Source organism: Microtus pennsylvanicus, chromosome 4 (assembly GCF_037038515.1).
Source record: "Microtus pennsylvanicus isolate mMicPen1 chromosome 4, mMicPen1.hap1, whole genome shotgun sequence".
Taxonomy (NCBI): Eukaryota; Metazoa; Chordata; class Mammalia; order Rodentia; family Cricetidae; genus Microtus; species Microtus pennsylvanicus.
The window spans coordinates 75,474,767-75,618,945 of NC_134582.1; the positions used below are offsets into that span (position 1 = coordinate 75,474,767).

At 46.8% G+C, this 144,179-nt stretch overlaps 1 protein-coding gene and 1 non-coding gene across 2 annotated transcripts; both read left to right on the forward strand.

The window, feature by feature from the left end:
• Positions 1 to 45,445: 45,445 nt before the first annotated feature.
• Slc28a3 (solute carrier family 28 member 3) lies at positions 45,446 to 98,703 on the forward strand. Its single transcript, XM_075969430.1, has 18 exons — positions 45,446 to 45,600; positions 69,194 to 69,283; positions 71,944 to 72,029; positions 72,520 to 72,611; positions 74,265 to 74,454; positions 76,484 to 76,628; positions 78,938 to 79,051; positions 79,749 to 79,826; positions 80,502 to 80,582; positions 82,170 to 82,250; positions 84,234 to 84,359; positions 86,270 to 86,400; positions 88,241 to 88,409; positions 89,393 to 89,590; positions 93,047 to 93,128; positions 93,648 to 93,746; positions 93,964 to 94,075; positions 96,582 to 98,703. The coding sequence occupies exons 1-18, from the start codon at positions 45,490 to 45,492 to the stop codon at positions 96,709 to 96,711; spliced, it is 2,115 nt and encodes a 704-aa protein (XP_075825545.1). The 5' UTR covers positions 45,446 to 45,489; the 3' UTR covers positions 96,712 to 98,703.
• Positions 80,803 to 80,909, forward strand: LOC142849157 (U6 spliceosomal RNA). The gene has a single exon (XR_012910552.1). It is a non-coding gene; the product is annotated as a U6 spliceosomal RNA (small nuclear RNA).
• Positions 98,704 to 144,179: the final 45,476 nt, after the last annotated feature.

A 144,179-nucleotide genomic window follows, 5' to 3' on the forward strand; every position in this document is an offset into this window, starting at 1 on the left:
ACTTGTAATTTGGACAAACTGCCTGGCCACTTGAGTGTTAGCCAAACTGGATTTAGAATGGGTAAGGACTCAGCCACGGTGGGAATCTACGTCACACGGCGCTGCAAGCGGAGGCGGCATTTTCCTGGACTTGGGTTGGGAGGAAACTCTAAGTTTTAGAAATCCAAACCCCTGCTCAAACGTTAAAGTATATCTTACAGGAAATAAAATGACTCACAAATTTCCCAGCATTTTTTCCAAAACAACTCTTCTTTTTCTAAATCCTTGGCTCTAAATACCTCTAAATAATCAGTCCTCTGCTGATGAGAAACAAACAACACACAGCCTACCTAATTCCCAGCAAAAGAGCGATCATGATTATCGAGTCACTTGGTGGTGTGGTTATTGACTAGAGAAATCAAACTAATGAGACCACACCACCCACAATGTATGTTGTCGGGATTAACCACCACTAACCGCTATTAATGGAGGCCTTTGTGGGAACGACTGTTGCCAAGAGAAGATGCCTAACGTATCCTTTGCAGAACTGGCCCCACTCTGTCCTGGTGCCCACCAGTGAGGATTGAAGGAAAACCGTTCCGCTCTCTCTGGCCGTTGAAAAGAGCAAAGTATCGGGATAAACAGCACGCAACCGTTCAGAGAACTGAAGCGGAAGATCACAACTTCGAGGCCAGCCTGAGCGTCACAGAAAGTTCCAGGCTAGTCTGATGGGGTGTTTGGTGTTTGCCCCATGAGTCTTACTCTTTCTGTCTAGTCTTTCTTTGCTGTGTCTCCAGTCTTCTTTGTTCTAACTGGAGTATTTATTTGGTACTATTTTATGTTGGAAATGTATAACTTTTCATTTGTAGTGGCTCACAATTAGCAGGTGGACTTAAATCCCGGAAAGAAAAAAAGACATTGAGCAGGGTTGGACTGTTAGGTGAGGGGACTCTTGACAGGGAACTGAATGTATTCTGCATTAACAGAGCCCCATGAGCCAGGGTTGGGACATGATGGTTGAAATGTGATGTATCTGTATGGCTGTAGAGATGTAACTGCTCTTGCTGCTCATGCAGAGGACTCCACGCAGCTCCCAGCATCTACATCAGACAGCTCACAGCTTCCTGTCGCTCCTGTTCCAGAGGATCCAGTACCCTCCCTCCTCTGGCCTTTGCGGGCACCTGCACCATGTAGTGCAGAGACAGACAGACACACACACACACAAGTGCTGAGTTTAGACAGGCACAATAGCTCACAACTGTAAATCCTAAGGCTCAGGAGACTGAGACAGGAGGATCGCCACAAGTTTTAAGGCCAGCCTGGGCTACATAATGAGTACCTGGCCAGTCCATTGTGCAAAGAGAGATTTGGTCTCAAAAAACACAAAATGTAATGTATTAGGTGCCAAGTGGTGGGATTTTGATAGTAGATGTTTATCACCAACCTGGATGGACTTTAGAATTGTCCAGGAGATGCACTCCTGGGTGAGTACAATTCCAGAGAGGTTTAAACGGGGCAGAAAGATCCATCCTGAAAGTGAACCGAATCACTGGGGTGGGGGGGCAGGGCACTGTGGTAGCAGCAGCGTTTACCTCTGCCCCTTGACCAACTGCTAACACGTGACCTCGTGCCCTCCCGTGTGTCTGTGCCTCTGACAGGACGCACTCCCTAAGGGCGCTTTTCCCTGCATCGTGCTTTGACAATAGAACATTTGAAGACAATGGGCCTGTCATGGATATTCAGAGGCGTGAGAAATGGCAGATGCTTATTCTCACTTCTATCCAAAATGGAAAACTACAATGTTAAAAAGTAAAAGACATTCCAGCCTTCCCATCCTCGTTCCTTGCCTTCACTCCCAGGAAATATTTTAGGAACGACACGACGAACGGTGAAGACACAGTGTGAATCTCGGCAGATTCTGCGGTCTCATTTCTGCTCGTTCTCTTCTAAGTAACGCTGAGTTTAAAATATGTCTAAATACAGCTTTTGGTTTAATGACAGCATCTTGTGGGTGGGGTAGGTCAATGGTACAGCACCGGCCTACAACATACAAGGCTATAGGTTCAGTCTCCAACACAGCAACGATAAACTAATTAATCCATTGAAATGCCTTTACCCATATAAGATTGTTCCCTTTTTTTCTCCATCAATATATCGCTAAGAATGTGAAGAAAGTAAAATTTAAACATTTGGAGATGGCATGCTTTTAGCAAAGTGAGGGTGAGCTCAGAAATTGGCAGCTGTATCCTGCAGGTCGAATCTAGCCCTGAATAAAGTTTTATTAGAACTTCTATGTCCACATTGCCTATGACCACCTTCATATTGTCACCAGTTTCTTTCTCTGGACGCCTCCCAGCAGCCTCCACACCCCCACCCCAATGATCTTCATCCTTTTTGTTAACCAGGATCACACCATTTTGTAAAATTCCTCCATTTTGGTTAAACCTTGACAACTCCAATAATAATGATAATTTGATTTCTGGAAGTAAACTAATTTCTTTGTCTAGATTCTTGACTCTCTGCTCCACAGACCCCAGAAAAGGCCTCGATGAAGGGTGCCTACTGTTTATCTAACATCGTTAACTGTCTGCACTGGTTACTACTAGCCATGGCCAATCTCAAGTTCAAAGAACCAAAAAAAGAAAAAAAGAAAAAAGAAATAAGTAAAAATGAAAATTCAAGTCTCCTTCCCTGCACCCCATTCAGCCCTGCAACTCCCCAGCACGGAAGGAAACAGCAGACCCTGCTACTATAGAGCTGCCCCCTCCGCAGACTTTCTCCAACTCAAAGCCTTGCTGTCTTAGGCAGCTTACTCCCCAGGCCCATCCTGCTCGCTGGCCTTTCACTTGCAGCTGCCATCATCACAAGGATTCAGATGAGGTACACAAAACATGAGCAGACTTTACTGCAGAAAAATGTGCAACAACCTCAAGAGAGAACAGACGGGGCTGAAGGAATCTTCTCCCAATATACCTTTCAGGATGGCTTTGTAGGGGAGTGTGGTACAGCAGTAGTGGTGTTGGGATATCCTGACTTATCAGGAAGCCAGGATACACTTACACCTGCAATAGGACAGCTCTAGAGGCTGGAGCTGCAATGGGACAGCTCAGCCCTGGAGGGAAGGTGTCCTGACTATGGAGAAGCCAGGATACCTGAAGCTGGGGTGCAGTGGGGGATGATCTCCCTGCAGGATATAGGCATCCTGCTCCTCTCCTGGAGAGCCGCTACAGCTGAGTTCCGCTCTGCTCCCTTATGGAAGCTGTCTGCTTCTTCTCTGACCCAAGATGTTTCTTCTGCTAACACTAGGCTAGGGGAAGCCACCTGCAGAAATGTAGCAATCTCCTCCATCTCCAATGAAAAGTTATTACTTTTCCTCAGCTAGCCTTGCTCAGCCAGCTTAAGGAGCATCCTAGCAAGGCTCTTCTGTTCTGCTCCACAGCCTTGCTGAGGCCCCCTAGGGAGGAGCATCTCAGCAAGGTTTTTCAGCTCAGTCCCCTAAGGGACATCCCAGCCAGGTTCTGCTGTTCTGTGCCAGCAGATGAAGGTCATCACCCAAGACTCTTTTGAGAAAGAGGTTTATTTGGGAAGGAGGAGTCCGGGAGAGCTGCTGCCTCTGCCACTTAAGAACAGCTCTTAACTGAACAGGTGGAGAGGCAGAGTCTTCTCAGGGAGAAAGGGGATTGGTTAATTATTCCCTGCTCAGGGATTGGTCAGTTTAGCTTGTCAGGGGCAGAGATGGCTCAGAGTTCATGGCCAATCTGTGTTTCTTTCACTGGTCCTTTTTACTTTTTGACTCTAATCTTAGGACTTGGGCATATTTCTTTCACTGGCTCTGATTCTAGGGACAAAGTGTGTTTCTTTGACACTAGTTTCAGAGCCAGGGTACATGTCTTTAGTCTTTCTAAAGGTGTGTTTCTTTCTCTGACTCTGGGTTTAGGGTCAGGGTACTCAGTGATTGGTCGGTTTCCTGCCCCAGTTGTCCCTTTTACCCTACAGCTTTCTGCTATTTCTAGAGTCTAATGTGAAGAGCTTTCCTGCAGGTCTGTCCGGACCTAATGATTGGCGTATTCCAGGACAGGGCAGAGAAACAGTCTTCCCCAGGAAACAACACTCTAACTGGGTGTCCAAAACCAAATAGTCAGCCCTGAAAATGAACACATGAGTAACTGTGAGAGCCAAAGTTACATTTTAAATTTTAATTACTGTACCTTAGAGATCCATGAAACAAAAGGCCTCTGATCTCCAAGTCCCTTGCCCAGGGACAGACGGTTCCTGAAATGCTGGAAGCTGTTGTTTATGGGAGACAACAAGCCATGTGTTTTCATTTCCCTAAACAAGTTTGTTTGACCCATCTGCACCTGGTGTGCTTGATCACACGTGGACAAGAGGTTCATGGGAGGGAAATGCATGAGGATATATGCAAACTGGTGTGGGATTCCCCTCTGTATGCTGTGAATGTGTTTTATTACCATTAGTTAATAAAGAAGTTGCTTCGGCCTATGGCAGGGCAGGCGGGAAATCTGAATAAAGATATATATATAGAGAGAGAGAGAGTCAAGGAGATGCCATGTAGCTGCCAAAGGAGACAGATGCCCAAACCTTACAAGTAGGCCACAGCCTCTTGGTGATACATAGATTAATAGAAATGGATTAATTTAAGATATAAGAGCTAGCTAGCAATACACCTCCTAAGTGATTGGCCAAGCAGTATTGTAGTTAATATAGTTTCTGTGTGATTATTTGGGTGTGGGTGGCCGGGAATGAAAGAGCAGCCTCTGCTTACACTTGTCCCTGTTTGGATGTAGGCTGGAGGTATATCAGAATGTGTGCTTGTCCCTGATTGGATGTAGGCTAGAGGTATGTCAGGATGTATGCTTGCCCCTAATTGGATATAGGCTGGAGGTATGTCAGGATGTATGCTTGCCCCTGATTGGGTATAGGCTGGAGGTATGTCAGGATGTATGCTTGTCCCTGATTGGACCTGATGGGAAATACTTAAGCTACTGCAAAACTTGATTCAGGGCTATTTTTCTGGGGAATCAGAGATGGACCTGGCCAGAGCCCATCCTCCTGGCCAGTATTTAATTGCTTCAAACTTGGCTTTAAACTCTGATGGTGGGATTAACATAACATTATTCAGACTGAGCAGAATATATTTAGGAATATATATGTATACACATATATACATGCAATGACAGTTAATGAAAAAGGAGGCCATGAATTTTAAAGAGAGAAAGGAGAAGTATATGGGAGGGTTTGGAAGGATGAAAGAGAAGGAGGAAATGATGTAATTATCATAAATAAATAATAAAATGAGATGCCTCCTCTGCCAACCAGGGCCCTGTCCGTTCTCTCAGCGTGGGATCAATGTGGCATTCAGCTATGGCAACAGTCTGAAGAAGCTAAAGTATCACCTGTCTGTACGTCTACAACAAGAGTTTACTGACGTCTGCATGCAGGAGGGAGACTCAGAGCAGAGGTCATTTGCTTTTAATGCTTTTTGATTTGTTGTAATTTCCTAACATTTTCAGTAAGGGATGCCATCTTCAACAAGGCAGCAAGTCCAGTTCTGATAGAACGGTCGTCACCAGCGCCCCTCACTTGAGCTTCAATGTCCTAGTTTGCCTGGGGCAGAAAGAGATCCCGTGACGCCCCAGCTCGCCTTGAACAATAGTGGCTACCATCGGCAAAGCTGGTAAGAGACACAAAGCAATGGGAGCTCTTAGCAGCGGAAATCTGTAGTTGGTCAGGAACCTGTCTAAAGCCAGGTGTGCCAATGGTTTGGGCCATATCCTTCCATTTAGCACCTGCTAACATGAGAACCTTCTAAAAGCACCCCATACAACTCACAAAAACAAACAAACAAGATCTACTCATTTACGGGAACTGAGACAGAAGAGTCGAGGATCAGGAGAAAGGGGAGCTCAGGAGTCTGCTCAGCTGTCAACTGTCTTTCCACTACATGTTGGCTTTTTCTGGGCCCATGGAAAGACCTTTTCTGAGGGTTTGAATCAGTAAATCTCACCATCTCCACTCTCCAAAGGACACTAAGTCTGTGAAACCCCTGTGATAGGCCTGTGGGAGACTTTGTCAGAGAAGAGCTGGACACTGTGTGAGCCCTGCTTTGTGCCCCTGCTCTCTGGGACCTCCTCAGCCACCAGGGCAGTCCCAGAGTGCAATGGACAACCACCCCTGCCCTGTTCCAGGCTTCACTTCAAACAACACAAATACTATTAAATAATTACACGGCATTCCGAGGGTGCAGAAGCCTGAGCCACTGGCCCAGCCATTTGCTGTTACAAACAGGAGGATGATTAAGACTCATGAATTAAGATTTTTCATGATTCAAGATGTTTTCTGCCTTAAAATAATTAATAATCTTGATCTTATTCCATCCTTGAATAAATGTACTTATTTCAAGAACAGTAAATCTCCCCAAAATCCAATAGTAATCATAATAAAATGATTTCTAAAAGAAACCTTCTGTTTCCCTTCTGATTAAAAAGCAATCTTACTTTTTAGTGAAAGGAAAAGAATCTGCTTTTACCAGAACTGCCACCAACCCCCAAGCTATCCCACAGAGCAGAGGCCTGTAGACGGTGGCTCTTCACGCTGTTGGAAAGGAAATCAGGGCCCCTCTTGGAGTGGGGGGTAAGTCTCATTAATAAAGGAATTTAAGCACAGACTCTAAAAGAAGCTCAATAACAATTTTATTAGAGTTTGAAAGAAAAACTCAAAAGCAGGCTGGCTGTCCCTCAGCAGCTGCCTGGAGGACAAGACAGGGCAGAAGAAGAGAGAAAGCCATGCCGTTGTGGTTAGGTATGGAGGTTGGACGCGTGGTGGACAAGCAGGCACAAGTCAGGGAGTGAACTCCAGGTGTGAAGGAAGCCATACTTAGAAAAGAGAAGAAGCAGGGAAGTTATGCTTTCCAGAGTAATTCAGAAACACTCACAGAGCTAGGACGCCACCCAGCTGCAGCTCTGCAACCAATTCCATTCGAGGAGGAGGTCCAAGGAAGGAAGAGGGTGTTGTCTCACTGAAGGGATAATTATTCCTCCCATCTCTTTAGCGTGGCTTAACGCGAATCCTTCTACCTGAGGGTGACCTTTGGCCAGATGGTTGGCCCACCCAAGTGGGGTAGCTCAAAAGGTAAGTGTCTACTCAGACTAAAGAAATAATTTTCCCAGAAGGGTGGCCACAGAACCCCCCAGTTAAGGCTGCTGCAACGAAACCTCAACAAGTTTCTTCCACACTCAGGAGATTTAAGAACAAGTTTTACGGCATGCATGTTAATTGATCTTTCTGTCCCTTTGACAAAGAAACTGTCGAAAAGGAGGATGGATGTACTTACTGTGGCTCAGGGTCTCAGACTTCTCGGTTGCAGATCAGCTGGATCTAGTGGTCTATGCCTGAGGAGAGGCAGATGGCATCGTGTGGCCAAATCTACTCACTTCACAGTGCTTAGGAGAAGTATGGGAGGAGAAAAGGAGGAGGAGAGGAACTCAGATGAGACGTGACCTCTGCCTCCAAGTACACACCTCCAATGACCTACTTCCTCCCACAAAGCCCTGCCTCTGAAAGTTTCTAACATTTCACAATAATACCATCAAGTTATAGATCCACCAACAGATAAGTCCATGCAGCTAGTCAGAGACCTCCTGCTGAAACCGTCTCTCAGTGACTGGATCTACCAGCCGGGAACCACGCCTGTAACATGTGGAGAGATGTTCCGTAGCCAGATCATAGCAAGGTAAACATGAAAATAATTTAAAACACAAACCAAAGTTGCATGATAAAGTTGATTATAACTTATACTATGACTCAAAAAATCTGAAAGACACTTCTCTGTAGCGCACCACGCCAGTCTGCACTCTATGTGCTTCCATACAGTTCGTGAACCAGGCAAGGGGCTGAAGATTGAAACACACAAAGACACAGAGACAAAGCCACGTGCCATCCTTGAAACAAGAATGCCCCAAAAATGCCCACTTTATTGTGTTCAGGGGCAGCTTATATAGGGCTCTGGCCACGCCCAGCTCTTAGGATCTTTCAGCTGCAGACTCACCAGCCTGCCATCAGGGTCTCGTGCTCAGAGCAGCTGCAGGCTGTCTCAGAGCAAAGGAAAACAAGTTGTTTACAAGAAATTCAGGGTCTGGGGGTTCACTGCTCCCAACACTTCTCCTGAAGGCTTTCAAGATTTACTCTAAAGCTAGAGCTCTTTTGCCTTCTTCGGCCATCTAGACATGCAGTGAAATCTGGAATATCAACCAGAGCATATAATACACTCTGAATTTCCCCCATTTCCTACTCTAACCCCACAAAAATCTCTTCTAAGAAAAGAAAGGAAAAGAAGGGAGGGGAAGGGAGAATGGGAGGGTGGAGACTGGAGAGAGAAGGAGGGAGAAAAGGAAGAAGAGAGGAGACCCTTTGACATTTTTCTGAACAGTATCCTGTGGCGGAATATTCCTTTACCTTGTGTGAATATATATCGCTGTGATTGGTTTAAGAAACAAGCTGGCTGGGCAATAACTGGACAGAAAGAGATTGGCAAGAGAGCCAGACTAGGAAAACGCTGGGAAGGAGAATGCTGGCAGAGTCAGATGCAGAGGGAGCAAGATGAACCCCACATGGTAATAAAGATACCGCCACGTGGCAGAGCATAAATAAGGAATATTGGTTAATTTAAAATGTAAGAGTTAGCTAGTAACAAGACTTGCCATAAGACAGGCATTTGTAAGCCTCTCTGTCAGTGACTTGGGAGCCGGCAGACAGCACACAAAAGTCTGCCTACAGTATCTCCAGTTAATTGATAAGGCACTGTCAGTTAAGGAAGCCAGTCTTTCTACAGATGAACACTGTTTCTAGTTGAGGAAGATGAGTCAGAACAATCAGAACAACTCAAAAACAATCAGCTTGTGATTCTAGAGCGGAGGAGCAAACCCATTGTTGAATCTCAGAAGTACTGTGTTCCATTAACCAGCAAGAACTAACTGAAATACTCAAACAGAAAAAAAGAACCAACAGAAAGAGGCTTGGCATTTTAAATTATAAAGAAAGTCTATGTGTTTAACTTTTTATTAATATTTATTTTTATTTCATTTACATTGGTGCTTTTTCTGCATGCATGTCTTTGTGAAGATGCCAGATCCCCTGGAACTGGAGTTACAGACAGTTGTGAGCTATCATGTGGGTGCTGGGAATTGAACCCAAGTCCTCTGGAAGAATAGTTAGTGCTCCTAACCACTTAACCATCTCTCCAGCCCCATAACTTTATTCTTCATGTATCTAGAGCTTTTTATTACATATTGTCATGCCATAAATATGTGTAGCCCTGAAAAGCCACGTACTGGAACATGGAACCTGATCTAGCATGATAACACTAACGCGGGGTGCTTGGGGGAAGTGACGCATCACAGAGACGCTGGATTCGCCTGTCCACACGGTGGCATGTCATTCTGCTAACCAGCTGAATTACGTCACGTGCCGTCATGATCTTGACCCTTTTGACTTTGAGGGTTTGGGCTCTAAGGTGGACCTGGCATCTCTGATTTAGCCTGACAGTGCCCACATCCTCACTGATGGGACTTAGCCCTGCTCACATGATGGGTCTACTCAGAGCTTCTACTTGGCAGGATCGGCTCTCCAGCATCTCTACAACGGGGTCTAAAATCGCTGCTCCCTGAGGGGCTCCACAGACACCAGCCTCTCCTAGTCTTTTAGATCTTCATCAGTAGACGTGCCACTAAAGATAAAGACCTGGAGGAAACTCCCAGAGTGTGCCGTCTCTTGAACTGCCTCCCCTGGAGTACCGAACCTACCCACAGCCCTTGCAACCTCTGCCTTCTCTGTCTCCCTTTCCCACAGCATCAAGTCTGCTGCTCTGCACCCCGCTGAAGCTCCTCTTTCCTGAAGTTGGGGAACACTTAAACCAAAAAGGGAGTCTGAGCATGGCCCTCGCCCTGTGCACGCCCCTCTCTCAAGAGCCACAACCGGTGACATCTTCTATAAAAGGCCTACAGAGAGTTGCCGCGTCTTCTGCTCGGTCTTTTAGCTGCTAGTGACAGAAAATTTAGCTTGTTACTCTGTCTTAATCAGAAATGAGAGTCCTGCATGTTTTAACACTTCAGTAATTTTCATTATTATAATAATTACACAAAACTCTAAGCCAATGTTATCATAAAGGAATTTGAAATGAGTGTTGACCTTGGGACGCAATGCCCAAGTTATTCCGCGGACCCTTGCTGTCCAGATGTTGTCACACAGGCTCCCTGAACCCCCCTCCCTGTGATAAACAAGCGGAGCATGTGACTGAACCCCCCTCCCTGTGATAAACAAGCGGAGCATGTGACTGCCGATACCCTTCCAGCTCCTGTGTATTAGGATGCTTCCATCCCCATTAGCTAATTGAATTAATGGGATGGACTACTTCAAGAATCAAATCAGCGGTTCCTTGGGAAGGGCAAGTTATTTCTGAAGCTCTCAGTTCATAAAAATCTCATTGACCCCTCCTGCAATCTTTCCACAGGCCCCTCTGAGGACTGAGTTATGTCGGGAGAGGCCCAGGATAAAGCAGGACAAAAGCTGGAGCAAGGCAGATGGGCTGTGTGTGACAGATCAAGTGAGACCTTGTAACCCAATTGACGCAATTTCTAAGCTCCTGTACACTGATGCCTGGTCATCTCAGAGTCCCTTTCTCATCTGCAAAGTGACCACAATGCTGCTGCCCTGCAAGACTGTTCAGGAGATCAGATAACACACACGTTTGCGGTGATTCAAAGCTCTCGCCATAGCCCACTGATATTTAAGGATTCTCATAAACCCACTTATGAGAAAGGGCAACTCATGCATTAAGATTTCAATGTCTTCCTTAGCATGCTGTCTCTCCGTGCTCCAACTACTAACATCCATTCTACCTGCACAGGACCAATTTGTGGTCAGCTGTACCCCTTAAAGGAACACCTGCCTGTCCCCTTCTTTGGGAGGTAATCAGATTTTTGCTTTAGAACAAAAAGGAATCAACCAGGAAGAATGGTCACAATGCCACCTGAAGAAGAGGGTAGGGGCCGGCGAGTTGGCTCATCATGTAAAGGTGCTGGCCACACAAGTCCATTGCCTGAGTTCGATCCCCAGAAACCACATTAAGGTTAAGAACCAACCCTACAAATTTTTCCTCTAACCTCCACAGATATGTCCCCACATAATATCACAGAGAGAAAGAGAACCCCCAAAGTGTTTACAGCCCTCAAGAAAGAGAGGCTCCAATGGGGATTCCTGAGTCACTGTTGGGGGTCAGTCCAGGGGAGAATGTCTAAGAAATACTCGAGAGAATCCACCCAGAACCCCCCTATTCTGGGTAAGGCCAGAAGGAAGCAAACACCTTCCTTTGACAGGTCCTGCTGTATAGACTAGACCTTGGCCTGGGTTGAGATCACAGAGGGCAAGAACAGAGGACAATCTGTTTTCAGCAGTGCCCTCCAGTGGCAATCAGTGAAACTGCAGTGTTGCCTCGCTGAAAACGAAAGCTCCAAAGCCACATAGAAACCCTGTCTCCAAAAAGCAAAAAAAAGAAAAAAAAAAAGAAAGTTTGGAATAGTTCCAAAAAGAACGTTAAACTGCGGAGAGGGTGTATGTAGGTTGCAAGTTTGTAGAAACTTTTAGTTGACAATGTTTCAAAATCCGCAGATGCTCTTTAAAGGAAGGACTGACCCTGAGAAACCCTAAGGGCCCTCTCTGCTGGTCTTCTGAGAGGACTCCTGTGTTCCAGGTCAGTGCAGACATGTTACACACGTGAAGGCCAGCAGCCGGCTCAGCACGTAGGTAACCAGCCCATTATCATGATGACTAAACATGAGCTGAACTCAATATGGACCAAGGTGACCATGACTGGAGACTTGACGTCCACTAAAACCTAAACTGTGGGGGATAGAATGTTCTCTACGACGGTGAAGAATGACGCCTAGCACATACCACTTAAACTAATTGGGGGAGGTGGAAAACGAGCATACTGTGTCACATAGCTGTACCCCAATGTACAGTCATGCTCCCCATAAACACATTTCACCCAAGATCACCCAATACATGATGGTTTCAGAAAATTATGACTAATAGAGATTCAGGGAGTTGCACAACATAGGCGCTGTGTTCTCTTTCTTTTTTAATAATTTATTTATTTTTATTTCATGTGCATTCATGCTTTACCTGTGTGTATGTCTGTGTAAAGGTGTCAGATCTCCCTGAAACCTGAGTAACAGGCAGTTACAAGCTGCTATCTGGGAACTGAGAATTGAACCCTGGTCCTCTGGAAGAGCAGCCAGTGCTCTTATCCACGGAGCCATCTCTCCAGCTCAGTGCTACATGGTGTGTAGTGGTTTGAATGAAAATGGTCTCTGTAGGCTCACAGCATGTGTCACTATTAGGAGTGTGACCCTGTTGGAGGAGGTGCATCACTGGGGATGGGATCTGATTGAGGTTTCAGATGCTCTAGCCAGGCCCAGTGTCTCACTCATTTCCTGCTGCCTGCTGATCTGGACGTAGGGCTCTCGGCTCCTTCTCCAGCACCTGTCTGCCTGCATCCCGCGATGCTTCCTACCATGATGACAATGGACTAAGCCTCTGAACTGCACGCCAGCCCCAATTAAGTGCTTTCCTTTTTACGAGTTGCCACAGTCACGTGTCTCTTCATAATGTAAAGCCCCTTTGTGCTTCCTTCTAGGAGTCTCAGTGCACGGTGCTGATGTTTGGCTTGTTCCAATTTCACCTTCAATCTAGATGTCAACCAAATGACGGGCACAGTGTGTGTGAGCCTCCCTTCTACAGAGAAGAGACCCTACAAATCTCCAAGACAAGACTGACTGCTTATCAGTGAAGACCTTTAATCCCAGCACTTAGGATACTTGGGAGGCAGAGGCAGGTGGATCTCCATGAGTTCTAGGCCTTCCTGGTCTGCGTAGCAAGTTCCAGGCCAACCGGGGCTACATAGTGAGACCCTGTCTCAAAATAAATAAATAAGTAAAAAGGTCACCTAACCAGAGGGGAAAGGCAAACTTTGAATTGACTGGATGCCTTTGTTTCCCCTTGCCTATAGTCTTCTGGGAGAACGGATCTTTTGGACGTGAATCCACTGTCCTCACAGATCGCTGCCTGGTTCTCTCAATAAAACACAGCTTGAAGATTCAATCCTTATTGTGTGTGGAGCAGAATGGGCCGTCACTCGCATTGCTGGTGACGATGCCACTGCCTAGAAGTGTTCTACAGTGAGGTCACCTCAGGACATGCTGTAGGAGTGTCCCTGTCACTGAGCAACACACACCTGCATTTCCCAACAGCTTGGGGACAGACTGCAGTGGCCACCTGACCAAATCTATAGACACCAGCAAGCTGGGAGACACAGTCAGTGTGCTGTGTGGGTTAACGCATCCTGTGCCAAACAGAAAGACCACAGGCTGGAAGCAAGATAGAAAATAATTTCTATCCTTTCCCACCTATATATAGGCTATAAAATATCAGCTACAGGAAATCAGGACAGAGAGAGCTGGGCCTGCAGCAGCCAGAAAGGAATGGGAAAGTTCCAGCTTGGCGTCAAGGTCTAGGTCGCGCTTAACACGGAACGGTGGAAACTGTGTCTAGGATGGGGGACGTGGTGGCTGGTGTTCCAGAATGCTCACAGCATGCTGTGAAGACTGACCTTGGAAAATGAATAAAATGGGCAATGAGGAGGGCTGGGGAGTTGACTCGGTGTTTAAGAGTACTGGCTGCCCTTGCAGAGGACCTCGATTTAGCTCCCAGCATCCACGGGGCCGCAACTGGCAAGCTCCTGCAGCTTTAGAATGGAATCTTGTGCCCTCTTCTGGCCTCTATGGGTACTGCATGCATGTGATACAGAGCTGTACATGCAGGTAGAATACTCATACACATCAAATAAAAAATCTTTTTAAAAATTAGTGAATGAGGTACCATTCATTTTTTAGACTTTTTGTTATATGTATACATTATGCCACCGTGTGTGTGTGTGTGTGTGTGTGTGTGTGTGTGTGTGTGTGTGTGTGATGTATATGTAGGCCAGAGGACAACAACCTTCATGGATCAGTCCTCTTAATCCACATGGGAGTGTCAGGGATGGAATTCAGGTCATCAGGCTTAGCAGCTACCTTGCCAGTCCAATAATTCCATTTCTAATGCTGTGTTAAATGTGTACCACATCACCAAGTAGAGCTGGCTTGAGCACGTTTAGGAAGAAAACAGAGCTCAGCTTCTCCCTCTGACGCTTGACTCGGCAGTTAGGAAGGAAGACAAGCAGGAGCCATGAGGTTCCTGTCACAGCCATTACTTTCCACTCAGGGTCCTATTTTGCATCTCTGCCTAACACCCAAAAGGTGAACCTTGAGGGATTGTCCAAAAGTCCCCAGAAGGACTTCCATTGTAGTGGGGCTGGGTTACCTTGCATCAAATTAAGGGAAACACTGCCACCAAGTGGCCTTTTCAGGTCATCACAGGCTGGGTACCTTCCCTTCCTGGAAATAAAACTAGAAAGAGCAGTTAGACCAACACAGCCCTTCCCTTCTTTTTTTTTTCTCTAAACTTAAAAAAAATAAAAGATTTATATTCATAGAAATTTATTCACAGGGGGCTGGAGAGATGGCTCAGAGGTTAAGAGCACTGACTGCTCTTCCAGAGGTCCTGAGTTCAATTCCCAGCAACCACATGATGGCTCACAGCCATCTGTAATGATATCTAGTTCCCTCTTCTGGCCAGCAAGCATACAGACAGAGAGAACACTATATGCATAATAAATAAATAAATCTTAAAAAAAAAGAAAAAAAAGAAATTTATTCACAGGACTTGGGGGATATCTCAGCCAACTGAGTGCTCACCTTATAGACACGAAGCCCTTATTCTATTCCTAAACCTCCATTTTGTTTTGTTTAAAAACCAGTCAGGGTGGTGTAAATCCCAAGGCTGAAGAAGGAGAGATAGGCAACTCCCTGGGCCTCAATACCCAGCCAGCCTGGCGAGCTCGGCTCCAGGACAGTGAGAGAGTCTGTGGTGGTCGGCTCCCGGGGAACAACACCCACGGCTATCCTCTGGCCTCCACACACAAGTACACATCATAGTTACCTTTCCAAGCACGGTGAAAAGGAAGGGGAAAGGAGAAAGGGGAGGGGCAGGGGAGAGGAGATGGTGGAGAGGGGGGGAGAGAGAGAGAGAGAGAGAGAGAGAGAGAGAGAGAGAGAGAGAGAGAGAAGCACATGACACTAAGCTCAGAAGAACCCAGGCGGTCCCTGCTTGTCTGCAGAGGTCTCTATGCCGCTGGGTGCTACTTGGGCATGTATCAAGTCTTTGACCCCGTGCTTATGATGTCCCCAGCATGCTTGCCTGTTCCTAGTCCCAAAGTCCCTGTTCCCAGATGTTCAGTGTTTCCTTAGCATTTGTTAACAAACTAGATTCAACGGCATCCAAGGTCCGAACCTGAGTTCAGGAGTAGCCCCAAGTGGAAAAGCACTGACCACTAACCCATGGGGTGGGACATCACTGAAACGGCTTCAGCTGTCCAAAGGACATGGTTGCTCCTACCATGGAGATCACGCAGGGCCTTGCTATGAGACTCCACTTCGCAAGCAGTTCCTGATGGCATCTTAAGGGTGAACTCAGAGGCAGGGTGATTCTGTACCTTGTTTGGGTAAACACCATCTTAGGGCATCACCACAAGGAGAGGAGCCGCCTTGTGACGCTTGAGTAGAGGGGAAACATGGGCATCTAAAAATCATATCGCGGAATCCGGGCCCAAGAACTCACAAAACACGCCAGACTGAAGAATAGGTGCAGCAAGCTCCCATGGGCCCCACAAAGAGGCGGAGCCAACATGGTGACAGTCCTCGCTGATCTGTCATCGTCTGTGTGACAAAGGTCCACAGGCAGAGACACCCACCTGCCCCAGGGCCTTCAGCTCTGCTCAGGCCTCACTGGTGATGTGGCTGATTCACATCTCCATCCGTTCGTCTGCTCGTCCCTCACCTTGACCCGCCCTCCGTGTGTCCAGCAGCCTGTGTCACTCCTGCCTTTTTGTCTCTACAGCCTCCGTGGAGATCTCGTACCCCCTTTCTGTAGTTCAACTATGACCCTGCTGAAGCACAATTAATAAAAGCTCAGAGACTGATACTGGGGATCAACCTGAAGACCAGAAAAACAAAGCAGCCAGCCAGTGGCTCTTACCTCAACCTCAGTCCAAGAATGGCAATCCTGCCTCCAGAAATTTAAGAATGAGACTGAGAGCTGTCTCCCCGACTTAAATTCCTCTCTAGGGGGGCTGGAGAGATGGCTCAGAGGTTAAGAGCATTGCCTGCTCTTCCAAAGGTCCTGAGTTCAATTCCCAGCAACCACATGGTGGCTCACAACCATCTGTAATGGGGTCTGATGCCCTCTTCTGGCCTACAGGCATACACACAGACAGAACATCGTATACATAATAAATAAATTTTTTTTAAAAAAAATTCCTCTCTAGGGCTGGGATTAAAGGCATGCACCACTGGGATTAAAGGCATGCACTGCCCGGTTTCTATGGCAACTAGTGTGACTACTGAGATTAAGGGCATGTGTTTCCACTGCCTGGCTGTAAGGCTGACCAATGTGGCTGATCTCTGATCTTCAGGCAAGCCTGATTTATTAAAATACACATGAAATGGCACTACACCCTGTAGCCTGGCCTCGCAAGCAGAAGCTCTAGTATCTAATTCCTGCAGATTTCCTCTGCATCCTAGCAACCTTCTGCTTGCCTCATTCGACCTCTTCAGTAACCCTTGGACTTTGATGTGTTCTCTATTGTGGTCAATCTGTAACTGGATAGACAATAGACACACAGACAGACATACGGATAGATATAGAAAGATAGAGAGAAGGATAGATGATTGATAGATAATTGATAGATTGGTAGATATAGATATACATACACAGACAGATAGATGGGTGGATTATTCATAGAAAGATTATTGATAAATTGTAGATAGGTTATTTATAGGCAATAAATAGATGATAGATAGATAGAACAGATGATAGATAGATAGATGATTGATAGATAGATAGATAGATAGATAGATAGATAGATAGATACATAGATAGATTTACTATGATATATAATTTGTGACCTGAGAGTTGACTACAATTAGGATTAAAAAAAAAATCTGTGTTTGCCTCAGCCAACTATCAAGGGGAACCAGGACAGCATGGCACACTTCAGCCAACAAAATGAATGGAGCTGTGAATTTGTTGTTAGTCAGTAAGCTCTGACATCATGGAAAGATACAAGCGTGTCTGTTTCCGATATAGAGTGTGCAAGTCACCTACCAAGTGAGAAATTCATGCAGACACACACTATGAAAACCTTCAGATGGGCAGGAGGTTCTGTGGAGGATCTTAGTCTTATAAATTAATCCAACTAGAAATTGTGCTATGGACAATGACTCTGCTGCCATAGCTAAGTAAACACTCACGGATACAAGATCAACACTGCATTTGAAGCTTCTTTCCGACCTGTATTGACTGTGTGTGTTCTGACGAGACTATTTTACTAATTCATATAAAGTGTGTATATTGCATTTGAAACATTGTATTCTTTCTGACCTGTATTGACTGTGTGTGTTCTGCTGAGATTATTTTATGTAGTAGGAAGCCACTAGTTCATTTCCTAGCTGCCTAGACTCTGTAGATAATTGCACAGCAACTATATTATTTAAATCACTACTTGGCCCATTAGCTCTAGCTTCTTAGTTGCTAACTCTTACATCTTAACCCATCTCCATTAATCTGTGCATCACCACAAGGCTGTGGCCTACGAGAAAAGTTTCAGCACCTCTGTCTCCGGCAGCGGCTCCATGGCTTCTCTCTGACTCTGCCTTCTTCCTCCCAGCATTCAGTTTAGTTTTCCCCACCTAGTTAAGTTCTGCCCTGCTATAGGTCCAAAGCCGTTGCTTTATTCATTAATGGTAATCACAGCATTCAGAGGGGAATCCCACATCAATTTTAATAATTCATATAAGGTGTGTATATTACATGGCCATGTCAGCAATCTGTCTAAGCACCTTACACTTCTATTAACCCAATAGTAACTTGAATTTTATCAGACCAATATTCAGGTTTTTGCTTCATGAAGAAAACAACTGGTTTTTCCTTCATTGATAGTAGACAGACGTAACCAGACACACTGCAGGTTTTAACTCTTGGTCAAATATGGACCAGTCTGAGCTCCTTCAAAGAATTATTCTTCTGATTTAAATGATATGAACACAGTTGTTTCAAGTGTTTGGCCTTAATAAGTCAATCAAACAACCATGTTTACGAGAAATGGAAAATGGAAAGGCCAGGGTGTGTGCCAGGATGGACCTAGGGTCAGAAAATGTTGGGACTGGCATCTGAGTGACAAGCTCTCACATGAGCCCTTTACTCATACACACATACAGATGCATTGTGTGTGCATATAAAATGGAGAAACTGAGTCCCAGGAAGATAGAATAGCTGGCCATTCATTTCTCCATTTGGTCTCTGAAATACTCAGCACTATCCAAGTTTTGAAACTCTCGAACTTCCTCCAGATCTCACTGGGTTTCAGTTTCCTTGCCAGCAAAATGATGAGGTGGACAGAGGTTATCTGTGATTTCCCAACACCCCCTCCTGTGTTCCCGACACTCCACACTAACTATGAATCAGAAGCACCCGCAGAACAGAAACTAAACACATCCTCCCAGTGCAGCTCTCCCTATCCATCACATCTATAGGTCTTGTCCAGAGGACTCCAGATGTTAGGCAATTTCCTCCACAGCTGGCCTGACCCCAGACTACCTTTCTACTGCAAGCCTGTGTGCAGTGAGGGCCAAACTCCCTGCAACCGGTGGAAGCATCTTCCCCCGGCGATCTGCAGCTGGGAATATGTGCAAATCCACGTCTCAGCCCTGGAGTCAGGTAGAAAGGACAGTCGTCCCAAGGATTACAGCTGCTTCCCTCAGAAGAGCCAGAGAAACTGCACAGAGGCCCTCTGTGCACAGCCCACAAGTAAACACAAAGGTGCCACTGGCTCTCCTCAGTCCTCAGTCAAGGCTGACTTTTCTGTCCCCAGAGAATGAGGGGAAGCTGAATCTGTGCCTAAGCAAGTCTAGCTGGGATGGGGGTGCCTGACAAACCCTACTAGATAAAGGAGCACTAGAGAGTGAGTGTCCTACCAGCCCCTGCCCTGGTCAGCTTGAGTCACCCCTGGTACAGGAGACGGCCTGTTACTTCTACAAAACATTCTATCGCCTACAGCTGAGGGAGCTTTGTGAAAGAGGGGGAGGAAAGATTGCGAGAGAGAGGCAGAGGATCAGGGAGTTTGTTGTGAGTTGTGTCTCCCAGTAACAACGGCCGGCCGCTCTATCTGTAAGCTCACTGACATGACCGAGTGAGACTCAAACGAGGGTGATGCCAGTGAGCATGCCCAGCTGGACGGGCGAAGAACACATGCCACACGAGGGACATTATATACACTCAACGGGTTATATTTAGAAATATGTATGTATCGACAAAGACATACACGCATGCAATTACAATTGAAAAAAAAGAGGCCATGAATTTGAAGGACGGTGGGGAGGGGTATTCCAGAGAGTTCAGAGGGAGGAAAGGGAAGGGAGAAACATTGTAATTGAATTGAACTCAAAAAAAAAAAATTAAATACCAAAAAGAACTCATGTCAGGCCTTGACATGAGAGGGAGGGTGGAGGGAAGAAAGAAAGGGGAGGTGCGTGAATGCGTGTGTGTGTGTGAGTGTGTGTGTGTGTGTGTGTGTGTGTGTGTGTGTGTGTGTGTAAGAGAGAGAGAAATCTCAGCAGACATCTAAGATGTAGAGACCGCACAATGAGGAAGAGATCGCCCTTGACTCTGAGCCATGGTCCCAGGCCTTTGCAATCTCTGCTCGGCACAAAAGTCACTTCCACTCTGAAACTGTGTGTTCCAGGCTGCCATCATCCTTTTTAAACTTTCCCATCTGAAAGAACACTTTCCCAAAATGTACAGAGAGGCCAGCAAGACTGGAGATGAGCTCTCAGGGGCCCTCCTCCCCAACTCCTGGGAGTATCCTGTGTCTCCTCCCCTCCAGCCCCTCCAAGACATGCTCTGTATGCTCGGGTGAGGATGCTCCCTGTCTGGAAGGGCAGCCAATGCTCTTAACCACTGAGCTATCTCTCCAGCTCTAAGGATGCTCCCTGTCTGGAAAAGTCATTACTGTTGGAGAGCCCTGAGTCAGAACTCTGTGCCTCAGTGTCTACTCGACTGTGATCATCAACCACACTCCCCTGAAAGAGAAGCTGCAGTCCAGCTGGTGCAGTGTCCCTCAGTGTCCCAGCAGGTAGAAACACTTCATGGTCTCAGGTTCGCAGAATACCTCCCCCCACCCTGCTCAAACCTCACCCGCTACAAAATGCAGGCGGTTTTCACTTCTGCAGGGTTAGAATTTAACCTAAATCAATAAAACTGACTCACCAGTGACCTGATAGAAAAGCAAGTCCCAGTACTGCCATGGTTCTGTGGGACAATAGAAAGTCAGGGAAGGCTGGGGATGTGGGAGGGAAAGGAGAACAGATGCAACAGAAAAGCCAGAACCCCAGCACGCAATCGACTGCTTATGGTTATTCTCCCTTCACGGCTGTAAACCTGCAATTTCCTAGGAACCCCACCCCCCCAGAAAGTCCATTTTAGGGAAAGGACCCATCGACCCCTTGAGCAACCTTGGTGACTTCTGGTTTTACAACCTGTGAGATTGTAATCCATCCAAAGTGTCTTCAGGGCCAACCTGTATTACCAATTATCAAGAAGGAAACAGGGAGAGGAGGGGTGGGGTCTCCAGAAACCCCTAGAGCAATGACATTGTGAAAGGCTTCCAAAACCCTGTCTACAGTCACCAATGGGATACAGGCAAGGGGACCGCCATACCCACAGGCGCAGCTGCCTTTCCCCTGATTGCTCCCCCTCCCCCATTCCCTAAGCCTAGGCTAAAATACCTTCAACAAAATCTCCAACTCTGCTTCTTAAGCTGGCTCCTGGAATTCTCTCAAGGGTTGAATCCATGCACTCTGGTTGGGCCTGAGTTAATGCCCCTAAAAGCTAGAGGAAGTCCTCAGCTGTGGAAGGTACAGCTGTCTTGGTACCCCCAGCACTGGCTGGTGCCCTGCATTGTGGCAAGCTAAAGTCTGTGTCTAACCTGACAATCCACATGTCCCAAAATATAAACTGAACCCCCCTCCAGTGTTGCCATGTCCCTGCCTGGTCCCTCTTTGCAGAAGTAAACAGAAGCCTGGCACCTAGTCCATGGCTACCTACCTGTGGAATCGTGTTGCTAGCCCTTCAGGCTGAGCCTCATAGAAAGCAGCTAAGCCTGCACCAGGGCCCTGCAGTTCACATTCGAAACATATATGTTGGAAATGACATATTCCTAGGGGAAGGGGGTGCCTGGGAGAATAGTACGGGCATCTCTGGTATTCCTGTCCCCACTAAGGAACGCTGTGAGACCTCTTGTCCCAGCCACCCCCCTACCCATGGAATGTCAGCACTGAGCTACACTGCAGTATCGATTGTACACCGCAACCATGCGCAGGCCGCAAACCATTGCAGTCATCAATCCACCTGCACACCTCCTTTCAAGACTCCATCTATCCCCAACAGACTAACGGACCCAAGGAGGAATTCTAAGCTTACATACCCTGCCTCATTTGACCTTGAGGAAGCTTCTCCCTCACAAAGTCATCATGGGCTGCAGAGGGGGAAGGTGTTGAGGAATGGGGTTCACTCCTCCTAGACATGTTTGGGAAAAGCACATCTTTGATCCCGGCACTTGGGAGGCAGAGGAACAAAGATCTACGAGTTTAAGGCCAGCCTGATCTAAACAGTGAGTTTTAGGCTACAAAGGGAGACCCTGTCTGACAAAGAAAATGGCATCCTGTCTGTATTGCTGGAGCCCTGGATACCCACGATGGCTAAGAACAGGACAGCCTGACAGAGTCCCCCGTCTCTACAGAACCGAGGGACAGTGAAGAGAAGATGCCACTCCAGGGACTTGCGTGCTGTGAAACAGGGGGAAAGACTGGACATGAGTCCAGGGTGGCCTCTGAGGGGTATGGGAAGATGTGGACCAGGGCCTCCCCTCCTCACCTCTCTACATCCCATGTCCACAGCTGAGCTGTCCCTTAACATCCAGAGCTCAGTAAAGAGAAGTTGAGCAATAAATAAATATTTCAAAAACAAGATAAAAAACAAAATTTTGCAGATAAATTGTGACTCAACCAGTGATTCAGCCAGGAAATCCCGAGGGTCTTGCTAAGCTAGTCATCAGGGCCACTGAAGGGCATGAGGACTCGGGGAAAATAGCTGCGCTGTTCAGTTTCAAGCTACACCGAGGGACAGAAGAAAAGCAAATCAGCCAGCCCGATGCGGTAAGGCCAAGCCTGAGCACTGTCCTCCAGCTTCCCCCTTCCCTGCACCCAAGTGTCTGCCAAAGGCTTCATAGCCAGGTGCGTCCTCTATGCAATTCCATCCTATTTTATTTTATTTAATTATTTTTTGAGATAGGGCTTCAGCAATGTAACTCTAGCTTGCCCATAACTTTCTCTGTATAGCCGGGTGGTGGTGGCGCACGCCTTTAATCCCAGCGCTCGGGAGGCAGAGGCTGGCGGATCTCTGTGAGTTCGAGACCAGCCTGGTCTACAAGAGCTAGTTCCAAGACAGGCTCCAAAACCACAGAGAAACCCTGTCTCGAAAAACCAAAAAAAAAAAAAAAAAAAAAAACTTTCTCTGTATACCAAGCAGGCTTCCAAGTTATGGAGATCCACCTGCCTCTGCTCTGAGTGCTAGGATTAAAGGAGTACACCAAGACAATTCAATTTCAAATAGATCTTTATAAGATATGCCTCTTTCTACGCACCTGCTATGCCTGCTGGCCACCTACCTACACTCCCAAGTCAATGAAAAAGCTGAAGTTGGATCTTCCCACGATACAATGTCCTTTCTAAGCACAACCAAAGAAGCCGTATGAATAAAACAATTCCAGCAGCTGTGCAGAGTCCATTGAACTGAAGCCTTATTGATGTCCTAGGAAGAGACACCGCCTTAGTCATCAAAAGCCCTTCATGCCAAAGCTGAAAGGCTTCTTCTCCCTTAGGAGATATAAGCTAGGTTCCTTTGCTATGTTATAAAACAACGGTTTAAAGTAACTTGAGAAGGAAAGGGCTTATTTGGCTTATAGGTTGAAGTCTATCACCAGGGAAGCCAGGGCAGGAACTCAAGGCAAGAACTGAAGCAGAGAGCATTCTAGAGCACTGCCTACTGGCCTGCTCCCCATGGCCGCGTGGCTTGCCCAGCCTGTTTTCTTACAGACCCAGGAACACCTGCCCAGAGGTGGCACTGCTCACAGTGGGCTGGACCTTACCCCAGATACACCTACAGGTCAATCTGCAGGAGACAGCTGCCCCGCTAAAGGTCCCTCTTCTCCGCGCTAGTTGGTGTCAGGCTGAAAAAAACTGACGCAGTTTGTGCAGGATGTATCATCACAGGACGGCTGTGAACTCCCAGATCCAGGAATGGGGGCCTGGCTTGCTTTGCTCATACAGCATTCAGACACACAAGCTCCTTCCAACTCCCTCAAGTGACTTGCGGCTCACAGAGCTTAGCCCACCGTAAACCAACACACCAATGTCTGATTTTGTTCTTAACCTAGATCTAACTAAGGAGCTTTTTCTTGTTGTTTATTTTTTGTTTTTTTGAGACCGGGTGTCTGTATGCTGCCCAAACAAGTTTTGAACTTGTAAACCTCCTGCCTCGGCCTCCCCCAAAGTATTACAGGTAACTCGGTTTATAGGTATGCACCAGCTAAGCCAACTGTTTTAAACTCAGCAGTAATTAACTATAAACCATGTAGAACAGCAGTCTGGAAACACTTTGTGGGTTTGGCTAAGTCGCAGACCTTTAGCCTTGGTGGAAAGCATCTCACAAGATTAGTCCTAGCAATGGATTAGCGCTCAGTGGGGACTGAGAATGTTGGGGACAAGACAAACCCTGAACTGTGAATAGCAGATTCTGCACCCACAGGCTCAGCATCACACTTCCTCATTCCAGCCGTGCACACTGGGACTAGTCCCGGGACCCCCCGGAATACCAAAGCCTGCGTGGGCTCACACCCCCAATATGCAATGGTGTTGGGAGTTGCACATAACGTACTCATCCTCTTGCATTTTAGTCATCTCTGGATTACTCCTGACACCGAACACATGCACATGCTATTTAAATAGCCGCGGGGCTGGTGAGACAGCTTGCCAACAATGTGGCCTCCCGGGTCTGATTTCCAAAAGTTGTCCTTGACAGCACACACACACATATACAATGGTAATAAATAAATAATAAATAACAAAGACAGACACAGATACATACAGAGAGAGAGAGAGTAGTTGTTATTCCCTGTTGCTTAGGAGTGATGGCAACAGCAGCGTCCGCACATGCTCAGTACAGACACAACCCTTCTAAGCATGGTAGTACACCTCAGAAACAAGAGCATTTAACCTGTGGTTAGTTGAACCCATGGACATACAGGGCCGACTACTGACTCTACCAAGTCCAGAATTTCTTCCAACTGATTGGTCTTTTTAAATTATGTATTTATTTATTTGCATACATGTGTGTGAATTATTTATTCATTCATAAGCATGTGTGTGCTCATGTTAGTGTGTGTGAGAGTACACTATCTACAAGCTACGTGTTGAGGTCAGAGAACAGCCTCAAGCATCCTTGCTTCATACCTTGTTTGAGGAGGTTCTGGTCTCTCTTGGTTTTTGTCAGCGTGCTATGTACTCTAGGCCGGCTGACCAGGGTGTTTACAGGGCATTCTCCTGTCCCCGATCTCACCATCAGATGGGTGAGATTACAGGCACAACACAGCCCTGTCTCTTATGTGAGCTCTGGGGATCTGAGCTCAGGTTGGCATGCTTGCACGGCAAGGCTTTCTGTACTGAGCCAGTTCCCTGATCCATTGTTGTTACTAGCTTTCTGCGCTGGCCAGTTTTATGTCAAATTGACACAGCTATAGTCATCTGAAGGGAGGGAACCTCAACTTGGAAAATACTTCCATAAGATAGGGTTGTGGGCAAGCCTGTGATGCGTTTTCTTAAAGAGTGATTGATAGGAGAGGAGCCAGCATTTTAGTCCTGGGTTCTATAAGAAAGGCGGCTGAAGAGCAAGTCAGTAAGCTGTCCTGTGGCCCTGTCCAGTAGTAAGTACACTGTCCTATACCCCAGTCCAACAGTATACTGTCCTGTGTCCCCAGTCCAACCGTACACTGTTATGCTCCCATTCTCCCGAGAAAGGATGTTACCTTCTGAGAAGCATCTTACAATATCTCTCTGAAGTGGACTGCTAACAGTATTCCTTGGTCCCTTGTTCAAGGACCACACGTGTGAGTCACTTCACCTGAAAAGTTGGTGACTCTTTTCTTTCCCCCATGCCTGGTTAATTTCTGAATACTTTTTAATGTTTCTTGAGATTGTGTTTATTTTTATTTTACGTGTATGCATATGTATGTATATATGTATTATGTATGTATTCATATATGTATATCTGAATGTTTGTCTGTGCATCAGGTGTGAGCCCATTGGATCCCCTAAAACTAAACTTAGAGACAGCTGTGAGCGCCATGCGGGTGCAGAACCCGACGGTCGTCTGAAAGAGCAGCCCATGCTCTTAACCACGGAGTCACCTTCCCAGCCCCGTTATTCAGCTCTTAATCTTAATTAAGATTTTCTAGTCGCTACAAATACCACAAGGATACAAGCAACCGTACCCATTCTATAATTGGAGAAACTGAGGTCTGGAAAACGACTGGCAGAGCAGGCTGTGGCTTCAGATACAGCAGTGCCCGTGTCCTAGGCTCACACAGCACACACACTGCTCTGGGCCCTCCGTTAATTTCGCATTCACAGACCTCCAGATTGAGGGCACAGCCTCCCTTCCGCCATGGCCTCCTGGCATCCCTCCCAGAGTGGCCACTCTCCTGCCTCCACGTTCTCCACTCTAATTCTTCTCAGCCTTCCCAGGCTACGGGGGACTTGAGAAAGTCACCTTCACTGTCACACATGCAAGGAACGTACAGGGATTCTGTCACCAGATCTCTTAGTGCCTGCTTACTGTGCTTGTCTCTGGTGAAAACAATCGACATTTGTCTCTCAGGACCGGGCACTGCACTGAGTACCAGGAAAGAAACAAGGAGGCAATGAGGTGTGGCAAAGCAATGTAGTCCCTGTTCTCAAGTTACCAGGAATTCAAACTGAGTTAATAATCCAGCATCTATACAATGAGTTTGCATTCAGCAGTGTTGAGCAACTCCGCAGGCCGCCAGGGTCTGTGCCGTACTGTGTCCCTTCTGTCATTCATGCCAGGGACACAGCATTGCCCAACTGCTGCTCTTCGGACCACCCGACCCACCCAAGAAAGGAAAAACTGGGAAGTCCATACCCCAAGGAGCAGATGTGGGACAATCGTGCGTAAACACACACACACATGCTTTATCACACATTATCAAAGGACTACTTATTCAATGTTTTCCCTTCTTGTGGTGTAAGAAATTTGGCTATCAATAAAATGTAAAAAGGGCTGGAGAGATGGCTCAGAGGTTAAGAGCACTGACTGCTCTTCCAGAGGTCCTGAGTTCAATTCCCAGCAACCACATGGTGGCTCTCAGCCATCTGTAATGAGATCTGGTGCCCTCTTCTGGCCAGCAAGCAGACATTATGTATACATAATAAATAAATAAATCTTAAAAAAAATAAAATAAAAAAATAAAATGTAAAAATATAAATGAAAGGAAAAATTATTTTGAATAGTCAAATATCAAAACGAAAAAGACACACAGGCTGCTGGAGTCACCACACACAGCAGTGGAAAGCTGGTCATAACACTAAAGATCTATAATCTAAACACAAGGTGGGCTAAGGAAGGGAATCCTGAGTGTGTGGCCAGCCTGGCATATAAGAAAATGAAAAATAGGGGTTGGGGAGACGGCTCAGAGGTTTAAAGCATCAGCTGTTCTAGCAGAGACCTGGGCATGGTTCCTAGGCCCCACATGGTGGCTCACAACCATCTAAAACTCCAGCTTCAGGGGATCTGATGGCCTCTTCTGTCCTCCAAGGCCACAGCACACACATGGTGCACAGGCTGACATGCAGGCCAGATAGCCATACACATAAAATAAAATAAACAAGTCTAAATCAATTAATTAAAAATAAAATACAAATAATTTTAAATGAGATGTTGTAATGGAAATCAAGGATGCCTTTGGTAGGCTCGTCAGTTGACTGGACATGGCTGAGGGGACAAGAACAATCTGGGTGAACTTGAGAGCACCCTAAAAGAAATCTTCTAAACAGAAAACCAAGGAGAAACAAAAAAAAAAGCAAACTTAATCTTTGCTTAATCTTTAAACCTTGCTATAAACTACATATACTCTGTGAGGAAGATTAGACGTTATGGAGGTAACCTAAAAAATCCACACTATGAAGATCGTATATTTAATATCCGCTAACGCACAGCCGCTAAAAGAAAGGGTGCTCAGACAACAAGAGAAGAAACCATGAGGGCATGGGTGTCGGCTTCCCCAGCACAGAGAGTGAAAAGGGGTAAGACATCCCCAAGTGTGGGCATAGGTTCCTCAAGGAGACACCACATCTCAATACAAAGAATTGGCATATGTGACGTCAGTACTGCTAAGAAGCCCAATAACACAGCGTGGTTCCAGGGACACAGAACAAGACTGCGGTTGCTAAGAAGGATCCCAGGATGCAGGGAAGCAGAGTATCTCTGTCCAGAACCAGCAGTCTTATTTCAGATTCTCGGGCCATGTCTGTGTCTTGTATGGGTGGAAGCCCAGCTGTAACACGGAGTCTCTCCAGTGTGGAGAACTGGCAACCCTGGACCAGCAGCCTTTGTAGCAAATGTGTTGGAGTCCTAGCTTCTGGGCTTCCATCAGGAGCTTGAGGGAGGGGCTCCCCTCCTCTCCCCTCCTCTCACCCCCATGCCTGCCCAGTCTTTCTGAGGCTTCACTCTGACTTGTCAGGGCTGTGTGACATCTCCTGGGAGACAGGTTCCTCTTCTGATTGGCCTATTCCAGCGTGAGACTCCAGGAGAAATATTAATTTCATGGGACCACCATCTCAATGTTCACATGGCAGAAGGAAGAGCTCAGGTATCTGGAGAATATCTTCACACTTGCCGGGATTTTTACAAATTCACGTATTCTCACTTAATTTTTAAACAACTTAAAACTTAAGCTTGGTTTCTTCTTTAAACCTTGATATAAATTACATCTTTTGAGGAGTAATAAGCACAACTCTCTTTTGGGAACATTTGGTGTGAACATTGTCCTTTTCCCTAGGACTGTCTCAACAATAAACTCACTAACTTTGTTTCACACTGGGCTGCCCTGAAGTTTGTTTTCTAGAGTACAGTCAAGGGCCTGACCTTACCTAGCAGGTCGCTAAGAACTCCTCCAGCTGCTGGTGGCAGCGTCGGCTGCCTCCCCACGACAACTGCCAAACACAAAGCAGTTTCTCTTAGGTATTTGTGAAGTCTGTGGAGAAGTGAATAAACATAAAAGAAATCCGGGATCTTAAAGATTTTTTTATTTTATCCACTGGTCCCCCACTGTGCAGGTGTGAGTGTGTGTGTGTGTGGTGTGCTTGCGTGTGTGTGTATGTGTGTGTGGTGTGCTTGCATGTGTATGTAGTGTGTGTGTGCATGGTGTGTGTATGCATGTGTATGTGTTGTGTGTTTATGTATGTTATGTGTGTATGTGTGTGTGGTGTGCTTGCATGTGTATGTAGTGTGTGTGTGTGCATGGTGTGTGCATGCATGTGTATGTGTTGTGTGCTTATGTGTGTATGTGTGTGTGTGCAGTATACATGCATGTGTATGTTGTGTGTGTGTGTATTACTCGAGATATTCAAAAGCATTTACTCGTTACTACTTTAAACTTATTTAATCATTAGGTATGTGGGTGTGCTGTACTGCACTAATACTAAAGCACATTATACCAGTTTCACTCACTGAGAGGTGGTAACTGCAGCACAGGTTTGGGGTGTTTGTGGGGACGGCATTAGTAAACACAGTGCACCTGCAGAACAGGTAGGCGGTATTCCAGAACTCCCAGTTCTAAGACACGTTCACTTTTGTTGGGGAAAAAAAAAAAGGATTAGACATTGGATGAACAGTTGAATAGATTAACTGTGGGGTTGGTCCAGTCGTCAGTCCACAGGAAGGACAGACAAACAATGGGGATGATCCAGTCGTCAGTCCACAGGAAGGACAGACAGACAATGGGGATGATCTAGTCGTCAGTATGCAGGAAGGACAGACAGACAGTGGGGATGGTCCAGTGTCAGTCCACAGGAAGGACAGACAGACAATGGGGATGATCCAGTCGTCAGTCCACAGGAAGGACAGACAGACAATGGGGATGGTCCAGTAGTCAGTACACAGGATGGACAGACAGACAGATAATAGGGATGGTCTAGTCACCAGTACACAGGAAGGACAGACAGACAATAGGGATGGTCTAGTCACCAGTACACAGGAAGGACAGACAGTGGGGATGGTCCAGTCATCAGCAGAATATGCCTGTGGAGTGGTTGCAAGCCATAGATAGGTTTGGTAGGGGGGATTTGTTTTTTCTTGTTGGTTTTTTTTTTTTGAGGTTCTTTCTTACATCATTTCATTTTTGTTGTTTGATATTTTGTTTTGTTTTGGTTGGCTTTGGTTTGTTAGAGCAGAGTCTCACTACACTGCCCTATGGACCTGGAACTTGCTATTTGAACCAGGCTTGCTTCTACCTCGTGCTCATCCTCCTGCCTCTAGCTTCCCGGGGAGAACATACAAATGTGTGATCTCATCCTGCTGGATCACCATTCTCTCTGCCACCATCCAGCTGTGCACCATCCTGGTTTAGCGTCACACTCTTCCGACAATTTTATCCATGTGTGCACTTTGGTCATCTTCACATCAACTCTCTCTTACCCGCCCCCCCACCCTCAGGACCTCACCTCCCCGTAAACCCTTGTTCTACTGGTATGGCTTTAGGGCATACTGACTTTGTGAGTTGCTTGTGCGGTTGACTAGAGTGTGGCAACTTACCAGGGGTTTCACCTCAGTATCACACGTTTAAAATTTCTAATTACAGGTGAATATTGGTTTCCCTCTGTAATCATATGCATGTTATGATATGCATTTAAAAACGTCATTCTGAAAAGGGAGCTGTAGGCTCCCCCAGACCATCATCAAGGGGAGCCATAGCATAAAAACAAAGTCACCCTTTACTGAAAGCAGAAGAAGTCCTAAGTGTTTTCTCCGTTCTGCCTGTGCGCTGGCTCTCACCGCAGACTCGGGTGAGTGGTTGGCACTCGACGATCTCTGGAAACCCAACGCTGTCTCAGAATCAGCACAATGAAGACAGCCCCATGTCTCTGGAACCCTTCACACTGCCTCTAAGCCATGAAAGCCTGCTAAGGGCCAAGTTCCCCTCCCTACTCCGCCTTTATGCACCGCCATCATGAAGGAGCACACGGAGTCTCAGAAGCCAGGCCACTCCCCAGAAATGGCACCCCAAATCTTCAAATCTTGTGGGTAAGCCTAGAACGGCTAGGATGCAACCCATTAGCAAATTTTCAAACCGGAAATTCCCTTCATAGCTAGGACATACTGGGTTTTGTTTTGGGGGGGGGGGTTGTCTTGTTTTTTTTTTAAATATTTATTTATTTATTTATTTATTTATTTATTTATTATGTATACAGTGTTCTGCCTGCATGTACACCTGCAGGCCAGAAGAGGGCACCAGACCTCATTACAGATGGTTGTGAGCCACCATGTGGTTGCTGGGAATTGAACTCAGGACCTCTGGAAGAGCAGGCAGTGCTCTTAACCTCTGAGCCATCTCTCCAGCCCCCGGGTTGTCTTGTTTTGTCTGCCTGTTCTCTAGTCCATCCTAGGTTGGAACAAACAAGGCAGGGTACAATGAGATGGTTTTGTGCACCTGGGCAGTGGGGCTTAGAGCCAATCTCACAGGCAGAAGGGCAGCCATTTAGGAGCTGGACGGTAAGTCTGTAGTCTGGTCACAGCAGAGAAGTCAGGTGAATACAGAAACCATCCAGGACAGAGAACTGAGAGACACTTTTTGGTTCATTTGACCACCTTCTTTTCCTTGTATAACTCAACAAGCAGGCAACAGCTCATGTCCTGAAACCACCGCTATTTCCGTCAGCATGTTTATTCCTAAAGTTCAGTTAAGTTGGAAGATCACTGTTTGAGGACATCACTGAAGTCAGTTCATTCAGGCAAGTGTTTGTGGAAGAGAAAGTAGCTCATATTCGTTGAGTACCTAGTGTGTTTCGAGCTCTGTGTTGGGGTTGGTTTGCTTGAGGCAGGATCCCATCTAACCCATGTGTCTTCATTAGGGTTTCTATTGCTGTGATGAAACAGCATAACCAAAAAGCAACTTGGGGAGGAAAAGATTTAACCAGCGTACACTTCCACATTGCTATTCATCACTGAAGGAAATCAGGATAGAAACTCAAACAGAGCAGGAACCTGGAGGCAAGAGCTGATGCAGAGGCCATAGAGGATGCTGCTTCCTGGCTTGCTTCCCCTGGCTTGCTCAGCCTGCTTTCTTATAGAACCCAGGACCACCCACCCAGGGATGACACCACCCGCTGTGGGCTGGGCCCTTCCTCATTAATCACTAATTGAGAAAACGCCTTACAGCTGGTCTCGTGGAGGCCTTTTCTCAACCGAGGCTCCTTTCTCTCTGATGACTCTAGCTTGTGTCAGGTTGACACACAAAACCAGCCAGTACTCCATGACAGCCCCAAACGTGGTGTATCCAAGAATGACCTTGAACTCCTGATCTTCTGCCTCTGTCTTCCAAGTGCTAAGGTCACAGGCACAGACCAGCACATTTGGCTGTGTTGGAGTTTCAGATGTGTGACTTGGTTCACCGAGAGGACTAGGAGGTGCTAAAGCTAAGCTAACCGTGGGTAGTTTCCTGTACACACCGTTTAAATTCCTGTCTGGTCACGTTCCTTCATCTTGGCTTCTGAGGGCTACATCTGACCTAAACTTCCTTCTCATCTTCTCTGCTTAGATGCCTCATGAGGACCTTAGCATTTCAAGAGTCTCCAGGCCTCACCCAGCCTACCCCACCTCAATGCTTGTCTCTGAAGCCACTTATCCCAATAGATGGCAGCCATATTATCTCCTGTGCTTCCTGCTGTCTTTCCTAGTCTATGTTTCCACACCCTGGGTCATTCAGAGTCCTGCCTTGGACATTACTGTTGTTTCCATAGCTTTAATGTTTTCATTAACAATTATTTATTCTGGGAAGTCATATTTCATGATGACCCCTGCTCACACTTGCCCTCCACTGCCCTCTTTAGTGCTCCCTCTTCCCCTGTTGTTTCCCTTCTGTGCTAGGGTTAATGTCACCCTGACGGAATCTCGAGTTCCCTGGGACAGGGTGTCTGGGTATTTCTCTGAAGGATTCTCTTTCTTGACCGATGTAGGAAGACCCCTCTTCACTATGGCTGTGACCATTCCCTAAGCAGGGATCCAGAACTGACGAATTAGCATGTGTCATGATGGACTGTAACTTGAATTGTGAGCCAAAATAAAGCCTTACGTGGCTTTTGTTCAAGAATTTTATCATAGCAATGTGAAACTTTGATACTTCCCTTTTCATACTCTTGCTTCTACTTTCATATCTTTTACATATAATATCATCAAATATGTATAATAGAGTCTTCCCGGAGAGAGAAGGTGTGATTTGCCTTTGGAGCCTGACTTAATTTGCTTGTGTTGACACAGAAGCACAACTTTTACCTCAAAGTGGGTACATAATGTATTCAGGAGTCAAACATGAGTCACTGTGACCCAGGAACACAGATTCAGACCGTCCCGATGATTCAAGGTAGTAGCGCTTTGTTAAGTTCTTATAGGGAAAGAATAAAAATTATAAATCAGGTATTTTAAAACATATTGATGGAAACATTTGGTGTGCAGGTTACAGTAAAGCAGAATCCACATTAAAGGCTGGGCATGGGGGATGGGGAAGCAAGAAGAGGAGGAGGAGGAGGCAACGCCTTGGTGCAGTGGCACACTTCAATCCCAGCCACTACAGAGGCGTCCCTGGAAGCCTGGAGAGACTGCTAGCCTGGCCCACGCAGCAAAATTCCAGGCCAATGAGAGATTTTATCTCAAACAAAAAGCAGAGGGAGGCTGAGGAACATCAGAGATTGCCCTCTGACTTCCACACACACGCAGTGCACACACACACACACACACACACACACGCCCACCAACACACACAGAATTGCAACTAAGTCCCTATGGTCCCAGCACGGCACCGTGGGGGTGAAGGCAGAAGGACCCAGATCCAATGACAATTTAGAGGCCAGTCTGGGTGACATGTATTTTAAAAACATCCAACATTCTAATAAATTCCATAAGAACACACAATAGAGTCAGCAACGGCCACAGGCAGCTCAGACCCTGATTCAGCCTCCTCTCTGTGCCAAAGGCAGTGACTACCACAGGACCCATCCCTATCCTGAATACGTATCTATGTTCTCCAGCCCTCTGGTCATTTCTGACTGTTCTTTGTGTGCTGTTTCAGATGCTAGACTGTGACCTCTCCCCTCCACCAAATGCAGCCCCCTTGGACCAGGGATGGAGGTGTATCCTCACAGGCACAAAGACCAGCAGGGATATAAGAGGCAAATGGTACCCCCAGGGCCGTATGGGCAGGGGTCTTCCTTCTGCTCGCCTACCTTGGCTTGGCAGCTCCATCCAGGAGCTCAGCACATTTCCTCTGTGATGTCAGCTCCTCTCCTGTCCTCATCCTGTCTGTCAGATCGGGGACCTTGTGTGGTGTGCTTGTCACAATGACTTCTAGTTGTCCAAAAGTGCTCTGCTCACAGGGGCTTTCAGGAAATATCTGAGATGCCCAAGAAAACAGAAAAAGAATAGGGAAAGCCGGGCAGTGGTGGCGCACGCCTTTAATCCCAGCACTCGGGAGGCAGAGGCAGGCGGATCTCTGTGAGTTCGAGACCAGCCTGGTCTACAAGAGCTAGTTCCAGGACAGGCTCTAAAGCCACAGAGAAACCCTGTCTCAAAAAACCAAAAGAATAGGGAAAGCCCGCGTCGTTAGGACAGACAGCCCTGGCTCGGGTTATCTGCTACCACAGGTTCTAGCAATACAAGCCAAGATACGGTTTAACTTATCTTCTGGGGGTTAAACCCATCACAACAGTCACAGTAAGAAAGCACCCTAACCATGCCTGCAGCCCACAGGGTTTAACTTCTGAGCCTCCTGGCTTCTCTGGGTCTAAACAGGGTGATTCTTGGCTGCTCAGTGATTGGCTGAGCGTGGGCACCTGTGTTAGTAGAAACACTGCCCCATCTGCTCAATCTGGGCAGAGCCATACACTAAACACAGTCTCTACTTCCTGAGCCCTCTCCACCCTGCTGCAAAGAACTTGAGATTCTGAGCCTCTCCTGGCTCCTTTGTGATCAGCCACACCCAGCAAAGATAGAAGAAGAGTCAGGGCTGGGGAATGAGGATTCCTAGTCACTTCCTGAAACTAAGCAGGGGGAGTGGCTTGGGGAACTCCGACCTTGCTGTGTGCCTGACACAGGCCTCTCCCCCAAGCATTCAGCTCTTTGGGTGGTGACAGATGTGTACAGCCATTCTGCAAGCTGCAGACCTGTGCCACGTAGTTGCTTCTTATGCTCAGGACTATGAGATCAAGTTAAGAGTCATGTCACACTCAGTGAACAATTTTTGAGCAATCGAATAAAGATTTGGGCTGGAAGCATGTAGTCCTGGAGATGGTGTTTAGGAGGCAGAGTCCAGTCTCAGAACTCTTACATCTCAGAGGTCAGAGCCTTTGCCCAGCGTGCACCAGGCCTGGGGTTCTACCCCTGGCGGCAGGAACAGAACAAATAAGAAGGTACTGATCATTCTCAGACATGTGCTGTATTCCAGGACCATTGCAGAGCTCAGCGTTCATCAGTGAATTTAAAAGCTCTGTCTTCATGGGACCCACAGTCTAGCAAGGGAAATCAGAAATCAGCAGAATCAATGGGTGCAGTATTTCTCCTCCTCTCTCCTGAGAAGGGCAACCATCAAGTCACCTTAGGCATGATCTCCAGAGGCCAGGAGCACAGTCACTCTGAGTAGCCTTCCAGACCCCGTGTATGTGCATGCATGTATGCATGTGTGCACATGTGTGCATGTGTGTGTACCCTTTCTTCCCAGATGCCACACCTTTCAGGTTCTCTCCACCCTGCCCACCTATCTTCTAGTCTCTTAAGGACCTTCCACAAGTCCTGCAGGTGGCATTCTGGCCAGAAAGCCTGAAGGATGGATGCATCCTGGTACCTGCTGGAACCCTAAAATCCTGGGATCTGGGCCAAAATGGTTTGAGGAAGAAACATTAGTATTATATATGCTTATCATGATGATCACAAGCATTAATTTGAGAAATAGCAACATTTACGATAATAGTTGATTACTTTGCAACTATACCAAGTCCCAATCTAACAATGTTTCAAGTAGGATTCTCACTGGATCCACACAAGTCATTAAAGGCTACAACGGGTGAAGAATGACTCAAGACATCAACCTGGACGTGCGACGATCCAAACCAAGCCATCTCTGACTGTCCTCAAACTTCCTACATAGCCAGAGCTGGCCTCGAACCCTTGATTCTCCAGTCTCCTCTCCCTCCCTAAACATGCATTTCCGGGGACAGCTTTGGTCTTTGAAGTTCTTAAGGAAAATAAGAGGCAAACATAGAAACAGAAGGGACAGAATGGGCCTCTCGTGGCTCCATACTGGAGGCTCACTGCGTCTGGGGGCCCACTGGAAGCACATGACCCCCTTGAACTGTGACTCTCTGTCGTCCGCGGCATGCTGCATCACCGTCCCTGGCATCTTTGGCTCTAACAGTCAGCACTTCATCAACGACACAGCCTAGAGCTTAACACCAATTGCTAATCCTTGCCAAAGCGTCCATACCAGGATCCCAGGACTCTCCAAACTAAAGTATTAAACAGTTTTAGGTAAAACTGGGCTGTGCAGCAAATCATATATCAAAAAAAAAAATTAAACAACCAAAAGTATCCACATTCCCAATGTTCACAAAGAATTCCTCACCTTGAACACACTTTACCACCCAATCTGAGAGCCGAGACACCGCCGCATTCTTCTGTGGGGTGTGAAGTAATAAGACACCGCAAAAATTATGCTCATTCAAAATATGATTTGATCCATTTTCCTTTGACCTACAGTAAATAGTCAGGGCACTTACAGTCACGTAAATTTTTACCCCTTGTTTATTTTGTTTCCTTATTAAAATGTTATGTTATGTTATGTTATTGTTATGTTATGTGATTGCTTGCCTGCATGTGCACCGTGTATGTGCCTGGAGCCTGCAGAAGTTGAAAATGGGTGTTGGATGCCTTGAAATGGAATTTCAGACAGTTGGGAGCTACCATGTGGGTGCTGGGAACTGAACCTGGGTCGTGAGCAAAAGCAGCCAGGGCCTAACCACTGAGCCATCTCTCCAGTTCCAATCCTTTTTAAAAAAAATGTAATATCACTAATAGTTGGTGTGTTCATAGCTCTGAGACAGACAGCTTGAAAGACTGAGTATGTTATAGAGAGGAATGATCCAGAAAAGGTCTCTCTAGAAAAGTTCCAAGAATAATCCACGCCCCCCACAGCAGGTCCTCCTTCACTGCCTGGCCTCGCTGCTTCCCTTACTGTCTCAAGCTCATTCACGTCTGCACCATATTGCTGTGGCCGCTGTGTTTACGACTAAACCACGTGGAAGCAAATCACAGTTTCATTCATAAACACTCCAGGGTGTGTGTCCTAAGACCATTCAAAAAAATACAATACAGTTCTCAAGGTCAGGATGTTTAGCATAAATACATTACCAAACTCCAAAAGCTGGAATTGGTCATGTGACCTTATATTGCAATCCCCTTTTTTCTTTATTTGAGGCAGAATCTCTTTATATAACTCAGGATACTTTGAGCTCATAAACTCCTGCCTCAGCCTTACCCACAAGCCCCCGACGTGAGGTTACAGGTATAGTCAGGTACCATCCTGTGCCTGCCAAAATACATTTTGTTTACTTGTTTTATTTGTTTGTTTTTGAGACAGAGTAGGCTGACCAGAATGGTCTTGAATTCACAGAACTCTGCCTGCCTCTCCTCCTCTCCAGAGTGCTGTGGTTAAAGGCACTCCAGGTTTACCTTGCAGTTTGAGAAACAGTGTAGGTTCTTAGAAAGCGCATGGGTTTTACAGTTAGAATCGAGGATTTTTTTTCCCCCTCATTCAGAGCAACTTAGGGAATAACTTAGTTCCAGTCTTCTCTCCTGTAAAATGGGACTACTGAGTTCTTCTGAGAAACCAAAGTAAACGCAATCCCTGTGCAGGTATCTAACATTCAGTAGAGGATGGGCTCACAGGACCATGGCGACTGAAAAGTCCAGCAAGTGCCGCAAGCTGAAGACCCAGGAGAGAGGGTGGTGTCTGAGGCGTCCAGACTGAGAGCCTCTGCTCTGACTTCCAGTCACAGCATGAGAACCGTAAGTCTATGTTCTACCACGGTTTCTTTGTTGTTGGTGGTGGTGGTGTTTTGTTTGCCTACTCTTTTGGTTTTGTTTGTTTGTTTGTTTTTCAAGACAAGGTCTCTTTGTATAACAGCCTGAAGTCACAGAGATCCGCCTGCCTCCATCTCCTGTTTTTGTTAAAGTTCATTTATTTATTTTAGTGTGTGTGTGTGTGTGTGCATGAGTATGTGTGTGTGTGTGTGTGTGTGCGTGCGCGTGTGCATGTATGCGTGTGTGTGTGTGTGTGTGTGTGTGTGTGTGTGTGTGTGCAAGAATGCATGGGATGAACTAGTGGAGAAGGCTCTGTCCTTCGGTGAGGACTCCAGAGACTGGACTGACGTCAGGCTTGGCCTCAGGCACCTTTACCCTCTGAGTCATCTCATCAGTTCCAAATTGTCTTTTGTAATAAATATTTCCTTTGCTCCAGGACCCCCAAGGAGGGTGCACTCCATCTATTTCTCATGTCTGGTTACTGTCCTGTAAACCAGAAGTCCCTGCCTTGTTTGTCCCCAATGGTCTTACACACAAGGAATATGGGTCATGGCAGATGTCCCTCAGCAGGGCCCAGTGTCTCTTTATGATTACACTGTACATTGGGAGGAATAACAGAGGATATGATTTTCAGCCACGACTGTTAGCATCCACTCATTCCTCTTGCTATAATGGTTATAAAATAGTCAATAAAACATGTATTTGAGTATTCACTTCTTTCCAAAGATGATTCTCCCCCCTCAGAACAGCCAAACACCTGAAAACACTGAAAAGGGACGGTGTTTCCCGCAGCAGAAAGGGTTTATATCTTTGGCTGTGAACCAAGTGTGTTCATGGATGCATGTGTTCCAGCATTCAAGATGCTGAGACAGGAACATTGAAGAGAGTTTGAGGCCAGCCTGAGCTATATGGCTACTTCCAGTCTAAGAAACACAGAGATGCCCTGTCTCAAAATAACAACAATAAAAAGGAAACAACTTTGGGGGCCTGGAGCGACAGCTAAGTGGGTGAAAATGCCACACAGGCATGAGTTCAGGTCCCCAGCACCAAGATAAAAAAAAACCAGGCATGATAGCACATAACCCAAAGTTGAGGAGATGGGGCAGGAAGATTCCTGGGCTTGCTGGCTACCATCCTAGCCAAAGTGGCAAACTCTGGGTTCCAAGAAAGATCTTGTCTCAAAAAATAAGGTGAGGAGGGATTGAGAAAGATGTCTAACATCAAGGCCTGGCCTCTACACTTTTGCTAACAATATACATGTGAGTGCACACATGCACGTGTGCGCGCACACACACGCACACACACCTTGGGCTGGGTTGCAGAGGTTTAAATTACACACAATTGACACGCTATTGCTCCGGAAGAATGCAATGGACTGGATTGCTAAGAGGCTGTTTTCCAGAGAGACTTCTACCCAAGGTGCGTCCATGTAAAGGTGTGGGTGTGTCTGCTGCCCATTCACGGAGCCAGCTGTTCTCTGAACACCACACACAAGCGATGATACTGTTGAAAGGAAAGGAAAGCCCTCTACCTCAGCACATCCTTTCTCAGAATGGATTTCCTGGAAGGTCTTTATTGACCCAAAAGTTGACTGTTGCTAAGGCTTTCACCCAGGACAAGTCAGTGTTTGTTCTCCCCTGCTTTTGTCAGCCTTGAATAGATCAATATTTCCATTCTTCTGACACTACCAGAATGGGAAAAAGCCCACGCCTCCTCGGGGACTGAGCTGAAAGGCAACCACCCGCAGGTTTGTGTGTGGAGATTTACTCCAAGGGCCCAACTCTCCCCAACTCTCTCCGTGAAGCAACTTCATCCGGTCTCCAGCCTCAGAGGCCAAGTGTTAACGATAATCCTCACGCGCAACTCACAGCAGCCAGGGCTGTGGGCAGTCCCCTCACCTGAGACAGTTTAACACACAGGTAAAGCCTGTGTGGGAAGCAGATTAAAACCATTGCTCTTGGTGGAGTGAGCTCAGCAAGGAGCCTCCCATGCCCAGTCAAAGCCGGTACTACTCACTCTCAGTGCAAAGCCTGCCCGTGACCCTGACGGTGACTGCTCCCGCGTATTTGGGCCATCAGCTCTTCCAGCTCAGGCTCTTGGGGAGAACTGGCTGCTGTGAACTTAGGCTCCCTAATCACTCATTCCGAAACTCACACCTAGTCCTCAGGGCACACAGGAAGGTAAAGATGTCAAACTCATACTTAGTCTGCAGGACACACGGGAAGGTAAAGACGTCAAACGCACACCTAGTCCGCAGGACACATGGGAAGGTAAAGATGTCAAACGCACACCTAGTCCTCGGGACACACGGGAAGGTGATGATCTCAGAGCAGACCAGTGTTTGCCATTATGTAGAGCATGGGAAGAAAGCTCTCTGAGGCTGGAAAGGATGGCACACACCTTTGACCTCAGCACTCAGGAGGCAGAGGCAGGTGGAGCTCTGAAATCTGCGGCTTCAAGGCCAGCCAGAGGTACCTAAGACCTTGGCTCAAAAAGAAAAAAGAGAGGGTGGGAGAGAGAGAGAGAGAGAGAGAGAGAGAGAGAGAGAGAGAGAGAGAGAGAGAGAGAGAGAGAGAGAGAACTCTCCTAACTGAACATGGTGGTGTATGCCTGTAATCCCAGAACTCAGGAGCGTGAGGCAGGAGGACTGTCAGGAGTCTGAGGCTACTTTGAGCTATAACAAGTACCAAGCCAGTCAGTGCTGCTTAGGGAGATCCTATCTCAACAAACAAACACACAAACATGAAAGGCAGATTAGGAAGGTGGGAAAGAGGGATCCCCACCACCGAGCTTCCCCTCAGTCCCCAGAGTTCCTTGTCCCTTCTTCCCTCACCTTTGTTCAGTGAGTAAGTTCTTTATCACAGAGCCCACCCATTTCTAGAAATCTCAAAGTTCTGCAGGCAGAGCAGGGATCTCAGATGTGATTTCTGCCCCCTGTGCCTCTGTTGCCCACACTCCAAGCATTCATTTCCGGGGGACCGAGCTGGCTAGTGGCGCCTTGTGCTTTGACTAAACACCCAGCAGTTGAGGGTTTCAAAGTGCGTGGGTAAGCCAGACTCAGCCTCCCTGGCAGGTCTGTTGTTTCCGGGTTTTATTTACCACTGCTCATCTGCCATGCTGAGCATGCAGCTTGCTTCCTGCGCTGGGGGAACTTGGGACCGTCTTTTACTTCCTTTAGACACTGCTTCTTTGTGGCGCCTATGAAGATGTCAGAGACGTGAGCCCAAATTCTGACTTTGTGACTTGTTGGCCTGGCCCTCTAGAGACTCCCATTGTCTTCTTGGTTTGGAGGGGTGCCTAACGGCTCAGTGTATGTTCCTCATCTTCTTCCCTTGCTTGCTCCAAAACTGTCCTTTTTGGGATTCTAAAAAAGTTAGACTCAAACAGCCAAATAAGCCACACAGACAGGCCTCATTCCAGTGCCACAGGCATTGGCAGGGCTCTACCAGCACAAGCACTCTGCTGCCACTCCTGGGACCTGGTGGCAGCGTGTGCAGTGAGCAGGGAAGCCCAGATGCGTTGACTCTGCTGCTGAGTAAAGCCTGGAGGTGGTCCAGTCTAAAACATATATTTCCTTTTTTCTCAAAGTTGTTTTTTGTTGGTTGGTTGGTTGGTTGGTTGGTTGGTTGGTTGGTTGTCGGCTAGAGGCTGAAGGCACAGCCTCATACATGCCAGCACATTCTCTACACATCCAAGCAGCTTTCTCCCCAAATAACGACACCTCAGCCGCTGGGTAACCTGGAAATTTAAAGTGGGTGAGGTTATGCAATTTATAAACCATGCGGGAGCACTGTTTTTGAGACAAAATCTCACTGTGAAGCCCAGTTTAGTCTCAGAACTCATGATCTTCCTTGTTTCGGCTTCCCGAATGTGTGGGTCACGGGCATGTACCAACACACCCGGTGCATTTTATTCTAACTTCAGTGTCGATATTACTGTTAATAAGGTTCTTCATCCTGCACATCCTGATGGTGTGTGCCAGGTGAGGAGACCCGAGAACAGCAGAGGCAAATATGGCAGCAATGCAGCCCTGACGCCCCCCCCCCCCCCCCCCCGCTCATCACGGCACACATGGTACATACAGTAGCCTTACTTTATTTTTTCTTTTGAAAACGCCTTCACAAAGAGTGACTTGGTCACAGAGTGACACGGGCAGGAAGAAGAGTGTGTTCTCTGGGTTTGCTTTTGTGCTTCCAGTGCAAAGGTTGGTTTCGGTGGACACACACAGGGATCCTCAGCCATCGTGAGGCAAAGGGCATAGTTATCGATTGATTAAAAAGCCCACTGGTTAAAAAAAATATCCACTGGTTTGGTTGCTACATGGTGCTTTCAAGGTTTAAAAATGAGATTGGGCTATCTGGTGATGGCAGTGCATGCCTTTAGTCCCAGCACTCGGGAGACAGAGGCAGGCAGATCTCTGAGGCCAGCCTGGTCTACAGAGAGAGTTCCAGGACAGCCCAAGCTGCACAAAGAAACCCAATCTCAAAAACAAACAAACAAAAAAATGAGGTTGGAGGACTCTGAGATGAAAACTGTCCAGAGGGGTTGAGAGACGCAGCTATTCCTAACCAAGCAGGACTTGCCATGACTCTAGAGGAATAAACGCTCCTAGAAAACTGGGAAGACTTCCATCTCTTTTTCCAATTGCATGGCTTGTTTTCAGAGTGAGAAAAACAAGCCACACTCGCTCACAGCAAGGCACCCCTCTCAGGTGATACCCCCAGAAACCCAATCAGCACTGGTTTCAACAATGGGCTCCCATCAGTTCTGAGTTAAATCTGCACAGGCTCCAGATTGCATATGAGATAACCTGTCATCTGGACGGGACCATTTGAAGCATGCTAGGGTCATGGTTGTATATGCCCCTTCCTCAGGTTGCAAGTTTTCATGGTGTGGTTGGGAATGAGAAGCGGTGATCACTGTGTGTGTCAGGGGGTGAGATAAGGTCTTGGGACACAGCCCCATTTGATCGTGAGCTCACAGTCCTCTCTACCATCTCTCTGGTGTGCCCCACTATATCCAATGCACTGTATTTTATAATCAAACTGTACACTCCTCTCTATTGCCAGAGGATAGGCTCAGACATATCCATGTATCATGTCTTTAGCCAATGGGCAGAGAACACACTGTATTATGGCCTACTGCTCCGACTGGGGATTGAACCCAGGGCCTTTTGCTCACTGTCCAAAAGTCCTACCACTGTGTTACAAACCTAACATCAGGACTGTCGCATTTAACAGAGAGTTGCAAGAATGTCAGCCATCAGTCACCTGACTGCAGTTGTCATACAGCAACCCTAAACAATGCAGCAAACGGGCATGCTCGGGTTCCAGGCGAACGATTTTGGACACTTCAATTTTAGTTTTTAAAAAGACTTCATTATTGAGGGGGGAAGGAGACTGAGAACCGGGGTGATAGGTCAGAAGACAGTTTTCAGGGGTTGTTTCTCTTCTTCCAACATCCCCAAGACCTAAGCAGGGTCCTTAGACTTAGCCTAAAGTACTTTGATCAACTCTCCCATCTTCCTGCTCCTTTTTTTCTCCTAAGATGGTTTTACTACCGACTCTGGCTGAGCTGAAATGCGCTGTCCAGACCATGTTGGCCACAAGCTTGCAGCTACCCTGTCTCTGCCTCCCAACGCCAAGGCTACAAGAGTATGCTGCCACACCCAGCTTAAAATTAGAATCTCATATGACTTTCATGTGTCATAAAATATTCTTCCCTATATGTAATAGAAAATTCAAGAGAAAGCTAACTGGAGAAAGGACGGCAATCAGCTGGAGGGTGGATGGCGCAATGAGGCCCTGGGGGGAAGGTAACTGTCTTAGTTAGGGTTTTTATTGTTATGAGAGACACCATGATCATGGCAACTCTTATTAAAGAAAATATTTAATTGAGGGGGCTCCCTTACAGGTTTGGTCCATTCTCATCAAGGTGGGGATCAAGGCGGCGTGTAGGCAGACATGGTGCTGCAGGAACATAGCGAGAGTCCCTACACCTTGTAGGCGTTAGGAAGTCAATTGAGACACTGGGGCAGTATCCTGAGCATAGGAAACCTCAAAGCCTACCCCACAGTGACACACTTCCTCCAACAAGGCCACACCCACTCCAACAAAGCCACACCTCCTAATAGTGCCACTCCCTATGAGATTATGGGGGCCAATTACATTCAAACCACGCCAGCAATCAACCAGGACACCCGAGGACACATGTATATAAGGGTGCAAGGGTAAAACCCAGTACTTGGTGTTCAAGTCTAAAAAAATGATTTAAAATAAAAATAGTGAAATTTTCTTCTCTTTAACTATTTTTCAATTATTCAATGATTAAAACACACTCTTAACTCTTAGGCCATCTGAAAATGGACAGTAAGTTAAATTTAGCTCTTAGACTGCAGTTTGATGACTTGAGAAAGGGGCAGCCAGGAACTGAAGCTACACAATAAGTTCGGATGATCCCCTAAGCATTATCTAGGGTCTATCAGTGAAAATAAAAGCCACTTAGAAAAACTCCTTAGAAAAACCAGCAACATGCAAAGGACAATTTATCAACAATTCATAAAACTCCGTCTATATATGGCCTCTAGGAAGAGTTTCTCTCCAATTCTTATGTCCACTGTCTCCCAGTATTAATTTTTTTTTTTTTTTTGGTTTTGCGAGACAGGGTTTCTCTGTGGCTTTGGAGCCTGTCCTGGAACTAGCTCTGTAGACCAGGCTGGTCTCGAACTCACAGAGATCCTCCTGCCTCTGCCTCCCAAGTGCTGGGATTAAAGGTGTGTGCCACCACCACCCGGCTCCCAGTATTAAATTTTATTTTTATTTTGCTTTTTCAAGACAGGGTTTCTCTGTGTAGCTTTGGTGCCCGTGCTGGAACTCGCTCTGTAGACCAGGCTGGCCTTGCACTCACAGAGATCTGCCTGCCTCTGCCTCCCAAGTGCTGGGATTAAAGGTGTGCACCACCACCACCGGACAGTATTAAATTTTATAATTCTAGTTTTACACTCTTGAGAAACTACATGATAAGAGTAATGGAGGAAGCTGGGCGGTGGTGGTGCACGCCTTTAATCCAGCACTGGACAGAGGCAAGTGATCTCTGTGAGTTCAAGGCCAACCTGGTCTACAAGATCTAGTTCCAGGACAGGCTTGGACAGACTCCAAAGCTATAGAGAAACCCTGTCTCGAAAGAAAAAACAAAACAAAACAAAAAAAGACTAATGGAGGAGGAGAAGAATCAAAAAAGGAAAAGGGAAAAGAGGAAGAAGCTATACAGTGAGTGGTTCCTTTAAAACACTAGGAAGGGTATTATCAGGGAGGGAACAGTCAGTCCCCTTCCACACAGGTGGCAACACCTCTGCATTTCTGTTCTTGGGGTTTTGAAATCCTCAGTCCGAAGCAGGGGGCAGTGAAAAACTTTTCAGGCCAGACCTGCACCTGATTCTCCTCATCCTTTTACTGTCTTTCTTGATAGTGTACCTATCACGTGCCTGAGTGCCTGGCATTGATGCAGCAACACCTGCCTAGGCCCCAACGCCATCCACAGGAAGTAGACGATTTTGCAAAGGGCTACAGAGTAAACGGAGGTTCCCATTTGTGATGGAAAGTCAATGCTGGCCATCCCTGGAAAGAGGAAGGGGGTGGGCGTGCTCAAAGAGAGGCTTCACCCCGCCCTCCTGCCCGCCCCGCCTGCCCCACCCCAAGCAGGTTCCAGCTCAAATCATTTAAAAGGTTGCTGGAAGGGTTTCCAAACTGAGGCAGCAGCAGGTGGCCCCGTGGCATAGCAGAGGCAGTGTTCACTCTCAGGCAGAGGATGTCCAGGTCAGAACAGGGAAAGAATGCTGAGCCCAGTGGCCCCGAAGTGAGCTTGGAGCTGAGGCCAACAGCCCCGGGCAACCAAGGACGGAGCAATGCAGCCTTCCAGGTGAGCAGGGCTGAAGGGGGACCAGGGAACCTGCTGTCTTCATGTCTGACAAGTTCAGTAACAGGAGCCGTGGACTCCCTGAGCCACAGCGAGAATGTTAATTCTGTAATGGGTACGCTTTAAGCCCTTTATTTCCCCCACCCCCGACTTGGACTCCAGGTTGGTAAACCTGAAGTGTCTCTCAAGGTCTCCTGCTGATCTGGACTGCTCTCGTCACTGGGGAAACAAGTGCTACCCTCCTCCCTTTTTGCCCCTGGACTCACCAAGCTTCAGGATTTACCCTTAGGATCCTCCCCCCAAGATCTGGACAGGGGAAGAGCAGGGGCCTCAGACCTCAGGGGAGGTAGCAGAAACGTGAATGGGTCCTGAGCCCGGGTGGAATGTAGCCCAGGAGCCTGCCCAGGACAGCCTACTTACGCAAATCTGTGTCCTCAGCCAAGAACTGAGTGATTAATACTCCTAGTCTCGGGGCTGGGTGCCACAGGTGGCCAGGGAGCGAGGCCAGTCCCTGAGCTTGCTTCAATGCTCTGTCTCCTGGGAACCTGGGCTTGAGTCCTCCTTATTTGGCACTGGGCACCGAGAGCTTTGAAAGACAGGAAGCCTACCTGAGCAGGACTCAGTAATCCTTGGGCTCCACGGTCACCTCACGAGCAGAATACACTTTTGGAGCTAGCACAATATGGGGGAGGCAAGCGTGCTTGTTGGCGTGAGCTTGCTCTCTTCCTCCGCCAAGTTCCTGTAAGTTCCGGAAGCCCTGATCTGATTGTCAACAGTCACTATGCCGCCCATCCCATGGTTTATAGGTAGGAGGAGGCCTGCAAATTAAACTGATAAAAGACAGGTTGGTTCGAAGAGGGGAAAGGAATATAGCTTGTATTAGTATTTTAATTTTGACATGCACGGTGTCCCAGAAGAAAAGAGGTGAAGCGTCTACAGGAGTGGTGTGCGAACTCCGGGGCCGTGTACCGTTTTATCCTGTGGCTGTGTACCGTAGAAGCGACCAGAAAAGACTAGGGGCTGGGCTTTAGGGACGGTAGATCATCGCAGCGACAAGAACTAGATGGCCAGTTAATGGAAGATAAGCGTTGTGTTTTGGTGTTTCTTTATGCGGACTTCTCCGCTGGTGGACTGGCTCGGGTCTCATCCCTGAGTGTGCGTGGGAGGGAAATCCGTGGGCCGCATGTAGAGACTGTCTGCTCTTCCCTTAGAACCCTCAGTAGGACACATTCATAGGCGTCACTGGCATAAGCACAAAGGGAAGGGGCTTTAAACATGGGAGCTGCCATTCAGAAGAAAACAAGGTTGGTGCAGGATACAGTCAGAGTGCACGTAGCCGTGATTTAAGCAGAAGGGCTCTGCAGAACGTCTGTGTCACCAGCGGCTGGTGACAGAATGTGCACTGGGGGCTCCATTTTTTTTTTAATCCTTCCTGTTCTCTCACAGCACAGACACCATCCCTGGCAAACAGAATTCAAATTACTCCTTCCCAAGTTTGTTTTACCAGGGTTTGGGGGCTTTTTGTACACCTGTATTTACTAGGCAAAACCATTAGCTCCCCCCCCCCCAAATATGGCCAGCACTAAGAGGGAAGGCTAGCTCAAGCAGACGGCCATAGCTTTTGCCCTCAAGAAGCAGAGCCGGGCAGAACCTCCAGAAAGATGCAACAGAAGAGAATGACGTGAAAATGAGGGCAAAGTTGGAGCTGAACCTCCTGGGAGCCACGAGGGCACGGTAGAGGACGTGAGGACTTCAGGTGGGGCCATCTGAGGAGCAGGAAGGGGGTCAGTGGAGCGTCAGAGGCAAAGAGCTGTCTGGGGCGTATGAGGATTGCAAGTCTGCCATGGAGGTAGGCAGGAGCACAGGGCGTTGAGGAGGCCGGCGACACCGGATGATGAGGTCTCCATGAGCTAAAGTGCTCAAGAGGAAATCTCCATTGATTTAAAGATACATCTTGTGACCACACTGAAGGACGGACTTGTGAGTGGGGCTCCAGGGAGGAGGCCAGGCCACACACACAGGGCGCGGGTACTGCAGTCTCCGGGACTGACAAGGAATGAACCCCTCCAGGGTGAAGACTCAAGGTGTGGACAGGGTGTGAAGGGTTCTCCCGCTGAACTTCCAGTTTTCCTGTTTAGACAGGATCAGAATGCTACGTGCGTCGGGACTGTTGAGAAAGTCCAATGCACAAATATAAAAAAGTACGCGTAACACACACGTATTTGTGAAAAAACATGGCTGGCTCACGGCATGAACGTAACAACAGCAAGGGCACTTGGTGTTGTGGTAGTGGAAAGTGAAGCTGTCTGGCCCAGGATGTCAGAGATTCCTTTCGTTTAGCAAGGACATCCAGAGTAAGGTTGGTTCGAGGAAGGAATGAATTCCATCGGAGGCCTGTGGTTAAGATTCCAAGGGTCTCCACCAAGGTGTAAATCCACTGAGGCTCAAAGAATGGAGAAGCTGGAGGATTCGGAGAAGGAAGCAGGAAGAGCCTCTAGGGCAGCTGAGCAGTCCCAGGCAGGGTTGAGGGCAGCCGAGAAAGAGCTGCAGGGTCAGTAGAAAGAATGCTGAAAGGCAGAGAAGATGGGAGGAGCAGGCCCCAGGATCGCCAGTCCCACACAGAGCTGATCCAGGCCAAGCCCTCCCTGTTGCTGACCCTTTAACCTCTAGCTATGGATCCCATACAGCATCCATGCTGCTTTTAAACCTTACAACCAGAAATGCGAAACACATCTTTCGCTGTCATCACATGTATGTGAAAATCAGGCAGAGTGAAGGTTTTGTTCCGGTCTTTGGGGGGTTTCCTAAGAGTCACTGTGGTGTTGTGGACTGCTCTTCAGTCCCCACGGCCGCACTGACATAAGTTCTCTGTCCCATAAATATTACTATGAATGGCCACGTGCATTATCACGCTCGGAATTTTCTTGGCCCTTCTACAATCAGTGTAGGACTGGGCACACTTGTACACCCTCCTGGAACACCCAGGTCGTGCTCAGGAGTGGAATGGCGAGCTCACGACATTGAAATACATCTGTACTGTTTGTTGTTGCTGCCTTGGTGGTTTGGGTTTTGGTTTTGTCTTGAAGCAGGGTCTCACGTAGCCCAGGCTAGCTTCCAACTCTGTGTGCCTTGAATTTATGATCCTCCTACCTCTACTTCCTGAGGCTGGGATGGAGGGTGTATGTGCAGCATGCCTGGATTAGGTGGGCCTGGGAACCAGAGGGAGGACATTTGTGCATGCTGAGCAAGCCGTCTTCTAACTGAGCCCAGACACTTTCAACTTCCACTAATAAGGCCAAACTGGCTTCCTACGTGATTGCGCCAATTTAGAGCCATCAGAAGGGTGTGCGTTCTTGCTTCTCCTCCATGGCTTCACCGGTTTTCAGTTGGCTGTGTAAGTTCGGCCACTCTGGTGGGTGTGTAGCAATACAATTATACAATTATCAATTAACACAGCACACTGAGAAATGCATCATCAGGCAATTTTGTTGTTGTATAGGCTGGCCTATACTCGTCTAGCTTTACACAGAGCTAGACAGTATAGGCCAGCCTCCGGGCTCACCCGGGTGAGATGAGGTGAGCAGAAAGTGACGAGCCCTTGCCGGGGTAAACAGCCTCCCTCTGTAGATTTAACCACACTCTAACAGCGCGATGTGAACTGAAGGGGCCAGAGAGACGGCTCAGCAGTAAAAGGGGGCTGCTGCCACCCCTGGTGACTAAGTTCCATCCATGGTAGGAGAAAAGTGACACAAGCAAGTTGTCCTCTGACCACACACACACACACACACACACAAGTAAATAAATAGAAAGTTATTTTTTATGTATGTGGTGACCCAAGGCTATAATTGTCATACTCGGGAGACCGGGATAGAAAATCACACGTGTAAAGACTATCCTGAGTTAAGAGCAAGTTCCAGACCAGCCTGTGTCACACAGGGGGATCTTTCGAGTGAATGAGTCTCAAAAGTAGACATGTAGTTTAAATGGGCATGGCGCCACAGGCAAATCCCGGTATTTGGGAGTGGGAGGATCATGATGAATTTGAGGTCAACCTAGACAATATGGTATAATCCTATCTAAAAAATTTTTCAGAAAGAAAGGAGGGAGGGAGGGAGGAAGGGAGGGAGGGAGGGAGGGAAGAGAGGCAGACTGTGGGCTCTTCTATAGCTCAGTGGTTTAATGCTTACTTAGCCTGCACAGGGTCCTGGGTTCCATCTCACTGAGGTCTCTAGTTCCCCAGGAACTGAGTTTAATGTACACTGCAAACAGGAAGTTGTTTCCGACCCTCTCTTTCTTTAAAGACCATCTTTCCCCCACTCCATAAACATGTCTGTCAAGTGTCCATACCTGGTACAGTTTCTGGAATAGGAAAACAGAAAGATTTCTCCAAATTCAGAGGAAATGGGAGACAATCAGGAGAAGACGAGCGAGGTTGACACAGGGAAGCCACACAGTGCTCAATTTCCAAAGGTGACATTCTAGGCAAAGTTTTGACAGATCACGTTTATTAAAAGGAGTCCATTAGCACCCTAATTCAGCTTCCTTCCTCCTGTGTGGGAGCATCAGCCTTGCCACAGCCGACCTCAGACCCTACGCACCCAACGCTTGCTCTGAAGTCAGCTGAGCCAGGTGTGGTTGTGCGAGTCCTCAGTCCCCGCACTCAGACGCTGGGGTCAGTCTGAGCTACGTGGATGGACCTGTGGTTCGTGGTTGAAGGCTTGCCTGACACACACAAGGCCTGAGTTCCGTGCCCAGCCTCACAAACAACAACAAAACACAAGCAAAAGTCCGCTGGGTGGGACCCGCTTAGGCAAGGCTTGGGGCTGGACCAGAGTCGGGAAATCCAAACACCGAGCAGGGCCTGAATGACTCAGTGAATGAGCCATGGACCCAGCCAGGCAGGTTTGGGAAGCCTGCTCAGCAGAGTCCCAAAGGCAGAGATGGCTGGAGAGTGAGTTCTGCTGGGAGGAGAGCAGCTGGGGAGCAGGTGCAGATGAGTTCACGCTGGGTGGAATCACACAGCAGAGAGGAGGGGTGCACCCTATCCTAACGGGTCGTGTGCAGGTACTCGGGGGTTTGTCTTGGGGCTCAGGACAAGCTTGACTCCACACTTGAATTAAAATGCATAAAATGTGGAAGAATGATTTGCTTTTCTTGTTTCTATCTTTGTTTGTTTGTTTTGGAGACAGGGTTTCTCTGTGTAGCCCTGGCTGTCCTGGAACTTACTCTGTAGACCAGGCTAGCCTTAAACTTAAGATCCTCTGGCTCCTGACCAGTGACTTCTGGTAAAGGGAGTTTTCTTAATACTTTTTGTTTAATCTTTGGCAGTTTCACACACACACACACACAATTCTCTTGACCTCCCTTCTCTACCTCCTCCCCTCTGCCATAACATGTCAACATGTCCCCGCTCATCTTCGTGTTCATTTTATCTATCTATTTATTTATTTATATTAGTAAAGAAAGTTTTTAAAATATCTACTCTGCTGTTTCCTAAAATAGGCATGAGTGTGTCTATGCTAACTTTCATTTAGGGAGAAAGAGCCCAAGAGACCGAAACCAAAATCCCTTCCATGGCGGCCTCAGGAAAAGCATTTGGGATCAGCCCTTCTAGGCTCAAACACTTCCAAACAGTTCCTTAAGAGAGGCGCTCTTGCTCCCGGTGACGAAGACCTGGGCAGAGAACATAGGCAAGCTATTCTAGCGGACACAATTGCTCACGATTTCCTTTAGCTCTGTATTTCTGTCTTACGGTGCCCTCACTTGCATCTCCGACTCTAGGTGTTTCTATTTTGTTTCTATTTTTGTCAGCCTACTGAACAGTTGTCAATTTTGTTCTTTTTAAAATACCAACTTTGGATTTTATTACTTACTCTATTTTTCTAGTTTCTTTATTCTCACTATCTTTATTCTCATCTGATTTTCTTCCATTTGCTTTGCTTCTTGTGCCCAGGTCCTTCTGCATGTCAGGCAAGCATTCCGTCACAGTCAGACCTCAGCCCTCATTTTCCTTCTTCCTTCCATTCAGTGTGCTGTTCTTTTTCTAGTTTCTTTCTGTGAATGGTTAGATTATTGGTTAAAGATCTTTTTTATGATTGACTTTTATTTTGTGTGTGTTTGCATGTAAGTCTGTGCGCCATGTGCATCCTTGCCTCAGAGGCCAGAAAGGGGTGCCATTCCCCCTCAGTTGAAGCTACAGACAGTTGTGAGCTGCCATGTGGTTGCTGGGAGTCAAACCTGGGTCCTCTGGAAGAGCAGCCAGTGCTCTTAACTGCTGAGCCATCTCTCCAGCTCACGATTTAAGATCTTCTTTGTAATGCAAGCCATTACAAGTTCCGAATTTCCCTCTAGCTCCTACTTTATCTCAAAAGTTTTGTGGCTTTGTCTTTGGTTATTTTGAGACAGTCTCTTAGTTAGGGTTACTATTACTATGATGACATCGTGACCAGGGAGGAAAGGGTTTCCTTGGCTTACACTTCCACGTCACTGTTCATAATCGAAGGAAGTCAGGGTAGGAACTCGAACAGGAGGAGCTGGAGGCAGGAGCTGATGCAGAGGCCATGGAGGGTGCTGCTTACTGACTTGCTCAGCCTGCTTTCTTATAGAACCCAGGACCACCAACCCTGGGGTGGCCCCACCCACAATGGTCTGGGCCCTCCCACATCAATCACTAAGAAAATGTCCCACAGGCTTGTCTGCAGCCTGATTTTATGAAGGCATCTTCTTAATTGAGGATCAAATTGTGTCTTAACTGTGACTCTAGCTTATGTCAAGTCAACATAAATCCAGCCAGCCTAGACGAGGTGTCACTATGCAGCCCTGGCTGGTCTGGAACTCGTTATGTAGCCCAGGCTGGCTTTAAACTCGTAGAAATCTACCTGCCTACACCTCCAAATGCTGCAATTAAAGGCCTGTGTCATCGTGGCCAATCACAGATTTTTAGACAGTCCATTTTTTGAGACAGGTAGCCCAAGCTGGCTTTGATCTTGCTACGCATTTAAAGATGACCTTGAACTTCTGACCCTGTTACCTGCCCTGGAGTTCCTAGCTGGAACCCAGGACCTCTGAGTGTGCTAAGAAAACACTCCGCTGGTGGAGCTGCGTGCCCAGCCCTCTGAGTCTCTCTACTAATATTCTCTGGGATATTCTTCTAGTACAGACTCGAGGCTTCTTTTAAGCCTAATTTCCTTTAGCTTTCCAAACACACTGAGAACAGATACCAGATGTTTGTAAGTCCAGCATCTTCAGTATGACCCATCTCATCTATTCATGTGGCTCATCATTTTTTTTATTAAAATTGAACTTTAAAAGTCTAGTGTGGCAGTTTTAGGAAACAGATTACCCACTCATCGCTAGAGTTTCGTCTGTTTGTTGTTTAGGTTTGTGTTTTTGAGACAGGTTTCTCCGCACCGCTTTAGGGAACTCACGCTGTAAACCAGGCTGGCCTTGAACTCATAGAGATCCTCAGATTAAAGGCGTGTGCCACCACTGCCCAGCTTGTTTGTGTTTTTGACCCAGGGGCTTCCTTTGTAGCCCTAACTGACCCGGCTAGCCTTGAACTTGCGGTGAACTCGATTCTGCCTCCTGAGCAGTTCATTGGTTTTGCCATTTGGCTGTTGTTCTCAGTTGTCTGGTGACTTGAGTAACTTTTTTGTAATTAGTCTTCTGGGTCACGTGCTCTATGTGACAGTTCCAGGATTTCTGCAGCTTCTCTAAGCCTGTGGGCTGGGAAGAGCACTTGCCTAGCTCTGGAAAGGCCCTGGTTTCAATTTACAGTAGGGAGGGAAGTGGGTTTCAGCTACACACACACACACATACACACACACACACACACACACACACACACACACCCCTTCCAAAGCCCTTTTTGGACAACTCTGGATCTATTAAGGAATTTAAAGACAGGTTAAATACTAGCAGTCTTCTGGGGGAGATTTAATGTAATTTAGCCCTCCATGACTGCTCGGTTGCCAGCTTTCTTGGTGGCTGCAGGTGTGTTTTCACAAGACTGCCCTGTGTCTTGAAGAGAGACTAGAAGGAGGGGGTGGGAGGGGGATATAAGGTACCTCAGAGCTGGTTGCACTGTCTTACTTGATAAATGCCCTTTAGGCCTCAAAAACTTATATATTTTTTCTCAAAGAGTAATATTTATAGTTTGCCCGGAGTGCAGGAGGGGTACTGAACATGTTTATATGGGTACTGGTCAGGAGGGTGGGGGTGGGGCTGAGGTTCAGAGTCATCTCTGCCACTTCTTACTGAAGAGAGAGAGACTTTAGCCATCTAGTGGTCACAGGCAAAGGAAAGGGAGAGGCTGGGTGAGAGAGGTGCCCTCCTGAGCCCAGGGGACTTCTTGGGGCTGCGGTATCTACATTTGGATTACACGGCACAGGCCCCAGTTTGTCACCCATCCCTGAATTTAGCTGGACTGACATACAAGTATCAAGACAATCCCTAGTCAGCCTCAGGGCCAGCAGCTGTGACTGACTCAGAGGGCCACGCGTCCACAGCCATCAGGGTGGGCTGTAGAGCGCTTCAGAACCACGCGTCCACAGCCATCAGGGTGGGCTGTAGAGCGCTTCAGAACCACGCATCCACAACCATCAGGGTGGGCTGTAGAGCACTTCAGAACCACGCGTCCACAGCCATCAGGGTGGGCTGTAGAGTGCTTCAGAACCACGCGTCCACAACCATCAGGGTGGGCTGTAGAGCGCTTCAGAACCACGCGTCCACAGCCATCAGGGTGGGCTGTAGAAAGCTAGAGAAGACAGGCAGGACCCAGAGGAGTTCCGGTTTTAGCTTTCCCTCGCAGCACACAGAAACTCCACTCCAGGGTCCCTGCCAACCAGTCTCATCCAGACACCCTTGGTGAAGGAGGAGTCTGGGATCTGAAAGCTAATCTGACAAGAGTTACTTGTCAGATTGGGTTGGGGGAGGATTGGTGTGCATATCTGGAATTTTCTATATAAAAGTTCTTTGTGAGCAGGGACTTTAGGTCCCCACACCTGAAACTCAGATCAGAGATGGAAGATAGCAGTAGCCAGGATCTCAGTCTTTGGTGACTTCAATTCCACCCCTTTCCTGGATGAGGTGGCTGACACACAGAAGCAGCTTAGGGCCTCACTATGACTGATGCTCATACTCTGGGAAGGGACCGAGAATGATCATATGCAGCCCTATGTCCTTTGGCGGTACCTGAAATAGAGCCTTTGTGACCTTGTCCCAGAACAGCGTCCGTGACTTCCGGGAATGACTGAGGCAGGACCTGCAGACTTCACAGTCTGCCCTCCAGTCTTTGGCTTCTGTGATGCGGGCCTTTGTCTTTGAAGTATGTACATGTCTGTGCGTGGGTATGAACATGTAAGTGTCCACAGAGGCCAGCAGCATCAGATCCCCCTGGGCTGGACTTCCAGGCAGTTGTGAGCCATGCTGCACGTGCTGATCCCACTGAGCGAGAATGAAAACCGCCACCCAGTTTAAAGTCAGCCAAGCCAGCTTTACTCCCGACGGCTAGGACTGCTTCTCAAAGCGGGATTAGAGAGAGTGGTGTGCGGTAACTTTTCAGGCCTCTTTTGTAGGGAAAAAAAAAAAGTACAAACTGGGGATTTTCAGAGGAATTTGGTGACATAGGACTTGGCAAGCAAATTTTACAGAAGCAGACAGCAGACTTATTTGGCAGATCATCCTGGCAGAACAGCTCAAGATATCTTAAGATTCCTTGGCAGAAAGCCTTATCAGGATAGGGTAGGTGGAGGTACGAGTCAAACTCCATAGGGTAGGGAGCATGTCGGATTCCAGAAACAGCTTAAAGCACCGTCAACTTGAAATTTGCAGCAAATAGAAATGACATTACTCAGACCTTATAACAAAATGGCTTTTAACTCGAGATGGAGTCAGGCTGGTCCATCACGTAGACACTAGGAGCCGAACTCCAGGCGGCTACAAAAACTGTGCATCCTCTCAGCTGAGCCATCTCTCCAGCCCTCAAACCTTTGTTTTTGTTTTGCTTTGCTTCTGAGAGCCAAAACTGTTTGACTTAAAGTGTGACCTACAAATTCAATAGGAGTTTATTGAGCCCTGACACTGTGCTAGGCATTATACTAGGAACCTCAAACAGAAAGTCACTGTTTGGTTATCGCCAGTGACAAACTAGTACCACTGTATGTGTGTGTGCACACGCGCGCGCATACACACACACACACACACACACACACACACACACACACACACACGATTCTGTTCCCAGCATAGGTGGGACCTTCACTTTGTCTGGGAATCAGGGAGTCACTGTTTCTACTTATGCCAAATGAACATTTTATCTATGATTTCATTTTTTCATTTAATCAAAGTATTCCAAGAGGCTGCCTAGTGTTAGCCAGAAGGAGAACTCTGGCTAGGATGCTATCACCTGAGCTGTTTTCTATGTTGTATTTTACAAGGAAGAATCAGCTTTGGAATGGAAAGGTGGGAAAAGCTTGGTCCTGGAAATGGACATGGTGGAAAAGGGAGGCAGAGAGCAATGCAACCCACATCCTCCAACTTCCCTCAAAGCGCCTTGCTGAGTACAAAATCCTGGCCCGAAGGGTCTAAAATCATTAACCGCGTTAAAACTGAATTTATGTCTGCTACATACTCAAGAGCATTTTAGGATAAACTAGTAAGCGAACGATAAAGAGTTAGAACTGAAGGCACCATGTGACTTCTCATGAAAAGGGTCAGAGAGCAGTTCGCTAATGCAAGGTGAGGCTCTGTCTGCCATGGTGAAGGGTCAGCCACGGTGGGAAAGGGACCAAGATGCGTAAATCCGTGACAGACATTATGAGCCCTAAGTCGCACGTTTACCTCACCCCCTGACCGTCTTTGGGAGGGTACCAAAGCAGCAGGAGCTGTGAAGTTGTGCGGTTGTCACCTGAGAGTCCCCCGCTTTCCTTCGGGGTACCTCCCTTCAGTATCACAGCTTTAAGGTTAGGTTAGCTTTACAACATTTACAGGGCTTCTCTGTGTAGCCCTAGTGGTCCAAGAACTAACTTCATAGACCAGGCTGGCCTCAAACTCAGAGATCTGCCTGCCTCTGCCTCTCGAGTGACCCCCACCCAGTCTCCTTGCTGCACCCCCCATGCCTTCCCGTGCTGAGATTAAAGACGGCACCGCCATACCCATCTTAAAAATTTCTAATTGGAGGAACTGAATTCAGAGTTTCCAACAGATCATATTGTGTCAGGAATACTCACACAGAAGAAGTTAGAGGACCTTGGCCTAGTGTGTAGGGCCAGGAAGCTTTGAAAGGAAAACGTGTTTCCCTGAGACCCCAGCACACACAGGTAAACAAAGGGGATAAAGCAGCAGATGCTTGGTGAATGGTAACAGATCCAGCATGGGAGACTGAGAGACAAGCAACACCCACATCTCAGGAACCACCAAACCCCAGGCTTCCTCTTGGCCCACATGCTACTTCCTCATCCTCCTTCAGGTCGGAGAAAAGGAAGAGTGGTCTGGGAAGGTGAGCCAAGGCATCCCAGGAGCAGCCCAGGGAGCAGGAAAGGCCACTTTCAGTGCTCCCGGTTCTGGCTGTACTCAGTGTGGCAGAGACCTTGGCTGGATATGACAAGTGGCCTCTTGCCAACAGGAAGACAGTGATAAGCTTCTGAAATAGGAGGCACCACAGGTGGGAAAGAGAAAAGTCACACACTCTGAGGCAGGAAAAGCAAAGGTTGTGTAGGCAGAGTTGAGTCAGGCTGTCTGGATCTGCAGCTTACATATACACACATACACTCACATGCATGCACACACATACATATATACACACAATACACATACACACATGCACACACAAGCATGAACATACATACAAACATATGCACACACATACACATATGCACACACATACACACACATACCACTCAGGCAAGTTTTCTCACTTTTCTACTTCTTTCTCATCCTCAAGCTGTCTCAGTCCTTAAGTACAAGAATTTCTTCAGACAGGGTAGCTAATGCCCTGGCCTCTATGGGCACCTATATGGACATGCACACCCCTACAGGCAGACCCATGGCCTCTATGAGCACCTATATGGACATGCACACCCCTACAGGCAGACCCACACACATACACATAATTGAAAACAAATTCTTAACACTTTAGGTAAAAGGCTGGAGGGACGGCTCAGTGCATAAGCGTGCTTGCTGCTCTTGCTGAGGATGTGTGTTCAGTTTCTAGCACCCATGCGGTGATTCAGGGCCATCGTTACCCCATTTCCTGGGTATATGGCGCCCTCTTCTGACCCCACAGACACCAGGGACATACATGGTGCGCATACATACATGCAGACAAAGTACTCATACACAAAATAAAATAATTTTAAAAGTTAAAAAAAAAGGTGAATGGGTGCCCTCATCACAATCCTGTAGAGAAATAAAAGCCCCAAACCACAAGTCCCAGGGGAAATGGAGGCCCCGCCCTCACCACAGGACTTTTGCGCAATGAGGGCAAAGTCGTAGCCTCAGCAAACGCTAGAATATCAGCAATGATTTCACACCACTTAGCTGGGGGGTGGGGGGGGGGGGCGGATATTCAGGTACAGAACAAAGCAAGCCAGAAATGTATGAAGTCAGTCTCTTCCTGTAACAAACACTGGAGTCCGTTGGTGTGGCCCTGTGAAGATGCCACATGATGCTTTCCCAACCAGACTCCCTACAGCACCGAAGTTTGGTCACGGTTCTTCCGCGTGCTCTACCATGAGTTTTGTCCCTGCCTCCTCCCTACCCTCATCGCTTTTTATCTGAACCCACGTCTCGATGAGTTAGCAATGCAGGCCTTGAATTTACAACCCTTCTTCCCCAGCCTCCTGAGTAGCTGGGATTATAGGTCTGTGCCACCTCCCTGTGTCCATACCCAGCACTGAATTAAATCATCTGTACAATGTGAAGCTTCTGCGCCTTTAGTCTGGGCCAAACTGGGAGAGCTTGGCTCCCAGATGTGTCTCGGAGAACTATGAAGTCTCTCTTCAGAGGCCTGGAGTACGTTAGTTAGCTTCAGCGGCTGACTTGATGCATTTAATGAGAAGGAGCCTTAGTGCAAAGTTTGCCTCCCTCAGACTACTTTGTGGCCATTCGTGTGAAGCACTTCTGGATTGGAGGCTCACTCTTCTCAGGTGTGCAAGTTGACAGCAGAAGCCAACTGTGCCCTGCTCATTTCTGCCTTCCTCCTATCTAGGCAAATGTTTTTCCTAAAATCTTTATGGTATATGAAGGCACACTGTGTGTTTCTGTTTAGTCTATGTCTGTTTAATCAGCAACCCTCTGATGTGAGTACTTGGTGGCCAAGTTAACTTAGAAATCTCCACCAAAGAACTGTGTTCCAGATGTAACTTGGTCAAGCACAATGCTGATCCACTATCAGAACTGCGTGTAATCTCTCCTGCTCTCCTGCCAGGAAGGTAAAAACCCTGGGCTGTGGTATAAGACTCTGTTTGGGGAGGGATGGAGGGAGAGAGAGAGAGAGAGAGAGAGAGAGAGAGAGAGAGAGAGAGAGAGAGAGAGAGAGAGAGAAACTGAAGCCATATTTTCTGCTCTGTTTTTGAAACGAATCTGACCAAACTGTGTCTCAGCCAAGCGTTGTCGGTGTCTGTGGTTCTTTGATTGTAGGTATCAGACAACATAGAAGCATCCGTAGTCCCAAACTTCAACTTTAAGGAGCCTTAAAGGGAAAAGGCCTTCTTGCCACTGTCCGGGTGTGGGTAGATGGAAAAGACGCTTGCAAATGAGAAAACCCATCTGCAATCGCTTCGAAGTCCTCGCTCTTTTCTCTCTCACTCACATTGGGGGATTTGCTGCTAAGAATAGTTCCCATTTCACATGATAAACAGGATATGTTTTTGGAATTACAGACACAGCCAAGTTCATCCCAACTAGCCTGTGACATGGCATCTTGAGGGGCTAGGGGTACAGCTCAGTGGTGGGGCACCCACCTCACATGTTCAGCGCCCTGGGTTTGATCCCCAATGCTATGAGGAAGGGGAAGAGGGAGGGGAAAGAGTGAACAAGCACCTTGGCCATCTTGATAGTCATTGTCACACTATAATTAAACAATCAAATTTATAATTTACAGTGACAGATTTTCTTCCATCCCCTGCACAGCGCCTGTCCTATAGTAGGGGCACAGTCATTATTTGTTGGAGGAATGAGTGAGAAAGCTTAAGAAGGAACTCAGGACACCTTGGTGACATTCAGGCCTGAGCAGAAAGAGACCATGATAATACAGGAAGGGGAAGAGGGCAGTCTGGAGCCAGGAGGAAATAGTCAAACTGTGATAGTCCTCAAGAGGAAGTGGGACCGGATGAGGGCATTTTAAAGAGAAATTGGACCTTGTCTGATGAAAACTGGACTTGGGAGCATGGAGAACATTGAAACTTAGGAGCGTTGGGATCGAAGACGAAGCAGAAGTGGAGCAGTAGGATCAGAAGAAAGATTGGCTTCGTGAGTGAGGGAAGATGCCTGCCTGCAAATTCTTGGCTTCGGGGATAAAAAGAATTAATAACAATACAAACACTGAAGATGCGTGGGACAGAGACTGTGAATTCATTTTCTGCTATACCAGAATAACAGAGAATGGGTGTCATTAAAAAGGAAATAAATAAATTGCTCAGAGTTCTAGAGTCTGGAAAGCCTGATGTCAAGACACCAGCATCTGGCAAGGGGGGGAGGGAGAGAGCAAGAGGCCACCCGGAGTCATGGCCTTGTTTGTCAGTTTCTGTCACTGTGACACAAACTAGAGTCACCTGGGAAGAGGGATTTTTTTTTTTTCGGTTTTTCGAGACAGGGTTTCTCTGTAGCTTTGGTGTCTGTCCCGGAACTAGCTCTTGTAGACCAGGCTGGCCTCCAACTCCCAGAGATCCGCCTGCCTCTGCCTCCCGAGTGCTGGGATTAAAGGCGTGCGCCACCACGGCCCGGCTGGAAGAGGGATTCTTAACTGAGGAATTAGACTGCCCTGCACACAAGTCTATGGGACATTCTTCTTGATTGATGATTGATGTGGGAGAGCCCAGCCCACTGCAGGTAGTGCCACCCCTGGGCAGACAAGCAAGTCAAGGAGTGCAAAGACCAATCTTCTCTGGTCTCTCTGCATCAGTTCCTGCCTTGCGTTTTGGCTTTAGCTTCCCTCCATGGTGGACTGTGATCCTGCAGGCCAAACAAACTCTTCCCTCCTCAAGTTGCTTTCCATGTTTTATCTCAGAACAGAAAGCAAACAAGAATAATGAGCAAGTCACTGCCTTGGGAAAGAACCCACTCTGGCAATAAGGACATAACCCATTTGCCATTGGTGCACCAATCAGCTCCTGAAGGTCCCAGCTCTCGACTCTTTGCACGGGAACTCTGTAGCACACAGTCAGACTGCAGGAAAGCCAGGGCACACGTTCAGACTACAGCAAAGAGGTTCAGCAATGCCATGTGGAGATGCACGTCCTACTGCAGCTGGCGCAGAGAAATAGAAGCACAGTCACACTGCTGCTCTGGCAGTCGGTGGCTTTGTGTTTCTAGACTTCTCTGGCCCTCTCCCTTCAGAATGCATTTTAGAAGTTCTCACGGGAATATCTTCCTTAATCAGAGAAAGGCAAGAAACAGTGTCGGAAATTAGAACCAGGCAGAAATCATCATACGTACAACCCAATACAAAAGATATGCAAAGCAGTCAACTAGCCTTTAAAAATAATAGGAGAACCAGGCCCAACAATGCATACTGTAGTCTCAGCACTTGGGAGGTAGAGGCAGGGGGATTGCTGTCATGAGCTACTATGGCAGAAACAGACTAACATATTTGTGTCTCTCTGTGACATCAGACTTTACAGAATAATAGTGAATTTACAAAGTAAGATGTAATGGCATCTTTTTGCTACATAAAATCATTTTTCTTAGCTGCTACATAAAATCATTTTTCTTAGCTGGGCAGTGGTGATGCGCACTTTTAATCCCAACACTCAGAAGGCAGAGGCAGGCGGATCTTTGTGAGTTAGAAGCCAGCCTGTCTACAAGAGCTAGTTCCAGCACAGGTTCGAGAGCTACAGAGAAACCCTGTCTTGAAAAACAAACATACAGAAAAAAAATATTATTTTTCTTGGTGACCCTGCTGTCCTGGCTAGTTTTATGTCAACTTGACACAAGCTGGAGTCATCAGAGAGGAGGGAACCTCAATTGAGAAAATGCCTCCAGAAGATCTGGCTTTAGGGCATTTTCTTAATTGGTGATTGATGGGAGAGGACCCAGCGCGCTGTGGGTGGTGCCCCTCCTGGGCTGGTGGTTCTGGGTTCCATAAGAAAGCAGGCTGAGCAAGCCTCCTCCACGGCCTCTGTGTCAGCTCCTCCTCCAGGCTCCTGTCCTGTTTGCTTCCTGACTTCCTTGAAATATGGACTATGATGTGGAAGTTTGAGCTGAATCATCCCTTTCCTCCCTGCGTCGTTTTTGGTCACGGCATTTCATCACAGCCATAGTAATCCTCACTAGGGCACCTGCTAGGGTAAACAAAGATTCTTTTGTTCTTATTTTTTTAATATTTATTTATTTATTGTGTATACAATATTCTGTCTGTGTGCATGTCTGCAGGCCAGAAGAGGGCACCAGACCTCTTTAAAGATGGTTGTGAGCCACCATGTGGTTGCTGGGAATTGAACTCAGGACCTTTGGAAGAGCAGGCAATGCTCTTAACCACTGAGCCATCTCTCCAGCCCTTGTTCTTATTTTTTTATTTTTCAAGACAGAGTCTCATCATGTAGCCCTGACTGGCCTGGAGCTCATTATGTAAACCTAGACGGCCTAAAAGTCACCTGTCTCTGCCTCCTGGATGCTGGGTTTAAAAACGTGTGCTGCTACAACTAGCTATTTTATAAACATTTATTCATGTGTGTTAATGTGTGCTTGTGTGAGTATATGCCACATGAGTGCAGGTTCCCACGGAGGCCAGAAGAGGGCGCCAGGTCCTTCTAGAGCTTGAATTACAGGTAGTTGTGGACCACTGTGAATACTTGGATTAAAAGGGTTGGGTCCTTTGGAAGAGCAGCAAATGATCTAACCATTGATCCTCTCTGCAGCCCCTTGTATCTAAGTTTTTGTTTTGTTTTTCTTTGGTTGGTTTTGGTTTGGAATTATTTTGTTTATTTAGTCTTTTTGAGACAAGGTCTCTCTTGTCTGAGTTTTGTGTGTTGAAGATTTATTTGGGTTTCAGATTATAGTCATGTTTTGGGTGTTACAGGCAACAGCACAGCCAGTGGTGGGACTTGTTGTACAGATCTATTATTTATGAAAATTAAAACTGTTTTTGCTCCCAAATCATTATGAGTAATAGACATTTGCCTCCGTCAGTTCTAAAGCAGCATTAGAGATGAGCTTCCTGTGCTTGGCTTTTCCTTTTTGAAGTGGAATGAGCTCTTAATTTCCACCTGCTGTACTGTCTGAATCTCATCTGTCGTCCTATGGTGGGGATGTAAGACAAGTCAGTGGTGTGGGCAGTAAGTGGACGGGAGATTCTGCCTCCAGCTGCATCTGAGCGACATCTAAGATCAGTCAGATGGAAAGACTGAATTCGGAGCTTTGGGTATTTTGCCCCAAAGAACAAAGCAAGACACCGGTATCGGTAAAAATCAGTGAGGACTGACTTCACTCTGTGAGCTGGCTTGAGCTTTCTGTTTCTGTCAGGTGAGTTAGCCTTCTGAGGAAGAATGAGGAAACAGGGAGAGAGAGGTTCAGGCCAAGTCAGAGGTGTGGAAGTTGCAAAAAGCAGGAAAGGGTGGGAGGATTTGCTAACCGGCACTTACTCAAGTCAGGCTCCTCCTCTGGCCGACTGGAAGGCTGCCTTCCTGAACCTTCGCAGAGGGTTTAAGTCAGTTCTGGGCCGAGAAGTATTCTCTCCGCCTTTGGGGGCCCTGGAGGCCTTACTACAGAAGGTAAGCTCTCCCCACTCTCAAGAGCTCGGAAATTCACCTGCCTCTTTTCAGTACCATGTTAGTGGTTGCTCAGGTCTCTTACTGTGGGAGAATGGGCAAAACAGTTTGTCAAGGCCAAGAGAAAGGTCTGAGGTTGAAGGGCATGGACCTTTTTTATCATTAGCCACTTCCACATGACTGCCCACACACATGCATGCCCACGGCCATTACATCCAACTTTGCCATCGCTGGTCACTCTGGAGTTCCTTTTGGGTTCATAGGAAGGTTGAGTCAAGAGCAACAGCCAATTCAATGACACCCCGTGGGCTGTCTGCAGCGCTGTTTCTCAGGTGTCCCCGGATAGATTTTTACACTGATTCCTTTTCCTGGTACTCTGGTAAAATAGCCTGACACAAGCAGGCCCATTGCTGGAACATGCCTTTAATCCCTGCATGAAGCAGAGGTGCATACAAGGTCAGACTGATCTACACAGTGGGTTCTAGGACAGCCAGAGATTCACAGAGACCCTATCTCAAAAACAACTATCACAGAAAGCAGCTTAGGGAAGGAAAGGGCTACCCTGGCTCACAGTTTACTATCCATGTGGCAGGGCCATAAAGACAGCAGGTGCTTGAAGCCGACGGTCACATGACACCCACCATCAGGAGCTCCAAGGCTGGCGCTAGGCTCACAATGTCTCCTGCAGTCCAGGAGCCAAGCCCTGGGCATGGTGCTGCCCTCTGGCAGCGTGGGTCGTCCCCCCTCAGTTAACTTGTTCCACACCATCCCTCACAGGGGGCCCTGGAAACTCGTCTCCTAGGTGACACCAGGTCCCATCACTAGTGGCTTGGTTGTGTTTTTTTGGTTTCCTGCAGGTAGCACATTCTCCAGTACTTGCTTGGCTTTGTTCTTCATGGCAGTGGTATTTGGACTTGAGGAAAGGCGGGGGGGGGGGGATAACTCCTACCCCAAAAGGGGGGAAGAGGTTGTTTATTCTGTAGAAAAACAGCCTAGGAACATGGGGTAAGGTTACCCCCAAACTCCGTGCCGCTATATAACTTCACTGACGTTTTTACTGTCACAAAGCAAACACTGTCATAGATCAACACGCTTTTCAAATCCTTCAGTGGGGTCATCTAACAAGGCAATTAATTGGTAGATCCAGTGGGGGTGATCTAACAAGGTGATTGGCAGATCCAGTGGGGGTGATCTAACAAGGTGATTGGCAGATCCAGTGGGGTGATCTAACAAACAAGGCGATTGGCAAATCCAGTGGGGGTGATCTAACAAACAAGGCGATTGGCAAATCCAGTGGGGGTGATCTAACAAGGTGATTGATTGGCAGATCCAGTGCAGTGATCTAACAAGGCGATTGGCAGATCCAGTGGGGTGATCTAACAAGGCGATTGGCAGATCCAGTGGGGTGATCTAACAAACAAGGCGATTGGCAAATCCAGTGGGGGTGATCTAACAAGGTGATTGATTGGCAGATCCAGTGCAGTGATCTAACAAGGCGATTGGCAGATCCAGTGGGGTGATCTAACAAGGTGATTGGCAGATCCAGATAAATTAGCTCTTAGGGAGAGGGCCACAGTGCAGAATGTTCATTTGGAGACAACAGAACGTTGGTTCCTGACTTGGTTTGGTTTGATTTTTATGGATTTTTGCCTTAGTGTATGTCTGTGCACACACGCCTGCCTGGTGCCAATGAAGGCCAGAAGAGGGTGTCCAAATCCTTGGAACTAGAGCTATAGATGGTTGTGAGGCATGGTGTGGATGCTGGGAGCTGAACCCAGGTCCTCTGTGAAAGCAACCAGTGTTCTTAAGTACTGAGTTATCTCTCTGGCCCCGGATTCTACTCTTTTGACCAGAAACCGGGAGCTTCTGAAAACTCCATCTTCTCGTATTGTGTCTGGGAGGCGGAGCCCAAAACCGCTGGTGAGCTATGGATGCCTGCCTGTCTGCCCAGCACTTCAGCGTGTTGATTCCTAAGCTGGTCCTACTGGCGAAGCCTGCTGAAGTGGAGCTTAGGAGCCACTGTCCCCACAGCTCTGTGAGTGGAGCCCCCAAGTGGACACTGCACAGCAACACGCTGGTGCCGGAAGCCATGCCGTTCATATAAACATAACTAGGACTTGTGAATGCCAGTGGGTAAAAGCAATCCTGTCGGAGGAATTATGCAATAGGATTTTAAAAACTCAGAAGAATGTTCAAACTGGTCCCTTGTTGTTTCAGAATCTAAGTGATCACAGTGCAAATGACCCCAGGGCTGAAAGCTCTGCTCCCAGACACATTTACACACTTCCAATGTACCTTCCAGACTGTGGTGTGGATAGCTCCAGAGACAAAACCAAGATGCCCCGCTATGTAAAAATAAAATAAAAGGGTTCCTTTGTGCACAGCTGTGTCCACTTACGATTGTTTCTTAGGGGTTGTGGACATGACTCAGAGGCTAAGAGCCCCCGCTCCTCTTGCAGAGGGACCACTGGGTTCCCTGCACCTCCAGTTCTGTGGATCTGAGGCCCTCTTCTGGCTGCCGTGAGCACTGCATACACACACGATGCACACACGTACATGAAGCAAAGCATTCATAAGGATAATCAGTAAGTTTTTGAACTAGGATCTAACTATGTAGCCCTGGCTTTCCTGGAACTCACTATGTACAGCAGGCTGTCTCTATCTCCCTGCTGGGATTAAAGGTGTGTGCCACATGCCCAGAAAACATTTTAAGTAAATGTTTCTTCATGTAAAGATGCAGTAAGCGGGGGATAGGACAGGAAGATGTCAACATGGACCAGAGGGAATCACAGCATGTTCCCTAGGACCAGGGGAGAGCATCCCCTCAATGCACTAACTTTCCCCTGGACCTTGGGGTTTTGTCTGCTTGGAGTTTTGTTGTCATTGTTTCTTTTTGATTTCTCACTCTTCTCTTAGTTAGGGTTTTTATTGCTGAAATGAAACACCATGACCAAAAGGCAACTTGGAGAGAAAAGAGTTTATTACACTTCCACATCACTGTTCATCACTGAAGGAAGTCAGGACAGGGTCAGGGCAGAATCCTGGAGGCAGGAGCTGATGCAGAAGCCACAGATAGTGCTGCTTACTCTCTTGCTCCTCATGGCTTGCTCAACGTGATTTCTTATAGAACCCAGGACCACCTGCCCAGGGATGGCATCACCCATCATGAGCTGGGCCCTCCCTCATTGATCACTAATTGAGAAAATGCCTTACAGCTGGATCTCATGGAGGCATTTCCTCAATGAGGCTTCTTCGTCTAGTGATTCTAGCTTGTACCAAGTTGATACACAAAACCAGACAGTAGGGCTGGAGAGATGGCTCAGCAGTTAAGAGCATTGCCTGTTCTTCCAAAGGTCCTGAGTTCAATTCCCAGCAACCACATGGTGGCTCGCAACCATTTGTAATGAGGTCTGGTGCCCTCTTCTGGCCTTCAGGCATACATGCAGAAAGAATATTGTATACATAATAAATAAATATTAAAAAAACAGACAGTACAACTGTTAATAGAGATGTATATATGCTCTATCATAAATATGTTTTAATATATCATTAAATATGTTTAGTGATAGTAAATCATCAATATCTTGATATCTTAAATACATTTTAAAGTTTAATTTATATGTATGAGTGTTTTCAGCCCCCACTTCGTTTCTCTGAGCCATGCATGTGATTCCCACAGCTTCCCCCAGTTAGTGTCCTGGAAGATACTGTGTTCCCTGAGAACAGGCATGTTCACAGGTATGAAGAACAAAGGTGTCAATAGTCCCACTTATTAGACAGAAAGAAATGGTAGCTAAAAGTGACTAGAAGCCTGCATTACAGGCCCACAGTTCCAACGTGAAGAGGAAGAGAAAAGCTGGTCATTCTCCACTCACCTACCTACACCCACAGTGACCCCTTATTTCTGTTTTAAACCCTTGAGTGGGAGGAGATTTTCTTCCTGGAAATTTGAAGACGGAGGCGTGAGTCCATTGGACAGGACAATCCCAGCACACGAGGGAAAACCCCATCAGGGTTCTCTCTGTGAGCGTGCAAAGCAGCATGCAACAGCACACACACACACACACACACACACACACACACACACACACACACACACACACACACACACACACACACACACACACACACACACACACACACACACACACACACACCAGATACGAGGACCCAGCAAAGATTCCCGATGCTGCCAGCAGGTGGCAGGAGCGGCCAGCATCCAAAGGCTGAAGCTTTAAAAGAAAAGAAGCTCCTTCGGGGAGAAAAATCTCTGGGTTCTGGAAAGAACCAGAAATTGGAGTTTAGAACCATACGATCCACGGAGTGTCACACAAAGTTGAAAATAAAACGGAACAATGGCAACAAAACTCCAAGCAGACAGAACCCCGAGGTCCAGAGAAAGTTAGTGTATCGAGGGAATGCTCTCCCCTGGTCTTAGGGTTAGGGGTCAGGCCCATGTTGAAGTCTTCCCTTCCGTTCCCCACGTATTGCACCTTTAAATTAGGGACCCTGATTTTATGCACGCATGCAATTCCAGATCCTGGAACCTGACTGCAGAACAATAAAGAGTCCCCAGAGGACTCTCAGTGCAACGGCCCCCTTCCCGTTTCATTTCCTTCTATACCATGCCAGGAATTCCTAAGGTCCTCTAGAGGTGCCACAGAGAGAGGTCTTGGGGTCTTAGTCTCTTTATAAGAACTTAAAGACGGGAGCGGTGGTGGTGCACGCCTTTGATCCCAGCACTCAAGAGACAGCAGGAGGATCTATGTGAGTTCAAGGTCAACTTGGTCTACTTAGCTAGTTCCAGGTTAGCTGGGGCCACACAGTGAGAACAGATTGCAAAAAACAAAGGAGGAGGAGGAAGAAGAAAGGGAGGGAGGGAGGGGGGAGGGAGGGAGAGATTACTTAAGAACAGACCCACAAGAACAGTTTTATTTTGAAAACTTTAAAATTGAAGTTTAAAATTGAAGCCCCAGGGCATTGAGGTGTAAATCTCCGCTTCTAACCAGGAGAGAGAGAGAGAGAGAGAGAGAGAGAGAGAGAGAGAGAGAGAGAGAGAGAGAGAGAGAGAGAGAGAGAGAAGCCATACCAGTTGAGTTAAACGGGCATGAAGGTGAACAACATGTGGGCAAACAGCCACGGTGTAAGAAGGAAGCTTTAGAGAGAAGCCAGGCGAGATAGAGACATGGAAAGGAGAGGACAGCATTCGCTAATCAGAATTACTCCGACAGGCAGAAGCTGTGAGCTGGGGCTCAAGTGTGGGAACTCGGGGAAGGAAAAGTACGTTATCTTATTCAAGGGATAATCATTTCTCCTAACTCCTGAGCATGGTTTAAAGGTGGGTCTGCCTTCCTGAGGGTGGTGATGACTTTCCCTGCTGAAGTGTTAGGTCCCCACCCAGGTCCCCTGATACTGGCTCTGCAGTCAGGGCCAATGGTGGGAAGCTGCTGTAACTTCCTCAATACACGTGGATCTTTCCCATCAGAATAAAATTAAAAACTTCATTCATTTCCTTATGAGCTCATGGTTCCTTGAATCAGGTACCCCACAAGAACACCGAAGCCCGCCTCCTGCCACTTTTCACAATTCTTCCTGGAATGGTCACAGAAGGACAATTGTATTTGGGCTCTGACTCTGTGGGTTTTTTTTTTCCCACTCTGCATTTTTCTTAGGATGAAGACTTTGAAGAGCAGAACACACCAGGAAACAGCGCAGTCAGGAGCAGATCCTTACAGAGCAGGGAACAAGGAGATGCCAAGCAGGTAAGGCAGGTGTGGAGGAAGGTGGAGGAACTGTTGCCATGGTGATACTCCGCCATCTGTGAATGAAGAGTGGTTAGTGTGTCTAAGGCAGTCATCCAGAAAGCACACATACTGTAAAGCAAGGCTTCACTTTTACAGACGGCCTCAGAGTTCCCTGAAAGGAAAACCAGCCCGAGGCACAAAGCCTAGTCTCAGGCCAGCATGTGAGGTCATCCTTGTAGCCCCAGCTACTCAGGGGGCAGAGGCAGGAGCAGGGCCAGCCTGGCATGAGACCTCCTGGCAGAAAAAGCAAGCACCTAAACGTTACGGTGAAGGAGGCCCGTGAGATGCCCTCCCTTGGTTCCATGGAGCCCAAGAGACTCTAAAGGACTTTAGTTCGTATGTGTCTCTCTGTTTTAGATTGAGATTTATTGTTTTTATTTTATTGTTGTTTGTTTTGGGTGGGATGGGTCTCATGTTCAAGTGACCAACGCCACCTTCAAACTCAATATGCAGCAGAGGATAACCTTGAACCCCTGACCCTCTTACTTCAGCATCCCAGGTAGGGGGGTGGCAGGCATGGGTACTGCATCTGGCAAGGACCTCTATCAGCAGCTTTAGGTAGAATGTCTTCCGTTGCTGAAACAAAAGCAATTGCTCATATAGAACACCCGTTGAAAAGTAGTCCCGAGTCCCTGAAACTCGGGGAGAGATCGCACACAACTGGATGGGGAAAGCTGTTTTTCCCATCCACGGGGAAGGAACTGGCGCATAGCCTGTGTTTATGCAAACGCACTTCTGTGCGCGTCGCCATGGGGATCACACTGCCCATCTTCGTTACTGCTTATCTCAGTTAATATGCTGTGCCGTGTTTGTACCACTCTGTCCTCAGCAAGCAAACAAGTCCACGTGAGAACCTCAAGTTCATAATGGGCAAACCGTGGGAGCAGCCCAGACGCCCATCAGTAAAATGGATGATGCGATGATTTTCAGTACTGAAACAAATGATGGGGTGATGGGGAGAACGAGTGGAGCTGTCAGTGCTTACTACGGAGTGAGAGAAGTCACTTTAAGATGGGGACACCACACCACCCCCAGCAGCAGCATCCTGGATGAGGCAAAGCCATGAAGGAGTGAAGAGATAGTGGTTTCCGGTGCTTAGGGAGAAAGTGGGGGTGAGCAACAGGAGTTTTAGGGCACTAAAACTGTTCTATACAATACTACAGCAGTGAAGATCTTTTTTAAAAAAATATTTATTTAATTATTATGTATACAATATTCTGTCTGCGTGTATTCCTACAGGCCAGAAGAGGGCACCAGACCTCATTACAGATGGTTGTGAGCCACCATGTGGTTGCTGGGAATTGAACTCAGGATCTTTGGAAGAGCAGGCAATGCTGTTAACCGCTGAGCCATCTCTCCAGCCCCTAGCAGTGAAGATCTTATCCAAACATAGATTGAGCACTTCAGAAAATGACTCATGTATTATCCTGGGTTCTCTATAGGAATAAAACTCACAAAATGAGAGTGTGTAGATAGATAGATAGATAGATAGATAGATAGATAGATAGATAGATAGATAGATAGATAGATAGATAGATGATAGAAGATAGATAGATAGATAGATAGATAGATAGATAGATGAATAGATGAATAGATGATAGATAGATAAATAGATAGATAATAGATAGATAGATAATAGATAGAAGATAGATAGATAGATAGATAGATAGATAGATAGATAGATAGATAGATGAATAGATGATAGATAGAAGATAGATAGATAGATAGATGATAGATAGATAGATAGATAGATAGATAGATAGATAGATGATAGATAGATAGATAGATAGATAGATAGATAGATAGAAGATAGATGATAGATAGATAGATAGATAGATAGATAGATAGATAGATAGATAGATAGATAGATAGATGATAGGATTTATTAGAGTGGCTTACAGGCTGTAATAGAGCTAGTCCACCTGAATGTTTCCCAGCTACATACAGTAATCAGCTTCACCAGCTGAAGAATTATTGTGGGATGGAGAGAAGGAGCTACTCTGGGAACAGAATAGACCATGGGTATTTGGGAGAAAGTTTATACTGTTCCTGGAAAAACTGTCCATGAAAAGTGGCTTGGGTGCACGTTACCCTTAAATTGTTAGGGGAAGGCAACACTCCTGTGAGTCCCAAGGGGACTCTGTCAGCTCTTGAAGGATGAGGCAGGTGCTCGTATCTGCAAGCAAAGCCTTGGTTTGGTTTCAGGACTCTGGAAATGAGACGGTTCAACATAAAGGGAGAATTGCACAGCCTTTGTGGTTAACTTCATTTAGGCTTTCCTAAAACCAGAGCTGGTGTCTGGGGTTGAATGATTACAGCAGAAACAGAAACAAAATCAGAACTACAAACATGTTCCCTTTTCAAAAATAAAAAAATGGTGGTGATAGGGGTGGGGTACCAGAGGCTCCTCTGGGAGGAAAGAATGTAAGTATGATCCCTAATTTCTTATGATTATAAAGGGGAAAAGGTGCCTGAGAAGTAGATGAGGGGAGCCATTTCTTGAATAATAATTTTAAAAGGACTGTTGGACATTCTTTGCCTGAATGCTGAGCAAAGGAGTCCAGGGTCCATGGTGCCGGGATTCTCATTAACCTCTCTGCTCTACGTTTGATCTCCAGGGTGACAGGCAGATCACAATTGAGCAGGAGTCTCTAGGAAACAAAGAAGACATGGAGGATGATGACCAAGATGAACGTCAAAAAGGGTACAGTTCTTAAGCCAAGGACACAGCCGCATCTACTCCCTGTGTGTTTATTCCGTGTTTGTCTTTTTATTCTCTTCTAAATTAAATTTTACTATGCTTCATTAGAAATTGTCAGCACCTCACCCAGCACCACTTGGATAAAATTCATGGCTTTTGGGGTGATGGATGCAATCAGTTCAAAAAGATGTGGCTCTGGGAACCCAGTCTTTATTTTTATATTTTCTCAGGACTGTCTTCTCATTAAAGGTATAAATTACTAACTAATGGCTTCCATCACCATTCGGTTCCCTCCCTCAGAGCGTGGCACACTCTTCAGTAGTTAATCCACATTATGGCCAGTGTCCACCAAAGATGACTGTTCCACTTCTGCTTTGAGACGCGGCTTCAGAAACCTGTTTGTGTTGTTTGTGAAGCCTCTAACCCAGGCTGTGCATGCCAATATCTCATGTTTGGGTGCTTACTCTGTGGGTCTTTGACTTTTGTGTTGCAGGTGTTTGGAAAGGAAGTATGATCTGATTTGTGAGTTTTATAGAAAGCACAGAATCATTATTCGGCGCACCATAGGGGGCATTCTATTGACAGGTAAATACCAAAGGGCTGTGGGAATGCTGCTGTCGTTTCTTGGGATCTTTTAAGTGTTAGCTTTCTGTGTAAAGAAAGAACTGGACCTCACAGACTCACCCAGAGAAATGGTGAAGTCAATCAACAAACCCCAGAAGGGAAAGTCTACACAGATTGCTCGCCTGCCTTTCTTATGAAGCCAATCAGAAATTTTTGGTTTTGATTCACCTACTGTCTTAGTCCATTTTCTGTTGCTATAACCGAATACTGTAGGCTCAATCATAGATATTTTTTGGGTTCTGGAACAGAGTCCAGGATCAAGTATTGGTTACAGAGGGACTTTGTGGCATGAGATAACACACGCTGACCCATGTCTGTTTTTATGAAGCCACTAATAACACCATGGTGGCTCCAGCCTCAGGACCTCATCTAATTTCAATTACTTCCCTGAAGGCCCCGCCTCTGCTACTATCACTATTTGAATGTGGGAATTAAATTTCTAACATACACACTACAGGGGGACACAGTCAAACCATGGCACTACCTTACTCTTGGGGCTCATAGAGCCCTTGTTATTGTGACGTGTTTTCAAGGAAGCACGTTGGCTAATGCAAATGCAGAATACTTGGACAACTGGCAGACTTTGCAGTGAACACAGGTTAAACAAGAACAAAAATAAATGTAGGCGTGAAGGCAGAGTAAGACCCGGGACCTTTGGGCCCACGCTTCAGCCTCCAAAGCAAAAACGTGGTCTAAAAAATGTGAGCCTTCCCACTAAGCCCATAGGCATCTGTAGAAGAATGCTACACCGTCAAAGCCAAGAGTGTGATGATTTCCAAACAGCTAGGGCAGCTACAGCAAGGGTGGGCCAGCGTCCCTCCAACAGGCCAGAGAGTCTTTTAGGTCTGGCCATACTGGACCTTCAACCTTGCCGTTATAACAAAAATATAACCACAGATACTGTGTAAGTGGAAAGACCTGGCTGCATTGCGGTAATGCTTGATTAAAGGGTGCAAGTACGCACAGCAAATGCCACTTCCCTCGCAGCAAGTCAGACTGAACCTGTGGGCCATTGTTTGCTGACTTTTTAGAAAAAAAAAAAAAACTTTTATTTTTTTGAGGCAGGCTCTCACTGTATAATCCTTGGAGTCCTGGAACTCATTATGTAGACCACGCTGGTCTTGAACTCACAGAGACCCAACTATCTCTGTCTCACAGGTATAGAGATTAAAGATGTACACTACCACATCTGGTATTTTTATCCTAGAATCTGTTCTTTAAATGCGGCAAGAGTGACCAAGTGTCAGGATTCAAGAACTCCATCATGGTGAAATCTGAGGGACTTGCTTGAAAGGAAAGCAAAAGGCTCAGTTCAAGAAGTCTGTGCCTGCCGGGCGGTGGTGGCGCACACCTTTAATCCCAGCACTCGGGAGGCAGAGGCAGGCGGATCTCTGTGAGTTCGAGACCAGCCTGGTCTACAGAGCTAGTTCCAGGACAGGCTCCAAAGCCACAGAGAAACCCTGTCTCAGAAAAACCAAAAGCAGCCTCCACCAAAGCAGCCCTGCATTCCATGGGTGCCTAATTAAGCCACCCCTTGCCTAAATCAGACCCAGGCTAGAAGCCCATGACCCCTGGTGTGGTAATATTAACCGTCTTAATTTGCCTCCTGGACAGTTTTCTTGGCTCTGGTGATTGCAGCCTGTGTACTAAACTTCCACAGAGCCCTGCCTCTTTTTGTGATCACCGTGGTTACCATCTTCTTTGTTATCTGGGATCACTTGATGGCCAAATATGAGCGGCAAATTGATGAGTTCCTGTCTCCAGGCAGAAGGCTTCTCGACAGGCATTGGTTCTGGCTGAAATGGTAAATACATCTTTATCTCCTACTGCAGTGGAGGCATGCTGGCTCTCTCCAACACCGTTCCAAAAATGTGTTCTAAAATCCCATCCTCATTTATGAGATGTTGATGCTAGAAATAACCTCGAGAGCAATCTGCTATCATGCCTCCATTTGGCAAACAAGAAATGCAGGGTGAGATAAGGGATCATATGGAAGCTATTCAGGTGTACCAACAAGCCCCTTGGTTCGATGGTAAATGTCCAGAGACAAACTGCTTATCTTCATGTTTGTATTAGAGAGATGCCTAGATATCTACACATTAAGAATTAGCCAAGAATATAGGACAAAGCAACATTTTGGACATACAGGGATGCGTTAGCTCTTTCAACCTTGTCCGTAGAATGAGATCATGATCCATCAGTAGTGTCTGTCTGACCCAGGTCAGAGAACAGCTGCACAATGCCGTCTGGTTTCAGTGCTGGCTTAAAAATTGGCTTATAAGTCCAACACAGTAAAGACCTGATGACTATGTGAGCTCGCACTTTCGTATATAGTTATGTATGATCTCGTTAAATTCTTTTAATAAATAGAAATCATGGATTACATTCGTTCTTGAATGTTTTGTTTCACTTAATACTTATTATTATATTATATATTATTCATTATTATTTATTTATTTATCTATAGTTTTCAAACAGGAAAGGAAGACCAAGATGACATGATAACTCGACATTTTGTTTGGGACTTTGTGTGTGTATGTGTGTGTGTGTGTGTGCATGTGTGCATGCATATGTTTGTGTGTGTTTCCAATGCACAATGAACATAAATATTATGTATATGTATATCTGTCTATCTATATACATATATATATTTAAAAGTTGGACCAACTGATACCCATTATTTGCACTTACTTATTGACTATTGAATTCAATCATTTTTAGATTAGGTTCTCAATTCCTCTCATTTCTTTCTATGCCTTTTACTCCTTAAAAACTAAATCTTACTGGGCAGTGCTGGCTCTCACCATTAATCCCAGCACTTGGGAGGCAGAGGCAAGCAGTTCTCTGAGTTCAAGACCAGCCTGATCTACAAAGTGAATTCCAGGACAGTCAGGTCTACATAGAAAAACCCTGTCTCAAAAAAAAAAGCCTATATCTTTAAAAAGATTTAGGTCACAAGGTTTTGTGTAAGCCTTGGACTAAAATTATGACATTTTTTCCCCTTGGCACATTTTATTTAGTGGGAAATATCTATCTCCATTTGTACAAAAATGTAAAAGCCTTAGGACCCCTTTGCTTACGCTTAGCTAATGACCCAATGACTACAGGTCTAGTTGCAGTTTGAGGTGTTCCTTCCATCTCTGTCTGAAGAAGACTCAGCCTAACGCCCCGTCCTTTCTTTCTTCCAATGTCCTTATTCTAGGCTTGCCTCAAAGCCAGTACCAAGATGAGGACATTGATAGCTCTGACTTGGGGAGGGGCTTCCCACTCTAGGAATGGGGCTGGCTCCTGGGGACCTGACTCCCCCTTAAAAGAACCCACAACGATTCCCAGGGCTTTTCTTTGGATTCTCACCACAGGATCTCCTCTCCTTGGAGATGGCCCTGTCAGGTGTTCACAGGACTGGTTCTCTCCATTGAGAACCATGTGGGCTACCCTGGACACTTCCCCCATCTTCAGTCTAGGTAATCAGCTCACCATCCCCACACAATGGCCTCTTCGTCCAGGAGCCATGTCTACCAGACTCTCATGAGGGAAGATAGGACCCAAAGTCTGACTCAGCTCCTAAATATAAAAAACATGTTCTCTCATGAAGGGAAGAAGTCAACACCCATCCCAAAACTGACAGAAAAAGGTGAATGTGTCTCAAAACCCTATAGACAGAGACCAGACACTTCTGTACAAGCACCCACTCTCCTCTGGGATGCTCATGGAGGGATGGATGTCGCTGTAGCCAACCGGCTGAAGCAGAGCTTCCGGTTCTGGGGCACGGTGTCTCACTACAGTCTTCACTTGTTAGCATTGGCCTCATTCTGTTACTCTTGTTCTCACAGGGTGATGTGGAGCTCATTAGTCCTGGCCGTCATTTTCTGGTTGATCCTTGACACTGCCAAATTGGGCAATCAGCAGCTGGTGTCCTTTGGCGGTCTCGTGATGTACATTATCCTGTTATTTCTCTTTTCCAAACATCCAACCAGAGTAAGTACAGACTGGTCCCGGGACGAGGAGAGCATAAGACTCTAAAATAGTGGCTGAGAAAGAATCTAACTAGGCAAATTTTTCTCCCCACCGCCCCACCCCCTGCAAGTCCTTAAGGTGGCGAGAAAATAAAGGTGCTTGTCTGAATTGTTTTATTTCTAGCAATTTTCAGTTACACAAGTAAAACATCCCTCATGCCCACTCAGGGAAAGTCATTCCCTTTGACACATATTCTACTCAACCCTGTACTTCTGAGTTTTGAGATGGGAACTTATATATCACAGGCTAGCCTTTCAAGGATGACCTTGAACTTCTGATCCTCCTGCTGGAAATCAAAACAGGTGCAGCAATACCCAATTTATAAGAGAACTGAGGACCTGAATGCTAGGCTTTGCACATGCTAACTAAGCCGTCTACCAGTCTTCAATCCTGTGTTTTATGGAAATGCTGTTTATGATTTGGGCTTTTTTATTCTCAGAATTTGTCCTTATACACTCCTCCCTTGTTGCATCCAATTTTCAACCCCCCCCCTTTTTCTCCTTTTTTTGTAATCAGTCTACAGCCCATGAGATGGGTTTGAATTCTAAGACTAAAAACTTTTACCTACAAATCACAATGGCAGGCTACAGAAATCCTAAGTCCTTTCTGGCTGAAAGGATGACCCACAGAAGAAACATTAATCAGAGACTGAGTTGACCTAATACAATGAAAAGTATTTGCCCTGCTCAGAGGAACATCTCCATTCTCTGTGCCATCAATCCCAAGATTTTAGGTCACTCATTTCTGCTCTGAGAGAAGTGTAGACGGCAGTCCGTTTCTTCTGTCATCCTAGGTCTGCAATAGAGGTCTTTGCTCCCTTTATTGGGGAACAAGAGTCTCTCAACTGAGCCGAATTTCATCTAATTCAGTTATAAATTGTCAGATAAACAACCTTTGAACACAGAAAAATCAATTTCTACCTTCCCATTTTCCAAGTGAAGAAATAATGGTACATGTAACTTTTACAATTTGACCGGGTGTCTCGGAGACAATTCTTTGTGTCCAAGGTATTTCTCAGGACTTCACAGTTACATAATTTCTCAGATTTTGCAGCAAGGTTTATACAGAGTGGATGCAGCCCTGTTATATGCATGTATTACAGAACGGTTCTCTGAAGTCTCTTTGTAGTGAGCGGTGGGTGAATGCAGACTTGCTGCTACCCATGCTGCTGAGAATGGGTGACCGCTGAGGGCCCGCTCTAGAAGGACATTTCTAACATCCCCTCTGAGGCTCAGAGAACACTGTGGAAGAGGGTGCAAGACAAACAGAGGATCCAGAGACAGGGAGTAGGGCTCCGAAATGCCATCCAAGGCACTACACAACCTTTGCATTGAGTTTACTTGTATGGGGTCTGTCTTAGTTTCGCTTCTTGTTGCTTTGACAAAATCAACTTAGAAAGAAAGGGTTTATTTTGTTCACAATTCCAGGTTATAGCCCACCATTATCGGATAATTAAAGTGGCAAGAACATGAAGCCGCTAGTCATATTATACACAGTCAAGAGCGGAAAGCAATAAATCAGTGCATTCATGCTTGAGCTCAGCTCCCTTCTCCACCCTTACACAGTTCAGGAGAGCCTGTGTAGGGAATGGAGCCACCCACAGTAGGCAAATCTTCCCACTTCAATTAATGTAATAGAGATAATTCCTAACAAATACGGCCACAGGTCAACCTGATCCTTTATTGAGCTCTTCCCGGATAGTTGTATGTGCATCAAATTTGTGGGTCCCTGAATCGTTTCAGGCTATTGATAAATTCTGGGAAAGGCGTGATCATTGTCTTCAGTTGTGTGCCCACTGCTGAACCCACCAGACTCAGTGGATAGCTCCAATCCACAGTCACACAGACAGCCCTGTTTAAACTCAGTGAGTTATGAAACCAAGCAAACAGGAATGTGAGAAAGATTTGTAAGGATAAGCGGGATAGACAGGGTGGGAGGGAGATAGGCAAGGCTAGGGAGTGAGGGTGATCACCGTGATTATGTACATGTATGAAGTTGTCAAAGAACACATTTAATCAATTGGAAAAACATTCTCTGCTCCTGGCTGCCCCGACCACATGTGAGAATGCTCCTAAGGGGACAGTGGCCCCTTGGACATCTATGTTGAGGTCACCCTTAACTTCCTAATAAGGAAACTACAACCAAAAGGGGTCTGTCGCCACTTCCGAAAGCTGTCTCTGCATGACCAATGTTTTGTTGTTTCTTTAAGTCTCGTTGCAATAGTGAATGAAGTTATCGCAATATTTAATGGTCTCCATCTTTCTCCGCAGGTTTACTGGAGGCCTGTCTTTTGGGGAATCGGATTACAGTTTCTTCTTGGGCTCTTAATTCTTAGAACTAAGCCTGGATTTATTGCTTTTGATTGGCTGGGGAAACAAGTTCAGGTGAGCAGTTCAAAAGAAAATTGGGTGATCCAGAACAGGTGGTCAGAAAGCAAAGCCAGCCTTGGCTATAAAGCCAGTGAAAAGCCAACCTGAGCTTCATGAGAGCTTATCCAAAAAAGATTTCTTTGTGGTTTTTGTACTTTTAACATTTGGGTGTAACCCTCAGGACATTTTTTTTAAGTAGGTAATTTATCTGTAATTTGTACCCTAATTTTAATTCCATAGCACAAATTAGATTTGCTGCTTGTCTCGAATACATTCATCTACGTAGCTGATTAAGCCGGCTGCTGCCCCTACCTGTGTCACCCATTGGCCACGCCCCTTTCCCTGCCGTCCCATCACCCTGCCCAAGGGGTGGCACACTTCTGAGATAGTTCCCCAAAATAGAGAACAGGCCTTCCTCTGTGTCTGGTGGTAACTAGGGCCATCCTCATGTAGCACCTATGACTTATGGGAGCCGATGACCACAGTCAGAGCAAGGCAGACTAAGTGTTAGAAGTGGCAGAAAGTCTAGATGTTGGGATGCTTTAAAAGGAGGCTTCATAGCGTTCGCTGGAGGAGCAATGCTGAGAACATGAACTTCCCAAATTTGCCTGATGGCTTCTTTACTGGCCCTCATCCATCCCTGCAGGGCCTCAGGCTCGTCTGTGGCTTGTGGCTCATGATTTGTAATGATCTCTCTCTCTCTCTCTCTCAGACTTTTCTGGGGTACACTGATGCCGGAGCTATGTTTGTCTTCGGGGAGAAGTATACAGATCACTTCTTCGCATTTAAGGTAACTCCAGGTATCTTTTCTCTGCCTGCCTGTTAAAATTAAAGGAACGCTAACGCTGTAGACACAATGTGTTTTTAGGGATATTTTAATAGATTTTTTACAAATCAGATCCTGCACAAATTTCCCTGGTTGGTCTTGCTGTGGACTAGCAGGGAAGGGTGAGGTAGGGCAGGAGCAGACTCCAAGGAGAGCCATTATTTCTGTTATGGCCGTTCCATTTTCATGACTTCGTCTAATCTTTTTTCTTGGTTCATTTTATTTAAAAAACCTAATGGGATTGGAGTCACAGGCAGTTGTGAGTTGTCATGTGGATGCTGGGAGCTGAAACTGTCTTCTGCAAGAGCAGCAAGTGCTCTTAAGCACTGAGCCATCCCTCCAGCCCCTGACTTCCTCTAATCTTAATTACTTCCCAAAGACTCCATCCCAGATGCTTATTAAATGTCTACCACGTGAACCTTAAGAGACACACTCAAACCAACCCCATAAAGAACTTAAAGAGTCGGATGCTGTCCAGAGGACAACTTCTGGATGGAGACATCTGTAGCTCAGAGGGACTTTGCTTCTGTTATGGCACATCTAGGGTCAAAAGGGAAGCAGAGGGGAAGCTTAGTAGGGAATGCATGGTACTTTTTGCATCCACCAGGGACCACGTTTTCACCCCCACCCCACCCACAGGTCCTGCCCATCGTGGTCTTCTTCAGCACTGTGATGTCCGTGCTCTACTACGTGGGATTGATGCAGTGGGTCATCAGAAAGGTACTGGGATGAGAGGCTCTTTAGAACGGCCTCTCTCCTCTCTCTCTTGAAATCAGACTCTACTTCTCTGGGATGTACTGATGGAGAGTTAGTTCAGATTCAAAGTCCGTTACTGAGGCACTGAGAATACATCAGATCTTTCTAGACTCTCCTCTGCCACCATCTAAGTTCTTAGAATCCTACCCATAATCCTTCATGCATCCATATCAAGAATGTTACCATGCTCGCTTCGACAGCTCATATACTAAAATTGGAACGATACAGAGAGTATTAGCATGGCCCCTGTGCAAGGATGGCATGCAAATCCATGAAGCGTTCCATTAAAAAAAAATAAAGAATTTTGCCTCAGTGCCCTTCAAAGGGACTGTGACTTGCAACCCACTGGACATGTCCATGAAACCACAGACATTACTTCTGCAGAGAGGGAACAGAGGTCAAATGCCTGCCCAGGGAAGCAGCATTGCTGTTTCCTTGTGGTTTCTACATAGGTCCATAGCCTTGGCTTCTCACAAGGTCCTCTAGGCCTTGCAGGTAGTGCAGAAACAGAAACAAAAAGATGTTGCTTTTGCTCTTGAGAGATTTTTTATAAGCATAGAATTTTTTTAAGCAAGTAAGTCATACTCTTGCCGCCCCAACAATTGACTTCTCATCTTTGTCAGGACACAGGAGGGCTAGAGAGATGGCTCAGTTGTTAAGAACATTTTCTGCTCAAACTGAGTTCAGTTCCCATCACTCAAAACTAGGGGCTCACGGTCAGCTCCACTGACATCTGGCCTCTGTCAGCACTTGTACACACGTGGCCACAGCCACTTGTACAAATATACACATGCATAAATAAAAAGCAAAAAATGAGTGTCAGGCAGAACAAAACACTGGCTTCATGCCTAGAAATCAGAACAGAGGGAAACCAACTGAGCCCCAGGATCTCTTCAAGGATGGCTTCCAACAACTTCCGGCCTCGCCTTAGGCTCCACCCCTTAAATGCCTCCTCTTCCTAATAACACTGTGGCTGAGGACCAGACCTTTAATATGTAGATATCTGGGGGTCTCTCTATATCTAACTATGCCACGAAGCCATACAAAAGTGAACCCCCAAAAAGTGCTCATTTGAATTAAATAGGGAAAACCCTTTCAGTCACGTCCATCTTAGTACTTCCTGTGGGCTAGCCTTGAATAACCGCTCTGTGCCTTAGTCTCCTCTTTTGCAATACGGAGAACAATAGCATCTGTTCCAAAGAGCCAAGAATAGATGGATCACTCAGGTCTGTTGCTTACAGTCTCAGACACAGAAAAGCTTTCTGTCAGTGGTAGTAATGACTTATTCATTACTTTTATTTAATCTGCAGAAACCCATTTCTATAGTGCTCAAAATGATGCAATGGTGCAGACTTAGACTCGAGTAGGAAGACTTGGGTTGATTGACCCTGTCTGGAGGAGTCTCAGGCATGTTCAGCCCATCGCCAATCACCAATCTGCCATCAACCGTTAAAGACCTCAGTGTCTTAACACAGTGAGATGTTCACTCGACTGTTAAGTCTTTGCTATATAAACAATTCTTTGCTGACTTGGTCCTTTTCTTTCTTTTAGGTTGGATGGTTGATGCTTGTCACTATGGGATCATCCCCCATTGAGTCTGTCGTTGCTGCCGGCAACATATTTGTTGGGCAAGTAAGTTGTGATCACAGAAACCAGGCAAAGCAGAGCAGCTGCTGATGGGATTGTTCTCTTTCCAAAACAGATGAAGACGAGTTCAGGGATGCATCGTCTCTTCGGGGTGAAGAGCATGAAATAAGAAATCCCTAGCACCATGCACACACACGCATGTATAGAAAGGGGAAGGAGGGAGGTTCTGTTAGCATGGAATTGAGCTACTGAAAGCTCAGAGAGAGAACACCATTATTTTTATCAAATCATAGGGCTTCTTGTATACACATTCTCCACAAACCTTTATCCTTTCCTGGGGCCTTTGGCCAGCTCTGCAGAGGCTCGTGATTGTTCACCTCAGATGTCTGAGCTACAGATAGTGAGTAGGGACCCTCTCGCTCTCCACTGCAATGCCTGTGATGATGAAGAAGACAAAGCTACCCACCAACCGTCCTACAGGCACACACTCAAACCTCATCCCTGACGTGTTTAGCCATCCACTTTCACTGAGCCTGCAGAAAATGCCTCAGATTTGTTTCTTCTCCTCAAAGATAAGCTTTTAGTCTACCATCCTCACTTCTCTAACCCATCAGATGAATAAACACCCCTTTGTCTGAGGGCCGTTTAAACAAAGAACTGAATCCCTCAACATTGAAGCAAACCTAAGCCACAGACAGGTTAGGAATGGCAACGAGCTGCATCATGCAGAATACGTATCTTCGGGGAAAATGGAATCATGGAATCCCCCAATGAGGACATGGGAATCCTGCCAGCAACTGCCCAAATAAAGTGTACTTGAGGCAAAAACCATACCACAGAAAAATGCATGGCCCCAAGTCCCAGGTTTACAGTGCTCAAGGCAGGCTGAGCCTTCTTGGTAAGGCTGGGTCAGTAGCCTGAAGCGGTCTTTAGTGTGTGGTGGTAATGCTTCCTTCCCTAGGAGCTGAAATTATAATAATTACAGTCATAAACTCTCTCAGGACTAATTAAGGCACCATCTTGAGATGATTGCTGGTACCTGTGGGGTAAAAGGTCTCGCATACTGGGCTCCTATTTAGTCTATAAATTGAGACTCAACACATTCAATCTCACAGAACAATTAGACATAATGAGCAGAAAATTGTAAAATTGCACGCATGTGTCTGTGGCGCTCAATTTGACAGTTAATATGCCCAAAGTGCTGCTGTTATTGATGGAGAGCCCACATTGCGGGCTGCCTGCCCTTTGTAATGAGATTCAAGCCTATTCCACTATATCCTGGCCTGTCAGAGTCTCAGTCATGAAAGGGCCCATAGATACCTGCTCCTATTCTTTTATCTATAATGGTCTCTATTTCCACAAAACATGCATGAGTCTGTCAAGATCATCTTGAAGACAGAAAGTTATAGTGGTTTGGAAATCTCCAGTCTATAAGGCCAGAATACTAGGTGGAGATACTTGGCCAATCTTCAGGAAAATATCCCAAGTCCTCATAGCATGCAGCCCAAAGTAGGGTGGAGGACTCTGTTTAAATAGCCCCACATATTACAAGATTTACCCAGGACTACACATGCACACTGATCTAGAGTTCAAATGATCAGGACAGCAATGGTTCTGGACGTGCTGCAAAAGCTGAAGCACCTTGGGCGCATGGATTCTCTGCGGTGAGGATCTTCGGAGTCTAACTTACACAACGTTCAGTCTCTTCTTTTCTGTTGTTACCGCTCTTATTTCTCATCACCGTTGAAGAGACCAGGAAACTGCTCCTTGTGAAAATATGAACAAAATTTGCTCCCGGTTACTTTGGCATTTGAAGCCAGGAGCCCCAAGGAGTTGGGTACCAGAATCACCTGGAAAGCACAGACTGTGGGGGGCAGGGGCACTCTCAGAGTTTCTGGTTCCAGGTGGAGAATTTGCATTTCCAGAGTTCCTGGTGACCTCTGGAGAAGGTCTCAGAGTCTCTCTAAGACTGCAATAGGGAATACAGTGTCAAGCATCTGAAAGGTAACACTTAGCTTTTGTTTCCAGACAGAGTCTCCACTGCTGGTCCAACCATATTTACCACACGTCACCAGGTCAGAACTCCACGCCATTATGACAGCTGGCTTCGCTACGATCGCTGGAAGCGTATTGGGTGCCTACATCTCTTTCGGGGTAAGAATGTTTGGGATATAATTAAGTAAGTCTGATCTCCTACTTCTTTATTGTTTCTTTTTCTTTCCTGTTGTTGATGGGAAATGACACCAAGAAAGTTTCCCCCTTGTTAGCGTGACAAAAGTAGCCACTGTTGCTTTGGTGTTTGAACATAGCGACCCCAAGGAGACTGATGTCTTTGCTTCCATATTGCTGCCACCTTCCTGTAACTATATCAACCACTACAAAGTGAAATTATACGACAAGGTTATTTTGCCTAAAAATTTCAATTTGGGGGAAACACAAAACCCATTACTGACATCATCCAAAACAGTCTAAACCAGTGGTTCTCAACATGTGGTCGTGATCCCTTGGGGTTGGACGATCTTTTCATAGAGATCACCTAAGACCATTGGAAAACACAGATATTTACATTACAATTCATAACATGAAGTAGGTTGTAATACCAGTGGAGGAGTGCCACAGCGGATGGATGGATGGACTTGTCTTAGAGAGAGCAAACAGGCAAAAAGTCAAGTATGCTTCCATGTCCTTTTATCTGGGCTGCAACCATAAAGTGAGGTCCACAGTTAGTGTGAATCATTTTGTTTCAAATAACCTGATCAAGAAAATTGCTCACAGAAGTGCCTGAGACTAGATGCAGTGTCTTAGTCAGGGTTTCCATTGCTGTGAAGAGACACCATGACCATGATAGCTCTTATAAAGAAACGATGTTTAATTGAGGTGGCTCACATTTTCAGAGATTTGGTCCACTATCATCATGGTGGGATACAGGCAGACAGAATGCTAGAGAAGTAACTGAGAGTCCGGCATCTTGTAGACAGCAGGAAGTGGACTGAGACATTGGGCAGTATCCTGAGCACATATGACACCTCAAACCCACCTCCACAGTGACACACTTCCTCCAACAAGGCCACACCTCCTAATAGTGCTATTCCCTTTGAGGGCCATTTTCTTTCAAACCACCACATGCAGTCAAGTTGACAAGATTAAACCTCCCAGTGGGGAAGAAAAATCCAGAATAGTTCCAGGGTTGGACAGGCTAGAAGGGAGTAGACCAGCAATGAGGAAGAAGAAATAGTTTACACCACGAAGGAGAGAGGTGTGTTAATGATGTGTGAAGACAGATAGGGTTTCGAGAGAGAAGAGGCAGGGGGAGGGACCATCCATCTCTGCGCATGACCCGGAGGCCCTTTCTCCATCTTCCTTCCACCTCAGACTCCAGCATCTGAACTGAGGATGTGACAAGATGCAGGCTACAGGGGACAGCGGTGAAGCAGGATTAATAAAAACTCAGAGAGGGAAACTGGGGTTCAACCTGGAGATCAGAAAGGCAAAGCAGTCAGCCACTGGCTCTTACCTGAACCTCAATCTGAAATGGCGACCCTGCCTCCAGGAATCTCAGAATGAGACTGAGACTGAGAGCTGTCTCCTCCCATTTGATAATCCTCTCTGGGGCTGGGTTTAAACATGTGCTCCACTGAGATTAAAGGCATGTACCACCCGGTTTCTATTGCAACTTCCTTATCTACTGGGATTAAAGGTGTGTGTTATTGCGGTCTGGTCTGTAAGGCTGACCAGTGTGGCTGTTTTACTCTCTGATCTTCAGGCAAGCTTTATTTATTAAAATGCAAACAAAATGTCACTACACAACAGAATGTTCAGAGAGACAACAGAGAGGCTAAGAAATCTTTGAAAATTCTTACAACGCAGGATTAATTCTCAACCCAAATGACCAGATTTGGGTGTTGTGCTTTTTCCACGGAGGTGTCAATTGACATGAATTCCTGTCGTGACCTCTGACTCCCGAGGCGGCAGGACTGGGCATACTGGGAGAGGCTATTCTACAAGACCTCCCAGGAGACCCTGTTCTCTGGCACGGGATAGAACAGGCCTCTTCTTTTCCACAGGTGTCCTCCACACACTTGCTAACCGCCTCAGTCATGTCTGCACCTGCGTCCCTGGCTGTAGCCAAACTCTTCTGGCCAGAAACAGAGAAACCCAAAGTGACCCTCAAGAATGCCATGAAAATTGAAAATGGGTAAGTCGACAGATTACTGAATTTATAATCGTACAGGCTGGAGAAGGAAGCACAGCCGATCTTGGCTTTAGAATGATATGACATTCAATTTCCCAGTGACTCCTTAGAGTTTAAGAAACAAAACAACCTCTCTTTTAATACTCAGGAAAGTCTTCCTACACACCTGCTTCTGAAGCGTCCGTTATGAAGACGCTTCTGTGTAAATACACCAGTGTTCGCTGAGCCCTGCTTTAACACTGTTGGGAAGTCACAAAACGGCTGCTTCCCAGGTCACTTGTGGAACCAAAAAGCTACTTCATTCTCCTCTGTTCTACAAAAAAGAAATAAACCGGCAAAGGGGCTCCAGGAGCTAAGATGTTGATAAGTATCCCATTACATCACACAATGCCACAAGTGGAAAATTCATGCCACTCGGCTTTGTTTTATGCACGGGTTATTTAAAATATTGCATAGGGCTTGCGGGAGGGTTCATCCGGTAAAGCCACTCACCATCCAGGCTTGAAGACCTGTGATTTCCGAGGGCACTGAAAGGCAGAAGGACAAAAGTAACTCCATGACCTATGTGTCCTATGTATGTGTCCTATGACCTTGGCACATTCATCATGCTCATATGAGAAGTAATAGAAAATAATAAATATTTAATTACTCTCAAGTCATGTGTATTAGGTACATATAAAATATCAGTTAATAAAGTTACATTTTAAGCCTTACCCTCGTCCCACAAGAGCCCTTGTTATGGATAATGCAACTATCCCAAACACCAAAATATGAAATACTTTTGGCCTAAATAATGGGGATAAGAGATAGCGCCCTGCTCCAAAGCCACAGAGAAACCCTGTCTCGAAAAACCCAAAAAAAAAAAAAAAAGAGAGATAGCACCCTGAAGGCTCCATTTAGAGTCAGAACCATGAAGATTTGCATGGTATATTACATAAGGCATGCTGTGTAAGGAGGCAGCCACGCAGGTGATCAGTATAGTGGGGGAGGTGGGTAGATTTAAGGGTAGACTTCTGACATTACAAGGGTTAATGGGAGATCAAAGAAGAGCCCGCAGTAGGAGTCAATCTGTTGGTGGGAGGGTTTCAAGACAGGGTTTCTTTCCTTGTCTGTCCTGGAACTCACTCTGTAGACTATGCTGGCCTCAAACTCAGAGAGATCTGCCTGCCTCTGTCTCCCAAGTGCTGGGATTAAAGTGACTCAGTCTTAAAGGAAGTGGAATGATACGGGCTTTGTTTCAACTGTTAGTTTTTAGAGCCAGGAGATTTTATAAATACTCCCTGGTAATGACTTTTTTTAAATTTATACAATTTCGTCACCTCTGGGTTTTTTATTATAAATATCCCCAAGTTAAAAAAGCACTATTGGGGGATGGAAAGATTGCTCAGAGGATAAGAGCACTGGCTGCTCTTCCAAAGGTCCTGAGTTCAATTCCCAGCAACTACATGGTGGTTCACAACCATCTATAATGAGATGTGGTGCCCTCTTTTGACCTGTAAGGATATATGCAGGCAGAATATTGTATACGTAATAAATAAATCTTTAAAAATAAAATAAAAGCACTATTGGATTAGAGGTGGTAATGGGTATGATACTTAGCATGCATGGAGCCCAGGATTCAATCTCCAAGGGTGATGCAGCAGTGGCGTCCACATCCCCACTGGGGGTAACAATCCTGAGCCCCGTGGTGATTCTGAGGCTGTAAGAGCCTGAAGACTTTGACCAAGGTCTGCGCCTAAGGGTTCACCTCATGCCCGGCAACTGTGATTGGGCCATGGCTGTGCTGGAGCATCCATTCAGAGATACTCCATGGTAATTCTGGAATTCCCACTTTTCAACAAAGCGATTCAAGAAATTTCCTGGAGGCGGCAACACAGGGCGCATCCTCGTCCATCCCCCTGGTGGCAAACATCGCCGTGAATCTGATTGCCTTCCTGGCCTTGCTGTCTTTTGTGAACTCAGCCCTATCCTGGTTTGGAAACATGTTCGACTACCCACAGTTGAGTTTTGAGGTATGACTCTGTCATGTTTTGTTTCTGAATATCTTGGAGTTTAGAAGCCAGGTACAGTGGGCTCGTCTTTCATTCTATCACTTAGGAGGCCATGAGTTCAAGGCCAGTGTGGGCTACAGAGGGAGCCCTGGTCCCAGAAAACAAGTCATGAAAGTGCAGCTGCCTTTCCTAACCAACTACGTCATGCTCTCTGATCCACTCTGGACACACCCATCACACCCATCACACACACACACACACCACACACACACACACACACACACACACACCCATCACACACACACACACACCACACACACACACACACACACCACACACACACACACACACCACACACACCACACACACACACACACACACACCACACACACACCACACACACACCCATCACACACACACACACCACACACACACACACGTCATCTCGCCCTGTGCTGTCTTCTGTCACCCTCTTTCCCCAGAGCAGTCATTCTCTGCTGACCTCCCCAGGATACGTGCTGTTCCCAATGACCCAGTTCTTGCTTCAGTCTGCTTTCTATGCTGTAACAGAACACTTGATTGAGAAGCCTATCAGGAAAAAAGAATTGTTTATCTTGCCATTCTGAAGGCTGAAAATCGGTGTGAGGGTCATATCTGGTAAGACCCACACATGACAGAGAAAATGAAAAGGGGGGACCAAGGAGCTGACCGTCTTCAAACAAATGTTCTCTCAAATTAATGCATTTCACAGAGAGCTAATGCAATATCTAAGAAAGATACTCATTGATTTAAGGGCTGTGCATCCATTAACACCACTACATGGGAATCAAGCCTTGACACCAGTTTTTTGAGGATCAAGCATATGCTCCTGATACATAAAGAAGGGCAGCTCAGTGTAAGGGGTTCTTTGTGCCCAGAAGAGGCAGGAACAGTCCAGTCACTGCAGGGGACGGGGTGGCAAAGTTAGAGGCAAACCACTTAGTGCCAACACCTGTCTCTTGCAGCTCCTCTGTTCCTACATCTTCATGCCCTTTTCCTTCATGATGGGAGTCGACTGGCAAGACAGCTTTATGGTTGCCAAACTCATAGGTTACAAGACATTCTTCAATGAATTTGTGGCTTATGACCACCTCTCAAAATTGATCAGTTTGAGAAAAGCAGCCGGACCCAAATTTGTGAATGGCGTACAGCAATATATGTCGGTATGTATGAATTTTATCACATAAATGCATGGTGACTGTAGCTCTGTCTGTCGGGAACATGACGGACAGCAGAGTGGAGCAATCCAAGAACTTGGTCTCATAGCACTCACAATGAGCACAGCATAATTTTCAGTCAGGTTATCTTGACCATGTGATATGTGTGTGACGAAAGAAAGAAAGGGAAGAAGGGAAGGAGAGAGGGGGAGGGAATTTAAAGACTATAAGCACACCTGTAATGAGATCTGGTGCCCTCTTGAGGAAGAATCCTGGTCAGTCATCCTCACCAACTTAGACCATGAAATCCAACATGAATATGGACAAGTTCAACAGAATCGCCATATAAGGGCTGCCCATGCATGCTACAGCTTATGCCAGGGCATAAATTTTATTTTTTTCAAAAGCAGTCCTAGGGTCCTATGAGCTGGGACAGGTATTAGTGCACAGATTGGTCCAGTGCCCTCTGCTCAGAGTGGGAGGTACTAAGGCAAGAGCACCGAGGACATCACAGGCCTCTGCTAGCCACCCTTGTGTTCCAGTAACTTAACATCCAAGGTCGGCAGCTTATGATAAGGCAGGCTCCTCTGGGCTCACAGTTTCCGAGGTTTCAGCACATGATCCTCTGACCTTGTTGCTCTTCTGTACAAAGTAGCTCATCAGCAGGGTAGCATAGTGCAGGGGGACTGCTCACCACAAAGTAACTGGGAGGTAAAGAAGGGGGGAAGGGACAGAGTCCCAATATCCCCTCTAAGGGTGTGGTCTAGCCACCTAACTCCCTTTACTGGGCCTGACTTCCTGTCCTCATCTGCTCTTCTCTTGCTGTGATAAATGCTATGACCCAAAGCAACTTGGGAAAGGAGAGGGTTGCACTTCCAGAAAGTTCATCACTGAGAGAAGCCAAGGACAGGAACCTGGAGGCAGAGCCCACAGAGGAGCACTGATTCCTGGCTACTCCCAGGCTCGCATTCAGCACCTTCTTACATAGCCCAGGCCCACTTGCCTAGGGATGGTACAGCCCACAGGGGGCCAAGCCTTCCTACCTCTATCAGCAATGAAGAAAACACCCACAAAACATGCTGAAGGTCAGCCGAAAGAGGCAGTTCTCCAGTTGAGGGCCCCTCCCTGAAGATTCTAACCTCCCGCCTTCAGCACCGAGGTCTTTAGGAACAGGACTGATTTCTTGGAGCTGGTGGCTGACTGTGAAGGCCTCTTCAACACCGTGGTTTCCAAGAAACTGACTACACACCCTGTACCTCATCAACCTCAAAAGATAATGAGGTGCAATTGCTGGTATGAAAGGGAGAAGGGGAAGATAAAATACTTCTGTCTGTGAGTGAAAACTGTGGGTCAGTCACCCCATAATCATGCAAAGAGGCTCTCACCTTCTTGGGCTTTGATGGAGTGTGGAACTTAACTTGGATGAAGATGTCTTTGCAACTGAGTGTCCAATTTATTTCCTTCCAAAGATCAGAGTCATCACTTCAAAAATAAAAAAACCAGAGAAATGAACATTTCTAACTACGCAGTCTGTCTCTGGAACAAAACATGTGGAGTGAACGTCCCCGGCATTAAACCTATCGCCCAGTATTGAGATGCTCACCCAGAGACCTCCACTTCCTCCCTGGACTCCCAGAAACCAAACATAAGGATTATATAAGTGGAGTCCCCTCCCCAGGGCATCCTCATGAGAATGACTTTGTGGTCAGGGGCTCTGTGCCCCCAAATGAGATAGGAGTGGGGTTCCTGGGTCTTCTGTCCTCACAGTCCATTTTTGTGGTAAGCCAAGAGCGGGATATGGACAGCCATCTTCATTGCTTGGCTGCCATCTGAAGCAGTTTGTTTCCCTGCCCAGAGTAAACAATGGGCTAAATTAACCGACATGTTTGCTACTTCCCGGTTGTCAGGAGAAAGCGCTTTTGTTAATGAGCAAAGCAAGCTGCCAGTTCTGGCAGTACTAATGGCTTCTCTGAAAAGCTTGTTGGAAAGGCGGAGCCCCAACTGTAGAAATGATTCCATTTGGAGTGAGCCCAGCCAAAGGCAGGCACATGGGGTACATGTGAAAACAGCTCGGCGGTCTCTGCTATTGTCGGGTCGCAATGGGAAAAGCAGTTACCCCAAATTTCTGAGCATCTTGGCTCACACACAGGAGACCATTATCTTCTTAGTATGGCCCATCTCGTTCCATTGTATAATCATTTACGTTTGGGGGCAAAAGAAAGTGGCATCGGCCCAGCCTCCGTTTCTACTGGTAAAACCCTACACGGCCTCGTCTTCACACACCTCTGCCAGGTTCCTGCCAGAAAGAGGCTAGTGGGCTCCGGCTGCTGAAGCGTGAAATGTCTCCTATGGGGTCTGGGGCAGGGTGCTGCACCTTTTCTCAATCTGCTGTCCAGGGGCCTCTCAGGCCTGGATCCTAGTGTGAAGCTGATGCGTCCATTTTCCATACTTGCTCTGACAAGTGTATAGGTGACACCGTTTTTACTTTTAGGGTAAGTGACTTATCAGTCTGGTCTCATTGATGGTGCCAGGTAGACAAAGAGTGCTGTTTTGAGTGTGCACTGAGTATAGCCATCCTGTATTCACACTCACATTCCTAAGCAGTCTTCCTGTGGCCTGCATTTTTTTTCTCCCACGGGAGTAGAAACAGACGGTGACAGTTGAGTGTGACACTGTCTCGTTGATGGGCTCTTCCTTGTAGCCACTGCTGTGGCTGTGTTCTTCTCCAGGGCTATTCAGGCAGCAGGTGTCACCTCGGTGAGACGCCACTGGTTCACCAGAAGAGCAAACACATTGTGTGACTCTCCTAATGCAATGCATAAGCAGCCCAGAGGCTTTACATCCTGACAAACTTAGGATAGGCAGTCGCTGCTTTTTAAATTTAGTTCTTTCAGTAACTGACAAAATACCTAAAATAAATCCACTTAAAGAGGATTTATTTTGGCTCTCTGCAGTGGTTGGCACCTCCCCATCGCTCCATATGCTTATTGCCAATTTGCATATCCTGTAGCAATGCTTCCAAAACTTGGACAGTAGCCTTTTTGTTGAACTATAGCAGCTCCTCATATATTCCAAGTAAGTCCTTTGTCTGCACATATATAGTATAAATATTTTCTGAGACCAGCTTCTCATCTCCACCAGCTAGTACTGTGCCTTCTACAATGGGGCAGGTAGCCAAGTCCTATGGAACATTAGAAGTTATTTAATGAGCAGGAAGTAGCTTTTCTAGACCTCAAGGCCTCTAATCCCCAGCCTGTTGTCAGTGTTCCTTGAGCCTACACCATTCTTTCTACTCTCCCTCAAAGGTGAGGAGCACAAGGAAACCATCAATGGTTATCTGACAGTCTGCAGTGTGTGTGGTTATCAGCATTAATCCTGTAGCCAATGAGGCCCAGCTGAGGTGTCAGATTTCTGAAGGGGTGGTCAGATCATGTACACATCAGTGTTTATGCTTGTTTACAGATTCGTTCTGAGACCATTGCGACTTACGCCCTCTGTGGTTTTGCCAATTTTGGTTCCCTGGGAATAGTGATCGGCGGACTTAGTAAGTGAAAAGAATATTCTTCCACCACAGCTGTGGACTTCACAAGTCTGTCCTGCTCTCTAGTGTTCTGTCAGAAAAATGGCTCTTCAGCTGTGAAGTCCCCTGGGGCCTGTGTTTATCTCTGCTCTGGACTAGTTTTCCTATGCACACTCTAGTATTCAAGATAAATATGTTCAGGCATACAGATGCTTCTCTCAAGCCAATACCATCAGTCACTTGTTTTTCAGGGCCCATAGAGTTATAACAGCCGTTTGAAGGGTTCTTGGGGGCCCATGGCATTTGTGACTGATGTCTGCCATGGGCATTGACATAGACGGTGACAGCAACTAGACATCATCTTGTTGACTGTTTCTTCCTGGTAACATTGACATTGCCTTGTTCTCAGTGTTCTGTGGACCCTCTGGATAATTTCATGACTTGTTTCTTTTTGGTTGACCTGAGTCCAGTCTCTAAAGAATGGACTAAAAACTTGGGTTTCTAAACTGACTTAATCTCCAATTAAGTCTCTTTCTCTTCCAGCATCCATAGCTCCGAGCAGAAAGCGCGACATTGCCTCTGGAGCAGTGAGAGCCCTGATCGCAGGGACCACTGCCTGCTTTATGACAGCCTGCATCGCAGGTATGGCACTGATCCTTCGTGTCCTTGGTGCCCATAGGGAGGCAGGCTTCCAGGCTGCACACACAGCATATGCTGCCCCAGGAAGCTGAGAATCAGAGCTGGGCTACGCACACTGTAAAGTGAAATGCGTGGGGTGGAGTGGAGAAGCCGAGAACAGAAGGAGGGTTCTGGGATTTTGCTAAATTGCGACAATAAATGGCACTCTGTTCCTTTCCAGGCATACTCTCTAGCACCCCCTCAGATATTGACTGCCATCACATTCTGGGGAACACCAACTTACTCAGCAACACAACCCAAGTGCTGTCTTGTTGCCAAAGTCTGTTGAGCAGGTACTTTTTTATTAGTCCTACAATCTCTAAGTAATAATCAAATCTATCTTTCGTGTGCCCTTTCCTGCGGGAGGTGTGGGCAAATATCTGTTCACCCCAGATAGGGCTCGACAACAGACAAAAGTGGACAGTTCCTCGAGGCCCTGTTTGGTGAACCAGTGAGTCTATTAGGTTTCCTTATAGAAGTGTGAGTGGCCCCAAAATGGTAGTATCAATGCGAACTCTCACGCCTGTATGGGTGATGACTTACTGAAGCTGTCGTGGAGTCCCCGGAGTCCCCGCCTCCATTGACCTTCCATGAACTGCAGAGTCCAGCACCCCCCAAGGTCGCATGCAGTTGAGAGGTGGGAAGTCGTAGATGAATTCCAGGTGACCTTTTGACCTTCCTCACTCATCTTCTTAGAGGGAATGCTAACCGCTCTCTGACTAGTACCATAGACTTAGGTATCGTGGTATTACTGCACTTATTTGGTTGTCATGACTACATGCTCCATGACGATGGGCAGAAAGGCAGATAGTGTGATCATGTTATTTTTAGAGCAAACAGCCCTACTGTAGTCCCAGCATAAAGACCACATCATACATTTCAACTGTCGCATGAGAAAACTCGGGATATTTCGGACAACCTTGGATCTTGCTTTTTCAGAGAAAACTAGAAAGCTAGAAAGTAAAACACTTCTAGGCTGCTCACAAGTGTGTAGTGTGTACCCCTGTGCACGGTGCTCTTTGTGTGAACAAACTCACTTGAACCCTGCAATCACCATGTAAGTTCGGCACAACCACACTTTTCCTTTGCATTTGAAGCTTTAGGGAGGCTGTGTCTAGTCTAGCAATATTAGCAATATTAGTTCCAGCATTATCAAGACAGGAACTTCCGGCCTGTCCCCAAAGCCAATGTCCTTGATTCCTGCTGCTAGGATCTCACTCTGGCCTCACCTCAGGTCCCCAGTCCTAGTGATTTCAGTTGAACTTGGATGAGATACCCAGAGTGTAATATTTATTCCAGAGTGACGTGGAGCAGCCTCAAGGGGTGAGAGTGGACAATGGCCAACCCACATTTTTGAATAAGTTTTGTATTTATGTTATTGTTTAAAGTCCTTTCCTAAGGAGTGTTTTCTTGTCTGGGTGATTGGCAGCCCTGTCTAGGTTAGTTCTTAAAGGGGAGGGACATAATTTCTTCTCTACAGAAACCTTCTAACTAGATAGAGATGTCAGGATCTTCTAGGCAGTTTATAAAGGTCCTGTCTCCACCCTGGGGCAGAGATCGCACCAGAACTCACTCTCAGGACCACAGAGAATGTGTGGCGGAGCAGATGAGAAGAACTAAAGAAATCTGCAAACTCAGCCTTGCTTCGCCAGGAATTGCCTTTCTTGGGCAGTTAGCAACAGAGCCCGCTGCCTCAGCCTGCCCGCTGCCTCAGCCTGCGCCACAGAGCCCACTCCCTCAGCCTATGCCACAGAGCCCGCTCCCTCAGTCTATGCAAGAGAACCCGCTGCCTCAGCCTGCGCAACAGAGCCCGCTCCCTCAGCCTATGCAACAGAGCCCTGCTTCCTCAGCCTATGCAAGAGAACCCGCTGCCTCAGCCTGCACCACAGAGCCTGCTGCCTCAGCCTGCGCCACAGAGCCCGCTGCCTCAGCCTGCAGACCTTCTATCTGTGTCTCTCCTCTCACACAGCATTTTAAAGTTCAAGGCAGTGCAATTGTGATACGTCACTATTCCTTTGCCTGTCACTAATTCTCACTAGCACAATTAGCAGGGGCACGGGACTTAGGGCAGAGCCTGATTCTTTGGGATGGAATCAGGTCTAGGTGACCTCAAGATTGCTATTTTCTAACTATTTACCTACTGGGTTTTTTTTTCCTTTTATTGCCTCATTTTCAAATGCATCCAGGTGGTCCTGACAGCTTGCTAACTCGCACTGGTGAATGAGAGGCTAGGCTCCCAGAGACCCACGCCATCCACCTCCACCCTTTGCAGTTTTGATTTGCAAAACCGGTGTTTGCGCATGTTCTTATTAATGTACAAGCAGTCTTAAATTTTTTTGAGGTTTTGGTTTGATGTGTATAAGCAGCTGCATGTGTGTCTTTTCATTGTGCGTATGCAGTGCCCATGGAGGCCAGAAGAGGGCATCAAATTCCCCCAGGGCTGGAGTTAGTTGTGAGCTGATGTGCAGGAACTGAACCGGAGTCTTCCAGAGGAATAGCCAGTGTTAACTTCTTACTCATCTCTCCAAGCCTCTGCAAGTGTTTGTTTGTTTGTTTGTTTTTAGAAGAATTGATGCTATCCTGTCATTGCTATTCTGAGATAAACAGGGGGAGTCCTCAAGGCCACCCAGAGTTTGAGAACCAAAAGTAACCAACTCTCAGGAATCTCTGCCTTAACGCATCCTATCCAGCATGGGAACGAGGAAATCGGCTTCCTGCCCTTACCATTTTCAATGCATCACTGTCTACTCCCCTCCTGTGTCCTGAGACCCAGCTAACGGTTTCATTCTGCTTCCCCAGCACCGTCATCAAGGGACCAGATGAAGTCATCCCAGGAGGAAACTTCAGCCTCTACGCTGTGAAGAGCTGCTGCGAGCTGCTGAAGCCATCGACTCTGAACTGCAGCTGGGTCCCTCCTGCTACCCCATGAGCTCAGCCCTGCGTCCTGCGGGATTCTGAATGCAGATGCTAGGTTTTCTGCTCTGGAAGGGATAGCAAGCATTGCTCCAGGTTGATGACTCCAGCATGGACTCAGCTTTAATGGCAAAGAAGGAAGAAAGTCTGGAGTGTGTCCTTCCTGCGACAGTGTGTCCTGCTTCCTCCCTTCTCAGCCCACCTCTTCCCATGGAGAGCTCCTATGATGACATCCCAAACCGTGGTGTGTGATCTCCAGTCCAAATAATGTTCTATTTTCAAGGATTTCATGAGAAAATATGTGTGTGTGAGCATCTATGTGGTAGCTATCAACAACTGGACTATGACTCAGCCATACCCTCTTTCAGTGCTCTAAGTATTTCAGAGAGATGGGATTTAAACACATCTCAAGGAAGGCCATCCTACCTTCTCTCAAGGCTGTCTGAAATACCTTCAGTTTGACTCTCATGGGAAGAAGGGCTAATCTGCAATGACCTACTCATAGGTTACCCTCTCCTTAAATCAAGAGTCCTTCTGCGAATCACAGAGGCCATGTGGAACCCAATCTAAGTCCATAAACTTCAGAGAATTCTAAGCAATCAGCTTACAGAAACTTTTGCTGCAGTTCCTCCCCCAAACTTTAACGTCTCACAGATCTTTTTCTCCTATATGTAAAATGCTCAGTTTCAGGACTGAAGTCTCGTGAACTTCAGGAATTTGTAAGCATTCAGGCCACATCTTCTTTAAGTTAATATATTTTCTTAAGAATATCTTTTACCTGTTCTTTGACAGTTTTACATGTGCATATAATGTATCTTGATCATGCCTAGCCCCAGCTCCCAATCTCCCTTCCCTCTCCTCTCAGACATGGCTCACCATGCCCCATCTCACCTGTGTGTCCTCTCTTTGCTTTGTAACTCACTGAGTCTCTCACTGCCTGCTGGGGGATTGACTTGATCTTCTGCAAGTAACCATATCTATATTAAGCTCGGGAAGGCAGGCCCGAGGCATGTCCAGAAGACAGTATTTCACTGTGATCTTCCTATTGCCTGGCTCTCACAGACTCCCCAGCCCTGTGTGTTACCCCTGTGTCTTGAGGGAGTTTGTAGAAATGCCTGGCTTTTGGATGAGCACTCAGTAGTCACTAATTCTCAGCACATTTATCAATTAGGAGTCTCTGCATTGCTGAATTTGGACTGAATCTATTTGTCCATTTCTAGTATCCAGGCCAAAGAAGCAGCCCCTATAGGGGGCTCGCAGACCTTAGGGAAACATGCAGAAACAACATGACACCTCCTAAAACTTCTGCTGGGAGCCAGATTTGGCCCACTCCTGTAATCCCAGCACTTGGGAACGGAGACAGGAAGATTATGAGTTCCAAACCAGCATAGGGCACCTAGCAAGACGGTGTCTCCAAGCAACAACAACAGACTTCTGCAAGGTCATAACACCCTTCCTTTCCACAATATGCTATGAGCCAAAGAAAGACCTGTGGCACTCATGGTATCTGTGGCCACAAATGAATTGTCCTGTCACGAGAACAGTGACCACTTTAAAGAAATAATACAGTAGGCTACCAAGGTGCCTGATATCCATGTCTCTGTCCTTGGGTAGACTGTATTTACAGGCCTGTGAATTATTATTAATGTGCAATTTTGTTACGTTCTTGATGACAAGATTGTAAAACATTACTCCTCAGTCAGAAAGACCTGTAAGGACCAACTATGAAGGGAAATCAATGCTGACCGAGACGGGAATGCCTTTCATCGATTCTCCCATCAACCAGCAAGACATCACACGTTCTTACTGAACTCTGTGTTTGGAAGAAGTCAGCAGAGCAGCGCAGACACCAGGCCAAGGAAAACCTCAACACCTCTGAGTCTCACGGGGACTCCAAAGGGAGAGACTCGCCGGGGAAAGGGTGATGCAGCACCTTAAATGGTTTATTCTGTCTCCCTTCTGAGCATACACAGGAGCAATTTTTAAAATAATCTACATGTAAATAGAATTATTTGTGGTTTTGCTTTATGTTTGGTGGAATGGAAAGAGGAGTTGCTTATCCAAAGGACGTTTTATACCTGAAGTAAAAAGGTCAAGATACTTTAATCCCAGCACTTGGGAGGCAGAGGCAGGTGGATCTCTGTGAGTTCGAGACCAGCCTGGTCTACAAGAGCTAGTTCCAGGACAGGCTCCAAAACCACAGAGAAACCCTGTCTCGAAAAACCAAAAAAAAAAAAAGGTCAAGATAGTCTAGTTTTTTATTATATACATCAGTACCAATCTTTAGACTTTAGGAAAATCCGTTCGCATGTCTTTGTAAGCCTTAAGGGTTCATTGCAGCCGACGGTACGACATCACGAGTGGCAATTATTCCCGCGTTGCCTGTTTTTTGTCTGCTGTAGCTATTGTCTTCTTTCTGATGTTTGCTAACGCACTGATTTTTTTTTCTCTAGTATGTTTTTCTTCCTGAGAACCACTAGGAGAACCTCTTGGCTGCTTTTAGTGTATCTGTCTGTCAAGCTTTTTTTTTTTTTTAATTTTGTTTTTGGTCGTTATGTTTCCTTGAATGTTTATCTCTGAGCCTACTGGCTTGTTTTAGGGAAATCAATTCCCACTGTGTTTGTCAACAGGTTTTCCCACTGTGTTTGTAAAAATGGACATTTGTGATGAAAGCAATGATTGTGTTGAAAACTGGAAGAGAAAAACCCAACATATGTAATAGTTTTATATAAACATAACTAAGCATCTTTCCACTCTGGTCAGCAGAGTCAAAGAGGTCGCTGGTAACTGACTGGTATACGCACCTTGCTTCTCGTTGATACAACATACAGGAGCATGAAGGGAGTGGCTGACTATGAAGGCAAGCATTTGCAGGCTACATCCATTTCCTCTTTACAGCCGGTGAAATACCTGGAATACTCCTACACCTTTTTGTTTAGAGTTCTGGCTTTAGCTCTTCCTTCTCCCTTTTTTTAACGTGTGGCACTCTGTAAGTGAGATAACATAATGCCAAGGAAGGGATGGAGTTAGACATTCCCCAGAATTCAGATCTTGAGTATTTCCCAAAGATCTGTGGGCTGAAGGCTTGGTTCGCAGCCTGTGACCACTGCCGGAAGCTGGTGGACTCTCTGTCCGCTGTCCCAGGACCGTGAAATAGAACCAAGTTAGATCACCTGATAAAGCAGCAACTGTCACTATGCAGCCTTCCCTGGCCTGGAAGTCACTATGTAGACCAGTAAGACGCTCCCTAAAAGGGAGTGGGATACAATCAAATAATGTGTAATTTAAGATACCCAAATAGCCATCATGTTTAAAAGAAGAAAAAAACAGTAAAGCATAAGATAAATTTTAAAGTATCATTTCAAAGAGATGTTTTATATTCCCTTATCAAATGAAGTCTTTAGGATCCAGTGTGCTGAAATTTTACCAGAAATGCTTTATCTGTATTTATATTGCATAAAATTTAAAACTAAAACATAAATTCACATACCCAGGTTCTCCTAAGCATGCTGAGTCTCCAGATAATAGAAATTAATGGCTTTTAAATATCAGCTCACTGCTGCCTCCTCCTCGAGAGACTGCTAAGGGAGGTGTTTGGGGCCATTTGATTTTCTCTGGCTTCAGTAGGCACAGAAGCAGTGGCTGCCGTTCTCACAGCTCATTCTCTCCCCAGCTACTCACCATTCTGTGCCCCCAGGTGTCCCAGGCCTCAGCTGGCCCACACCAGGACATTCACTTTGGAGAATTCTGCAACCTAAAAGTTGCCAAAAGCCACAGGATATCAAATAAAGATTCTAACATCGGGTGTGGGATACCTGCCTGTAGTCGGACCGCTGGCACCCCGATAATGATACGGAGACTTATTAATTATGAGAGCTCAGCCGATAGCTTAAGCTTGTTTCTAACTAGCTCTTATAACTTAATGTCTATTAATTTGCTTTTTGCCTTGTGGCTTTATTACCTTTATTGTACACTGCCCATGTCCTGCTGGGGACTCCACCATCTTCTTCCCGGTGTTTTCTCTGCCCCCAAAATCCCACCTAGCTATTGGCCGTTCATTCTTTTATCAAACTACTCCAAGCAACACATCTTTGCAATGTACAAAAAGATTATTGTGCAACACCTGCCTTAGGGTTGTTGGCTAGGGGTGTCCTGAAGAACCCCCACTGTCTTTGATTGCTCACCAGAACTTGATTACTTTGCCCACAGGACGTGGAAAGTCAACTTGGTTCTGACTGAGAAGCTTCCTCCCTGCTGGCTAGCTTTTGTGATTCTAGAAGGTGCCCTGCAAGCTGCTGGGGGAGGTCACCAACAGTTTTGTTGACTGAACCCTGGAAGCTACAACGACTGAGGCAAAGGACGCCCTTGCACACAATAGTGACACAAGGTTATGGGGCGATCAGCTGCTCTCTTTTGAGTTAAGGCCTGCTCCATGTTTAGAATGCTTGCTGGATGCTGTCCATGACCTGGGATTCCTAGACCCCAAGAATGAATCTACTTCTTTTTTTTTTTTTTTTTTAAATATTTATTATGCATACAATATTCTGTCTGTATGTATGTCTGCAGGCCAGAAGAGGGCACCAGACCTCATTCCAGATGATTGTGAGCCACCATGTGGTTGCTGGGAATTGAACTCAGGACCTTTGGAAGAGCAGGCAATGCTCTTAACCACTGAGCCATCTCTCCAGCCCCCATGAATCTACTTCTAAGTACATATTTCTCTGCCCACAGATTAGTGTAGCCCTCAGACCTCATCAGAGAACTTCCTCTGGCATTGGACAGTGGCTAATGCAGAAACTCAACTAATCAGGGTGCAGAAAAACAAAGTCTGTGGAGTGCTCAGCCTTAGATGAGGAATTTATATCTACCCTTTCCCAGTGCTCAGGGAGCACCACAGAGAGAGGCCAGTGGCGAAGGTGCAGTCTCAATAGCGAAGAACCCAGAATAGAGGGGATCATAAAGCGGAGGTAAAATGAAAATACGTTGGGCACATGCATGATTTTTTTAAAAAAATATTTATTTATTTAGTATACAATATTCTGTCTTTGTGTATGTCTGCAGGCCAGAAGAGGGCACCAGACCTCATTACAGATGGTTGTGAGCCACCATGTGGTTGCCAGGAATTGAACTCAGGACGTTTGGAAGAGCAGGCAATGCTCTTAACCACTGAGCCAATTCTCTAGACCATATTTTTCAGAGAATTAACAAAAATGTGTTTTTTTTAAAATCCCCAACCTTCTCTTTACATTGTATGAAAGTGCCTTTTCATACTTGGCATTATGGTCTCAAATGTGAGATTCCCAATTTTATAAATGAGCCCTCTGTCCCTGGGGAGACCTTAGCATCTCAGCCAAGAGTAGACTAGAGTCGTGAGATACACATCATTTTCTTTGTTCTCCCCTCCCCCGTTGGTAAAATCAGCATATCCGCACACCTTAGTGACAGGGTCCCTGGAGTTAGGCAGAGGTCTAATCTGCATTCATTTTGCAAATATCCCCACCTAACTGCTATCAGATTTCTGTAGTTTAATTAGGCTGCCAGGGAACTCTAAACAGCAGTGATGTGCCCTGCCCAGGGGGCTGAGCCCCAATTCCCAAATGATTCTGTCGGGCATGAGTATGAAGAAGGGATTAGAAGCCAACAAAGACCCAGGCCACCAGGAAAGACTACTGCCTACTAGGCAGGGCCTGGGGACTAAGGAGGGGTAATCTGGTTCTCCTCAGCCTTGTGTTCTAATGAGCTAGTGGGTCCTGAGAGAGGTCATTTTCTGTGTTTCTTAAAGATTTATTTGGATTATTTTTTCGTGTTGTACGAGCATCTGCCTACATGTATGTATGGGTACCACAAGCATATTCGATGCCCACAGAGGAGAGCACTGAGTCTCCTGGAACTGTATTAGAGGAAGCTGTAAGTCACTGTGGGTGCCAGGAACTGAACCCAGGTCTCGGGAAGAACAGCAAGCGCTTTTAACCACGAGTCATCTGCCTCGGCCTCCGAGAGGCTACTTTTCATAGGCTGCTACTAATTTTGTTTAACCCCAAGCAAATGAATACATTCATTCATTCTATTCCCTGCTCTAAAGGCCATTCGAGCCTCTGATGAAAGGATATTATCCTGAACATCCCACTGGCCACATCACTACAGGCCGTCTGCCGTGAGTCCTTCCGACCCTGGTCGTAGACAGTGCTGTGTTTCAGGAAGCGCTGAGAAGTAAATCAATTCCCATCAAGTCGGCCCTTCCAAACTACTATGCATTTTGCAAAAATGGAAGGGCAGCTCTTGTGCTGGCTGGTTTATGTCAACCTGACACAAACTACAATCGTCTGAGAGGAGGGGCCTCAACTGAGAAAATGCCTCCACATGCATGCTGTGAGCCATGCATGGTGGCGCATACTTTTAATCCCAGCACTCAGGAGGCAAAGGCAGGCAGATCTCTTTGAGTTTGAGGCCAGCCTGGTCTACAGAGTGAGTTCCAGCATAGCCAGGGCTACACAGTGAAACCCTGTCTCAAAAAAGCAACAGCAATATTAGCTCAGGCTGTGGTCAAGCCTATGTAGCACTTTTGTAATTAGTGATTGATGTGGGAGGACCCCGCGAGGGCCCCGCCCATTGCGGGAGGGGCCACCCCTAGGCTGGTGGTCCTGGGTTCTATAAGAAAGCAGCAGACTGAGCTAGTCAGGGGGAAAAGCTGGTAAGCAGCACCTCTCTGTGATCTCTGCACCAGTTCCTGCCTCCAGGTTCCTGTTCTATTTGAGTTCCTGCCCTAAGGGCATTTGATGATGAACTGTGATAGGGAAATATAAGCTCAGGTGGAGAGGGGGGAGGGGAGTTCATGACCTTCACAGTCAGCAGAGTGACAGCAAGAAGGCAAAAACCGGTGTTAGAAACTTGAAGACCCTCGGAACCTACTGGTTTCTTTGAGAGATTTCAAAGATTCCTGGATTCAGGGAGCGATCAAGAAGGCCAGTGTGCTGATTCATTTTCATCCACTTGACACAAACCAGAACCACCTGGAAAGAGGGAGCCTCTATTGAGAAAATGCTCCCATCAGCTTGACCTGTAAGTCAATGTTGCAGGGCATTGTCTTGACTAATGATTGGTGTGAATGTGACTGTCCCCTGAGGGCAGTGCCACCCTTACATTGGTGGCTCTGGGCTGCAGAAGAAAGCAAACTCCACAAGCCATGGAGAATGAGCCAGCAAGCAGCATTCCTCCATGGCCTCTGCTTCAGCTCCTGCTTCCATGCTCCTGCCTTGGGCTCCTGGCCCTTGCTTCCTTCTGTGATGGATTGTGGTCTCTCTGTAAGGTGAAATTAAACCCTTCCTCCTGGCTGTGTTTTATCTGAGACAACCAGGGATGCCTAGCTTCCCAAAGGAGCAAGGCAGAATGCCACAGAGTCCCTTCATGCTGAAGGGGATGTGGGACCTGTCTCCCACAAGTTTGAGAAAAATCATTTGGCTTTCCACTTCATGTGGATATAGTGTAAGAACAGTAGTGGAGGTGGAGAGGAAATGTGAAAAGGGGGTATTCGGAAGTGCTAGAGAAAAGCCGCTGTGCACACATCCTGAACCTTGCACAACAGAGCACACCCCCAGCAGCCTGTGAGACACAGAGCACCGCCAGCTGAAAATTGTGCTATTCGGTTGTTATTTAAAAAATTACCCCTGCCTATCTAGAAGATGGGCCAGTTCTATCACACGCGTGTCTGTCTCGTGTGAATTATATGGCCAAACACAACCTACAATCCTGGGACCCCAACATTGAGAGGCTATGGCAGGAAGATCAAGAGGTGGAAGCCAGCCTGGGCTACACAGTGAGACTCCACGAAAAGAGAAGGGAGACAGAAACAGAAAGAATGAGAAAGAAAGGGAGAGATGGAAAGAGGAAGGAGGGGGAAGATAAGAGCCTGTGGCCCACCTGGCAGGAGCCGCTAAGAGTAGAGAACCACTTGATCTCCTTCCATCCCTTCATCAGAGTCAGCCTTGGAGAGCAAATTGTCCAGAAGGTGCGCGTTTCCATGGCTACCTAACCAAACAGAAGGAAACAATATGCTGGGACCCAGGAGAGGTCCTTTGTTGCAGAGTGACTTGACTACTGTTTCCATAGTAACAGACCAAGGAGTCCTCCTCCCGCTAGAGACAAGTGCAGAATGCGATGTGCTCAGGGAGGCTGCAGCTGGATACTCAGGGTTTTTGTTTGCTCAGATGCTACTCAAGTATTCAGAAAGAATCCAATCAGAATTCTATTTAAAGCGGGCAGTGAATGGAGGATGCTCGGCTCTTTTCTGAGCCTCTAGATAACATGAAAATGAAATTTATTTTTTTCTTATGTTCCTAAATTGTTATGTGTTCTTCCTGAATCTGTGTGTCTGGACACCATGTGCATATGGTACGCACAGAGGTAGAAGAAGACGTCAGATCCCCTGGGACTAGAGTTACAAAGGGTTGCTAGGAAGTGAATCCTATTTCTTTGGAAGAGGAGCCAATACTCTTAACTACTGAGTCATCTCCCCAGCCCCTAAATTCATTTTTATGAATTTAGTCTCTCTCTCTCTCTCTCTCTCTCTCTCTCTCTCTCTCTCTCTCTCTCTCTCTCTCTCTCTCTCACCACATAGCCCTGGCTGGCCTGGAACTCACAGTGATCCACTTGCTTCTGCCTCCCGAATGCTGGGATCCAAGGCGTGTGCCCCCATACCCAGCTGGAAATAGTTGTGAGCTTCCTTCCTTCCTTCCTTCCTTCCTTCCTTCCTTCCTTCCTTCCTTCCTTCCTTCCTTCTTCCTTCCTTCTTTTCTTTCTTTTTTTTTCTTTTTCAAGACAGGGTCTCACTATGGAGTTCCAGCTGTCCTGGAACTTTCTATCAGACCAGTCTGGCCTTGAATTCGTAGAGATCCACCTGCCTCTGCCTCCCAAGTACTGAGACTAAAGGTATGTGCCACCACTACCCAGCTGGAAAAGAATTTCTTAAATACCTTCTTACCGATAACACAAGGGATATACCAGAAGGCCATTTTCATTAGGTTTCAGGTTTATGCAAATGCTTCTGCTCAGTGTGTAGGGCAGACACCACCCAGACATCAGCAGTAAGGGCTACTTCACAGAAACCTGGGAGTGGGTCTGTGAGAGGCAGGCAGAGCTTCTCCGAGGAGACTTCCCACCCTGTGTTCTGCCACTACAGCTGCACTGGCAGAGACACTTCACTGTGTTCATAACATCTCCGTAAGATGCTCCTATGAAGTACTCAGCTTTGTTACTGGAAAATATTAATAACCCTGGGGCTGGAGAAATGGCGGCTCAGCAGTCAAGAGCATTGGCTGCTCTTGCAAAGAACCCAGGTTCGATTTCCAGCATCCACATCGAGGCTCACAACCAAGGGGTCCAACACCCTCTTCTGGCCTCCTCAGGCACTGACTGGTACACATGCATAAATGCGGGCAAACATTCATACACATAAAAATAAATATTTAAAAAAAAACATTAACAAGTCAGGCAGAGTTGGTGCATGCCTTTTATCTGAGCTCGGGAGGGAGAGGCAGGAGGATCTCAGTGAGTTCAAAGGCCAGCCTGGTCTACAAAGTGAGTTCCAGACAGCGAGGGCTATGTAGAGAGACCCAGTCTCTACCTGCTCCTCCAATCAACTTTATCTAATGTGTGTGTGTGTGTGTGTGCGCGCGCATCTGTGTTGGGGGAGAGGGTGTGTGGATGTGTATGACATGTATGGATTGGTGTGTGGCCACTGCCTGTATGCAGAGAGGGGACTGCAACTTTGCGGAATTCTCCACTATGGGTTCCAGAAACCGAACTTAGATCACTGGTCTCTCAGAACAAGCTCTGCGACCAACTGAGCCATCTCACCAGCCCATCATGAGGGATCTCCTCCACTCACCCACTTGTAAGAACCCACTGGGGAGATGACAAAAAAGGCCATTTTTCATTATTGAGAGATATTGAAAATTATCTTTCATTTGGAAAAAGACCAGGTTGCATTGTTAGAGTATCAAGCACCTGACTGAAGCGTTTTTTAGAACTGGGTTTCTTTGCGCCTTCAGTCAGTGCTTATACTGCCAACATGAATGCAATGATAAAGACCTTCAAGGGCTATAGTCTTTAGAGTCGGTGCAGCATGAAGGAGTCCTAGTTCTCAGAGATCCCAGCAGTGGGCAGTGTGCAGCTAAGTCCTTGGTTATCGGGTGTCTACTTATCCAGTCCAAGGAAAGCTAGTAATTTCACCAGCAAATGGCAAAGGAAGAACTTTATGTCTGTCCCCATAGTTTCCCCTTGGATACACACACATATTCCTCTCTACTGATGTCTAGAGAACCGTAAGCATCCTCCCGTCTCCAGAGTACACCTCTTGGAGATGCTGTGGCAAATGGAGCTCTTGAAACATAGAGCACAATAGCTCATGGTTTCCAAAGATGCTGCCCTCCATGGAGATGTAATCAAGTAGCATCCCCGCCAGCCATCAACAGTAGTGAGTGTTAAAGATTTTTACCAAATGCCAAAGAAGGGTATTGCAGCTTTAATTTACTTTCCTCTAGTTAAGTGAGGTTATAGGTCTTCTTGTGTGTGTGTGCGAGCCATCGGTAGCTCACCTTCTAGAACATTCCCTCTATCCCTCACCAATACCTCTATTAGATAGGCATGCCATTTAGCATATGACAAAGCTTCGCATGTTGAAGTTTTGTGGGCTCTTGTGTTCTATCCACTGTTCTAATCCATTCTAATTAGAATTGAATGCATTTTATCTATCATTAATCTATCTACTTGTCTGACATTTATCTACCATATAACTATCTGTCTGTCATCTCTCTATCTACTATCTGTCTGTCTATCATCTATCTACCATCTGTCTGTCTGTCTTTCATCTCTCTGTCTTACAGAATTGATCTTAGGGACTAAATGAATTCAGAATGTTGGGCTCCCAGACGCATTCATTGAACTTCAGGGGATCAGCTCCATGGTACAGAGTTGCAATACCGACTCTTATCTTCTATATTCAAAGACAAGGCATGCTTAATTTCCTTACATCTTGTTATTCTATAGAGTAAAGAACTTGTAATTCACCCCGACCTATTTCCCAAGCTGCCTCTGTGAATATGAATATGATTCGCTCCCTTCCCTAAGATTCACTCTTCACACTTCCTGCTGGCCCAACTTGCACACACCTATCCCCAACATTCCTAACATCCTGTGTTCTCTCTTCCCACCTTGCTTCTTTCAGACCCCGACTTCAACAGCTTTGCACCTGAGAAACATCAGAAAGAAAGGAGTTTGCTGGGGTGGGTGGGAGGGAAAAGCATTCCAGGGCATTTGAAAAACCAAAGTCAACTGTAGCATCCTCCCGTTGCTAGGATACAGGTAGGCTCTGTACAGAGTCCCTAGCCTGGAAACATATAGATAAGGACTAGTTTTCACCAGTTGCCATGGTGAGAAGGGATGTTTTCTCCATGCCCATTGTTCTTGGGATGTCAGGAGGCCAGATCTGCTGCAATGCTCAAAGCACCTCATCAAATCACTACATCAGGACTTGGTGAGGAAGAAAAGAGGGTGCTGAACTCCACTGCAACCTAGGAAATAAAGTATTTAGAGAAAACTCTCTCTTTTTAAATGCCTGCTTCTGCACCATCCCCAAGCTTACTCCGTTTTGAAATATGACACTTTGGGCAATTAGCATCTGCTAGTTCAGTGATTGTCAAAATGTCCCCAAGCTATCCCCGAGTCAGGAGCTTTGCAGGGAGGGGAGAGACACGGTGTCTACAATTTTTGGAAGACTGATTTTTTTAATTGTTGCTTTTATGTCATCATCCTGAGTCTGCTGCTGCCTCCTATGAGCTGGGAGTAAGTGTCCTTGCATCATCTCACTCACAAGGAGTTAACTAGGAGTCCGCTTGCCAAGGTTCATACCCCAGGTCCACTGTCTGTCACTGAATTGGCCTTGTACAAACTACTTAATGCACCAAGTCTTAATCATCTGCCACAGGCAGATGCCAAGGACCATGGTAAGACATGATTTATGACTGACAGAGATTTGGTGGTCTTCACAAAGGTCAAGCTAAGCTGAAGAGCCAGGAAAGAGCAGTGTCCCCAGCTCCGGAGCTTCCTGAAACAAGACTAAGCCAAGGAACACAAACACTTCCCATATTTAGCTTCAGCTCCCGCCATCCCCGAACCCAGTGAGCTCCTTGGATCAGGCGCAGTGCCAGCCCTGGACAGTCAGTATGATACTCTGATCAAAGCAGAGTCCATCACAAATGCTGCCGTCCTCAAACCTGGAAATGCCCTGCACACACTGCTTGTGGGTAGTGGGCTCAGCCACAGGCAGCCTGCATAGTGACAACAGCGTGCAGTGCTGAGGCCCACAGCTGGCCACAAGGTGGCAGACTGTCCCCAGCGAGGGCGGTCTTATCTAACATCACTGCAGAGCATCCCTTTATTTCTATCTTGATCCTGATTGACATCTGATACACAAATGACAAACTAATACTTCAACCGACATCAGTCCAAAACAAAGTTAATGCCAAAATCCTGTAAATGCTATTCCTTTGTCTAATTGATGGCTTGTATTCAAGACAGTGGAACACACACTATCCACCGACTTCAACAGCTTTGCACGTGTCCCTGTTATTATGGCTGTATAGCTGTATGTGACATACAGCTATAGTCTCATTCCAACACCTGAGACTAACTGCATGATCTCCAGTTTTCAAATGTGCAAAGGGATCAAGAAACTCCAAAAGGCGAAAGCCGCCCTCTGGTATCCTTAGGAAGAAGGAAATGTCTTAAATACATCCCACTTCTTCCAGCCCCTCGTTTCGAAGTTGCCTCCTCCTGTTCCTTCTCTGAAACAGTAATATTTAAATACAAAAGGACTTAAACAACACCCTAGCTTTTTCTACAAGGTCTTATAGAGGCGTGTGCTATTGTACAGTCACATTGCAACCTTGTCTATTTCAATGCCCTCTTTTTTTTTTTTTTTTAGAATAAACTGTCCCAAGAGAGCTGAGAAACTTGCCTAAAATGACACAGCAAATTAGTTCAGGACTGAATCTCAGACTTTGTCATCTCGTTGAAAGTGTTACTAATTTCAGTCTTTTGCTTAACTGTGTCCAAAAAGTCACAATTCTCTACCGGAGCCACCAGAAAATGAGGAACAGGGAGAGAAAAAGTCAGGGCCAGCTTGTGCTATGTGGCAAGCAGCTGCCTCCGCAAAACGCGGTGTGGGGGACACCACTGTGCAAGGAGCATCATGGCCAGAGCAGAAGGAAAAGTGGAACCGTAGAATAAAGCCCCAGTGATCCAGCAGCAAGCTGCAATTGGAAAATGAGAGACCCTGGGCACCCTGAAATCCTCCCTCCAGGGGGTGACTTTAAGAAACAAGTGAGGCCGCTGGTTCCGAAGAAACACACCAGCCCTAACACGTCTGAGTGAGCCCATGGCCTCCTAGGTAAGAGCCTTGGGAAGCTGTCACTTGTGTAGAGAGACGCTGCAGCTGCCAGAGAGGAGTGGTTCTTCGGGGATTGTCTTCACTGCCTCAGTTTGTGCCCTGCCACAGGCATGAGTTTTGCTGTACAAGGGTAGAATGGTTTCTGGAAACCCTAGAGCCAAGCTTTTGGTGAGACTCGTGTGCTGTCACAGCGGGCGGCTGTGGACCCTTAGACGAGAACGCAGCAGCAAAGCTCCCCTCGCCCAGACACTACGGCCATCCTGACATCACCCCACACTTGAGGCACTGCCAAAGTCACATAAAATATAGCAGCATAACGATGCCCAGTGGACAGCACTTCATAGTGACGGCAAACAACGGCGGGTTTGGAGTACGCTCTCTGCTATTGAAAGAGAATAATACCTCATTGTAAAAAAGGGGAGCAGTAGGGGCTGGAGAGACGGCTCAGCGGTTAAGAGCACATGTTGCTTTTCCAGAGAACCTGAGTTCAAGCCCCAGTACCCACATTAGGAGGCTCACAATTGTGGCTATCTATACTTATGTCACGTACACACGATTAAAAATCAGATCAATATAAAGGTGTCACGCCATAGTTGACAGCAACCAGACCCTCTGTGTCGGGTTGACTGGATCGGACTGTGTCAAGAGGAAACACTGAGATCTGTGTGAGTTCTCTGTGCAGTGTGTTTCCTGAACGTGTCCCTGTTATTATGGCTGTTATTTTAACGGGCATAAAAGTGAATTGGTGGATTGATTCCCATGTGGCTTAAACATCCAACCCCACCATCTGGTGGAAAAGATCCGCTCTTATGGAGTCAGCCGGAAGAAATGTTTTCTTTAAACAATGTTTTCATTGTTGACAGAAACAATGTTTCATTGTTGACGACTTCAAACCTCTCTAGCTGTTGTTTTTAATCACTTTACACATCCAGACAAAAGACTCTTTGGTTTCCCAGCTCTTGTCTAAGTTTATCTAAAGAAAAGCACTTCTCAGACCAAATCCTATGAAATTGGTGCCATTCGACCTTATTAGAGAAACAAAAACGCTATGGTTTTGTCTCCCACATTTAACATCTTGGTGGATGGTGACGTCACCAACCAAGACGAGCAATGTCAAATACCAGAGCACGTGATGCCAGCCAGCCTTACAAGAGACAAACGTAAGTGTCTCTCTTCAGAGTTGTGTATGAGTGCGTGTGCATGCGTGTCTGTGTGTGCACGCGTGTGCCTGTGTGTGCGCATGTGTGCTTGTGTGCACGTATGCACATGAGTGCGTGTGCGTGCGTGTCTGTGTGTGCATGCATGTGCCTGTGTGTGTGCGCATGTGTGCTTGTGTACACGTATGCACATGAGTGCGTGTGTACAGGTGTGCACGTTCCATACTTGAGTCATTACAGCACAAAACTTTCCAGCAATTATTTCAAGGTACAAAGACCATTTAATGTTTAGGTGTGTCCAGGAAAAAGGTGTGCTGTTTACCCTTATTCCATAATCGTAGCCCAAAGAACTTAACAGATAACAGCAGCACTACCAAAGCCCTGTATTGAAGAGGTGGCTCACTCTGTTCAGTTTTTCCCCCAGAGAACTCAGCTTGTCCTGAACAGAAAATCCAGGCCTCCCTTCAGCAGGCCCCACCCCCTTCCTCATTCCTTTTCAGCCTCTGTGTCACCAGTAGGAAGTCACTGTGCTCATTCATTTCTGCTGAAAAAAATACGAAACTACTCCTCTGGACTCAGACTGGAAAAGTGAGGCTACCCAGCCGAAGAACTACAGTCTCCGCTGGGGTCCTCCTGAGATGCGTGCTGAGTCTTCACAAATCCTGTGTGAGGAAGCACAGGGCTGATCTGGCTTCAAGGTTTCTTTTGTTACCAGTGCCCTGTGATGGTTTTAGTGCTTTCTGAAAAACTGACCTTTTGTAATGAAAAAACCAGGACCTTTTCAATATTAAAAAGTTAGAAGCCTAGCAGTAATGGCACGCCATCTTTAATCCCTACACTCTGGAGGCAGAGACAGGCGGAGCTCTGTGAGTTAAAGGTCAGCCTGGTCTACAGAGTGAGTTCCAGGACAGCCAGAGCTACACAGAGAAACCCTGTCTTGGAAAAAAAAATAAAATAAAGAAGACAGAAAAATTAGGATGCTTTGATGCCTATTATGCCTGTGCAGAGAATGTTCCACAGCTTTCCTCGTACAGTCTATACATATAGATCGATTACACACAGTCGCATAACTGTATGGAGGAGAAATTATATTTCCATGTCAGCTCGCTTTCTTCAAATATCTTTTATCAAACATCCCTCATTGCCCCTATTTCAAATTTAGCTAATCCAGCATTAAATCCAGGACAATGCATTAAATAAAATTGTTACGTTCCCTAATTACCCTTCGTCTAGAACATTACTCTATTGTTATTACTTTATTGTTATGCATATTAATTAACATATAATTATACCGCTTCCATTCCTTCCCTGCAGCCCCTTCCAAGCTCATTCCATATCCCCCACTCTCAAATCAATAGCATATCCTTCCCCCAATTGTTATTGCTGTGTATGTACATTTATATGTATTTATGATATTTGTGCTCTGTCACACATCAGCAGACCTTAGAAGAATATGTCAGTAGTTTAGCTGAAGATCCACCCTTGGCATTTCTTTGCCTCTTTGCTTCCCTGGGCTCTGTCATCAAGCTTAGTCTCCCATTATCATACTACCTGCAAACTGGAAACTGCACCAAAGTATTAAATTATCATATTTATCTGCTAGAATACACCAAAAAATATATTAAGCTTTATATCATACCACATCAGGAGACGCCGACAGTGAGGTGCTCCCGCTAGTGAGGCTAAAATCACCTGCTGCATAAGGAGGAGTGGTAGCCTGCTCTATACAGATAGGAAATAACTTTGAATTGACAAATTAGTTCCCAGGCTCTGAATCTCTGTGCTAATATCCTGATTTTAAACCTACAACAAAAGTAAATAATGAATAGCAGATTGGGTGAGTCTGATCCCAACAGCCAAGGGAGGAGCGGTACATGGGGAAGAAGGAAGGCGGACAGAGGAGCACAGCATCCAAAAGCCCGTGACATCCCAAAGTGATGGGCAGAGGGATGAAGCCTGGTGTAAGCTCACAAGCCAGGGACGCTGGGAGTCTGAGCTACTGAAGTTGGGCATCTTGTAGTCCTTTGTTGTCTTGAAGCTGCAGAGCTCTTCACAGGGGATGATCCAGGATTCCGACTTCTTGTTTTAGTATTCAGTAGCCACAGCGGTAACGCCAGGCTTACATATGCAAATCCTTCAGAAACCGAAACTGACCTGGTCCTCCCCAGAGGAGCCTGGTAGTGGAAACTGTCACCCCAGTCAAGCAGCAACCAAATGCCTTGGTCCCCTCTTCCCATCCATCTGTCAGTACATCCACCCCGGGATGTGAGACTGACAAGGAGTCCATGCCGGTGACACTGAGACATCAGATGAGGCCCTTTCGGGTATTCACACCACCAGACCACCAGCGTGCGGTCCAGTCACCTTGTCAAGCGTGACAGTCCACATTGGGTTGTTTGTTTTGTCAGAATGAGAAAGATACAGGAAAACATGATGCTGTTGGTCCCCTGAAACTTCCCATCATCCCTATCAGGTAAAGCAGATTCAAAAAGCCTCCAGGACCAACATGGGAAACAGAGTGGCAGTGTTCTTCTGCGTGCTGAATGAAAGACTTCATTGCACTGCTCGCGGCCATCGGTCACATGCTATTCCATGACTTCTGTGTAGAAGACCCAGCCAGAGCTGGGGGGAGGGGGGTAACTCAGTGGTACAGCATTTGCCTAAAGTATGCAATACCCTGGGGTCCATCATCATAAATAAATTAAAAATAATAAATAATCAACCAGGTAAACGTTTTACTAATGAACACTAAGTTGAAAATTAAATGGAACAAAGAGAGAGAGGTGTGTGTGTGTGTGTGTGTGTATGTGTGTGTGTGAGATGAGGGAACAGGCCAGCTGCTGCCCCACCTGCCAGAGCAACTGAGAAGCCATATCTGCTCTGCCTTTAGAACCGGAGCCAGAGATGTGTGTGCGCTACAGCTGGTGCGATACTGGCAGCACTCGTTAGTGAGCTCTGACCTGGGGGAGAGCTGGGCGTGACTGGGGTCACTTTCTTTTTTTTTTTTTTGGTTTTTCAAGGCAGGGTTTCTCTGTGGCTTTGGAGCCTGTCCTGGAACTAGCTCTGTAGACCAGGCTGGTCTCGAACTCACAGAGATCCGCCTGCCTCTGCCTCCCGAGTGCTGGGATTAAAGGCGTGCGCCACCACCGCCCGGCCTGGGGTCACTTTCTTGTGGTTCCCTTCCTTTCATTCGTGGTCTTTCTGTGCAGCAGCCAGCTGCCGTTTCTGCAGTATCCTTCCCTCCCCCCCCCCCCCCCCCCCCCCGGCACCCAAGCCTCGGTGCCTTAGGAAAAGGCTTCTTCCATAAAGGCCAAGGAGATTTTCTTCGGATTTCTCTTCTCTGCAGGAAGCTAAAGATGCCACTTTTAAATTTTTCTTGATAGCTTTACACCTGGGTAAAATGACCTGAAAAGTCAGTACAGAGGAATAGCTTCCTTTGGTGCCCTCTGGCAAAGGTAATTAAAGTTCACAGGGGCCCATCTTCAATCCCTATTAACACTTACTTCCATAAGCGTTAAATATTCGCGGCAGGCACTGTATGTTTCTTTCACATCCCTCAGAACTTCTCTCTCACTCTGCCGGCTAAAGCCTGGCTCCTTCCCCTAATTGCTCTACTCAGAATTAGCTTGCGATTAACGAGCGAGTGCTTGATTCTGTTCAGCGGAGCAGTTATCTTTGAACTTTCCACCCAGGGGTCCAGTGCTGGACCCAGCACAGACTGGTAGATGCACACAAACTGTCTTGCTACAGGGTCCATTTTTGGCTCAGACAGGCTTCCTACAAACCATGACTAATATTCCTCTCAATTTGCCTTTTCTAACCTTAACAGTAGCACAGACACCATCTCTGTATCATGAGAACAGAAATTCCCATAGAACCCTGACGCTGTCCTAGAAGACCCACTGCAGATTAAGTCTGAAAAGGGGGGCTTAAATAGCAATCACTAAACTGACCAGCATGCAAAGAAAAGGGAACCCTTAGATCCCCTTCATGGATGTGAATTAGCCCTTCCACTGTGGAAATCAATGTAGAGGACCCCCCTGAAAAAAAATCTACCATGTGACCCAGCTGTACTACTCCTAGGTGTTGACTTGAAGGGCTCAGGACCAGGGAGTCAAAGACTGTAGCGAGCTGCGTGGTGTCACACCTGATGGAGATGTATAATCAACTCCTGAGATGGCTAAGGCCTGACCTATGCTATGATCACGCAATGATTATCAGCTGCCTGCATATGCGTGAACCTATGGGCAGTGCCCACCTGGCAGTTCGGGGTTGGCAGCCCATGCCTACTTAAGGGCTAGGAGAGGTTTGCCTGGAGAGAGGAGAGGGAAGGAGAGAGAGAGAGAGGAGAGGAAAGAGAGGAAAAAAAGGAGAGAGGGACAAAAAGAAGAGAAAGGAGAGAGGGAGAGAGGTCAAGGAGAGAGAGAGGAGAAAGAGGAAAAAAGGAGAGAGGAGAGAGGTCAATGGAGAGAGAGGGGAAGAGAGAGAGAGAGTGAATAAAAGTCCTGGAATAAACTGCAGTGAGAAGAGCTCCGGTGTGTCGCGCGTCATTCCTTGCGGGACGAGGGTGGCCGTGACAAAAGACACTTGCTCATCCGTGTTCACAGAAGCCCTGTTAACAATAGCTAAGTCACAGAATCAAGCCAGGAGTCCAGGAACAGGAATCAATGAAGCAAATGCCACACATACAAGCGCGCACACACATGCGTGCGCATACACACACACACACACAAAACAAATTTTATTCAGCCACAAAGAAGGCAATTAAAATGGGTGCAACTGCAGATAATCATATTGGTTAAGCCAGATAAAGAAAGACCGAGATCACGTGTTTTCTAATTTATGGTTACTATATTTTATATAGGCACATAAAGTTATGTATACATGTATATAAAATAGAAAAGTAAACCTGAAATTGTCTAGGGCAATGATAGGGTCAAATAGGAGAGTGTGGGAAAGGGCAGGAGAGGATGATATAGGAGGACAGGTTAAAGTAAAGTATATACTTATGTGAAAATATTGTTATGAAACCCAGCAATATGTACACTGAGTATATACCAGTTTTTAAAAAGAAGAATAAAAAGATTAAGGATGTTTATTTAGCTCACAGTTTAGGGTCCTAAAGAAGCAGGCTCTAATGTCAGTGAAGAAATGGACTTGCCAAGGAATGAGAACAAGCAGACAAACAGCCCAAGCTTCCTTCTTCCCTGTCCTGACATCTGCTGTCAGCAGAAGGTGTGGCCCAGATCAAAGGTGGGTCTTCCCACCCCAGAGATCCAGGATGGAAGTGGGTCTTCCCACCTCAGAGATCCGAGATAGAAGTGGGTCTTCCAACCCCAGAGACCCGGGATGGAAGTGGGTCTTCCCACCCCAGAGATCCAGGGTAGAAGTGGGTCTTCCCACCCCAGAGACCCGGGATGGAAGTGGGTCTTCTACCCCAGAGATCCAGGGTAGAAGTGGGTCTTCCCACCTCAAATATCGGGGATAGAAGTGGGTCTTCCCACCTCAAAAGGTTTAATTAAGAAAAATTCACTCACAGCTGTGACCGCCACCTGCATGTTAGTTGATTCCAGATGTAGTCAAATTGACAACCGAGAACAGCCGTCACTGCAGCTTAAGGAAGAAAAGGACTGTCTAGGCTCAGAGTTTGAGGATCCATCCATCATGGAAGGAGAGTGTGAGGCAGGAGCATGGGCTGGTCATGCTGTATCCGTTAGTCTAAAAACAGAGAGAGGGATGTTGTGCTCAGCTAACATTATTTCCCTTTTTATTTAGTTTGGAACCCCAGCTCGTGGAACGGTGTTTCCCATATAATTTAGGGTGACTGTCCACCTCTGTTGACCTAATCCAGTAGCTCTCTCACACGTACGCCCAGAAGTTTGTCTTCCAAGCAGTCCTGGCAAGTTGACGATCAATATTAATTATCACAGAGATGATGAGAAAAAGCCTGCAGGGTGAAGATGGTCCACACTTGTAAATGTCGGTCCTTTTGAGAACTTCCCTACTTCTCCAGTTTGTACAACACACACATGGACGAGCACGCACATGCACATACACACACACATGCACGGGCACGCGCACACAGTCACGCACACACTCGCATACTCTAATATTAGACTATTCCCTGGTGAAATTCCTCAGAACTTCTAACAAGTGAGATTTATTTATGTGCATGTCTTCCATGTGATTATCTGCAGGAACCCTAGCAGTCTGTTCAATGAAAACCACCAAAAATGCTTGCAGTGATAATAGTCCCATCTCCAGCATTCTGCCTCACCCCACACCCACCCTGATAGAGTTTGTCCATCCCCACATCAGAGGACACCGTGCAAATGCGGAATCAGAGGATAACACCTTGAGATGTATTTCAGAACCATTCACAGCATCCAGGACAGAAAAAAATGTATCAATCAATGTAATCTGTCTCTACATTTTTTACTAGTAAGGAATGCCAAACAACACACGCCAGAGACAGAGATCCTGAAGAAGCAGATGAATAGCAAGACCATTTCCCAGGCAGTAGATATTTCCCCTGGAAATCTGATCAGATGTGAATAATGTGTAGTTTTCAGAGAAGAGGAAGGGAAGGGGGCTTTCCTGCAAGCTCTGGTAGAGACACAGCCTTTAGCAAGCACCGTAAGCATCTTGTGGTCTTTGTGCAGGTCTAATGTTATCTATTGCCTTTCTGTGGAGAAGAGAAACAGGTACCCACTGCTCTCTGCTGCTTCCACTGAAGAAGACATGTCAACAAATTTAACTGGCGTGTACTTGCTATGAGTCCTGCATCCAGGCTCCCTGGGCATTCTTCTCCCTGGTCAGAGAGAGTCTTGCTTTGATGGAAAGCCAAATAGTGAGCTACATGTTTCTGTCTACCTTTTAGACATGGTGGTGCCCAATGACACAGACATACATTTAATCCATGCTCCCTCGTGACTCAGTAGGTGACTTAGCTGCCAGAGTGACACCCCCACCTGGTATTTCCCAGAAGTCTCAGAATGAGAGGGAAATGCAACCCCTCCACAAAAATCTGGCCCAAGGAGGATTCAGCCAAAGATGTTTCCTGCTCTGTCTTGCTTCAGAGCGGTGCTGCCCATCCCAGGGAAGCTCCAAGCAGCTCTAAGGGAAGGTGGGCCAAAGGGGAGTGAATGACAGTCCTCCAGGTGTCACAGGGTGACAGGGGTGATGGAGAATCTGCAGCAGGTCAGTTGTGAGACCATCTATCTGGGGGACAGTCAGCAACCCATCCCCTCCTCCACCTGCCACGGAACCTGCCTCAGATTCTGCTGGGTACCAGGTGGCTGAGTGGGAGCCTCCGCTATCATCTGCAGCCCCCACAGAAGTAGGGGCTTCATTTTATGAGTCACCAGGATGCAGAAAGCATCAGGCCCTTGTCCTCATCCCAGAGTGTAATCACTAAGTAAATGGGCCAACTTTACTGGGTATTGAGGTGTCCAGATATCTCAGTATTTTTCTAGATGTTTCCGTGAAGATGTTCGATGCGAGGATGGCATTAGCTTGGTAGACTGTGTAAAGCAATTGAGCCTTCTGATGTGTGTGGACCACATCCAGTCAGCAGAACCTCTCTCCAGACCAGAGAGCATTCTTCCCTTGACAGACTTGCAGCTTCCCCAGCTGCCAGACTCAATGTAAAACACAGGTTTCTGGAAGTTTGAATCTGGTGGCCATCAGACTGGAGCCAACTTTCAGTTTCGTGGGATCCAGTTTGTTCTCCCAGACTGCAGATCTTGAGACACACCAGGCTCCATAACCACATGAACTAACTCCTTTTAATAGCATCCCCCCCACACCGTGTGTGTGTGTGTGTGTGTGTGTGTGTGTGTGTGTGTGTGTGTGTGTGTGTGGCATATACACAACCTATTAGTTCTGTGTCTCTGTAAACTTGGAGACTCCTGAGGCACCTTTGCCGCCATGAGGGCTATCATGTCAAAGACTCCTTGCCCCTGAAGAAACTGAGATATAAAATTCAGTACTCCGGAACTCTGTAGCCTGCTATCCACCCTTGATCAGCCCTCTTTGTAGATGCGAAGGCTGCTGATGTGAGTTATAGAAGGCCCCTCAGAAGCCTGTGGAGCCAACCCTGCAAGCCGGGCTCCCTCATTTGCCAGCTGGGACGGAGTCTTCAGCTATGAGATAAACCCGTGCGTTTGCAACCTCCTATATAGATTATAATTTATTATGCTTCTACAGACTGCCTACATCTTAGCATTTGTATTAATTTTATGTAATTAATTCAATTGGTATTTCAATTGTCAAATAAAACACATATATGATTCTTTTGTTCGCTTGTTTTTAGATAGAATTTTTGTTTGACTGGTTGGCTGGTTTGGAGGGTTTTGTTGTTTTTTGTTTTGTTTTATGTTTTCAGATAAGGTCTATCCTTGTAATCCTGACTGGCCTACCCCGACATAAATCAGGCTGCATTTTCCCAGTGAAAAAGTTGGGCCTTGAACTCACAGAGGTCCTCTTATGTCTGCCTCTTGAGTGCTGGGATTAAAGGTGTACACTGCATGCCCATGTGATTCTTAATACTGACATAATTGCAACTTAAAAGTAAAATCCTTTTCTAAAGACTTGTAAGAGATGAAACAGCTGTCTGCTTATGCAAACATTCACAGACTTTTGATGTTGTAATCACACAGCCCAGGATGCACCAGGCCACTCAGAGGCTGCTGTTCTTTGCAGCTTCCAGCAGCCGATGTGACTAAAGTATAAAATAAACCAATCAGAAATATTAAAATAGCAAGTTATGAGGACGTTAGACAGCACTGAAAGGAAAGAAAGGCAGAAAAAGGAGAGAGAGATTCTTCCAGAGAAACAAGCTATGAAGTCAAACGCCCAACAGAGAGAAGCTTGGGAAATAAGAATGAGCTGGAAAGACAGCTCAGTCATTGCGAGCACCTGTCGGTCTTCAACAGGACCTCGGTTTGGTTCCAGCACGCTCATCAGACAGCTGCTCACAATCACTTAACTCCAGCTCCAGGAATCCCACGCCTCCAGCCTCCTCAGACACATGTACTCATGCGCACACACCCACGTGCAGACACACTCACCTAAGCATCATTTGAACTAATAAAAGGAAATCTTTTAAAGGTAGAGAAATGGAAGCAGCAATGATAGTGATATTGCCTACCAGAGTAACAATGCTCAGCATAGTGAATGAGCATGAAACATCAAACAGAAATCAAAAACTAAAGCTTACGATGATGCCAGCAGCTCCCAGGAGAAACAAGGACCCCTGTGCAGAAAGGGCATCGCCAGACTAGCACCAGCTTGAGCCTAGAGAGAAGGCATTGCTGGCACAAGCTAACTGGAAAACGCCGTCCCCTTAGAAGCCTCTAAGTAAAAGACTCAATGAGGACAGGGTGAGAAAACTGCTTTTAGGTCTGTTCTCTGAAATCAACTTCCCATCGACCTCTTTCAGGGAGACTAACGCATCTGTGTCCTGACGAAATATAATAATAGCTCATATGTACATAGCACTTCCTGGACCAGATACTGTTCAAACTGCTTTACAAACTCGGATCAATTGATTTACTCTTTACCCCAGGCCTGAAAAACAAACACCGTCATTATCACCATTTTCCCAGTGAAGCTGGGCCCAGAAACGTCAGGTGCTTTGCTTGTGTCTTGCGGTTAGCGAAGGGCGGTAGAAGCCAGAATGAAACAAAGAATAATTAAGGGGCTGGAGAGACTGGCAATAAGGGCACTGACTGCCTTTACAGAGTGCTCGCAGTGGTCTGTAACTCCAGTTGAGGGGAATTTGACCTTGGGCCTCTTCAGACGTGGGACAGACACAGTGCACAGACAGGCATGCAGGCAAAATTCCCATGCTTATAAAAATAAACAAATCAACAAATTTTTTTTCAAAGAATAAAGATTGGGGAAGGGGCCAGGAAGGTGGTGGCGAGTGTGGCCCAGGGTTGTTCAGCACAGCTGTCTAATCTGGAGGTGAGGGACGGAGGAACCTGACTGCTGAACTGTCACCTGTGTCTGCCTCTTGGAAAAGCAGCGTTGGTCCGTGTGTGACCAACAAGTCGGAGGGAAGTCCTAATACATTATGTCCTTCTACAACTAAGGCATAACTGTGTAAATGCTGATCATTGGTTCTGTGAATGAAGGTAACTGTATCTAATGAGGGGCAGAGGAAGACAGCGTGACAAAGGGTATCTCCTCGTCAGGGTTTAAAGATAAACAGGAAGACAACTGAATGTATGGGAGCTAATGTTCGAAAGGCATTCTTTAACTAAAGGGCAGCCAACAGTGGGGTACGTTACAGGGGTTTAATATTTGTCTTTAGAAAATGGATTTGGGTGGGGAACAAAAGGAAAATTTAGTAGTGCCTAAGTCTTTAAGTTGTAGTAGTATAAATAAAAAGTTTATTTTTTTATGATTGCTTTTTCAATTAGGTACAAAAAAAAGATGACTACCAAGACATGCCTGCTTTAGGTTTCAAAAATCCAGAAATGCTACTGACTTTTGAAGTTGCTCAAGGAATGGAGACGAGGGGCAGTGGTTAAGCAACTCTTGCTGCTCTTCCAGAGGACTTGAGTTTGGTTGCCAGCTCCAGGGGATTTGACTCCTCTGGTCTCCAAGGGCGCATGCACTCACAGGTATATATCCCTGTGCAGATAAACACACAAACACAGCTGAAAATGATAAAAAAAAATAATCTTTTTAAAAGCCACTTAAATACAGAGGCAGATGGTGGTGGCAGCACACATCTTTAGTCCCAACACGCAGGAGACAGAGTCAGGTAGATCTTTGTGTTCTAGACCAGACTAACCTACAAAGTGAGTTCTGGAACAGCCAGGGCTACTACACAAAGAAACCCTGTCTTGAGCAACAAAAAGCAAACAAAAAAGGTGGGGAGAATTGAAAAGGTAATTAATTTTACAAACTGTGGCCACCTGTGATTCCAGCTCCAGGGGATCTGACCCCCTTCAGCCTCCACAGACACTGCAATCATGATTAAAAATACAAATAAATATTTTAAAAACCTAGAACGGAATGTGAGTATTTGCTTTTAATAAGTGACTAAAATCCAATATAACACAACTCTTTTGAAAAGAATTGATTTCACTAGTTTTGCTGTACTGGGATTCTTCCCAAAGTCAACAGGCTAAAGACTGGAAAGCGGTTGCCTAGAAACTAGCCAGTGTGGTGGGAAGAGATTACATGCTGACATAAAATGGGAAGAAGCAGAACTGCCTGCCCCCTCCAGTGTTTAAGTCCAAGAAAACAAAGGGAAATCGGGGAAGGCGTTGGCGGGCCAGTCCTTGGTGCATGAAGAACCTGAGAAAGTCTGCTGTAGGCCCCCACACTCTCATTCTGCCCAGCTCAGCTGCCCCAGAGAACTCTGGGAATTTCACAACATGGGGCGACTTGATTGAACCCTTTCTCCATACTCATAATTTACTTAAATACCAAAACTGCTGTAAGTTGTCGACAGTTAACACGGGTGACCCCATTTGTGTCTCTACGCTCTCTCTAAGTGCTTCCCAATGCATTATTACCTCACCTCATCTCATTACAACCAGGTCTTAAGAAAATGACATTTCTCAAAATAAAATGTTACGTGGATCACAGCTGCAAAATGCCGAGAGAAGGCAGCCCGCAGACCAACACCCACAGCACACAGAAAAGTAAAAAATCTGTTCTCAGAACACGGAGAGGACACATCTGTGCGTTACAGACTCCCAGCACCAGCAAGGGCCCTGGAAGGGATTTCAGGTCCCATCCAAAGGGACTACAGATTTCTGAACATCCCAATGCCAGATCTCCTCAAACCACCACACATCAGTACTGTAGAGACTTTTAATACAACCGCTGGAATCTGTGGGATCTTTAAGACCCTGAAGCTGCCTGCAATGAAGAAGGGAGGCTCTAAGGAGACTTTGTAACCCCTTTTCAAAGGAACATTACAAAGTCTGTGCCAAAACTCAAGAGTGTTCCTGGAGCTTTGGGAAGATGGTTGAACAGTCCTGCAATAGATCTTCTAGAATAGTGGTTCCCAACTTTCCCAGCTTTGTGACCCTTTAATACAGTTCCTCATGTTGTAGTGACCCCCAACCATAAAATTATTTAGTTGCTGCTTCATAACTGTAATTTTGCTACTGTTATGAATTGTTCTATAAATATCTGTTATGCAGGATATGTGATATGCGATCCCCTTAGGAACCCACAGGTTGAGAGCCACTGCTTTAGTCTCTGTGTGCAGTAGCAGTCATCAGTGATAACCCATGGGGCCCTAGAACAAGACTCAGAAGGAACCCCAAGGATGCCCAAGAAGAGAACGTGCCGCGTGTCAAAATTCACAGCAGTGGTCTTAGGGTGTCAGCTATAAGAGACGGCAGGACAACCTAATGCTCCAGCCTGGTGACCTGAGTCTTGGTCAGTCGGTCCCCTCTACTGTCTGAGAGTGCTGATTTATGCTACAGCTGGCCTGGCCCTAGACAGCTTCCAGATGGCCTCTCCTGCCAAAGTAGGGAGCACCCATACCCTACACCTGGGCCCTAAGTGAGCGGCATTTGGGTGTGAATGTCACCCCAGTCTCTAGTGCCTCACTTGAATATAATCTCTTTTTCTGGATTCAGGAAGCCACTTTCCTGACTTGGTGGGAAGCCAATGTCTATTTGTTTCCCAATATTGCTCCCCCTGCCTCTGTTCATCGGGGACTCACAGCAGCTGGGGGTGGACGGAGAATCTCTTAGCATTGATTTGGCTTCCCTGCTATTCTGCTCTGTACATAACCAGCAGGCCTGTAAGGTTACCCAGCTCCGCAGGCCCAGCCCACATCCAGCCCCCAGGGTCCTGCCACCCCTATAAACTGAAATTCTATTGTCCCATGAATGTGTATTTATCAAACATTTATGAAGCCTGCTGTTACCCAAGCAAGATGCTATGGAAAAGAACACAGATGAAAGCCAGAGAGACTCCTCTCAGCCACATGATGACAACCCACCTGTCACCATTTAAAGCCACCTGATACTTCCCTGTATGCACAATGCATATATTTCTGAATCTTAAATTATCTGTTGGCTACTCTCTTTTTCAAGAGGATTGTAGGCAGGGTTTCCCGAGGGTAGAACCCTTTCACACCCAACACCAATAATCACATGAGTCTTCATAGCCTTGTGGTTGTAGAACTTAAAAGTCAATCAGTAGAGCATGAGACCCCTAATTTCAGGGTTGTGGGCTTGTGCCCCATGTTGGGCACCAAATGAAGCACAATTAATAAAAACTCAGAGAGTGATATTGGGGTCCAACCTGAAGACCTGAAAAGCAAAGCAGCCATTGGTCTGGTTGAGGGTCTCTGGTTTCCGCTTCACTATTGATGCTGGGCCCTCTCTGGAACGCCTCTTGCTTATCCTGCTTTGCCTTGGGCTGTGGAGATTCCGCAGGTTTGGGTCTGCAGGACCAGTCTCTTCACATGTCCAGCCGATCGCAGATGGGTGTGACAAACCCTTGTCCTCACCACCATAGTGCCCTCTCCTGCATTGCCCTGGCTAGTTCACCCCTTGCAGTGATGGGCAAGGAGCTGGGCCAGTACCCCTGCTTTCACATCCTCAGGGTCAGTCTCCCACACCTACACCTTCAGGGCCAGCTCGACTGTGTTGCCCAGGTGTGGCAGAGGGGGGTCACTCTTCCAAGTGCTGCAGCTGATGAGGGGCAGGGACAGCTCTCCCACTCTTATGGTCTTGGGGCCAGTTCTCTCACCTACTTCAGATGTTGATGGGTTCAGGGAAGGGCATCTTTCCCCAGCCCATGCGGCTGCATGACAGGTGAGTGATAGGCACAGCTCTCCCATGCTCACAACTTTGGGGCTGGCTCACCCACACCTCCAGCAATGGGTGCTCTATTGTGCCATCCTCATGAGGTGCAGAGCCTGCTCTCCTGAGTGCAGCACCTGTTGGTAAGCAGGGACACCTCAGCTGCTCATGTGACCTCAAGATAAAGGATTTCTTTTGGCTCCTATTTTTAGAGATTTTGGCCCACGGTCAGTTGGCCTCGTTGCTCTGGGACCTACGACAAACCAGAGCATCAGAGCTAAGGCACATGGTGAAGCTAAAAGCTCTTCCATGGATGGAGAGAGAGGCCAGTTTCCCATAATCCCCTTCAAGGGCATATCTGATGACCGAATGGCCTAGGCGTTAGCCAGCCACAGCAGCTTCTACCATCTCCCTGTAGCATCCAGCTAGGAACAAAGCTCACAATGAGCCCCTGGGGGACGAACCCAAACAATGGACCACATAAAGCTCCACTTTGTCTTCTCTGGATGTTGCTGTGCAAGTCTCGAATGCCCCTCTGAGGATGTCCCTTCAATACACAGTGTTCATCCTTTCCCTTCCCCTCACTAACACACAACTGCTTTGCCTGGCTGGTGAGATGTCTGTGCTGCCTCCTTTAAGGGGCGTGCCAGCCCCCGCTGGTCAGGATCAACCTTGGTGACTGCTTCAGACACAGTGAAGGTTCTCATTTCATAAGTACCCAAGGTGAAGAAGCCAATTTCCCAAGGGAAATTCTTTCCCAAGGTAACACAGCCAATTAGAGTCTGACCATGGGCCAAAAGCCACATCTCCCTCCTCCAGGTTCAGTCCTCACACTCAGCGATTAGACCAAACATCAGGTGCCATGTTGTGCTTCGTGGCTCCTAGGTCTGATGGTCCCACTTTCTGTCCCTCCTGTCGGAAGCCAGCACTGTATCCAGAGAGTCTGGCCCTGACCAGCCTTGCCTCATTTCCATTTCATCTTGGCCTCTAACCTGTGCTCCTGGACCTCAGATAAGGAAATGATTAAGAAACAAGGGTGAGAGAGGCCCCCGTTCTGGATTGCCTTCTGATACTGTGATGAAACCCAGGTCCAAAGCAACGTGGGAGGAAAGGGTTGATTTCAGCTCTCACTTCCCGGTCACGGTTCATCACTGAGGGAAACCAGGGCAGGAACTGTATCAGAGGCCATGGAGGAGTGATGCTTCCTGACTGACTGCCTCTGCCCTGCTGGGCTTGCTTTCTTGGCTCACCTACCTAGGAATGGCACCGCTCACAGTAGCCTGGGCCCCCTCCACCAGTTAGCAGTGAAGAAAGCCCTACAGACACATACACAGGCTGAGTGCTTCCGCTGAGGGGCTGGCTCACCTCAGGTGACTCTACCTCGTGCCAAGTTGACAAAGCCCAACAACTCAGACCCTAGCACTTGCTGTCAGAGTGCTTGGCTGTCACCCACTTTGTGTTGTCTGAAGAGAGACAGAACATTCCCAGGTCTTCAGACACTGAGCACTACATTGGTGATGTGAGACCAGGAAGGACTGCTCAGACTCTCTCTTCTCTGTCACACCACTGAGAAATGAAGCAACCACACACACACCCCTCCCGGTCGCGCAGGATAGACACTGTGTGGCTTCCAAGAGGGAATGCCGTCTCTCACCCCTCACTAATGTGTCGGAGACAGTAAAACAAGTTTATCACAGTGTGCTCAATTAGCCTCATTAACACGTGCTTAGAGGGAAGAATTGAGGGAAGACTGGGAGAGGCCAAACGGCCATATGCTCCCAGTAAAACCCAACTGTGTGTGCGGGCTCAGAAACACCGTGCGCTTCAACACAAACACAACAGTAATGGAGCGTCTCAAGTTCCTGAAACTCAGATTCATCAGAGTCCCCACTCCACGTGGGAGGGTAGCTGGATCAGGGCCTAACCCACAGAATTATATCTCTTCTGACCTAAATCTCTCTTCTCTTTCCTCCCTCCTCTCTCTTTCTCTCTCTGAAACATTGTCTCACAGAGCCCAGGTTTGCCCTGAACTCCCTGTGTAACATAGGCCAGCCTCAAACTCCTGGTCTTCACAACTTCACCTCTCAATGGGGGCGAGGACAGTAAGGCAGCACCAAGCCCTGCCTTGTTTTAAACAATATCTTTCAGATCCCTCCGTCTCTTTGGGCTGAATACTCCTGCCCATAGAGTCCCTCCATTTCCCCAGGTCCCCAGTAAGTAAGATGGTATCTGGGGTGTATAACCACACAGCAACAGAGAATGGGGCCTCAGGTTCCAGCACGCAGATCGGAGTTGTCCTTGTGTCTTGGTAATAGGAAAGTGAGCCCGTCTAGTCACAGAGCGCATAGAATCTGCTAGGGAGTTTAGGACTGTTCTCACAGCTAGATGAAGAGAGCGGGCCCTTCCCATGAGTGCTGTTGGCCTGCTAGGAGGGGACCTCTTGGTCACCTCTGCCTTACCTCATCCCCACCAGCTTTCTACCTCCCACCACCAGGTGGGTACCACCTTACAGCGCTTCCAAACCACACTGGAGAGGTCTAGACTTGCCGCCTCTAGCCCTCTACCTACTCTACAGCCCACCTTCTCCATACCACCGTCCAGGTGTGGCATCAATTCTCCGAGAACATTGAAATGTTTCTGGTTACATGGGGAAACAAGGCCATGTCCCCAGGTATATTAGGAGCCTCTGTGTTCTCACGGCCTCTGTCCTTGTGTTCTATTGCCTTCCCAGCACTGATACAAGCCCTGACCCTTCCAGCTTGGGCCCTCTGTCCCTCCTTTTTCCAACGTTTTCTCTTCTGCTGAGAGCTCCTAACCCCTCCATGTCTGAGCTCTTCACCCTTCGCCCCTCACTCTCCTGTGACCTGCTGACCTCTTGCCTGACTTTAATGGTAGGAAGCAGGGGGTTGCTGGTAAGAGAAGTTACCAAGATGCCCGTCAAAAGCATGTGCCAGGTGCCTTGGTCACCACCACAGCTGTCCCTTTCATTGTGGATCAGTTGGCCACATGTTGGTGGGTCTTAGGTTTTGGGCAGAGGGCTTTCTTCTCCTATACATCTTTCCTTAAGTAAGATTATTCATAGGATCTATAAATGGGGCTTTGCTTCCCCAGGCTGGGGAGAAAGCTCAGAGACTAAGAGCACTGACTGCTTTTGTAGAGAACCAAAGCTCAGTTCCCAGCAACCACACGAAGGCTCACAATTGTCTGCAACTCCAATTGCAGGAGATCAAATGCCCTCTTCTGGCCTCTGAGGGCACTGTGCTCACACATGGTACACGTACATACATGCAAGCAAAATCCCCATACATACAAGACTAAAATGATCTTTAGGGAAAGAAAAGCTCCCAAACACCTTCCCGCAAGCGCTCACACCTCCACATCGAGAAGGCCATTCCTGGGCTTCCCTCTCACACCTTCCTCCTCGCCCCCCCCTCACCACCCCAGGCTTCTCACCCCTCCCCCTCCCTCCACCAGGCAGAAGCTGCCCCTGGGTCTGCAGCTCTCACTCTCTGAAGCTCTGGCATCCTTGTGCACCCTGCCTGGATCCCCTGCTTACCAGGCTTTCTGAGTAAGTCTCCGTGGTCATCTCGGTAGCAGCTCCCCAATGATGTTTCCTCCAGTTCCAATACAGAGGCCCAGTCTGAAGAGGCCCAGCTGACACCTCGGGGTCCACAGTCACCTGAGTTTGCACTGCTGCCTTTCCATGTCGGTCACTCGGGGGCTGGGATCAGCCCAACAGATGCTGCGCACACCGCCCACTTGCCGCACCTACCCTGGCCTTCCTTCCACCCCTGGTGACTGCAAGCACTTAGAAGCTGCCTGAGGAACCCACCACACCAGTTCAGTCATAAATACCTCAGTTTGTGGCAGCTCTCAGGATGTGTGTGTCAGAGCAGCCACGCAGCAGCAGACCAGAGAACGTCCTTTGCATTTTTGGTTCTAACCTGGAAGATTTGTGGTATCACTGAGACAGACAGACCCCCTTGGGAATTGTACACTACACTCAAAGACAATGACTGTTTCTGGCACACCTCCCCAAACTCAAAACTGGTACCCAATACTAAGTAGCTTGCCACAGGAACAGAAGCTCTGCTTAGCAGCAACCTCTGCTAACACACCTCTGGGCGTGTGTATTTCCAGGAAGGCTTAACCAAGGAGGGAAAACCCAGCCTGCACGTGTACAGAACTGCTCCTTGGGCTCAGAGCCTAGAGTAATAAAAAGCAGAAAGTGAACCAAGTACCGACATCCATCTCTCTCTGCTTCCTGATTGCAGATGAGAGGTGACCACCTACCTCACGTACCAACCACCACGCCTTCCCCTCCATGATGGACTGTGTCCTTCAAACTGTGACACAAATAGTATCTCCTTTAAGTTGCTCCTGGTCAGGTCACATTAACAGTAACTAATGCAGATGGCCAATGAATAATTCAGAAGGCTCAGCCTAGCCTCCATATCTGCCTCCTAGATGGTTTAAAGGGCTGTGGGTTCCAGATTCCTGGGGCCACATGGAATAGGGAGTATTTATGCCTTGTGCATCCAATGTTCAGTGAAGTTGCTTACAGTGTCTCCCATTTTCCCCATACCCAAAAAGACAGGCATAGGTGAAAGATAATCATGGAGAGATGGTCCAGCAGTTAAGAGCACTGACTGCTCTACCAGAGGACATGGGTTCAATTCCCAGAATCTTTGTGGCAGTTCACAACTGTCTACAACGCCAGTTCCAGCGGATCTAATACCATCACACAGACATATATACAACTAATGCATATAAAATAAAAATAAATAAATTATAAGATAATCTATGGCAAGTTTGGGGACCGAGATCCAAGAGGAAACATGGAGACACCATGGCCTTCAAAGTTCATCTCTGTGTATGGAAGCTTTTCATCACTGCAGTCTACACACCGAAGACTCTCCTGTGAAATAACCATCACTGCACTCTGTGTGCCTAAGACTCACTGTGGAATAACCATCACTGCACTCTGTGTGCCGAAGACACACTGTGGAATAACCATCACTGCACTCTGCACACTGAAGACTCACTGTGGAATAACCATCACTGCACTCTGCACACTGAAGACTCGCTGTGGAATAACCATCACTGCACTCTGTGTGCCGAAGACTCACTGTGGAATAACCATCACTGCACTCTGTGTGCCGAAGACACACTGTGGAATAACCATCACTGCACTCTGTGTGCCGAAGACTCACTGTGGAATAACCATCACTGCACTCTGTGTGCCGAAGACTCACTGTGGAATAACCATCACTGCACTCTGTGTGCCGAAGACTCACTGTGGAATAACCATCACTGCACTCTGTGTGCCGAAGACTCACTGTGGAATAACCATCACTGCACTCTGTGTGCCGAAGACTCACTGTGGAATAACCATCACTGCACTCTGTGTGCCGAAGACTCACTGTGGAATAACCATCACTGCACTCTGTGTGCCGAAGACTCACTGTGGAATAACCATCACTGCACTCTGTGTGCCGAAGACTCACTGTGGAATAACCACCACTGCACTCTGCACACTGAAGACTCACTGTGGAATAACCACCACTGCACTCTGCACACCGAAGACTCACTGTGGAATAACCGTCACTGCACTCTGTGTGCCGAAGACTCACTGTGGAATAACTGTCACTGCACTCTGTGTGCCGAAGACTCACTGTGGAATAACTGTCACTGCACTCTGTGTGCCGAAGACTCACTGTGGAATAACTGTCACTGCACTCTGTGTGCCGAAGACTCACTGTGGAATAACTGTCACTGCACTCTGTGCGCCTAAGACTCACTGTGGAATAACTGTCACTGCACTCTGTGTGCCGAAGACTCACTGTGGAATAAGCAGTAACTGACTTCCTCCGCCAGTGAACACCTACACAGCTCATTGGCATCTTCAGAGATCTCACAATAGTGACATCACGAGTTTTTTTTCCTAGAGAAAGCATTAATTCTTGAGCAATTTCAAAGGTAGCCCCCTTCTACACACACTTGTTATTAGCAGTAGTTACTAAAAAGGCAAAGCATTCACTGCCCACCAAAGAAACCCAAACGATGTTATTAAATCCCATCCAGAAGTTGCCCGCTGTCAAGTGAAGTCACAAGTGCTAATTTAAAGAGACAGAGGGAGACACTGCACTATTTTATTGATCAGAAGGTCTGAAGCAGACCTGGTAAGTGTGAATATGTTCCTTAGTTTCTGTGGCACTATCAGCAAATGTGCCTCTAACTTAAGCCTGGGAGACATGGGCCTCCTAACATTCTAGAATTCCCTGGATCAGCATGTGCTCTGGACATTGCTAGAAGGATCCCAAGTGCCTAGAACATTTGCCATTGCAGGAGACCTTCATCCTTGCTGGAGCCCTCCCTATGCCCCTGGAGGTGGCATGACGTCAACCAGGAGACAGGGTCCCCATGCGCCTTTCTCAGTGAGGAAAGCCCGAGAGCCACCAAAGGGGAGGAAATGGAAGAGGAAGACAAGAGGAACAGAGTGAGCAGGAGAGGGTGATGGAAGAAGAGCATGAGGTGCCTACCTCCTTCCCTGCTCCCAGGAGAAGTCGCAGTAAGTACCACTCACTAAGACGCCCTCTCATTAAAGCAAAGGAACTTTGAGCCTCGCTGAACACAGAGCCATCCCGCCTGCTAATGACTGGCTGCTGCTGGATCCGTTCAGCACAGCCACTTGGAGTCACAATGCAGCCCGCAAAAAAGATTCATTGTTAATTAAAAGTCAACCTGACCTTTGGAAACCGTGCTCTGGAAGAGGGAACCGACTTGCTGTGATTAATGGCTCCTAATAAGCTCTCCGACCACAGCGCCAGCAGGCGCAGGCACAAGCGTGTGTAGCAGTGTCTCTGATGAAGATGCCGTATAAACTCTGCTGCATCTTCCTGAGCCAGAGAACAAGCCAGAGCAGGCACCACAGCTGACTTCAGAAATGGACCCCCGAGGCGTAGGGACAATGAGTAATGGCTTTTGTCCAGAGAGTCTATGGGGAAAATTGCATAAGGCAAGGTGTTGAGTTAGGTAGGGGGTGGGCTCACAGGTAATTGATAGTAAGCATGGGGTAGGCAGCTTTCAGTGGTTCCTAGAATCTATTTCCACTTTAACACATACATACATATATATACACATACACACACATACACACACCTACATGCATACATACATGTGGACATATGAACTGCACCTTTACCTGAGAAAAGAAAGAGATGGGCAAAAATAGAGAGCAAAGTCTTCAACACTCCTTTTAAAATTGTGTGTGCATGGGCGTGTGTGTGTGTGTGTGTGTGTGTGTGTGTGTACAGTGTGGATATTGGGAACTAAATCCTGTAGTCTGGCTTTCCTTTGTGGTACCGCCAGCTCCCCAATAACAACATGGAGACTTAATATTAATTATGAAAGCTCAGCCTTAGTTTAAGCTTGTTACCGACTAGCTCTTAAAACTTAAATTAACTTGCCGGGCGGTGGTGGCGCACGCCTTTAATCCCAGCACTCGGGAGGCAGAGGCAGGTGGATCTCTGTGAGTTCGAGACCAGCCTGGTCTACAAGAGCTAGTTCCAGGAGAGGCTCCAAAACCACAGAGAAACCCTGTCTCGAAAAACCAAAAAAAAAAAAAAAAAAAAAAACTTAAATTAACTCATATTCTTTTAATCTACCTTCTGCCACGTGGTTCGTTACCTCATCTCCACCCTGCATATCCTGCTTCCCCTGTGTCTCACTGGCGACTCCTCTTCCTTCTTCCCAAGTCTCTCTCTGCCCGGAAGTCCCACCTATTCTCTCCTGCCTAGCTATTGGCTGGTCAGGTTTTTTTACACCAATCACAGCAACACATCTTCACACAGTGTACAGACATCCTCCACAAGAACAGTGCAAGCTCATGGGGTTTGGGGACATGACTGAAACAGAAAAGAAAAGCAAAAGAGAATGGAGACCAACCTCTGGAATTGCTCAGGAAGAGCTGACAGGCTGGAGAGGAGAGAGTGAGGGTCAGCAGAGACTCAAGGTCTGTAAGGTGGGCGCTGCGAACTTCTCTCTTGGTGAGAAAGAGAGATCACAGAATCACAGTGGCCAGGCTCTGTGGCCCTGGAAATGACAAATAACTGAATGTAAAGTGAGCAAAGACTTTAAGCAAATGACTCTACAGAGAAGACGCACAAACAGCTCAGAGTCCCAGGCTCTTGAGAAACCCTGCATCATTGGCCGTTAGGGAAATGCGAAGCAAACCCCCATGAGCTATGCTACTTCTCCCTAGGACGGTGACAGCTGAAAAGCAGGGCAATGACAGCCACGCCAAAAACATGGAGAAGCTGAAGTCTGCACAGTGCTGGCAGGAACGGGAAACAACAAGGTCACTGCAGGAGACAAGAGCTTGGGTCAGCAGCTTCTCCTCGGGATAAACCCAAGAGAAGTGCAAGCACATCGCTACGAAGATTCGCACAGCACTGTTCATAGCTGGAGCCAAAAAGTGTAACACGCACATAGTCCCTTCAGCTTTAACATGGATGAGCAAAACGCAGCTTGCTCATACCATAGTGTGATCATACCATAGCATGCTAATACCATAGCATGTTCATATCATAGCATACTCATACCATAGCATGCTCATACCATAGCATGTTCAAACCATAGCATGCTCAAACCATAGCATGTTCATATCACAGCAGGCTATTGAACAACTTGAAAAGCACAAAATACTAACAGTTACACTGGTGAACTGAAAACGTTTTTCAGTTACGAAGTCTGCTGTGCCATTCTGTTTTCGGAATCATGTCTCTAACCGTGATTTACACATACGAAACCGCTTCAGCGTTCACGGCTGACAGCTCGTGAAACTCCAGCCGGCTGTGCAGCAGCATGACAGCTCGTTCTGAAATGGAAAAATGTGTCCTAACAACTGACGGTCACACAACCCTGAGCACACTAAAGCGTGGGATTTCGTGTTTTAAGTGGATCCATTTTATGGAATGTATCTAGGTGAAACTCTTAGCCTTGGAGGGAAAAGGAAAGAAAAGTTCAGCCACACCTGAGGTCTGTCTGACCCGCCTCCAGCCCTGACCATGGACACACAGCTCCCAGGCAGGGGAGACTGCCCAGGATGCTATGGCCAGTGCGTGTTGAATTTCAAGTGTGTGTTCTACATGAGTTCCATGAGGGGGATCTGTAGAAAATGCTTTGATTAATTCCCACTCGGGACTGTATTCACACACGCTTTCTCTGATGGATGTGTCCCCACACAAGAGCAGGCAAGAAAGATAGTTAATAACACATATGCGCGTATGCTCGCTCTCTCTCTCTCTCTCTCTCTCTCTCTCTCTCTCTCTCTCTCTCACACACACACACACACACACACACACACACACACACACACACACACACGCCGCGCACGCGCGCGCACACACAGCAGCAACAGCAGCAGCTCAGAAGGACTCCTGGAATTCATCTCATCTAACACTGGGGATTTTCCAGCCACAGACTTGAACACACACAGCCTACAGAGTGAGTTCCAAGACAACCAGTGCTACACCAAGAAACTCTGCCTGGAGAGAGAGATAACTGAGTATCTGGGAGAAGGGAACCCTGGGGAGGTGAGGACTAGAATGCTAGCTTGGTCCTTGAAATGTTTAACAAATGTGTAACAATGAGAGACTGAGGGAGCCTGCAGGCTGGCAAGAGCTTGATGTCCAAGCACGGTAGCCATGTGTCCCTTCTCCCAGAGGTGAAGGACGTGGCTCCTGGCACACAGGAACCACTTTCGCAGTCTCCGGAAGCAGACTGGCGTTTACCTAACCACCAAATAGTCCAGCTTGAGCTCATTTCTGGATATATGGGCTCTCTTTTGGAGTTTGGGGAATTGGAGTTTCCTTTGGACCTGGCACTTACCCCAAAGAAAAAGTGTGTCAAAAAAGAAGGCAAGCTGGGCACGTGCCTAAGCCGTGTGGTAACGGGACTAAGAGGCAGAGGAACGGCGGAGATAGAGGGTCTAGAGAGAAGACACAGCAGCCAGAGCACCCACTCTCTTCCAACCCCCGCACAGCAGCTCACAACTCTCTGTATCTCCAGTTCTGGGAGACCCCACGCCCTCTTTCAGTCTCCATGGGCACCAGGCACATACATGGAAAGTACCCATACACAAAAAATAAAAAATAAAAAGCAAAACAACAACCACAGTAATAAAACAGGTCAGATAACACTTTGCCTCGACTCTCATATAAATTTCATAGTCTCTTTGTCTAATCATCAGAGACAAAATTCGTCATCTCTTCAGTACCCATGTTGTGTTTTCCTAAATGAGGAAAGGACTCAACTGCCGCTTTGGACAACTCTGTGTCACTTTTGTTATGGGGAGTTCACCAGAGATGACCGCTCAGACACAATTTATAACCAACTGAAAGTATTTATTCCAGCCAGCTGGGGCTACACTCAGGTATTTGGAGACCCAATTGTAGCCCTGAGCATTTATATCAAGGGGCTTTTAAAGGCAAAAACCACATCCTGGCATCTCACTCTGCAGCTGAATGAGGGGGTTTGCACAAGCAGGCAGTCTAACAGAAGCCGAGATAAGGTAGCCGGGGCATCTTGACCTCAGATTCCTAGAATAGAGCTGGGTAATTTTCCACAGGGCTTCCCATCAAGGAGAACAAATTATTTTTTAAACCTGAAATGGCCTCAGCCAGAACACAAGATGGAGGAACCTCTGCATGTCTTGCCCTCTCGTGGTTCTTATAGAGTAAAATATATACCTACCATACAAACTAGTGATTACACATTTTGACATTTATCTAAGAGAAAGGAAAGCAAATACCTACCTACACAAAACCATATGTATATATGGTGTATATATATATTATATAGAGACACACCCATCGCAAGCAGAGTTAGAATAACCAAAACTGGAAATTAAATAACAAACCCAGGAACAGAACAGCTCAGTTGCAGTGGGGTCACCGGACACTGATCTGTGCTCCCGTGGGGACAGACCTTGAGAGTGGCATGCTGAGGGAAGAGGCCAGACCCTAGAGAATACACCCTGGCGGACTCTGGCCAAAGCCACTGATGGTGACCACAGCCCAAACCACAGTTACTCTTCAGGAGGAGGTGGGTACTTTCTGAGTAATGGAAACGTCTTATACCTCGATGGAGATGTTGGCGATGTAGGTAACACACCGGTCCAAACTCTGAAAATTATGTTCTTAAAATCTGCATGTCCAACTGTATATAAAAATTATACCTCAGAGCCGGGCGGTGGTGGCGCACGCCTTTAATCCCAGCACTCGGGAGGCAGAGGCAGGCGGATCTCTGTGAGTTCGAGACCAGCCTGGTCTACAAGAGCTAGTTCCAGGACAGGCTCCAAAACCACAGAGAAACCCTGTCTCGAAAAACCAAAAAAAAAATTATACCTCAGTTTAAACACTAGTGTGGGGAGACAGAGGAAGAGGAAGCCCTGGGAAGAAGAGAACCGGAGCGGTGACCCTTGGTTTCCGTGGCAACGCCAACTCCATTTTATGTCCTTGTGCTTCTGTGTATTTTTATTACCATGGAATTAGTGAACATCATCTTCTAGACAGATGAGAGCCAAGAGAACAGAGACAGCCCTACAGAAAGAACGCGCGCTCCGCGGGAGTGGTTTAATACATGTTTTTCAGCCATCATCTTGAATTAAAAAAAAAAAAAAAACAAGCAGCTGGCTTTTTTCACAAAGAGGTTTAATAGGAAACAGAGAAGCGGGGGAGAAATTGAGGTAAACACTCGGGGAAAGAGGGGAGGGAGATCGAGGTGAACAACGCCTGTGTCAGAGCCGGCTGCACGAAAGCCAAGCCTTACAAGGTGAAGCAATGTATCCTCCTCTGGTAACAGCGTAAGGATACACGACACTGGATAATGAAGGGGTCCTTAATAACTGATGTGGTTTAAAACATAATGTTCCAAACATTCTGAAACTCAAAATTGTGCCAGTAAATGCAAAGGTGGCGTCACCCTACTCCGTGGAAACGACGTGACTGTTGAAGGGCAGATCGCAGCCTTTGCGGTGTCTGCATGCACCGCCAATGCTCCGACGTGCTTCTTTCTGCCTATTTTTCCAACTCAAATGCATTCTGGTTTGAGCTGACCGTTCCGAAGTTTCCATGATATCTCCAGCCTGTTTTGTTCGTCTCTTACTGGCTTTGACATTTCACACAAAATTAGCAAAGTACAAGTTATAGATGATTTGTAAGGACATCACAGAATGTTCTAGAAAGCCAAATAAGGGACTCTGGCTTGTTCAGCAGATCTGTCTCCTTGCATGAGGCTGTGCACCCTGTACGCTATTTAATCGTCACATTTAGATGGAGTCTGGTGGAGGGGGACATCTGGTCACAAAACACAAAGACGCCTTCTAAGTTCCACTTAGGCTAAATTAACCACACGACCAGCGGAAAGGTGCTGCCTTCCCCATAAATATAGATATTAGCAGAGATGCCAGCTAAATAAATTCTGCTTAGTGGGAAATGAATTATGTAAATGCAATTTATACCATTAATTCGGCTTGTAAATTTAATCCACTCAGACACAGAAAGGATTCCGTGCAAAGAATATCTCTGAGGCTGTTTAATATGTTAAAATAAATATTGAACAGCTGACAGAAAAACATGTTCCCCACATCACAAAAGCTGCTTTGAAACAACACTTTAAATGCATGCTGAGTATTGACAATTGTGAGTTTCTAAATCTAATCTAAACTTCCTCCCTAAAACACACTCCACGTGCCAGCCATCCAAGCCACACGAAGCAAGAACTCTTTTTTTTTTTGTTTTGTTTTTTCGAGACAGGGTTTCTCTGTGGTTTTGGAGCCTGTCCTGGAACTAGCTCTTGTAGACCAGGCTGGTCTCGAACTCACAGAGATCCGCCTGCCTCTGCCTCCCGAGTGCTGGGATTAAAGGCATGCACCACCACCGCCCGGGCAAAGCAAGAACTCTTAAGGATGATAAGGGTCATAATAGGGGCAGAGGGGAATGCTGGGTGAAAAATAAGCCTATTTAATGCCACCCAGAAGGCTGAAAGAAACACATGTATTTGGGGGATCTGTATCCTCCCCTAAGGCATCTGCCACTCACCATCAACCCAGATGAGGGATTTACAATATTAAATATCAATCAGAAATAGAGTCATTTAGAAGCTTTATTTAAATGTAAATAAGACTTAAAATAATGCATTAAAAATATATATGAGCAAAGAATATGAAACAAAAGTTGCTTGCTTTGATCTTTGGAAGAAAAAGGGAAATAACAGTTTAGATTTAAAAGCTTCCTAGCCAGGAGGAATGCATGGAGGGTGTTAAGCTCAAGCATGGAGACCCCAAAGCTTTCCTCACTCACTCTGTTTCCTCTCTAGAGAGGGGGTGCTGGGGCAGCCTCAGTGAGCAGTTTGACCATAAGCCCTCATCGTTCCCACACTGAGTTATTCTCACAGCTTCATTCTCAAGTGCTTTTAACCTCGTTCTATGATAGAACCAGTCTGCTAGGAACGCAGCAACAACTCTTATCTAGGTGTCCAGTGTTTCGATGTCCCCTCTCAAAGGCACAGTAGCCAGCTAGGGCTACTGGCTGGCTGCCCTGGAAGCCAAGGCAGAGAAGGAGAATGTGTGGTCCTATCAGTCAGCACTGGCTTTCATCAAACACAAAGGACATCCCTCTCCATCCAGGGGAAGGTTCAGCAGTGCCAAAGACCTCAGGACCCAGAGTAGGACTTAAGTCTGGGCATTTGAATCCCCAGACTCCATTGTGCTGCGTCTGGTAGCTGAATCTCTAGCTTTACAATAACACACACGCGCACACGCACGCACACGCACGCACACACACGCGCACACACACACAACATACATTAGACATGCTTACAGCTCTCGGCCTTGCCTAGTACTTTGACAACTGTACCAACTTTGGCCAGTGCTCCACCTCAGTCCCTCATGGGAACCACTGCTGAGCACAAAGGCCTGGTCCCAAAACACATCATCTCTGTCCACTTACCTGGCCCTTCCTCTGACTCTGAGAACCAGCTAGGTTGCCTAAGAGCAGGCCCACGTACCAGTGAGTGGTTCTCTAATAGTCTCTTGGTAACTTCTGTACCTGAGTTCCAGCTGCCCACGGAGATGACTGGCTTGAGAACACTCTATTTGATGTCTGCCTTCCCATTCCCAGAGTCACTTCCCCAAACCTTGCCTGCATCTCCTTTACCAACTTACAGCAGAAGCAGCTTGGAGTGGGGGAGCTATATTAAATAATGGCCCAGCAAAGACGCTCCTTCTGGTATCTACCTGTCCCTGACTCCATCCCACAGAGGCAGAGACTAACTGGCTGGCCTCTGGATTGCAGCTGTGCCCAGCCTCCACCAGGCTGGACAAGCCAGCTCTCTCCCCTAGAGGGGATCTTCTTCCATTGCAGCCTGAATATTTCAAGCACAGACCGTGAGATGCCCAACTCAGAGGATCCTCCCAACCTTCCAACTGTGAGAGCAAAGTCACAACTCCTCTTGTGATGACAGTTGAAGGATATTAACACAGGATCAAAGGTGACCATCAAAATATCTTCTATGAGGTCCAGCCAGTCAGGACAGATACCAACACTGAAAATCAGGGTGGCAGTACAGATGTGAAACAGCTGTGCATGAGACATGTAAGGGACCTCTCCAGTCTGGGGATGGATGAGGCAGAAGGAGGCCAGAGGCAGGCTGGCCAGTCAGGATCCTTTGAAATAATGACCAGAATCATCTGAGGATTAGCAGACGGGCCACCCCCAGGCTCTGCTATCAGACCTTAAATAAGAGTCCCTGGGCCAAGCAGTGTGTGTGTGAGTGTGTGTACGTGTGTACAAGTGATGACTGTCTCCTCTCAAGCTGAGAGGCCAAGTAAATTCTAAACCAAACCCATCTTTGGTCTTTCAGAGACCTGTGGCATGAGGGTATCCTGCTCCATCTTCTACGGAGTGCCTGGGCCTGACCACCCCAGGTGTCAATCTTTCAAGTGCCCCTAAGTGCTTCTGATAGCAAAGTTCAAAATGTGGGAGGCAGAGACGCCACGGTGGGCACGCAGCAGGCCTAGCGACATCGCCTGCATCCTCTGGGCTGTTAGTCCAGTCAGTGTTCATGCAGAAACTGTCTCTGCAGCCAAGAAAGGATGCATCTAAACTCCTGCCAGAGGCAGTCGGTGGGCAAAACAGTGGGAAGGACCACAGCGGCTGCTCTCTTCTCCCAGATGGAGATGTCATTACCTCGCCCCAGGCTACTGCTGCAATTACAGGCAGCAGAGAAAAGGGCCCTGCCCAGCACCTGGCCCTGGGGACTGTTTCTAGGGCAGATAACCCAGTGGCTTAGTTATTATTTCGGTCTCTCCTCCTTCAGTCCTCTGCAAACGCCGTGAAGAGGAAGACCACCCAGACGTTCTTTTTCCTTTCCTTTGAATAACGAGAAAATGGCCAAACTACGACAATCAGAAAAGGGGACAGAGTCTGCGTGATTGTTACAAGGGCTGAATTCTTCCCTTCAGACAGGAAGGCAAAGGAAAAATATGCTTTGTCTATGGGCTTCAGCAAAGGTTCAATTAGAAGTAATCTCAGGGCCAAGCAAGGTCATTAGTATATTAAGCAGGACTGACGGTTTGATAACAGGCCAAATTTAACCACTTGGAACTACGAGTAAGTGAGACAGCTGGGGGGCTATGATGCTGGTGCTACCCAGTCCCTGCCCTCTCCCTAGTACCCTTCGACAGGATGCTTCACTGAGCCTGTGCACTCCCAAAATAAAGACTGGTCTTCCTTGCAAAGTTTTAGCTGAGACGTGTAAGAGGAAGTGGTATACGGTGTCACCTAAGAAGCGGCTTCTCGCTCCTGCAGCTTGAGTTTGGACCTGGCGGCTTGAGCTGCAGCGGCCTGGGCAACGGCTGAACCTGAGAATGGAGAGCAACAGGGAGACAGAACACAGGATCCCCTTGCTGTGATTATCACGTAAACCTGAGACCTTTTACCCAGGGTTTCACATGGAAAAAAACAACGGTTTTCAGGCAGTTGTTGGTTTGGATTCTCTGTCTTTTGCAGCTCGTTCTAATCCAGACGTTATCATTTCGGGTGGCCCAGCACACAATTTCCTGTGAAATGCTCAGGTTCTTACATTTTTTGTTTACATCAAAATGAGGCACTAAGATACTTGGGTTCCCTGTGTCTTCTGGCTCTGCTACCAACAGAGGCCTTCCCTGATAAAACAGTTTCATCGTGGTTATCACCTAATGGAAAATTTTTAAAATTAAAATAGTAAATATAGTTTTAATTTTTAAAGAAAAAACCCTGCTTTGTGTGTGTAAAAACAATCTCATTCTCCTTACTTGATTCTTGGGGCCATCTGTATGTTTAACAGTTCTTTCATCCCCTTCTCCTCCTCCCTCTCTCCCTCCCTCCCTCTGTTCTCTCCCTTCCCCTCCCTCCCCCTCCCTCCCCTTCTCTCCCTCTGCTCTCTCTCCTCTCTCTCTCTCCCTCCCTCTCTCTTCTTCTCCCCTCCTTCCTTCTCTCTTCCCCTTCCCTCACTCCTTCCCTCCCTCCTCCATTTTTCTTCTCTCGTTCCTTTTCTCCTTACTTTGTTTTTTTTTCTTCAAAGACTTTTAATGCTATCCACCTTTGAGAGACTAAGGGAAGACAACTGAGGGGAGGAAGAGGGTTTGATCATGTAAAACTGCAAACTTCTTCAAGGGTTGTGGCTCCAGGGAACCCCTGAAGCATCTGAGGATCCTCACCCTGGCAGGTGATTCTGTGCCCCTTGATTCTGTAACAAGGTCAGCGGTAGCTGCCAACAGTCACCTGCCATTCATATCCCTTGTGACTGGTCTTCACCAACACAGTCCTCTCCATCCTCCTGCTTCAGCCTCCTGAGTGCTGGGATTACAGGCCTGTGCCATAACTCTCAGCTTGACACTATAAATTTTTAGTAATATACGTGAAATCACAGATGAAATTATCAATCCAAATTTTTTTCACTACATACTAAAATACAAGCTTTTAAAATGGGTATGTGCTATTATTTTTAGATTAGGTTCAAATTAGGATTAAGACCTTTTGTTTGGCCAAGGGGTGGTTCCCAGGAAGGACCACCAGGGAACCAGGGAACATGAAGGCCATTATCTGGGGAGACTCTGTGAATACAATACTGCCATGCCCCAGACTGAGCCTCAGATGTCCACCCAGTAACTTCCGTTCTTCATGGGTAAAGAATTCTCTTGCTGGCACTGCAAGCCTGCAGTACACAGCGAGCCATCTCCTGCCATCTGAGTCCCGCCCCCCACCATCAGCATTCACAGACCTGTATGGTTAGAAGCCATCAACAGAGAGGAAGGAGTGCCATGTTGGTACCCTCAGGCCACCAACCACATCAGCTACATCTGTCACACTGCACGTCTCACAATTGGAGTACACACTGCAGGACATGCCACTGAAATGACCTAAAGAGAGTGCCCGTCTGCATAAAAGGGCATCCGGTCAGGTGGGATGGACACCTAACTACACACCATACTTTCTGAAATGCCAGGAAAGGTCCCCGTCCCCTCTCCCCCTCCTTTTTGACTGCCAAGAGTAAGGAATTCCACCACCAGCACTAGGTTCTTTATTAAACATCAGCTCAGCAGAAGAGGCCAGCCTGGTCTACACAGTTCCAGGCCAGCCTGGTCTACATAGTGAGTTCTAGGCTAACCAACCAAGACACAGTGAGACCCTGTCTCAAACAAAGTGAACAAAAAAAAGAAAGAAAGAAGAGAGAAAAAGGAAAGAAGTGAGGGAGGAAGGGGGAGAGAGAGAGAGAGAGAGAGAGAGAAGGAATGAAGGAAAGAGAGAAAGAAAGAAAGAAAGAAAGAAAGAAAAGAAAAGAAAAGAAAAGAAAAGAAAGCAGCTTGTTTTGACAGCAAAAAGACACTGAGAGGCTCTGAGAATCCTCCCACAGTTGCCTTCCCACAGTTGAGTTACTATAAGTACATACATGAAGACACACTTCTATACGCTCCCCTCACAAGGTTCCCACCATCCACCACCTCCCTTTCCCCTGTCTGCCTGACTCCAGCATGGGGTATATGTTTCTGTCACTCCAAGGGCCTGCTTGGCTCTTACCCTCAAGAATGCACCGCCATATGGGACCAGGTATCAGGAACAGCCTCCCAGGAGCCAAGCAGGCCACAGGGCCAGCTGGCAGGCTCCACAGCTCTCAGCAAGGCCTGTTCCACTCTAGCCTGGCACTCACTGAATCTCCAGATACAACACTGTTGAAGATGAGAACACACGCATGCACGCACACACACACACACACACACACTGAACAAGTGACTTCCGGATTCTTCACATATTTGGGTCATGTGACAGACTGTGCATGAGCAAGAACCTCATGGCCACCTCATTAGACCCACCAGTAAAAAGTATGCCTGGCCAACAAGGCTATCTGGTGCAGTTTGGTGCTAACTTAAACTCTGCTCAGCAGAGGCAGCTGCATCTCTGCGAGTCGCAACGCCTCAGCAACATCCATAAAGTCAAACCCATATGGAAACAGCAGACTTTCTAGCCAGACGTAGTGGCATATGCTGGAAAGTCAACACTCTGGGGGCCGAGGGGGGAGGATTGGAAGCTCAGGCCTGCCTGGGATTCACGGAAACCTGGCTCAGAAAAAGAAGAGGAAGAGGAGAAAGCAGAGGAGGAGGGGAGGAGGAGGAGAGGATAGCAAACAAAATCCACTCACTATAAATATACAATGCAGCCAGCAGCACAGGCCAGCCACAGCCCTAGCCTACTTCAAGCACTGTTCACAGCTTTGGCAATGAAGTCACCTAAGAGAATGGGGTGAAATGTGGTCTCCATGCTTGGTCATTCAAAATACACAGATGGCTAACAAGAAATTTCCTGCAAAATTCTTTGCAAATTATAGAAATAAAAGCATAGAGAGGTTACTTAATAACAGGACTTATTTGGAGCCAAACAGGGGGAGCAAATTGTCTCAGAGATCCCTTGCTAAGGGGCCTCAAATTTAGCCCTCTGACACCATCTCTCAGTGACGCTGAGGGACACACAGACCAAGGCGTACTGAGAGCTGC

Excerpts from the sequence above, each read along its gene's own strand:
- Slc28a3 (XM_075969430.1), top strand. The coding sequence starts at position 45,490 with ATGTCCAGGTCAGAACAGGGAAAGAATGCTGAGCCCAGTGGCCCCGAA. Across the intron at positions 76,629-78,937 it reads TTTCCAAACATCCAACCAGA|GTTTACTGGAGGCCTGTCTT; the intron begins GTAAGTACAGAC and ends CTTTCTCCGCAG. Across the intron at positions 80,583-82,169 it reads TGCAGTGGGTCATCAGAAAG|GTTGGATGGTTGATGCTTGT; the intron begins GTACTGGGATGA and ends TCTTTCTTTTAG.